Source organism: Carya illinoinensis, chromosome 6 (assembly GCF_018687715.1).
Source record: "Carya illinoinensis cultivar Pawnee chromosome 6, C.illinoinensisPawnee_v1, whole genome shotgun sequence".
Lineage (NCBI taxonomy): Eukaryota > Viridiplantae > Streptophyta > Magnoliopsida > Fagales > Juglandaceae > Carya > Carya illinoinensis.
In genome coordinates, this window is record NC_056757.1 from 29,742,419 (window position 1) to 29,886,597 (window position 144,179).

At 35.4% G+C, this 144,179-nt stretch overlaps 11 protein-coding genes, 2 long non-coding RNA genes and 2 pseudogenes across 22 annotated transcripts; 9 read left to right on the forward strand and 6 right to left on the reverse strand.

Annotated features, from left to right (window-relative positions):
- Positions 1–14,905: 14,905 nt before the first annotated feature.
- Positions 14,906–21,344, forward strand: LOC122314100 (ranBP2-type zinc finger protein At1g67325-like). The gene is made up of 10 exons (XM_043129504.1): positions 14,906–15,107; positions 15,436–15,481; positions 16,726–16,841; positions 18,515–18,785; positions 19,292–19,362; positions 19,945–19,990; positions 20,107–20,216; positions 20,380–20,404; positions 20,519–20,670; positions 20,940–21,344. The coding sequence occupies exons 1-10, from the start codon at positions 15,099–15,101 to the stop codon at positions 20,940–20,942; spliced, it is 849 nt and encodes a 282-aa protein (XP_042985438.1). The 5' UTR covers positions 14,906–15,098; the 3' UTR covers positions 20,943–21,344.
- Positions 21,345–23,248: 1,904 nt separating this feature from the next.
- On the reverse strand, positions 23,249–38,854 carry LOC122313441 (squamosa promoter-binding-like protein 2). Of its 6 annotated transcripts, none has more exons than XM_043128453.1 (6): positions 38,615–38,854; positions 36,011–36,884; positions 35,656–35,792; positions 28,575–28,838; positions 23,620–23,945; positions 23,249–23,536 (listed from the first exon to the last, which is right to left on the reverse strand). In XM_043128453.1, the coding sequence occupies exons 2-5, from the start codon at positions 36,694–36,696 to the stop codon at positions 23,635–23,637; spliced, it is 1,398 nt and encodes a 465-aa protein (XP_042984387.1). In that variant the 5' UTR covers positions 36,697–36,884; positions 38,615–38,854; the 3' UTR covers positions 23,249–23,536; positions 23,620–23,634. The 6 variants fall into 6 exon arrangements, with proteins under 6 accessions (XP_042984387.1, XP_042984382.1, XP_042984384.1 ...); XM_043128448.1 differs by having other exon boundaries at positions 23,614–23,945; XM_043128450.1 differs by having other exon boundaries at positions 23,614–23,945; positions 36,011–36,887.
- A 2,661-nt stretch (positions 38,855–41,515) lies between these two features.
- On the forward strand, positions 41,516–44,365 carry LOC122313069. The gene is made up of 2 exons (XR_006243277.1): positions 41,516–41,934; positions 44,044–44,365. It is a non-coding gene; the product is annotated as an uncharacterized LOC122313069 (long non-coding RNA).
- LOC122313070 lies at positions 41,941–43,352 on the forward strand. Its single transcript, XR_006243278.1, has 2 exons — positions 41,941–42,168; positions 42,311–43,352. It is a non-coding gene; the product is annotated as an uncharacterized LOC122313070 (long non-coding RNA).
- A 328-nt stretch (positions 44,366–44,693) lies between the features above and the next one.
- Positions 44,694–51,841, reverse strand: LOC122312743 (annotated as a pseudogene).
- Positions 51,842–51,923: 82 nt separating this feature from the next.
- LOC122313644 (F-box only protein 6-like) lies at positions 51,924–56,144 on the forward strand. Its single transcript, XM_043128815.1, has 2 exons — positions 51,924–52,192; positions 54,664–56,144. Exons 1-2 carry the CDS (start codon positions 52,029–52,031, stop codon positions 55,907–55,909), a joined length of 1,410 nt encoding a protein of 469 aa, XP_042984749.1. The 5' UTR covers positions 51,924–52,028; the 3' UTR covers positions 55,910–56,144.
- A 1,229-nt stretch (positions 56,145–57,373) lies between these two features.
- Positions 57,374–59,427, reverse strand: LOC122313086 (stress-associated endoplasmic reticulum protein 2-like). Its single transcript, XM_043127814.1, has 3 exons — positions 59,268–59,427; positions 58,366–58,522; positions 57,374–57,604 (listed from the first exon to the last, which is right to left on the reverse strand). The coding sequence occupies exons 1-3, from the start codon at positions 59,268–59,270 to the stop codon at positions 57,558–57,560; spliced, it is 207 nt and encodes a 68-aa protein (XP_042983748.1). The 5' UTR covers positions 59,271–59,427; the 3' UTR covers positions 57,374–57,557.
- Positions 59,428–60,424: 997 nt separating this feature from the next.
- On the reverse strand, positions 60,425–64,267 carry LOC122313085. 2 transcript variants are annotated; one of them, XM_043127812.1, is made up of 2 exons: positions 64,108–64,267; positions 60,425–63,506 (listed from the first exon to the last, which is right to left on the reverse strand). In XM_043127812.1, exon 2 carries the CDS (start codon positions 63,382–63,384, stop codon positions 61,087–61,089), a length of 2,298 nt encoding a protein of 765 aa, XP_042983746.1. In that variant the 5' UTR covers positions 63,385–63,506; positions 64,108–64,267; the 3' UTR covers positions 60,425–61,086. The 2 variants fall into 2 exon arrangements, with proteins under 2 accessions (XP_042983746.1, XP_042983747.1); XM_043127813.1 differs by having other exon boundaries at positions 60,425–63,547.
- Positions 64,268–79,933: 15,666 nt separating this feature from the next.
- On the forward strand, positions 79,934–87,823 carry LOC122313200 (histidine kinase 3-like). 2 transcript variants are annotated; one of them, XM_043127980.1, is made up of 11 exons: positions 79,934–81,327; positions 81,770–82,051; positions 82,291–82,460; positions 82,782–82,994; positions 83,504–83,690; positions 83,780–83,831; positions 83,943–84,172; positions 84,273–84,371; positions 85,211–86,346; positions 86,725–87,080; positions 87,287–87,823. In XM_043127980.1, exons 1-10 carry the CDS (start codon positions 80,848–80,850, stop codon positions 86,972–86,974), a joined length of 3,099 nt encoding a protein of 1,032 aa, XP_042983914.1. In that variant the 5' UTR covers positions 79,934–80,847; the 3' UTR covers positions 86,975–87,080; positions 87,287–87,823. The 2 variants fall into 2 exon arrangements, with proteins under 2 accessions (XP_042983914.1, XP_042983915.1); XM_043127981.1 differs by lacking the exon at positions 79,934–81,327 and having other exon boundaries at positions 81,848–82,051; positions 82,263–82,460.
- Positions 87,824–102,273: 14,450 nt separating this feature from the next.
- On the forward strand, positions 102,274–104,926 carry LOC122312382 (nuclear transport factor 2B). The gene is made up of 2 exons (XM_043126964.1): positions 102,274–102,707; positions 104,597–104,926. Exons 1-2 carry the CDS (start codon positions 102,411–102,413, stop codon positions 104,669–104,671), a joined length of 372 nt encoding a protein of 123 aa, XP_042982898.1. The 5' UTR covers positions 102,274–102,410; the 3' UTR covers positions 104,672–104,926.
- Positions 104,927–106,152: 1,226 nt separating this feature from the next.
- LOC122312381 (calmodulin-binding transcription activator 4-like) lies at positions 106,153–122,206 on the reverse strand. Of its 2 annotated transcripts, none has more exons than XM_043126961.1 (13): positions 121,932–122,204; positions 121,371–121,496; positions 121,147–121,262; positions 120,497–120,585; positions 120,184–120,229; positions 118,625–119,282; positions 117,558–117,709; positions 116,555–116,642; positions 116,240–116,463; positions 113,274–113,956; positions 107,952–108,516; positions 107,401–107,694; positions 106,153–106,466 (listed from the first exon to the last, which is right to left on the reverse strand). In XM_043126961.1, exons 1-13 carry the CDS (start codon positions 121,942–121,944, stop codon positions 106,374–106,376), a joined length of 3,147 nt encoding a protein of 1,048 aa, XP_042982895.1. In that variant the 5' UTR covers positions 121,945–122,204; the 3' UTR covers positions 106,153–106,373. The 2 variants fall into 2 exon arrangements, with proteins under 2 accessions (XP_042982895.1, XP_042982897.1); XM_043126963.1 differs by lacking the exon at positions 106,153–106,466 and adding an exon at positions 106,589–106,914 and having other exon boundaries at positions 121,932–122,206.
- An 8,263-nt stretch (positions 122,207–130,469) lies between these two features.
- LOC122312887 lies at positions 130,470–131,053 on the forward strand. Its single transcript, XM_043127557.1, has one exon. The coding sequence runs from the start codon at positions 130,695–130,697 to the stop codon at positions 130,902–130,904; it is 210 nt and encodes a 69-aa protein (XP_042983491.1). The 5' UTR covers positions 130,470–130,694; the 3' UTR covers positions 130,905–131,053.
- Positions 131,054–133,426: 2,373 nt separating this feature from the next.
- On the forward strand, positions 133,427–134,219 carry LOC122312888. Its single transcript, XM_043127558.1, has one exon. The coding sequence runs from the start codon at positions 133,672–133,674 to the stop codon at positions 133,876–133,878; it is 207 nt and encodes a 68-aa protein (XP_042983492.1). The 5' UTR covers positions 133,427–133,671; the 3' UTR covers positions 133,879–134,219.
- A 4,201-nt stretch (positions 134,220–138,420) lies between these two features.
- On the reverse strand, positions 138,421–141,326 carry LOC122313853. 2 transcript variants are annotated; one of them, XM_043129134.1, is made up of 2 exons: positions 140,489–141,326; positions 138,421–138,873 (listed from the first exon to the last, which is right to left on the reverse strand). In XM_043129134.1, exons 1-2 carry the CDS (start codon positions 140,889–140,891, stop codon positions 138,791–138,793), a joined length of 486 nt encoding a protein of 161 aa, XP_042985068.1. In that variant the 5' UTR covers positions 140,892–141,326; the 3' UTR covers positions 138,421–138,790. The 2 variants fall into 2 exon arrangements, with proteins under 2 accessions (XP_042985068.1, XP_042985069.1); XM_043129135.1 differs by having other exon boundaries at positions 138,421–138,807; positions 140,489–141,325.
- Positions 141,327–143,634: 2,308 nt separating this feature from the next.
- LOC122312745 overlaps positions 143,635–144,179 on the forward strand; it is a 10,366-nt pseudogene continuing 9,821 nt past the window's right edge.

Sequence of the window (144,179 nt, forward strand, 5' to 3'; positions counted from 1 at the left end):
AAACGGTGGGTGGATGCCTAACAAAACAAAACAAAAAACGGTGCCTAATAAACCAAAGCACCAAACGGTGCATGTGCAGCAGGTCACTTGGGTGGCTTTCAACATCATGCTCATCGTTACATAGCAGAAGCTCTTTTCCCAGTTTCGTGGGTTCAAACCTGACACCCAAAAAAAAATCTGAGTCTTAAGAAAAAAATGAAAGCCCAATCTTATATCCTCACCCTCTCCTGGTTCTCCTCTCTCCAGTTGATTTTCTGCGGTTTAGTTCATAATGTTGGTGCGGCTGATTTGACCACAAAGTGTACCAACGATTTTGAGAAGGTGGGATCCCGTGCTTGAACTTTGTGACGGGGAAGGCGGCGACACCGGCGAAGGATTACTGCTCTTCGATCACAGAGATGAGAGACAATCACCCAGAGTGCTTGTCTTACTTTATTCAGCAGACTCATAATGGTAGCGAGCAGATCAAGAGTCTGGGTGTCCAAGAGGATAGGCTGTTTCAGGTTCCTCCTGCATGCAGCTTGAAGAACGCTAGCATTAGTTATTGCCCCCGTGAGTACTCTCTCTCTCTCTCTCTCTCTTTCTCTCTCCCTTCCATTATATCGCGATCAGAGCTCTCTCACTACTGCCTCGTGCCTCGTGCAGAACATTTGTTCTACTATTGATGCATGCAACATGGAGCTGTCTGCAAACAATGTGGAAATTAAGTAACTTCTCACAAAACCAATAATATTAAGGAAAAATATACACAACAGCCTCACACTTTTTCACACCATTGAAAAATATGAATTTACTATTTTACCCTATTCTATTTTACACTTCCAAAATGATGGTGTGTTGGGTGTGAGGCTGCTGTGTAGCAGTTCTCTAATATTAATGGCTCTCATGAAAGATAGATGGGATCTATTAGATCAACTTCTGCTTAATTATTGGCAGCAATTAATCCAAATGTTCAAACTGATCAAAATGCATACGAAAGAATTAGCGATCAAATACATGATTTGATCAGCCACTCATTCACGGGATAGCAAGAGCGATTAAACCCTACAAATTGCTAGTTTAAGCCAATAAAAAGATGTTAATTTAATTAATTATTTATATTATATATTTTAAGTTGTCCAATTAAAAAGACATGTATTTGAGTGCATTAACAATCAACAGAGCTACTAGGGCTTCTGTCCTGTTTTGATCTTGTTCGGTTTGAATAGTGAGAGTATTTCATCTCATTCCATTATTATAATTTTTTTAAATTTTATATAAAATAGAATAAACAATTCAACTTTTTAAAATTTTAAAATAATAATAATATTAAAAAAATAATATTTTATTTAACATTAATCTCAACTTACTATTTAAACGATACTTTAAAGTACGTAATTCAATCGGCACTGTGTGGCCGTGGTAGAGAAATCCAGGGCATGTTTGTTAAGGAGGGCTTCTACCATGCTTGGATCTTATGTACATAATTATTTTTGGATATTTTAAAATTATTTTATTATTATTTATAAATTGTTTAGTAATATTTACAAATTATTACTACTTTTAATTATTATTCACTAACTATTCAATTACTATTTACCGATATTCTAAAATATTCTTAATATTCGAATGAGCCTTTTAAGTCTTTGATAGGTGAAGCAAGCGATAGATTTTCCACAATCAAAACGAGTATTTATTTGTGATGTTGATGGCAAATAAATATTTATTTTAATTGAAATCTGATTATGAATTATTTCAATTTTCATTCTTTTGGGTAGACAATATTAAAGTTTTGTTTAAATATTAAGTTGAGTTTAGATGTTGAGTTGAGTTGAGATAAGGTAAAATAAAAAATTTATGAATAATAATGAAATAATTTAAGTCATTATGTTTTATAGAATTTTGAGAAATAAGATAGAAAAAAATGAATAAAAATATTATAAATTTAAAATATTGTTAAAATATAAATTTTAATATAAGTTTTATTTTGATATTTAAAAAATTCAAAATTCTTTTTATGTTTGGTTTAGATGTTTGTTAAAGTGCACTAATTAGGAAGTGATTAAGGCCCAATTTAGATGTCCAGATGAGAGCCATACTTCATCTTTTATTTGTCTATCAAACGGTTGGAAAAAAATTAATCTCATCTCATTTTTTATTTTTCAACTAATGCTAAGTAACGCTACAGTAATGGTACAGTATTGCTACAGTAACACTTACTACCACATTTTATTATATATAATCATTTATTAGAATTTTTTATTTATTGTAATATATAATTAGAAAAATATATTTCAAATTCTATAAAATAAAGTATAATAAGTAGGTCATAATATAATAATATAAAAATATATTTTGGAAAAATCAAAATATTTATGAGTTTTTAAATTAATAATATATATTGCTTATTTTTAATAATCTCGTAATATTTTCCACCCAATATTTAAAAATACTTTTTAATAATTAATGAGATCCACTATTTTATCACATTCTAAAAAAGTTAAAATCATCTCATTTATTTTACTATCAAAATTAGGGGTGAGTTCGGTCCGGTCCGGGGAGGTTTTGTGGACCGGACCGGACCTATTCGGTCCAGGGTTTTCCAACCCTGGACCGGACCGATCTCCATCAGGACCGGTCTGGTCCGGTCCGGTCCATTCGGTCCAAGGTTGACTTTTTTTTTTTTTTTTTTTTTTTTATCTAATGACATTTTTTTAATATTTATATAATTATATTGTAATATATTTAATATATACATATAGTATTATATATATATATTAGTAATATGCTAATACTATTAGTCTATTAGTAATAATACTATAACTAATAAATATATGTAATAATAACTATACTATAACTAATAACTATATGTAATAATAGTAATAGTGATAACTATATATTTATATAATATGCTAATATTTAATGACATTTTTTTAATATTTATGTAATTATATTGTAATATATTTAATATATATACATATAGTATACTATTATATATATTAGTAATATGCTAATACTATTATATAAATAATATATATAAATAATATTTATTTATTTTTATTTCTATTCGGTCCGGTCCGGGGTGAAAAACTCCCAGACCGGGACCGGACCGAATCTTTTCGGTCCATTAAAAATGGGACCGGTCCGGTCCGGTCCGGTCCAAACAGTGCCGATCCGGTCGGTTTTGCCGGTCCGGACCGGCCGATGCTCACCCCTAATCAAAATACACATTTTTTATAATTTATTTTATCTCATATTAATTTAAAAATTTTATTATTATTTAAAATATCTCATTTTATCTAATCTGAATTATATAATTTAATGAAATTTGAATGAAAATGTTTAAATTTAAATATAAATAATATTTATATTTAAATATTAAAATAAAATAAAATAATATGAGATGAATTAACGCTTGGACGCAATTATTCAATGCTCTACAGGCCATGTGGTACCCTCTAAGAAATTAGTAAAAAGCTGTTTTACAGTACCAACTTGGAATGGTGGGGAATTGATAAATAAATAAAATGGGAATTGATAAGTTTTATTGTAAGAGCGGTGCTACTCTGCCACCTAGCTATCACCACTCGATTATACTATTAGTTGATTTTGCAACTTTTTTTTTCATTTTTTTCATATTTTGTAATATATTTAAATAATTTAAAAAATAAAAAAAATATACCAATACATTTAAAATTACTTTCTTAATCAATAAATAAAAAATAAATAAATTTTCCAATGATATACAGTAGCAGTCACCTATGGGCAACATACAAGCTTTATTCTTTATCGTAATGCATTCTCGATGGATAAGTGCAGCATTTTCCACAGGTAAATGTGAACTGTACTTAAAAGTTTTTATAAAAAATTAAATTTTCTATGTATCAGTTATTTATAAGTTAAAAATTAAAAATTTAAATTTTAAAATAAAAATAATAATAAAATAAATTTTATACTTAAAATTGTAATTTCATATAATACTATTCATATATATATATATATTATAGACTTCTGAAGATGAGAAAACCGTTTAGTAGAACTGGGTTATATAATCAAGGGATGTGTATAGCATCTGTATCCCTTTGTAGTTTAGTACCATTGGTTCGTTGATGATATAGCCCGAATGTACGGTAACAGACGGGCTGTAGTGCCAGTTGACTGTCTCCCCTTGTCATTTAATGTAATCTAGTCGTATGCCCATGCGATGTGCGACTTATTGTAGTGTAATTCGACGGTAACTCTTTTTGATTAGTAACCGTAATAGATTAGAGTTTTATTACGTATAAATAAAATTATGTATTAATTTATATATTAATATTAATTATTTTATATTTAAAATTTAAATTATTATTATTTTTAATAAAATCTACTTTTTGATCAATCGTAATAAATTGATATACATATTAATATATAATTATATTTATAATTAGATTTTTTTTTATATTAAATGCAGAGAAAGAAGATATATACAGAGCCAGTTAAGAAAGAAATCGAAGCATTTTGAGGCTTTAAAATTGTTGGCATATATATTAGAACTTTATTGTCGTCTTGGCTTTTTGTAAGGCCGAAAAAGATTAGGAAAACAAGGAAATATATATATACTTTCTAACTTAGGCGTCAATTAAGCTAGCATATGTATTTTATCTTTCTTTAACTTTGACCATCCAATATATACAATGAAACTAATATTATCTCTAGAATGACACATGATGTTAACATATATAATTTTAAAAGAAAGTCAGTCTTGTTATATGAGTTATTATATTCTTAAATCGGTGTGTATAGCACATCGTCCACATAACTTAAATGGTAATATTTGATTTGTAAGATTCAAATTTTAAAATTTATCTTTAAAATTAAATTATATATACATACAACGTAAACAATCATTGGTGATGTAAAAATTTTAGAATAGCAGTACTCTTATTCTATTTAAGCCTTGATTGTCATTCAATTTTAGGTCATGCTAATAAATATCACACAATAATTTAGGTCCTGTTTAGATTCAAAAAACATCTCATCTTATATCATCATTATAACTTTCTTAAATCTTCACACAAAATATAATAAACGGTTTAATTTTTTTAAATCTTAAAACAATAATAATATTAAAAAATAATATTCTAAAAATATTTTATGCAACTTTTATCTTTTATCTAAAACCATCTCATCTCACTTTTAAATTTAATTCAAAAGTTGAATTGTTTATTATATTTTATGTGAAAATTTGAGAAAATTATAACAATGCGATCATAAGATAAGGTGTTTTCTAAATCCAAATAGAATCGTACTTTATGCATATGCACAGATATAATTCTGATGGTGTCGTTGCAGCTAACTACTTTGCATTGTGATTTTTATATTTTTTATTTTTGTACAGAGCTGCTCGGAATATCTCCTACATCCCCGGACGCTGCAGCCTTCAGAAATGATTCTACAGCGACTCCCAGTAGTTCTGCATCAGCAACAAGCACACCATGATCTTCACCAGCAAACTCTAATGATTCCAGCCTCGGATTTAGGGTCGTCGTTGCAGTACCCCACTTGGCTGGGCTGTTGGCGATGGCTCTTATATATAACCATCATTCTCTTTGCATTCCCAGTTGGTAGTACTACTGGATCATCCGTTCTCTCGCTCGTTTGATTCGCTCAAACCTTTAGTTTTTAGGACTTCCAAGTACGCTTCGTATAATATGATCATTAATATTTGCCTTTATCTTGCGCGCTCATGTACGTGTTCAATGATCAAGTGCTTTTAATTTGTTATAGATATATATATATATATGCTTGTAGCCATGCATGACTGTTACTGTACGCACGTACGTGCGTACCCAGTCATCGCTAATATATATAGTCTTCGTTACTTGTTGACAGTAATTATCAAGTGATCTTTGTGAGTTGTTGTTATAGAAGTTATACCCTTTTGATATTATAATGGTGACGTATTATCCACTATCTTTATATCTTCATGAGCTGTACGTGATACATGGTACAGTATGGATAAGCAAACTTGTCTTGCCTTACATGAGCAAAAATAAAAAGTTTATAGTAGTCACTTTTACACAATCTTTTATATATTTTATTGATGTAATTAATTATATATTAAAAAAATTAATACAGTCAATCACATCAGTAGAATGCGTAGAAAGTACGTAAAACTGACTGTTTGTAATATTACTCCTTAGCCCACATGGGCAAACCCATCATCTCACTATTCTACCTAACACACTCCACTTAGTCCCCTATTCTACCTAACACAACCATATGTTACATGTTGTGTAGGGGCTATAAATAGCTCCCCCCTCTTTGGTTCAAACACACACAAGAGGCAAGAAGCAAGAAGAAAAACTCTCTCTCTCTTTTGTGCTCTCTTAAGTAGTATTTAGGCTGTGGATTGTTAAAGCGTTACTCTGGTTTTATACTACGTAGTACGCTTTACCACCAAGTGAAAACTCTTGTCAATCTGGAGAAACTTGTGGAGCAACTTTACAAGCTGGCCTTGAGGTACTTTCCGCTGTGCTTTCTAACAATTGGTATCAGAGCCATTTAGTAATTGCTTCCAGTTTCTTTCATGTAAACTGTGTTTTTTATTTGCGCATATATGGTGCTGCAGTTTTTTTTTATTAAAAAATATATATATATATAGCCGAAGCCGCTGCTGTGGTGCAGCGCTCACCACCCACGGTGGTGCAGCGCGCACCAACCCCACACACGGTGGTGCAACGCGCACCACCTGAGCATGGTGGTGCAGCGCGCACCGTAGGGTGCTGCGCGGCACCCCTGCAATGGTGCTGCGCGCACCACGGTGCCGCAAGCACCCAAGGAGCCCACGGTGCATGGTGCACCGTGGAGGCACCCAGGGGTCTTGCAGCACCGCCTCGGTGCTGCGCGCACCAGAGGGGTGCTGCGAGCACCGTGCGCGCACCAGCAGGTGCCCACGGTGCTCCTTGCACCGTGGGGGCACCATGCAGCACCACTTCGGTGCTGGGCGCACCAGAGGGGTGCTGTCAGCACCGGCTCGGTGTAGCGCGCACCGTGAGGTGCTGCCAGCACCACCTAGGTGCTGCGGCAGCACCCAGCTTCCTCTGGAAGCCATTTCCGGCGATCGGGGGCGCCGGTGATGTCCAGAAGAAGCAGCTGGATTTTTTTTTTTTTTTCGGCGTTACTGTTCACGTGAACAGTAACTCGCGGGAGGAAGAAGATGACTTGAGTCATCTATCCTCTATGGGCCGGGCTGGGCTTGGGCCCTTTGGGCCATTTTTTGTTTTGGGTTTAAGCAGAATAAAAAGAAAGGGGCTGGGCTCTTTAAGCCCAGTATTTTTTTTCTGTGTTTTTTTTTAAACCCGAAAATATAATAAAATAATAAAAAAAAAAAAAAATTTTTGGCATGATTCAATATATGCTTAGATATATTGATATATTACATGTAATCTTTTATTTAATGTTTTAGATTAAATATGATAACATGTGAATATTTGGTTATATTCATGCTATTTTTTTTTCCATAATGTTATATTACATGTGATCTTTTATTTAATTTTGAGATTAAATGTGATAACATGTATATGTGTATTGAACATGTCGAAATATGATTATTTTATCATCTATGAAAGCTGGGTTTGAGACTTGAATGTTTAGACATTAGTCTCTATTTCTTTCAGTGATAAAATTGAAAATCCCATTAAGTGGTCTTAGCTAGAATTGTCAGTGTGAATGATAGGTTGAAAGAATTGCAGTGACCCCAGTAAGAACTGTAAATGCACTGTATAGCCAAAAGACCATGGTGACCCCAGTAAGAACTGTAAATGCACTGATGGAACAAGAAAAATGGACTGTAATGGTCTCATATGAACCATCTTTGTAGACTGGCCCAACAGGTTGCCATGGTCTGGGTAGCTGTCCTTGTAGACTGGCCCAAAAGGTTACTGCGGGTTTTAGTAAGTTATGTCTTTACATGTGACTAGGTCTAAATAACTACTTAAAATAGTGGGAGTATGGTTGAGATTTATGATGATAAATTCTCCCATATTCGATTTTTTAAAATTTGCGCAGGAATTGAGCTAGAAATCTAATAATTGGATATTGTGGCGCAAGAGATGATTCTGAAGCTTAGCGATTTTTCGATCTTGCGACATGTCTAAATTATTTTTTTTCTAACTTGAAAGGACGCGGCAGATTTCTAAGGTGTGTGAATAATATCCCGTCTTTGCATATTGTAGTGAAATGACATCCAAGAGTATTGTTGCCGACTTAAACAAAGGGGAGAAATTAGATGGGGAAAACTATGACATATGGCATCGCAAGATCCAGTATGTCTTAGATGAGCAAGAGGTCTTGGAGGCCTTATCTCACACTCTTACTAAGCCCGAGGAAGGGAACTCGGAACAACACAAGATAGATCAACAAGCCTATACCCAATGGGCTAAGAAAAATCGATGCGCGCACATAATTATGTTAAACAGCATGCACAATGATCTGATGTGTGAGTTCGAGGTCTATGACACTGCCCAAAGCATGTGAGATGCTTTGAAATTGAAGTTTGGTGGAACTTCAGCCACTAGGTTGCGTGGATTAACCATGAGGTTTGACTCCTATAAGATGCGCTCTGACCACACGATGAAACAGCATCTTAGGGCTATGTCAACTATGATCCGCGAACTTAGGTCGGCAGGAAACAACCTGACAGATGAACAGCAAGTGCAGGCAGTGATAAGATCACTACCGAATTCTTGGGACAATATGAGCCAGAACTTGACGCATAACGAGAATATCAAAGACTTTGATGATGTCTCGCGTCACTTGGAATTGGAGGCTGAGCGCCTAGAGGCTGCTAAGCCCAATCATACGGCCTATGTGGCTAATGCTGGTTCGCGCAAGGCATCAAGGCCTAAGCGCAAGAAGTCCAAGAATAGAGTAGCTGCTGGACATATTAAAAAAATGTCAGGAACTTCTCAGCGCACCAAGAGGGGCAAGCGCGGGAAAAACAAGTCAAAATTAGAGTGTTTCAACTGCGGAAAGATTGGCCACTTCGCTCGTGACTGCACTGAGCCGAAGAAGGTACACTCTGACTTTTCTCGCATTGTTTTTGTAACTAGCCATGTGATGGTTGCTGAATCCTATCCTTTGTGGACTGTTGATTCAGGAGCGACCGAGCACATAGCGCGAGATAGAGTCGGATTTGTGGAGTATCGCCGGATTCCAACTGGGAGCCGTGATATCAAGGTGGGGAATGGAGCTAGCGTGGAGGTACTGGGACTTGGTACCTACAAGCTGGACTTGCGGGGTGGCCGCACTCTTTTCCTTCACAATGTGCTATATGCTCCCGAGATCCGACGAAACTTACTTTCAGTTGTTACTCTATTGAAACTTGGTTTTTGAATTGTATTTGAAAACAATTATGTTTCCTTTCATTTGGGGCATGTGTTTTATGGCAAAACTTTTCTTCGAGACGGTTTTATGATATTGGATTTGGTTTATTCTAATATAAATGAATCCATTGCTTTTCTTTCTTCATCAATTGATAATTTGGATTCATACACATGGCATGCTAGGCTTGGCCATATAGGGCAAGATAGAATGACTCGATTAGCTAGAGAAGGCCTGATAGGCAATCTCGCTAAGGTCATCTTGCCCACGTGTGAACATTGTCTAATGGGAAAAGCTAAGAGAAAACCGTTTGGAAAAGCCACTAGGGCATCTTTTCCACTGCAATTAGTCCACTCAGACATCTGTGGTCCAATGAGTGTGAGGGCAAGACACGGAGGTGTCTACTTCATCACCTTTATAGATGATTTTTCACGTTACGGTCATGTCTACTTAATCTCCCATAAGTCTGAAGCATTGGAATGTTTTAGGCGATATCTAAGAATGGTCGAGAATCAGTTAGATAAGAGTTTAAAGACTCTAAGAACTGACCGAGGACGAGAATATCTCTCTGAGCAATTTAAAAGGCTCTGTGATGAAAAAGGAATCAAAAGACAGTTAACGATGCCAAGTACGCCACAGCAAAATGGCGTGGCGGAAAGGAGAAATCGAACACTGCTTGAGATGGTTAGGTCAATGATGGCGCAAGCAAACCTACCAATTTCTTTTTGGGGGGATGCACTTTTGACTGCTGCCTACATTCTTAACCGAGTGCCCTCCAAATCAGTAACTTCCACCCCATATGAACTATGGACCGGCGAGAAACCCAATTTGAGTAGCTTGCGGCCATGGGGTTCAAAGGGTTTTGTTCATGATCTTTCTCATAAGTATGGGAAATTAGGCCCTAGAGGGAAGAAGTGTATCTTTATAAGGTACTCAGAACACTCTAAAGGGTATGTGTTAATAGGTGAACAAACTGATGGAAGTGTAACTGAGATTGAATCACGAGATGTGGACTTCATTGAAAATGAATTTCCAAGTAGATGTGAGGTTGATAGGAGTTTGGAACTTCATGAGATTGTGGAACAAGAGGAAAGTGCTCCAAGGAATTTAGTTGAGAATGAGGAAGAAATTCTTCGAGCTCCTACAAATGATAAAAGAAACTTAAATCCGAGTGGGAGCACACCGCTTGTCAATCAATCACAACAACCTCAGCCGCGTAGAAGCACACGTGAAAGTATTCCCCGTCGTCGTTTTGAGATTGAAGGGGAAGCTTTTATGGTAGCTCCGCATGATGATGATGAGCCTAGGACAATTCATGAGGCTCTCTCATCTTCTACTAAAGATGAGTGGATGAAAGCTTTTAATGATGAAATTGAGTCTATGAAGACAAACCAGGTCTGGGATCTGGTTGATCTACCGAGAGGGCGTAAGACTATTGGGAACAAATGGGTTCTAAAAGTCAAACGCAAGTCGGATGGATCAATAGATAAGTACAAAGCTCGCTTAGTGGCGAAAGGATATACCCAGCAAGAGGGTATAGACTATGAGGAAACTTTTTCACCAGTTGTGAGGTTTGCTTCAATTCGCCTGATTCTAGCTATAGTAGCAAACATGGATTTGGAACTCTACCAAATGGATGTTAAGACAGCATTTCTCAATGGAGAACTAGATGAGGAGATCTATATGGATCAACCAACGGGTTTTGTGGTCAAAGATCAAGAGCGCAAAGTGTGCAAGCTCAAACGATCTATATATGGCCTAAAACAATCATCTAGGCAATGGTACCTCAGATTCCATCGAGCCGTTCTTTCGAATGGGTTTACGATGATCATAGAGGACCATTGTGTCTATGTCAAAAGATCCAAGAAGAGTTTCATTATGTTGTCATTATATGTTGACGACATACTACTAGCTGGAAATGATAAAGGGTTGATAGTCGCCATAAAAGAGTGGTTATCCTTCAATTTTGAGATGAAGGATATGGGTAAAGCAGAATACATTCTGGGAGTTAAGATCTACAGAGATCGCTCAAAGAGACTTTTGTGTTTGTCCCAACAGACTTACATAAAGAAAGTCCTCGAGCGTTTCCTAATGAATGAATGTAAATCCATTGACACCCCTGTTGCAAAAAGCGAGAACTTATCTAAAGAGTTATGTCCTAAGACTCAAATAGAAAAGGAAAAGATGGCCCGTGTCCCTTATGCTAATGCTGTGGGTAGTCTGATGTATGCAATGATGTGTACTCGACCTGACATATGCTATGCAGTTGGCTTAGTAAGTAGATTCCAATCTAACCCCGGACTGGCTCACTGGAAAGCAGTCAAAAGGATTATGCGATATCTCAAGGGAATTGCAGATTATGTGCTGTGCTATCAAGGTTCAGATTTGCAGCTAAAAGGTTACAGCGATGCCGACTGGGGCAGTGACCTAGATGAGCGTAAATCAACCACTGGGTATGTCTTTCTGCTCAATAATGGCGCCATTACATGGAGCAGCAAGAAACAACCTTGTATAGCTTTATCCACTATGGAGGCAGAATACATAGCTTGTTCTGCAGCAGTTCGAGAAGCTGTTTGGTTACGAAGATTTCTCAAGCATTTAGACATTGGCACGGATTATTCGGATTCGGTGACAATATTCTGCGATAGCACGGCTGCTCTCGCATATGCTAAGGACTCTAAGTACCATGGAAGAACCAAACACATAGATATCAGATATCACTACATCAGAGACATGGTAGCGCAAAAGGAAGTGGTTCTGAAACATCTCTCTACGAGTCGCATGGTTGCTGATCCCTTAACGAAGCCTATAGCAAGAGATGTCTTTGAGGCTCATATTAGGAATCTAGGACTGCGTAGATTGTAAAATGTTTTTTGTGTTTCAAATGACATTGAGATGTAACCTTTCCTTTGGGATATTAATACAATATGATTCAGTAAATTGTCTTTATCGTATTGTCTTCACACACAAGATATGTCAACAGGCTTAGATTGGCTCACTCACACGAGCGATCGCCTCTAGCGCTTAAGAAGCGAGTAGAGATGAGACATTGTGTTCTAAGATACTTGTCCAAATGGATAAGTTAGTTGACACAAAGATATGTCGTTTTAGTGGGAGCTAAAATAAGGTCCAATGAGTGGACTATGCATGGGTTACCCCACAACCTATATAGCCTGTGGTTAGCCAGATGTGAGATCCTCTTTGACGCCTTGGAGGCGGGCAAATGGAGGAACTCAGGTTAGACGCTTGAGAAGCGACTAGACTAAGATCTGTACGGTGTTGATATAGACATATGCTCTTTGAGAAAGAGAAATCCACCGTAACATGTGTTTCATACTACATGTGCTTATGCGACCAAATGAGTAAGTGAGTAAATGGTTTCCCTCTTTCTCACTGTGTGAGTCTCATTTTTCTGTGTCCTTTACTTTTGACTATGTCACAAGATGGAGGTTATGATGTCTGCTACTTTGGCATGTTGTCTATGGCCATGATCAATACGGTCTAAAGAGGCATTGCTGGGAAAGCGGTTTGACCAAAGTTGAATGATATGAGTGCAAAGGGAAGATTCTTTGATATCGCATCTTCAATAGTGTTTGCTGACGTCAACTATGACGCTACATATTGGTAGCGACTAAGGTTGTGAACATATTGAAATGATTTAGAGATAGTCGAGCATTGTTCTGAGTTTTTCTAAAACTCAAGAAGGGTTTCGAAAATGCTTGAACTGATGCAATCGAATGAGTCTAGGACATAACCAAACACTTTAGGGATGTTACTATGCTAGTCTTCTCTGAGAGAGATTTAGTGTATGTACTCTCACCTTTCTATAGATTTGCTTGGTGGTCGCACGGCCTATTTACTTGTATGAATAAGATTGAGAACATTAGAGAGATGCTGACCTGGGGTCATGCCCACTGTGTGCGAGTGGGAGATGTTAATGAATGGGGGCCGCCCACATGGGCAAACCCATCATCTCACTATTCTACCTAACACACTCCACTTAGTCCCCTATTCTACCTAACACAACCATATGTTACATGTTGTGTAGGGGCTATAAATAGCTCCCCCCTCTTTGGTTCAAACACACACAAGAGGCAAGAAGCAAGAAGAAAAACTCTCTCTCTCTTTTGTGCTCTCTTAAGTAGTATTTAGGCTGTGGATTGTTAAAGCGTTACTTTGGTTTTATACTACGTAGTACGCTTTACCACCAAGTGAAAACTCTTATCAATCTGGAGAAACTTGTGGAGCGCGCAACTTTACAAGCTGGCCTTGAGGTACTTTCCGCTGTGCTTTCTAACACTCTTATATATAACCATCATTCTCTTTGCATTCCCAGTTGGTAGTACTACTGGATCATCCGTTCTCTCGCTCGTTTGATTCGCTCAAACCTTTAGTTTTTAGGACTTCCAAGTACGCTTCGTATAATATGATCATTAATATTTGCCTTTATCTTGCGCGCTCATGTACGTGTTCAATGATCAAGTGCTTTTAATTTGTTATAGATATATATATATATATATATGCTTGTAGCCATGCATGACTGTTACTGTACGCACGTACGTGCGTACCCAGTCATCGCTAATATATATAGTCTTCGTTACTTGTTGGTAATTATCAAGTGATCTTTGTGAGTTGTTGTTATAGAAGTTATACCCTTTTGATATTATAATGGTGACGTATTATCCACTATCTTTATATCTTCATGAGCTGTACGTGATACATGGTACAGTATGGATAAGCAAACTTGTCTTGCCTTACATGAGCAAAAATAAAAAGTTTATAGTAGTCACTTTTACACAATCTTTTATATATTTTATTGATGTAATTAATTATGTATTAAAAAAAATTAATACAGTCAATCACATCAGTAGAATGTGTAGAAAGTACGTAAAACTGATTGTTTGTAATATTACTCCTTAGCCTTAGAGCATAGATATAATATATAAGAAATGACACTTATAATTATTTTAGAGTAATGCCATTCATCATCCTATCATTATCTTATGATATAGTATTAGATAATAGGTTCACAAGTGAAATATAATAAATAATCTCCAATCATCTAATGTCACATTATAGAATAATAAAAAGATGATAAAAATTAAGATGATGAGTAGCATTACTCAATATTTTATAACTACCATGACGCATAAGATGCATGCAATTTGTTATTTAAGTCTTTCTTAAAATAAAAATGACATTTACAGCCGTGAAATATATAAGTATTATGTAATTTTTTTAAAAAAAATAAATAATTATAAGACTCACATTAAAAAAATTAATTTCTTAATAGTCCTTTTTAAAAAAAAAAATTGTATAACATTTACATGCTATTATATCTAGCACTAGTCAACTACCTTTTTTATTTTTATTTTTTGAACGTCAATTAGCCTTATTTGTTAACAATAGTTTAAATAAATGATAATTTATCGTTGACGTGGCATTTTCTAAGCCTCAGGATCAAAAAAATCAAAGCAATCTTTACCACAAATATTTTGAAGAAGTTCCATCAGGGTCGGTCTACCGTCTCCCAGTGCCTGCAGGCTCGGACTCGAGGTCTGTAATTTACTAAAAAACCCCTAGCATCTTCGAGTCATCGACAATTTGATTGTGTTCCCTTTTGGCCCACCGTCTTTGCCTTGGCCTCTCCTACGGCGAATCGTCTCGCTTGCAATCGAATATTGAGAGCAGGAATTGGAAAGAAAGAATCATTTGAGAAAGATCTCGCCGTTCTCTCTCCCGTCATTCGCACCATGTCTCAGGTGATTGTCGTTTAAATTCGTCCCGTTCCCTCATTAACTGCTCATTCGTTTTACCGAACCCTAGCACATACGAACGTTTTATTTTTTTACAAATTAAAGGACGAATATCTCGATATGTAATGAAAGTTGGTTTTTCTTTTTCCTTCCGATTATATTATCTTGTTTAATTTCTGGTTTGTCTTTTTTAAACCATTTGAATGTTTTTGCGATTGAAATTGAAATTACTTTTTTCCCGGTCTTACAGTAGTCCTAAGCAGTGTTTTGTTGCGCAGAATTAATTTTGATTACTTTATGGGGCACGTATGTAATTTTTTATTTGGTGCTTCAGGTTGATAACAGAAATTCTTCAGCAGCCAAGCGTGCTAGAACTGATGGTAGGCTTTCTTTCGATGTGATTGTTCAACTATTCAAGTTTTTTGTTTATCTAAGTGCATATGATGTTACCATTGATGAACGCCATTGAGTTTTTGTGCGTTGCAATGTACCAACTCTTCTATTTATTTTATGATTTTAGAAGCTAATTGGAGTATAGGACTTGTGAATAATGTATTGAATTGGCTGAATTTGGGAGTTGCGTCGACGAATGCATCTACCAAATGTGGTTCTATGGGCCTACAACAGATCTTTGCCAAGTATGGTTCAAAGATCATGTTAGAAGTGTGGCTTGTCGCTAGGATGTTACAGATCACCAATTACATGTTATAGATAAACTTAGAGGAATCTTGATGCGGTAATCTATCTGATTTCGTGCCTAGATTGAAATTTAATGTGTTGGATGGTATGGATTTCCATGTGATCACATTACCATGTAATTGTGTTCAATATAGATGGTTTATTGACCATATTGATTATACAAATAAAATAATGAAATCATAGTATGTAGGACACTGGACATGAGGTATGGACATGGAAAGAAAATTGGTATGTTAATGGTGTCGTACATGCAGTAGATGAGGACTCAATTATTATAGTGCTTGTCAGTGATGATCTTTACTGTTCTGGTCAGCCATATTTGAAGATTTTCATTTTTTAATTTTTGCAACATTTTTTCGTGCCAAATTGGGGTGGGGAATGATATTATCAATATGCTAATAAGTCTGTAAACAGTAGGTAAGATCTAGATATGCAGTTATGCATACACACCCCATTAGCAGCCATGGTAAATTTGTGCCTGGTGATATTTTTTTATTTAAATGGTTATTGACATACTCATGCTTTTATGAGAAAGTGGATGTAGTAAACATTAACTGTTTCAAATTGGTATTGATATTAATTACTTTTGCGGTACTGATAATGGGATGCGATGGTACCGTTATGTCTAATGTGGTGCACATGGAACGAAAGAAACAGCTGCTGCTTTGAGAATAGGGAACACTCTCAGGGTGGCTTTAGGGATTTTTTCTTTCATACATTGTTACTGTGGGCCTCCTCTATTGTATTGAGTGGAATAGGTTTTAATGACTTTTATGCTACTATCCGTAGCACATAGTTTGTAATTAGGCTCTTTCTTGTATACTTCCTGTGTACTCGAGCTTTGCCTATTTATGTGGATCAATAAAATGTCTTTTTACCTATAAAAAAAAATAATGGGATGCGTCCATTGATATTTGGTCTGCAGGAAGTCGTAGGGAAGATGATTGGACCTGCCCTAGCTGTGGTAATGTCAATTTTTCATTCAGAACAACTTGCAATATGCGTAATTGCACTCAACCAAGGCCTGCCGATCATAACTCAGTAAGCTATTTACTCACCATGCAATATATTAACTAGAATGAATGTAACTTGATTTTACGAGTCACACTTGTTAATAATTTTCTGAGAGTCTTATTAGGTTAAAGACACAATTTTCCATGTGTCAGTAGGCACACTTTTCCATGCAATGTATGCTATTCTGTTTCTTTATTGTTTCATCTCATGGTTGCCGATATGTTTACTAGTTTAACGATATGAAATTCATGCTGTGTCATATATTTTTGACTTTAAGTGTGTTTGTTTGTGAATTTGGCCTCATCATAGCACAATTCAAATGTGTGGACTGCATTTTTTGGAACCTAATTGGTAAATAAAGTAACAAGAGCTAACCAACTCATTTGGAACAGAGCAGCTATGCTCAAGCGTCTTTGGCATATCTGCTTTGACAAGGACCATTATATATGGTCTAATTGGGTTAGGGTCTACCTTATCAAAGGTAGGGACTTCTGGGCGTTGAAGCTCCCAGGTTGAACAACGAACAACCATAGCTCTTACTCACTACATCAAAAGATTTACATTAATGAAAGATGTAAATCCATTGGAAAATAAAACATATGCAAGTTGGTTTTGAAAGTGTTAAAAATTAAAATTTTCCAATATGCGCTCTCTTGCGCATTTGGAATTCTATTTTGATCATCTATCAGGGTTTTGTTGCCCGAATTTAGTTTAGATTTCGTGATTGAAGGAGGGACCTCCGCTGGTAGTACCAATAGAGATGTGGGTCACTCTACCCAAGGGTGTATGTATCGGTTCTTGGGAGAATCTTCTATCGATGGAGGGTAGGCTCCGGGCTATCTTGCACTTGTCTCTGGAGAGTGTCCAATCTAGTAAATGTTAAAATTAAAAGTGAAAGTAAAAGGTATACTAATAAAAAGTAATTCGAGTTGTGGCTTTTTTCATGAAAGTGAGATAGTTGATCCAGAGAGCTCTGCCCAAAGGTGCCTTACCAAGAGGAGGCTGGTCACCGGTGGCTTACGTTCCTTAGTTCCTTGATCAGACTGCACAATTCAAACTCTCAGAGATGGCAGTGTAGCTGTAGTCAATTCAGAGATAGAAAATTTGAGCAAGTCACAAGATAGTCTTTTATTGTTGGAAGTGTCCATCTTTATTCTATAACTTACTCTTTATGATATTTTAGGATAATATGTTTTTTATATTATTTTGGCTGTGATTAAATTGGCTTCTTTATTTCTGTGTAGCGCTTAGAGCCTTTATCCTTTAGCTATGATTTTGTAAGGCACATTGTGATCTTGTTGATTAGGTTGTTGCGAAGTGTTTCGTGGTTGACTCTCTATGTGTTGATTTTGTTTCACCTTTCCAACTTTTCTTTTTCCTGGAGTGTGTTCATTTCATTTCAATTGTCGGAAACCTTTAGGGGTTGGCTCAAGTGTTAAAGGCTTGGTCTTGGTGGTATGCTCCTTTCAGGTCTAGGATTCAAATCCTCTTGGGTGCAAACAATTCCTAGGGGCTATTAGAATGGGGGATTTTTCTTTTGAATTACCCAAGGTGCACTTGTGGGAAACTCCTTGCCGAGTGCCTATGCACCCCCGGGATTAGTTGGGATGCTGTTCCCGGACACCCCCTGCCAATAAAAAAAAAAAAATCAATTGTCGGATATTTTTATAAAGTTGTAATATGGTGCTCTATCTTTCCAGAAATCTGCTGCCAAGCCTGTGCAAGCTCCACAGGGCTACACATCCTCAGCTCCTTATATAGGTTCAGGTGCACCATCTTCAATGTATCTGGGTGTGCCTCCCTATGGTTCTTCTCTTTTCAACGGGTCATCCATTCATCCATACGATGTACCATATTCTGGTGGTTCAGCATACTACAACTATGGCAGCCGCCTTTCTGCTGGCAGTCCTTACAGACCTCTACATATGTCTGGACCAACACCTTACTCAAGTGGATCTATGATGGGAAATGGTATTATGCTATCTTTGTTCTGTTATTCGAGTTTACAGTCATCCTTTCCTAATTGAAGTTCTATCTAATTCATACTTATAAAAAACATGAAGTTCTAACTAATTCAGTGTTTTGACTCCATTATGGCCATGTTGCTATTGTTTCATGTCCATTAAGTTGTAATTATATTTTGGACACTGTCATTCATCTTTCTATTGATGTTGATGTGCGTGCATTATGTGTGTATGCATGTAATTATGAGAAAGCTCCTTGTGTCAGCTAGATTATTCCTTCTAAGTTTATACTCCCCTTGTGGAATAGACACATGTCATATATTTACTTGTATATTGGATGGCTTCATCTCTCAATTTGGAGGGCATGTTACTTATTAAAAAAAAAAAAAAATAGTTTGGAGGGCATGATGCGAGGATCTTGAAGACCTTTAATATTTAATAATCTACATTCTGATTGTGTCTATTCTTGATTATTTATACTTTCTTTCCGTTTTCTTCTGTGTCCTTTTTCAGGTGGGATGTATGGTATGCCCCCTCTGATGGATCGTTATGGCCTGGGTATGCCCATTGGCCCTGGCACCATGGTATGTTGCAAGGCTTACTCCATTGTTGGGATTGGGAACTCCGAAGACATATGCAACCCTTAATCCTATTTTTTACTACATAATAGATTATCAGGATCTCATGTTATGCTGTGATTCTTTTCAATTGTGCAATCAGTTTGACATATTTTTGTTATGATTAGTTATGCAATGCATTTTTATGAAAAGCCTCTCTACAAGTGGCTTTCAAATGTGTCCTGCTTTTGACGTTATCTTTTTCTACATGATAGATTATCAGAATTTCATTTTGTGCTGTGATTGTTTTCAAGCGTGCCATCAGTTTGAGTTATTTTTGTTATGATTTTCTGCAATGCATTGTTGTGAAGCCTGTCTACAAGTTGGCTTTCAAATCCGTCCCTCTTTTGATGTTTCACATGCACTGTTATGCTAGAAACATAAACAGATGGCATGTTACTTATCAATAAATATATAAAATAAATAGATCGCATGCATATGTTGTGCCGTAGTTTTCTTCTCTAATTGAGCCTTCTTGATTCTGCTGAACCTTATGTGGAATTGACTGCATGTAGATATTAGAATTAATGAGCATTTTCCCTTGCATAGGGACCGAGGCCAGGATTTTTTCCAGAGGATAATTCCCAAAAGAAAGGTGCTGGTTTGTCACCTTTAGACTGTTGATGAATGCCTTTAACAAATTATCAGTGTACTGTGGTAGCTTCCTTGTGAACTAATTTTTTCTCTCTTCCTTTCTAAATGCACCTCTAGATGCAACACGTGATAATGACTGGACATGTCCGAAATGTGGAAATATCAACTTTTCATTTAGAACGGTTTGTAACATGAGAAAGTGCAACACACCAAAGCCTGGATCCCAAGTAAGTGCTGCTTACCATACCATGTCATGCTCCTTATGTTTTAGCCTTAACTGGCAATTGGCACCATAATTTAACACATAATTCAAATTTTTTTAGTTGTGATTTTTTTTTTCTTTTTTAGTATTATCTCTTTGATGTATAATCCGTTCTCTTGCATATACAGGCTCCAAAATCTGACAAGAATTCTAGTAAGTTGATTGGATGCACCTTGGCCATTAAATGCCTTTCCCTCCTTTTAGACCTACAACTGTTGCTAGTATTTTTGTTGCAACTTTTGATATTCATTTACATGTTGCTTGCAGAACAAAAGATGCCCGAGGGAAGCTGGAAGTGTGAGAAATGTAATAACATAAATTATCCATTTAGAACCAAGTGCAATAGACAGAATTGTGGGGCTGACAAACCAGTTGAGTCAAGCAGGTCCCCTTCACCAACGCCAGATGAAAATAACCAGGTTTGTTGTGTGACATGTTCTCTGTGTCTCTACTTGTTGCTTGGAATTGTTTCTGGGCTTTATAATATTTTGTGTACACATAACAAACGTGGTGAACATTCTATTTTACATTTAATCCCTTGTAAGGGTTACCTCTCTCTCTCTCTCTCTCTCTCTCTCTCTCTCTCTCTCTCTCTCTCTCCAATGTTTTTCTTCTATTTCAACTGTGTTTAATATTCTTTTTTATTTCTTCACTGCATCTGTTAATTTGCAATTGTCTACTGTTCCAGTGAGTACTAGGACATGTTTGAGGGTTGAGAAGGTCCAGAGTTGTCGTCCAGCATTGCTCAATATGGGTGTCTGAAAGTCAGTCTTGTCGTCCTCATGTTGCTGCGGTTGTCGAGTTACTCTACGTTCTCATGATCTGTGTCAGGTTCTATTAACTGCAATGGTATTTGTGGTCTCTATGAATGGTTCTTGATGCATTGTGTCAGCCAGCTGGATCTGGCAAGGATTTACAGGTTGGCTCTGGTTTCTGTAGTTAGGATTTGTACTTTTCGAATCAGCTCATTTATCCCAGTGGGCATGTTAGATAAGTTATCAGTGGTCAGAATTTGTTGCCTGAATATTAAGTCAGATGTTTCAGTGAAAGTTGTCTTAATACCTAGTTATGCATGTGACGTCAGTTTGGGGTCCTCGTGTTTTCTCTGGCTCTCTTGGTCCTTTCTTTCCCGGGCACAAGATTAGGATTTCATATCTACCATTGGCTTTTAGGGTTTTTCTGGGTATGACTACTTTACTGTTTGAAGTGTGAAATGATGTGCATGCCATGGTGCATCACAATCCTGCTGAAGTTCTATGGGATCCAGGTTGAGGTTTTGAATCTCTCTGATTAGATGGCATATCATCGTGCCCTACTTTTCAGTAAGATTGATTTCCTGCGTGCCATTTTGGTGTTACCTGAGTGTCTTTCTTTTGTAGAGCATTTCCTTTAAGACACTTGGTTATTTTAATTTGTAGTAGCGGAACAACTGGTCTTAAGCTTGGTTGTCCTGCCTGAGTGCCTGGTATGGCACGACATCTATGTGCACGAATCATGGTGGTGTTTCTTTGAAATTATAATTCTAGTTTGGTGCACATGCTAATCAAAAATATTTTTGTGCACGTACAAGTTTGCAAAGCTGAGTTTCTGGCCCTGTAGCATTTGTGATGAGCAAAAGTAGGTTTTAAATTTCTTTCAAGATAGTCATTGAAACTTGGCTTTTGGGTAGATGTTGTCTGGTGTTATTGACTGAATTAAGTGAATATAGCTGAATGGGGTCGGAAAAGAAAGGTGACGGTTAAACCCATGAGCACGAGTGCAACTCGGTGTTCTCGCATCACAGCCCGGGCAAAGGGTTCATTATGACTTCACTGTTGGGGGGAAGCCAGTAGACGTAAAGGCCGTTACACACTTTTCCTGATCATGGGAAACTCCACGATTATTGTTAAGTATAACCCGAGCAAAGCAGAGTTGGAACAAGAAAGCTTAATATGGTGGGGGCTAAACTTTTAAAAAAAATAATATACATTCGAGGGTGCAAAGCTAATCTCTGTAAATCTCCTTTAGAAAAGAGCCTGGCAAATTTACTTTCTATTAATTTCTTAAAACTTCGTGTGGGACTTGATTTAGTTCCGCCTCTTTAACCCTATTAAAATAAAATAAAATAAAATTGAATCTTAAATTTTGGACGAACTTTCCGTTTCACAACTTTAGTAATCAGATGACGTGGGAATTGAACCGCTCCTTACTTTAAAACTAGGGCTGAGAGCATTCTCAACTGATACTGCATAGGTATTTTTTTTTCTACAATTTGATGAAAATTTTAGAGATTTATTAAAATCATCTTTGCATCTTTAAATCCGAATCTCCGTTGTAAAGTGTTTATGGGATGTATAGTAATTTCTCATATTTGGTAAATTACTGTCCATATCAAATTATTTTTTATTAATATTTTATTCTAATCATTTATACTTTCTGTCGTACTTATCTACTTCTAATCATCTATACTTCCTATCATACTTATATTTGTAATAGTTTTAAATAATAATTTTAAAAATAATTTAAATAATTACGAAAATATAAAAAAAATTAATTTTAAAAATATTATCATACCCACAAAAAATAATTTTAATTTTTGTTCAAAATATTCACTAAAGTAATAGTTTAAAACATAAGAAAAAATATTGAATAGTTAAGTTTGTAAATAGAAGTGAGAAAAAAGTAATAGAGAAATATTGTTTTAATAGAATATAGAAAGGATAGGGAATGAAATATAAGAGGTTTCTAAAAAATGAGTAAAATTTAGAAAAAATTTTTAAGGAATATCATTTTTAACTAAATTATAAGAAATTTTATGGAAACTTAACGTGAATGCTCTGAAATCTGTTTTTAACGCAGGACGTCCAAATAACGTGCATTCTTCTCTCTTAGGGCAGTCTATGGAATTATTTAAGGTTTACTTACTAAAAATTTCTTGTTGAGAGTTGAGAGCATGTACACCTTCAATGATTACCTGGTAAAATAAAGAGTCGAAATAGATGAACCTTGAAAAGTGAGTGGAAGAACTAAAAGTGTTCTCTGCTACTTCGAAATCCCCTGGATGTTAAAAGGGCTACAGTTTGCCTTGAATAATCACCCTCTGCTCGCAATGCTTCTGCTTCTGCATCAGCAAATTTATTTTAGAGGATAACTGAACGTTAAGTCACTTCGCAATATGTCCCGTACATATTTTGTTATTGGTAAAGATAATTTCGAATATGCGATTGAAAACAGAGAAAAACAGAAGAAAAAGGAAGAAACTTGGGCCATGGAGATGGAACTTCCGGACGAGTCAGATGGGCCAGTCTGCATGCAAACAGTTACAAGTCCATTAACCGCCGAAGGAAAAAAGGAAAAAAAAAGTTACCAGTCTGCTAACCCACCAGTACCAGGTTTTTGAGAGGTCAATTCAACTGGTTGGGATGAAAGCCGAACTCGTATGGTGATCTGAACAGCTGCAGGTCTTGAAAATCGGTAATCCCATTATTTGGAGACCCTAAGATGTGAGCTCGGGAGTCCGACAAGGCATTTGGGAACCCTTGGATCACCTGCATTGCAGGCTGCGGCGTACTAGAATGAATTGCATGGTTGGAATGTGGGTGTAGAGCTGGTTTTGACTGACGTGAACCCCAGGAATTGGTTGACAGAAGAGAGAGAGCACATCGGAAATCTCGGGTTGATTCCTGCCCCGTGAAGATCATGGGTTCTTCTAAGCCTGCAAAATAGTTATAAACTGTGTAACATGCACATCTTTAGACAATCATGGAAGGTTTAACATGAAACCGTTGGAAAAGGCAGCATTAGCCACTGCACCAGAACCTCAACAAACTTGTATCTTAACTTCAGTTAGTTAGCTTATTTTTAAATCTTTTCTAAGTTTCCTTTACAGTTACTTATCAAAAAAAGTTTCCCTTTAAAAGTTTCTCTAAATAGTTTCTCAACAATACAATAATCATTTTCAACTTCCTTCACCACCAAAGGCTCTAAGTTTTGGCCACCATGCATTTACAATGATCGCCACCTTCTCATACATGTAACATGACTTATTTTGGTCAGACGCTACAATTGAGAAATTTCTTAAAAAGGCTAGCCTTTTCTTGATTAGCCACAAAAGAAAGACTTTATATTTTGGAACAATAACACGAAGTTTCAAGAAACTTCCTCATAGTTTTTGACACTATTAATATCAGGAATCTATCCATGATCATCAAAATTAGTTCATCAATTTACAGTATCACGTTTACCAATTTCTGATTCATTAGTTGTTACTATAAGAACTCTTCCAATCTCTATTTTGCAAGTTAGATTTGGGCAATCCAGCTTTTTAGCTTTCTAGTTAGACTTCCAATCTCTAAGTTGGTACAAGAATTTGGAACTTGAGGAAAAGTGCATCCAAGAGGTTTAAGGAGGTGATCTACTTACCTAACGCATGAAATCTATTCATATTGATATTCTTACCTGGAGCAGCTTACACGGGGGGTTGGTGTCGAGCTCAGATAGAGCTGGCGATGAAGGGGAGTTGGCAGCAAGTTCGGATAGATCATGCTGATGCTCAAAGGTGGTTGGAGCTAAACGAGGCTCCGGATCAGAACTTTGGGGTAGTTTTGAGAGAGCCTCATAAGGTAAATAAGGCTATGGTAGTTCGAGTGGGTTACCGACTTCTGATGGATCTCTAGGCTTGGTGGCTGTCATAAAGCCCCTGAGGAAGTTAGCACTGTATTGCGGGAGTCTCAGGGCTCAGAGCGGTCTGAAGTGACCAGGAAAATGTATCCAAATTGGTGTTAAGGAAACACTGGGCAGTGATGCTGGGTCATGTTTAAGTTTGAGTAGCAGGTCTACGAGGAAGTTGTTCACTCCACGCCATTGAAAATTTGATTGCTGCCTGAGCAAGGAACTTTAATATTTTTGGGCAAAGTGGCTTTAGAGATGGATACGATCCCATTGTGTCCTTGTCTTCAGATTGAAAATGTGGAGGTGCTACAGAACAAAGTCTTCGGCTTGGGTATTGCGTAAATCAAGGAAATTTAACATTGTGTAGAATTGACGTGATGTCTTTGAAGAGCAGTTTATGGCTATACTCATTGCAATTGAAGCAGGACATTCTCATCAATGGTCAATCTCTTCATCCAAATTGTGCATGAAAGGAAATGAAGAGCTAAAAAGAATCACACGGTCTGTAAAATTATATCTCAAGAGATGGAAACTCTTAAGTATTGGCCACGCCAAGGGGGAAACTTTTCTGGATACTATTTTGGAATGCTAGAGGTTTGAATAAGCTGACAAGTGCCTTACAATTAAAAATTTTCTTTGGGAATGGAAGGTTGATATTGTTCTTGGACAGGAAACCAAATTGGAAATCATCTAGAAGCATTGCACGGAGCTTGTGGGGCCCTGATTTGTATAAATTAAAAAACTCAGTGTATAATCATTTTGTATTCTTCTTGGAGTCTTAAGAATTTTATTATATTTTATATGTTCTACATATGACTTCTCTTCATTTTTTCTTAATTTTTTTTAACATCTTCCCTTATAATTAAAGTTGAGCATATAAGTTTTTTTAGAGAAATGAAAGTCTGATCTATCTTTAGTTATTATAAATGTGCGTTATATATAAACATGTTCTTAATTTTTCGTATCTCAAATCATTTTTATAAACTTGTGTATCATAAATAGTATGATATACATTATAGAACATACATAGAAGATTATTTAATTATTTTAATACTAATTCGCCTCCCGAAAAGATTAAATTCTTGATCCGCCATTGATCACATGGGATGGATTTGTCCCGTTGAATTTTGTTTATGTGGGTCCAATAGGGTGGTGGAAAAATTGGAAGAGAGCAGGGGAATTTACCATCTTTGTTCTTTTACAAGCATGGAAGATAGCTTCGTTGTGGACTTTTGTAGGAGTTGATGGGCCAAATTCCGATGTAGACAAAAAAGTATCTGTTGGAGGGGCTGACTAGTCCTTGCAGTTTGTGGAAGTATCATAGTGCATGGTTGGGATTTCAATGTCATGTCAATCAGTTTCCAAGTTAAAGATGGGTCAACTTCATCTTTGCTTAGCTAAAGTGGAGTTCCCAAATTTCGGTTTTGAACAGGATCTTAAGGATAATCCTCTTGTTTGATATAGTCTATAACAATCGAGGCAATCCTTCTTGGTCTAAAATTAATAGATTTCCCGTGTTCTTCAATTGGGAAGAGCAGTTTCCTTAACTATGCCAGAAAATATTATCAAATATAGCTCAAATTGCTTTCTCATTATTCCAGATTGAGGAGGCATTCAAGCAGGCAGTAAGTATTTAAATTTGAGAATATGTGGAGAATAATTGAAGGTTTTGTCTAGAGCCCTCAAGGAAGCATACCCAGAAATCTACAAAATTGCATGGATGCAGGAGCCTCAATCACAGATCTTTTAGAATATTCTAATGAGTTTCCTCAGTGGAATATCACAATCTTCAGAGCCGCACAGGATTGGGAAATTCATGCATTCACAAGTTCTACAATCTTGTGTACTCTAGAGTGGGGGGAGATGCAGACAAGACTTTTTGGCATCCTTCTTAGATGGGGGAGTTCACCAACCGTTCTTACTACAAGTTTCTCATTACAAAAAATAGAAATCCATTCCTGTGGAAGAACGCTTGGCTGTGGACAATCTAAGGGAATGGCGGATCATTATCATGAATTAGTGTTGCATGAGCAAAAAGAGTGGGGAGTAAGTTGATCTTTGACTATTCCATTGCACAATTGCCGTGACCCTATGGAACAACTTCTTTGCTAGAGTAGGGTCAGCTTAGGGATGCTGAGAAGGGTTGTTAGTTTTCTAGTGAATTGGAGAGGTCTTCATGGTAATTAACATATTGCAGCAATATGGAAGATGGCTCCGATATGCCTATGGTGGTGTCTTTGGGGGGAGAAGAATGCAAGAAGTTTTGTAGATCGAGAGCAGTCAATGAATGAACTTAGAACGTTGATTTTTAACACTTTATTCCATTGGTCAATTACAAATTGACTGTAATGGCCTGATCATTCATTACTTTCTTGTACTACTAAATAGTCATGCTTAGGTGATGTTCTTGTATATGTCTCATGTAGTTGGGCTATGCCTATTATTATTTTTCAATAAAATATTGTTTACCCATCAAATAAGTAATTGAAGGATTTGTCAAGATGGCTAGGCAGTGGAGGTCTTCCTATCACTTCCAAGGAACTCCAAGTTTTATCCTAACCCACACACCAAATGCATTGTTAAAGACTTGAAATGAACAAGTCTTCAATAATGTAGAGCATCATAATAAGTCTTTCTTGGAGGAGCTAGAAGGTGTAAAGGGTGCAGAAGAGGAGAGAAAACACCATCTGAAGAAGAGAAGTGACAGAAAAATATAGTCTCTGAACTTGAAAGGGTTACTTCAATGGAGGAGATATCTTGGAGGCAAAAATCATGGGCTCTATTATAAGGAAGGGTGACAAATGCACAAGTTTTTTTTCCATCAAGTGGCCAATGCAATTGAGATACCCCATCAATTGAGCATTCAAACTCCTCCAATCAAAGTGAAATCAAGGATCATATTCTGTAGTATTATGAACATGTGTTATCTGAACAATAGGCTTGAAGGCCTAAACTAGATGGACTAGCACTTGATCATAAAGGAAGAGATGGCCGCGTGGCTTGAGGGATCTTTGAAGAGATTGAGGTAGTAACAACCTAGTCTCATATTGGGAATATAAATAACCCACAGCTAGGTAAGTTATAAAGGTAGTGGAGTGCGCAACTGGTCTTTATAAATGATTTTAGGGAAACTTGACTAGTTCTGCTACATACAGTCACTTTTACATACTCATTACGCACTCCACTGATGTGATTGGCCAAAGCAATTATTTTATATTATAAAAAGTGAGGCAGCCAATCATATTAGTAGAGTGCGCAAGGAGTATGCAAAAGTGACTGCACGTAGAGTTTTAGTTTACATATAATATCACAGCCAAGTTCATGCAGTGCTTTAATTTCACATGGCTGGCCTTACTAGGTGGCTCTAATACCGCAGGTAACCCAGGAAAAAGTTTTATCATTTTTTTATTTTTCCATTTTTAAGAAAAATAGACAAGTACTAAAGGCTATCTTTGATGTGGTAAATAGAATTTATATTACTTTTTCTAACGACCATTCAAGTATGCACGATAATTATTATGTAATCAAACAAGTAAATTCTGACATGCCTAGATTTTAAGCCTATAAAACAGTGTAAGCAAAGTCTGACAATTAATATCGTTTCTGAAGTTAATCTAAAATCAAATTAAAATATCACAAAGCTAAGCTCTCCATAAGGAAGAAAGAAACAAACCTGGGTTGAGAACCTCAGCTACGGTGCCCTTGGATGACAGAAGCCTACTGGAATCATCACAGAGTGCAGTGATGGCACATGGCATTTCATTGCGGGGAAAATGCAGCTGTATATCAGTGTTCCTTGTTTTTTCAGACTTCAGAGGATACCCTTTTGTTTGGGTAAACTTGGAGCTGCATATGTCCTCCCATGTTGAACTAACAGAAGCACTTGTGTAAACAAGGGGGACTCTGTCAAAGACTAGGTTCATCTGCTGCTTCCCATCTATGAGATGTTCACGATAAAAAAACCCAATGAATTTTGTTTCAATAATGATTTTAGCTTATATTGTTTTTATTATTAAATTGTGTATCAAAGGACCCTATTATGCAGGGCATCTATCACAAAGTAACTCATATACTGCACAGTAGCAATTGTGCTAGTAACTGGCAGTTAAAAATGTACGACCCTTTTTCTAAGTTAAACTCTGTTGGGCCGCTTGTAAGCTGTGATACCCCATATGATAAGGATAAGAGTAGGTGGTGTATGAGATCCTACATTACTTGGTAAGAAGAAGTTCTTGCTCTTTAAAAGGTTCCAATGGAGTTTCAATTGTATCATTTGACTAGTCTTTTTGGAGAATATGCCATGTGCTTTGGGCCTTCTATTAGAGTGTTACAAATGGTATCAAAACCTATCCCAATCAGAAATATGGGGTTTGAGCCGTGCCACCTATAATGGACTGACTCAACGAGGATGTCGGAAATATAAGGGGGAGAGATTGTGAAATCCCATATAATAATGATAAGGGTAGGTGGTATATGGGATCCCACATTGCTTAGGAATGAAAAGTTCTTACTCTTTACAAGGTTCCAATAGGACTCCAATTATATCATTGACTAGTCCTTTTGGAGTATAGGTCATGTGGTTTGGACCTTCCAGTGGGGTGTTACATAAGCTAGGAGTGTTCAATGCAAGATCATTCTATAATGCCTTGTCTCTTTGTGATAGCTACTCTTTCCAATGAAAGAATAGATAGCAGAGCAAGGCTCTTTTAAGAGTCTTTTTGGGAAGTGTGTGACATCTGCTTTAGGAAAGATCCTAGTGGGCAACTTAAGTAAGACATGTTACATGGTTGATGGTACTGCATATGTAAGAGAAGTGGAAAAAGGGTTGATCGTCTCTTACTTCATTGTGAGGTTGCTAGAGTTTGATAGAACTCTATTTTAGGTTTGGAATAGTTGGAAATTACCTAAGAGATATCTGTTCCTCAATGCCCCTAAATATACAATTTCCAACTGCCAAATACAAGCCTTTTTCAAATGAAGTGCTTACTAATATATTGCTTCACTGGTCTAATTGAGACTAAAGGTAACCTTTTGATAAGTACAACTATATTATCAAGAACTGAAAACCATTTTGCAACCATCAACAAGTTTTCTTTATGATTCTTTGCCGCATGCATTCTGAGTTGTGTTTCAATTTCCTATAATCTTTTCCTTCTTATTAATTACAGGGTACTTGATCCAGCTTTTGTTGCAAAGCCCTTTGTATTTATGCCCAATAAGTCCTTTGAATTACTACAGGATGTCAAGGGAGTTTTCATGGGCAGAGTCAGCCTGGTTGGTTGTTGGTCATAATAGAGGTTCTGATTCAGGCTGGAGAACTTTTGAAGTTTTTTTAAATAGTCACATGACTGAAACAGAAATAGAGTAGGAGGTGGCAGTCGTGATAGATTTATGATTAATTGGAGTCATTTCAGAAAAAGGAGTCATTTCAGAAAAAAGATTCATAAAGAGGTTGATTTCTTCCAGTCTTTTATTGGCGAGAGAAATAGAGTAGGGCCTATTCAAGTTTCTCAAGACCATTTGTTGGATTTGGGGATTTTCTTCCGGGTTGACAGGAAAAAAAAAAAAAAAAGAAGCCATTTGTTGTGGTTGGTTAGCGGTCGTACTTGGAGGCACTGGTTGGTTGAGGGCAACATTTGACGAATTGTATCTCACACGGGCATTTCAAGCAAAAGTAAGGAGGTGCTTGAGTTAATAAATAAAAAGTGGACATGGGCTTAGCTGCTATTGGACCAGCATTTGAGACAACAGAGCAGCCTGCTGAGACAAGTGGGTGGTTTGTAAGTCAAGGATCCCTTCAATACTCCAGCTTAAATTACCAAAGTGGGTTTGAGTTTTGGAAAATTGATCTTTGTGGTTGACAGAGATTCAGTGACTCTCCATAGTGCCTGGATTTCTTGGCCAGTCATGATCTCTATGGAGTCGGGTCTCGTTTTTGTTAAGGGGCCATTTTTAGAGGAACCTCTTAACTGCAAGCCTCCGAAATTTGCTGGCCTTCTGACCATATGAGTTCAAAAGGCATAGGTGTAGTGGAAGTAGATTTACTCTTACAGAAAGTGAAGGGTTTCAGTCATTCTGGGGGGATTGCTTGTGAAAGGTTTGAAGAGGAGCTAATGGCCTTGTTCAAAATCATTGAAGTGAGAGCTATCATAATGATTTGGGTCTTAATCCAAAACCTGCCGCCTGAACCAGGTTAAAAGCAATCAATATGCTCTATTACCTACAATTTGTAAGGGGGTAGTTTAGTCAAGGCAAGAATAAGAGGAGGGGTGTTCATGGTTTTATATGAAGCCTTAGTTATTGTCATGGAATGCTAGGCGCTTGAGATAGGAAAAGAAGCGGCCAAGGATGAGGAATTTGCTCAGATGATGGAAGGCTTATATTATGTCTTCAGTAAATGAAAAATGGAGCATATCATGGATGGTGCAGTTTGGAGTTCGTGGGTGGTCAACATGTAGATTAGTGGTGTTCGGAATCTAAAGGAGACTTTCGTGGGATATCGATTATGAGGGATAGAGTTTTGTTTGGGGGAGTTTTCTGTTGCTGTTTTTTTTTTTATTTTTTTATTTTTATAAGTAATCAAAATTGTATTAATTAAAGAAAAGGCCTAGCCCAGAATGTACAAGAAACTACCCCTTTAGGCGGGGGCAAGAGAGACAAGAAAATCATGGAGGACCATTCCATTGAAATCAACAGCAATGGCCCAATTACAAAGCGTACTAAAAAACAAGTCAGCAGCTCCTCTGCTGTTCGCTCCATGTCTTCGAAAGTCCTTGCATTCCTCTCCTGCCATAAAGACCACATGATACAAAGTGGTATCATCCTCCAAACCGCTGAAATCTGGGGCTGGCCTCCTATGTTGGGCCAGCAGGCCAAAGCTGCCGCCACTGTCCCCGGCATAGCCCAGCCCAACTCCACTCTACTTAGCACCTGATCCCAAAACCCTTGCAATCTTGCAGTGTAGTAAAAGATGATCTACCGACTAGCCCCCTCCCTTACACATACAGCACCAATCTGTCACAATAATCCTCATTTTTCTCAAATTATCAGTTGTGAGGATCTTACCCAAAGTAGCAGTCCACACAAAGAAAGCCACCTTAAGTGGCGCCTTATGTTTCCATATCCTTCTCCAAGGGATCTGACAGTTGGGATTTTGCTCGAGAGCAATATAGAAGGAGCGAACTGAGAACCTGCCTTTCTTGTGTGGGACCCACCATAACCAGTCTTCTTGTTGATTGCTCGGCCTCATAGAGTACAAGAGACTATAAAAATCCACCAAGCTATTCATCTCCCAATCTTGCGCCGCCCTGCTAAAACTTATGTTCCAATGAAAATGTCCCCCCGACAAACCCATAACCTCCGCCACTAACGCCTCTTTATTGCTGGCAATTTGATAAAGAGAGGGAAACAACTCATGTAACGTCGTATCACCACACCAAATATCTTTCCAGAATTTGATCCTGGTACCATTCCCCATCTGAAAACGAGCGTGCCGACATAAGACTATCCAACCTTTCCTGATATGTTTCCACAACCCCACTCCATCAGCTCCTCTAACTTCTTTAGTACACCATCCCCCCCATATATCTCCATATTTGCACCCAATCACCCCTCGCCATAAAGCATCCGGTTCCCAACTATATCTCCACAGCCATTTACGCAAAAGTGCCTGATTGAAAGTCTTCACATTTTTTATACCCAGACCACCCTTAAAAAAAGGACGACACATCGTTCCCCACTTAACCAGATGGTACTTTAACTCTTCCCCCAAACAGCCCCACAAAAAGTCTCTTTCTAATTTCTCAATACGGCTTGCTACTCTTGCTGGAATAGGAAAAAGAGATTGAAAATATGTAGGCAAATTAGATAGAGTATTCTTAATCAAAGTGAGTCTTCCTCTCGACAAATAAATTCTCTTCCAACTCGCCAACCTTCTCTCTATTTTTTCAATAACTGGTTCCCACAAGAGAGGCGATCTTGCCCCTATCCCCAATGGAAGACCCAGATATGTCAGCGGGAATGAAGCTATCTTACATTCTAGCGATCGAGCCAGTTGTTGTAAATGTGGCACTCCTCCAATTGGTACTATCTCAGACTTGTCAAAGTTCACTTTTAATCCAGACACTGCTTCAAAACACAAAAACATTGCCTTCAACGTCCGCACCTGACTCTGATCTGCATCACAAAGGATAAGGGTATCATCTGCAAAAAGTATATGAGATATATTAATAATGCCCCTCTCCTGGGTTCCAATCAAAAAGCCGCCCACCATGCCATTCCGACTTAAAGCCGACATCATCCTGCCTAGTTCCTCCATCACAACAACAAACAGTAACGGCGACAATGGATCACCTTGTCTCAGGCCTCGTGAGCTATGGAAGAAGCTAGCTGGGCTCCCATTTAACAAAACAGAGAACTTAGCCGTTGACACACACCATCGGATCCATGATCTCCACTTCTCCCCAAAACCACATCTCCCAAGAATATATAGTAAAAAATTCCAGTTTACATGATCGTATGCCTTCTCCATATCCAGCTTGCAAATGATTCCATTACCACCATTCTTCATTCTACTATCCACACACTCATTTGCAATAAGTGCCGCATCAAGGATTTGTCTACCTTTAACAAAGGCATTTTGAGGCTTAGAGATAAGCTTCCCTACCACTTCACTAAGCCGGTTTGCTAACACTTTAGAGATGATCTTGTAAACACTACTGACTAAGTTGACGGGACGATAAGCATTTACCTCATTAGCACCCACCTTCTTTGGGATTAAAGCTATGAAAGTTGTATTTAGACTTTTTTCAAATTTTCCAGCCACGTAGAGTTCTTGGAACACCTTCATAATGTCTTCCTTAACCACATCCCAGCATTCTTGAAAAAATCCCATAAAGAACCCATCCGGCCCCGGAGCCTTATCCTTAACCAATTTTCGCAAAACCTCCGCCACTTCCTCTTCCTCAAAAGCCATTTCCATTCGACAAACATCACTCTCCCCAATGGAGTCAAAGACCAAACCATCAGGAAGTGGTCGCCAACTTATCGGTTCGGTAAGGAGTTGTTCATAAAAGCCAACTAAATGGGCCTTAATAACACTTTCTTCCTTGCACTCCGTACCCTCAATATTCAGCATCTCAATATTATTGTTTCTCCTATGAGAGTTTGCAACCCGATGAAAGAATTTGGTGCAACGATCTCCTTCCCTAAGCCACAAAGCTCTTGATTTTTGCCGCCATGAAATCTCTTCCATCAAGATAATTCTCTCCAGCTCCTCCCCCAACAATTTCCTCCGTTCTACTTCTACCTGGGTAAGGGGTCTAACCTCTTGGATCTGCTCAATTTCCTGAATCTCCCTCATCTTTCCTTCTTTGTTTTCCCTCAGATCACCGAAAGACTGTGTATTCCAAAGCTTCAAATATCTTTTTAATGCTTTCAACTTGCTAGCAAGGATAAAGCTAGGAGTACCCTGAAAATGATACAACACCCACCATTGTCTAACTCGTTCCACAAAACCTTCCGACTTTAGCCACATGTTCTCAAATTTAAAATATCTTCGCCCACTTCTCAACCCTCCACAATCAAGCAAGATAGGCCAGTGATCTGAACTAATGCGAGGCAAGCGCCTTTGCCAAACATTAGGAAAATGGCTTTCCCATTCTGGGGATATGAGGAAACGATCAAGACGGGACCACGTTTGATTGTTAGCCCACTTGGCGGGTCTCTTAGCTAAGGGCAAGTCTACCAAATTCAAATCAGAGATGCACTCGGAAAAGTCAATCATAGCTGGCCGCCCCCTTCTATTACCAAAAGACTCACTTGGGAATCTAGTAACGTTAAAGTCTCCCCCGATACACCAAGGAAGATTCCACCAACTATGCAGACCGGCTAGTTCTTCCCACAAAAGTACTATGTTATTATCCAAATTAAGCCCGTAGACACCTGCAAAAGCCCATAAAAAGTTGTCTGACACGCTCTTAAACGAGCATGCTACCGTGTACCTCCCTATGAACTCTTCCATTTTTTCCACCACCCGCCTATCCCACATGACTACCACTCCTCCTGACGCCCCGTTAGAGGCCAAGTAAAATGTTGAAAACTGTGTAGAATAGCCTTTTGCAGGTGTTTATGGTCCCAGTTCGGATAATGTAATGAGGTTTTTGTTGGGATAAACAGGCAAGTTTGGTGAGTTTGTTAAGAATAAAACCTCTTTATACAAGTAATTTGTGAATTTGCTTTAATAGTTACTAAATTCAATTTCCCTACAATTTGAAAAAAATAAGGAGAGATTTACTTCTTTGGGGTCCATAAATGCAGAAATTTTTGGAGTCTATGTTTTTTTTTTGATAAGCAAGAGAAAAATATTATTAATCAGAAAAAAGGTACAGCCCGTGTATAAAGGAAGTATACATAACACCTAGGGACGTTCTATGTGCGATGAATTAAAGACAGGAACTTATGAACATTGTCCCCGTTTAGTACATTGGGGTCTTGTTTAAATTAGATGCATTCAAAAGGCAACACAAAGGTATGAATTCACCAATGGTACAGTTGAACATTGTATCAAGCAAAAGACATTTGAGTTGAAATAATTATATCACAACCTGTCAATGAAATCACCTTAATGCATGGGTTCAAAACTAATAATAATGTGTATTATGCATGCTTATATGATAACTTAGTCCAGGTAACTCTATATAGTTTATTGGGAAAAGAAAAAAGAAAAAGTTTGATTCCAAGTTTAAAAATAGCACCATAAATTGATGAAGACAGCCTTGCTGGATTTAAACGGACTGCTTCTGGCTGTGGCTTGCGTCGCCTAGCATTATGATCAGAAAGCCGCCTGCGACAGCTTCGCTTCTTTTCATCAAACTCAGACAGACTGTGGAACCTTCAACATTAAAAACAATGTGGATATTTAGTATCAAAGTTGTGAACTAGGACTTGAAGCTGATGTTGATTGGTTATGAATCAGGACCCGAGTGGAATTATTAATGACCAAGAGACTTTAGATAAAAGAGTGACTACTGTTAAAATCATCAATAACAAATTGTTGCTGGATTTCAATATGTTTTGACATATAACTACCATTTTATAAGAAGCATTTACCTGCTACACTGTTGACAAAACCGAAGTTCCAGACCACCGACAATGACCTTTGGGGATTTTGAATGACTTTCACAAACTCTATGTTTGCGATGGTAATCTTTAGCTAACGAGAGGTCAAGGTTACAGCCTTCAACTTGGCAGTGCAATGTCTGAGTGCTCTGACAACTGGACTTGCATTTCTTAGCTGCGGTTGCTGATGACATGGAAGTCATAGAAAATTTTGAGGTCTCTGTACTGTTTTCAACGCAAGCATCTTCAGAGTACATCAGCTCACCAAGCTTTAGACTGAGCAATGGCTCACCAGAGCCAGATGGCAGCTCAATTGTTGGAGAAGTTCCATTTGTCTCCAACTTGACCAGTTTTTTCTTCCTGTGAAAATCTTTCGGAAAATCTCTAAAGGTCTCAAGAGTGAGCTTGGATGTCTTACTTTCACCAATTGAATATGAATCTAGTGAAGCTGATTTGAAGCTATTTGACAGAGAAGCATGTCCCAAGTCTGGATCAGACCCACCACCCCCAGATGAATAAAAGCATCCAGGGTTAATTCCTTGATCTGCTTGCATAGCCCATTCTATTGGTTGCAATTTTGAATTCTCATTTGCTTTTGCATTGCAAACGAATAGATTCTCCCACTCCCATTGCGAGGGGGATTTTTCATTCCACTCCATCAGCAAGACTGAACTCATAAATTGATATCACACTACCTTCTCCAAAAGATGCAAAATCAACTGATTACTGCTTCCTGAAAATGTTACTTGAAACTAAAGTTGACTTTATTGAGATACTGCAGAAAGAATTATAGCACCCAATACTGAGAGAAGTGATCGCAAAATACTCTTAGTCTCTTATAGTGATTGACAAAACCCACGCCAGCCTGCTAAGAACGCACTGTCAGAAGACAATAAGAAGAAGTAATAGATATGACAAATCAAGTTCATAACTCAAAATATGTACAGAGAAAATTTCAACCTCCCATTAACAGAAACAACTCTTTGGCCCGTAAGACTACCGCAAGAATCAATAATCCATCGCTGTAGGCCAATTAGTCATTCCCGGATTTTTTAAGATACCACGGAAGCAAGTCCCAACCTCAAGAGAACCCAAGAAAAAATTGCCATCTGTTTAATCATGGCAGAGAAAGAAGCAAATCACACCAAGTCTCTGCTGCCATTCTGAAAATACAGTCAGTCACCTTTGACCCCGAGTTGGGACGAGAAGTGTTCCCCAGTTTCCTGGAACACGTACAGTGACTAAACTTCCTATATTTATTTACAGTTTCGTCTCTACTTTACCACCCTTCATGCAAAATACCCTTCATATTCAACTAAGTACCATAAATACACAGCCTACCCTTCCAATAATTCACACCTAACTTCATCAACGCAAAGTCACAAGTCGGTCAATGAATAAGACAACAAACTCATCAACAAAAAGGTACACACATTGATATATATATCAGGCAAACTCCACAATTACCAGCAACCTAAACCCATGACTCTCTGCCTTTCTTATGTAATACATGGGCGCCACCATTTTTTCCCACCTAATCAAACATACAAATACCAACCAACATATCGATTATGTAATAACCAAATGCAAAATTAACTGCCGCATCATTTTATTTTTAAAGCAATGCTACATACAATAGTAAAATTGCAAACGCCGCGCAATCGTTTTGAAAAAAAGTAAGGTCCACGATTAAAAAGTTAATTTTTTTTTCATGTAGGTCCCATATTAATTCATTTTTTTAAAAGCGACTACACGTCGCTTGCACAACCACAACTGCAAATATCATTTCTCTTATTTTTATCACGCTTCCTAGTTCCTATATTTGTACAATTTGTTGCATTGCACTGAGCACGGAAATCGGATTTCACAAAAAGAAAGAAAAAAAAAAAGTGGCTTAAGGCGGGAGAAAATATTTATTACGCACACTGTCAAAATTAATGAAATGTCACTGTTAGGTATAGGTGCTGGTCCCAGAGTCCCATTCCCCTTTCTGTAGCACCATTGAGTAACCAGTTAAAAGAGAACAAAAACAGAACGACTGTCTATTTGACATAGAAAAACGGCGTCGTAACGCTTTCTCTGCAGCCACCACTTTCCCGAGAAAATTGAGAGCAAGAAAAGAAAGGAGTCATATATTTTTCCATTTTCAATTACCAAACTTAACACTAAGGAGTTGGTTTTCAGAATAAATAACAGGTGCGTGTCCAAATATAGAAAAATACCGGCAACTCCCACTCCTCCATCTATAGTCATTATTACCCTATTTTTCTCGCCAAAAGGAATTAAGAAAAAAGATCTCGACTGCGTATTTCCTCTCAGATGGCACATAATCAGGAATCATCGCTTTCTTTCATCTCCTTTTTCTCATCAATCCCGAGAATAGCAATGACAACACAAAACAAATGCCAGAATCTGATAAAAAAAAAAACAAATTTCTTTTCCTTTTTTTTCGCGTTTCAGATTGAAGGGAGAAAAAATTCAAAGGTTTTATTCGCTTCGGGGAAAGTCTGCGTAGATTATAGATTTCTTTCTTTGATGCTTATAGATGTAGAAATCGAAAGAAAAAATTGAAGAGAGAGAGAATGCACAGCTTACTTTTTGTTGCCAAGACGAGAAACAGTGACTCGGATAGGAATTGGCGGGGCGCTTAGATTATTATCATTCCGTTCCAGAGCGGCATGCGGGCGGAACGTACATCTTTGGGTCACAAGAATCTTATGCAGCCAAGCTGTCTTTGCTCCAGGCCTGTTTGTAAAGTTGAATTTGTTGGAATCGAAGGCTAGAGAGAGAGAGAGAGATGGCGCGTCATAGCGAGTCGACTCACTCGGAGGTTGACCGCACAACTTTTTAGTCAACCGAGAGTACGTTTACCTTCTCTCTTTCTTTTTTTCTTTTTTTTTTTTTTTTTTTTTTCCCGTCACAATCATAATTTACGTGTGCTGCCGTGACCGGAACCGAGTAATTATCATCAACTCCCGGAGAATCGAGAATTTCCGACGTTAAGATGTCATAAGATATAATAAAAACACGGCATCATTAGTATTTTATCACACTAATAATTAATATAGATAACCTCATTTGGTTACATAATTTAAAAGAAATAAGATGAAATGAAATTTTTTAATATTTATTTTATTTTGAGGTTTAAAAAAATTAAATTATTTATTATATTATATGTGAGAATTTAAAAAATTATAATAATTATATAAGATGAAATAAGATGGAACAGTTTAGTTTTGTGTAACCAAACCAACCCTAAAGAGTAATGTTATATACCATACTCTCATCCTATTATATAAGATGTTATACATTTATCACCATTGAATGATAAAGAATCATCTAATAAAGGATCATTCAATGATAATAAATGTATCGAAAAATTCTATACATCATACTATCATCCTACTTGCATTCCACTAAATAAAATGTGGCATGATCATTTATTACATATTTATTTATCATCAAATTATAATAAATGCGTCTCATCATATATAATAAGATGTAAGTAATATAGTAATATGATATATAACATTATTTAAATGTATCACATCTTATATAAATGATAAAATAATAATACAGTATATAGAATTTTCTTTTCCCTTTCACGAAGTAATCCTCTCTTTGTAGAAAAAGAGCATAAGTCGTAGATCTAATTGTCACCGCTACCGCGTACATACTGTAAAATTCTTGGACAGAAGAATGATGAGTAGAAGTCTTGTATAAACTTTTTGTAAAAATGTGAGTTTTATAAAATATATATATATATATATTAAATTTTTAACATATTATTATAATTAGACCTACTTTTTAATAAAAAAAAAGTTTGAGTGAGATTTATATATTTAGAATTTGTATATATTATTATTCTATTAAATATTGGATTGAGTTTAAATTCCTTAATTTCCACAACTGTCCTTGATCTTCTGTTGATAAGTAGCCATATTTTTTATATTTTATTCAGATAAGTAGCCATATAGGTAGTTTGGTTTGGTTTATACTACTTATATCTAATAGAGTTTTATAGGTTACTTTTTTCCTTCTTTTTTTTTTTTGTTTGAAAAAAGTTTTTTAGGTTACTTTAAAACTTGGTTTTGGGAAACTTCTATTCCTCAAGCTTTTTTCTATAAAAGCGAAGCTCTTTTGATAAAATTTGGGGTGTTGGCCTCCTTAAAAAAAACATGTGCACATGTAACAAAATATTTTATAAATGTTTTACACGTATTTTTAAAATTCACTATTTTTATATATTTTTTAAATGTTTTGCATATATATTTGGGTCAAACTTGAACACATAATTGTATATAACTATTTCATATAAAGAAATGTTACAGACATAAAAAAATTACATAAAAATAAATTCATAGATTGACGTGATTTCATATAATCCATTATATCTATTTTAGGTGCTGCTACTTAACCCTATGAGTTTGCCCCTTCAAACGTACCACTAGTGCAATTGCCCTTTTTGTTTTCTTTCAAACATTTTAAAGACATTTTTAAACATTTTTAAAAAATTACATTACTTCATAAATAGCTACTTCTTTAACTATTAAGAAAAAAATTAAAATATCCTAACAGTAACTTTGAGGGAACAAAATCATGGAGCCAAGTATAATTTTTCATCTACTTTATGATAAAAGTAATTTTATAATTTGACAATTATATCAACTTACGTCATTTTCTAAGTTTATTTTTATATAATCTTTTTGTGGTTAAATTATTTATCTTTCATAAATACAAGGTCGGGTAGAAAAATGAGTTAAAATTGACTCATAATATCAAATTCTTAGATCAAGTCTCATAAGATGAACAAGTGTTTAAAAAAAAAAAAAAAGTAATGTTAGATACAGCTATGAATTGTATAAGTGTTGCATACTCCTTTTAAAAAAGAGTAGGGTCCACTATTAAACAATTAAATTTTTTATATAGATTTCATATTTATTCACTTTTTTTTTAAATGTGTGCAGGTTGCATACTCTGAGTACAAATATCTTTAGTGTTAAAAAAAAACACAAAAAAAGGGTAGAAATTAACCTCAAAAGGACAGAAACTTTAACACATTGTAAAAACATGACTACTAATTACTTATCTAAAGAGTTGGTAGGTTTGTTGATTTCTTTAACTTATTTCAACAAACATACACTCTCTTAGTCATATTGTAATAACAAACATTTTTCTACGTTCAAAAAGGAGGAAAAAGAAATAAAATAAGCATTAGACGTTACGTTTGTGTCATAAACAATTATATAACCTTATAAATGTTTATGATAATCTACAACTAGGTCAAATTGACATGATGATACTAATAAAAAAATGGAAAGAGGTCCAATCGTTGGAATAAATAATTAATTATTCATGCATAAAAACAACATAGGATATGGATTGAGGCAGGCACGGGTACGTAGAAAGTGAGAGATGTGTTGTATTAGTCTTTGAATATTTATTAACGCTGACTACTGAAGAAGGACAAGAGTTTGTGTGGATTAAAGTATTGACACTAACAACCGAAGAATAACAAGAGTTTATCTATAGGTCAATCACTAGATAATGTATCTGTATAATATACAAGCTCTGTGACTTGATTCTCTATATATAATAATATATCATTTGCACAATGTACGTGTAGTGCAGTGAATTGAGCATGCAAACACTATGTTATTTCTTTATTTTATCATGGTATCAAAAGTCTATTGACCCACGTCTGATCCTATGGCCTCTCAATCACCTCTAGTTTTGTCTTCTTCTTCTACCCCCCATAATCCTCCCATGTTTCTTCTTCAAAATCTACCCCCATTATCTCCACCGACAATTTCTCTCACTTTCTTTTTCTTAAACTGACCAAAGACAATTACTTACTTTGAAAGGCCTAACCATGCCCATATTTACGGAGACAACAACTCTTCGGCTATGTCGATGTGAGTATATCACCTTCTCAATTTATTTTTGGGGCTCCTAATCCAGCGTTTACTCAGTGATATCACTAGGATCAAGTTCTTCTTAGTCTCTTGGTTTCCTCTCTTTCTGAAGGGGTTTGACCTAAGTTGTTGCCCTCAATTCTTCGCGTGTTGTCTCAATTCTTCGCATGTTCTCTTCGGCATCTCATGCACGTATAACTCGCATCCGATTTCAACTCTCTACATTAAAGAAAGGTGATTCCTCGATCTCCGATTATTATCAAAAAGTCAAAACACTTACCAATACTCTTGCTGCCATCGGCAAACCTTTTGAAGATTCTAAAATAATTTTTTATTTACTTGCTGGTTTGGATTCTTCATATGACTCATTACACAGGTGGACCATCTCTCCTTAGATGATCTCTTTGGCCACCTCCTCAATTTTGAAGCTTGCCTTTATCAACAGAATTCATCAATTGAACTCAACATCGCATCGGAAAACCTTGCTAACAAATCTAATGTTACACGATGACGTGGTCACACCAACCGTGGTCACCCTAATAACTCCTCTTGTGGCTGTGGTGGTGCCTTGTCTAATACATTTTCCTCTTCCTCCTATCCAATGTGTCAAGGCTGTGGGAAATCTGGTCACACAACTCTCAATTGTTGGCATCGCTTTGATCACTCCTATCAAACATATCAACAACTCCCCACAACATATGTTGTTGCCCCTAACCCCAGATTCGATGCACAATGGTATACTGATATAGGTGCTACACATCATTTAACTAATAAGTTTCAAAACATGAATCTCCATGCTCAGCCATATCAGGGTCAAGATCATATTAAAATTAGGGATGGTTCAGGTTTGCCTATAGCCCACGTTGGGGCCTCTTGTTTTTCCTTCCCCATACTACTTTTTCTTTTGAAACAATGTTACATGTACCCCATGCAAGTAAAAAATTGGTAGTTGTTAGCAAATCCACCACCGATAACTATGTTTTTCTTTAAATTTCATGACCGATACTTTTACATAAAGGATGAGAAAACAGGTCAAATACTACTGCACAACAAGACTAAGGACGGGCTCTATCCACTATTCCCAGCCTTCACAACCACATTCTCATCACAAGCATTCCTCCCCTCCTGAGTGTCTCTTCAAATATGGCATTTCAGACTTGGTCATTCCTCTATGCAAATTGTTAAAGCTATTATGTCTAGGTTTCTCTTCCAATGTCTTCACATAGATTAGAGTTTGTATATGGCGCTTGCCAACAGGGCAAAAGCCACTAGTTATCTTTTGAGTTGTCTTCTCTCCTTCTCAAGGTCCTTTAGATTTAATATTTTTGGATGTTTGGGGCCTTGCCCCTTGTCTTTCTACTATTGGCAATAAATACTACGTCATTTTTATTGATCATTATATTAAATTTTCTTGGTTATATCCCATCTTTACTAAATCTGATGTACTACTTACATTTCCCTCATTCTCTCTACATGTTGAACATCTATTTAATTGCAAAATTAAAATGCTTCAATCTAATGGGGTGGTGAATATTGCAGCCTAGGCAAATTTCTCACCTTAGTTGAAATTCAACATCGTCTCACATGTCCCTATAATCACTAACAAAATGGCTTTGTCGAACGTCGGCATCGCCATATTGTTAAAACTGGGCTTGCCATGCTTTCCCAAGCTTCTGCCCCATACCAATATTGGAACTTTGCTTTTTAACTTGCCTATTACTTAATCAATCGTCCCCCTACGCCTGACCTATCAAATATCTCTCGTTTTACAAAGTTATTCCAAAACTCACCTACTTACAATCTATTGCATGTTTTTGGATGTGAGTGTAGGCCTTACCTGTGGCTATACCAGTCACACACAATGCACTTTCAATCCAAGAGATGTGTCTTTTTAGGTCTGAGTACTCAACACAAAATGCAGAGTATCGAGCTATTGCTAATGCCATAGCAGAGTTGATCTAGATGCAATTACTATTGAATGAATTTGAAATCTTTCTACAGCACTCTTCAATTCTTTGGAGTAATAATGTATGGGCTACTTATCTCAATGCTAATCCAGTTTTCCATTCTCGTACAAAGCACATGAAATTGGATTTTCATTTGGTACAGGAACGAGTATCACAAGGAAGTAACTGTCTGTTTTCTATCAAGGATCAGCTCGCTGATATACTTACAAAACCACTTGGCTTAGCATGATTTGTTTCTTTGTGAGACAAGCTTCATGTGGTGGATCCATAGTTCAGCTTGAGGGGGTGAGTAAACGATAAACACAAGCAGGCCAAAGATAAGATTGAAGATCTAGAGACATAGAGTTTATCTTTAGTTCAATCACTAGATAATGTATTTGTATAATATACAAACTCTATGACTTGATTCTCTATATATAATAATATATCCTCTGCACAATGTGCAGTGTGGTGAATTAAGCCTACAAACACTCCGTTATTTATTCACTTTATCACCATCGTTGTGAACACATTTTCTCGTGTTAGGTATTATTTGGTCCAGTGTCGTTCGTTGTCTATTTGACAGATTACATGATAAGAATTTAAGAGGAAAAGTAGTATTGTTCAAATAATATAAAAAAAATGCAATAATAAATTTGCGTTAAAGAACCGATACGATTTATATTCTAAAGAATATAGAAAAAAAAAAGGGTATAAGACGTCATAAAAGTACTGTTTCCTTTGATGCATCTCTTACAAATTTTATTTCAAAGTCTCAGTGATCAGAAAAATAGAGGTAGGTTATAATGCTAACTATTTCGACAACATTATCACCTTATCTCTATGGAACCTTCTCATTATTTTTCCGAATGTGATTTTGGGATTGTGTCCACAAATTGCACCATCCTCACTTTCTTGTAATGTGCAACATTTGAGGCAACATAATCTATAACATCTTTTGCATTCTCTGTTGCACTAGGTGTCACCACAACGCTTGCAGCTGGGATTTCCCCTGCCTCCTTATCAGGCGGTCTATAAATTCCAAAACTCCATAAATGTTAAAGACATTATTGATTTTTTTAGTCTCCAAATTCTTAAAACAGATTCGACTAGCTAGAAAAAGCAAGAATAAAGATGATGATGATGATACTCACAGCACTATAGCTGTGTCTTCAATTGAAGGATGAGTGAGAAGAATAGCCTCATGCTCAATAAGAGCCACCTATAGATGTTCAAATTGTGTTAAAAAGTTTTTTTTTTTTTTTTTTGCTATGATAAAATATTATAATAGTTCTTTTTTAATATTGATGAAAAAGAAGGTTAATTATGTCTACGAGATATGAATTAGTTTGACTATTCATTTAAACTTTTAGTATTAGTGAATTTTTCCATTTATCGTTGTATTAATACCTTGATCAAATATAAGAATGTGGTGAATAAGATCTCACATTATTTTTAAAGAAAAAATTCATACTTTTTATAATGATTTCAATTCATGGCTACTTCTCACAGCATTGCAAAGACTTACTTGAAAACCTTTGTACTTGATTAACTCCTTAATGCGATCCACAACAAAAACATCTTCTTCTTCATTTATGAATCCAATGTCACTAGTGTGAAGCCACGCTTTGTCGTCAATGATTTGTGCAGTCTCCTCATTATTGTTATAATATCCTAAAGAGACAAGGAGCTATATTGTAATCAGTATCTGAGTAACGTCATCATAACGGTGGAATTTGTGCTTACACATTGCAAACATATCACTTGGAAACAAGACTTCAAACTTTTGCATTGGGGAATTGGACGAATGATGACAGCAGTACAATATGTTGTGATCTCCATTTTCTTTACCTTGCATTACACATTGGCTTCTGACATAGATTTCGCCAGTTGTATTCTTGGGCACAGATCGACCGGTTTCCAGATCAATGAACTTGACCTCCAAATTTAGAAGGATGTAACTAACCGAGTTCTTCTTTGTAAGCCAAGAGCCAGTTTCGGGATTCACAAGAGTGAGAGTGATGCAGCTGTGCTCCGTCAGTCTAGATGCTATTAGTAAATAAAAAGAAAACAATTTAGCACATGCGCATATCAAAGACCCAAAATATTCACAAGGGTCTTGGTCTAGATTTTCCAACATTAGCAACATGGTGAAATGAGATATCTTGTTCACCTTTTGAACATGTACACCTGGGAACTTGTTTTCAAAGGCAGTAAGAAGCTCTAGTGCTAGCGGAGAAGCTACAGACATAATAACCCAGAGTTTAAGCATGTTTCGATCAAATTCCTCCACTATTGGATTATTAACCAACTGCAAGATAATTGGTGGTACAATTGGTGCAAATGTGACCTCCTAAGTGATCAAAGTATTTATAAATGTTTGGAGTTCAAATCTTTCCATCACCACCACTTTTCCCTTGTTTCTAAGGGTGGCACAACAAATACCGATAATCCCATAAATATGGAAGAACGGAATCAAGCCAAGTGTAGTGACCTGGCCCACCATATATGGTCCCACACACTAAAGAGTGTTGAGCACAGATGGACAACCAGATTTCTATGAGTCAATTTGACACCATTTGACAAACCTGTGGTGCCTGATGAGAAGGGAAGGGCACATAGATCAGTTTGGTGCACATCCTCTTTAGTAATATTGGTGCTTGCTCGATTAGCCGCTTTAAGCAATTTGTTCCAATTCATGGCACCTTCAATTAGTTCTTCACCATGTATGATTACTAATAGTCTCAAACCTTTAACCTGTGGTTTTCAACAAAATATTAGTATATGCTTAGATACATATCGTTGATTTTAATCTCCCAATCGAACTCTAGGATATAAAGTGAGAGAAAGAAATAGACATATAAAGTGATTTTCACAATATTTATTATTACGGATAAATTTATTACGTAATATTAAATATTCAATAAATATAATTAGACTTTGTTTTACGTATGTATCTCTATGCTACTCTATGCTTTAGAATTCTTGGCCGTAACTCCATTAAATTTTCTATCCAAGATCGTAACCTTTTCATAGTTTGGACCATTTGTGACAATTAGCTTGGCCTCAGCGGCCTCCACTTGCTTCTTAATTTCTGATGCATGTGTAGTGGGATTTGCATCTAGAAACACACCCCCAGCAACCGTGATTCCCCAAGCAACAATGGCAATCTGAAACATTTTGAAGTACAACAATCACCACATGTCCTTTTGAAAGGCCAAGAGAGCTCAAGGCCTTGGCGAATTCCTGGTTCCTAACCACATCACTGTAAGTGACTTCTTTTCTAGTCACAACCTCCACGAATGCCACCTTGTCAGCATATACTTCAGCATCTTGGAGCACAAGTTGTGGCAATGTAATGTCATCAGGCACTAGAACAGCCAAAAATCGGCTTCTGAAAATATGTTCTTCATTATGTGGCAAGTTTTGCCGCAAGTTCCCATACTAAATACGTGGATGGGCAAGAGAGGATTGAACTGTGCTTATAACAAGGAGAGGGTGAAATAGTAGTAAATTTTTAGTCATATTTAGTGCATGAGATTAGCGAGTTATTAAAGGATAAGGGAGGGTGAGTTTACTCATGGGGATTGGTTGTTGAGACTGTTGAATCATGTGATCATTCTGGGTAAGTACGTTGAATCATGTCAATATCAAGATAAATTAGAGAATGAAGGAGCATGACAATGGCGTCCTATCCTTTGAATGCAAACTTGAAAACTGATCCCGAGGAAGTAAAAATGTCAAGACACTTCACCCCACGAAAAACTTTGGAATACTAGACCAACATTTTAGTCCTCGTAATTCCAGAACAGGCTCAAGTTCCATTCTCGATTTCACATTATTTTCTACCCCTGTATTCCTTTGAAAAACTCGTTAATCAAATGTCGTTAAAAAAAAAAAAAAAAACAGTGTTTACTTGTTTTGCCTGCTCGGGTAGCTAATCTAATTGGTAGTGACATTGACAGAGTAGCTAGGCATGTCACTGCCTACTTATCACGATTGAAAATCTTAAAAATTAAAATTAAATACAGACGATAATTTTTTTTTTTTTTTTTATAATCTCACATTTTTGCTGACTTTAGTCCATTTCACTTTAGATTTGTGCCAATGTCAGGGGTGTGTAAAAAGGTGATTAGTGTATCAGTAAAACAACTTTGCAAATAGAATTCTTCACGTTGAAATTAATAGGTGTTGAGTCTATATATAATCTAGCCTACAAATAGCCTACAAGAATGCGATAGTCTATAAATGTTATTGTACTCTAATATCTTTTATTTTATTGTGTTAATGTGATATTCTTCATAATTTTTGAATTATCTCTTATTTTAATAATGACAATGTCAGACATAGGGACTGTAAGTATGGTACACCCTAACACATAGCATGACTTCTAGACCCAAGAAAACAGCTAATAAAAAAATCAATAATTTACAACTCCTATCCATTCAACAAAGCATTTGTTTCAATCAAATTCCGGAGAAGTTCGAATATTAAGCTGTGTTAAGATCAGATGATAGATGAAAGTTTAATAAAATATTTTTAAAATATTATTTTTTAATATTAATTTTATTTTAATATTAAAAAAATTGAATTTTTTATTATATTTTATTTAAAATTTTAAAAAATTTATATTGATTAAAAATTTAGATGAAATGAGTTGAGATAGTTTTAAATACAAAAATTATGGACGTGGGAGGCTATGACTGAGGTAGCACTGTAACACTGTTCTTTTAAACAATTTGTGAAACTGCATCCCCTATACATGGAACATGCATCCCATGTTGCTTTAATCATATCTCTAGGGCTATTTTTCTTGGGCTTGGGTCTCATGCTCGGACCACATTCATCTTTCATAGTATGATGGCTATAATTGATTATTCTGTGATTTTCATGTCCAAAATCAAAAGCCCACATATGGAGAAAACAAAAGGAACCCCAATGTACGAGAGCAATGAGATTCGAGAAGAAAGAACCCCCATGTTCGAAAAAGTGGCCAAACCGAGTAATCAAAAGCACACGTAAAAGAAGGGAATCCATGATGATGATCATCATGAGCTATCATACAACTATACCCACCACAAAAGGACCAACTTCCTCTCTTCCCCAGGCTGAAGAAATGATTACCCCACCGCCTCCCATCCTTCCCTTTGGTTTTTGACGAACCATCATTCAAAATCAAACCCTTCCCCTTGACCTTACCTTTTCCTCTCTATATCATGATGCATTACTTTCTCTTTACCAAGTTGCCCACCTCTCGCCCTCAAATTTACTCTCCGACCATCTCCCTCTTCAATTTTTTTCCTGTGTCTCTCTCATCCAAACATTGCCAATTGCACTGGTTGATAAAGCATATCTTTAAGTGATTATCCATTAAAATGACAAGTGTTGTACGAAGAAAATATATGTTATGTTAAATTTATTTTATAATAAAAAATAATTTTACAATCTAACGTATTATATAAAATTATATCAATTTATAAATTTATTTTTATCGAATTCTTGTACCTATAACATTTATCTTACATATAAAACCATTGAAAAATTACCAAATATGGCACTAAAAATCCATATCCCCATATTTAATAGAAATACATGGTCAAATTTCCTATATGCCCTGATTATACACAGTATAGATATAGACCTATACACATGATAACTTATAAGCTTAAATTTTGAAGCAACATTCTCGTGAAGCTAATTCACGGTACTCTTACCAACCAATCTCTCCTCCTGCCAAACCCATCGAAACCATAGAATATAAAAAAAGTAACAAAAACAAAGAAAATGTAGCACATTATAATATCTTGTAGGGTGTTTAACCTAACATTGAAGGCAGACATTGTCCCAAGTGCTACGTTGAAGCAACAGCATTCATATCATCATGTATGTCCACCGTGACCATGACTTTTGGGTTGGGGTTGCAGGGAAGAGTTAAGTGCAGTTTGGATAGTAAAATAAAATGAGATGATTTTATATAAAAGTTGAATAAAATATTATTAAAATATTATTTTTTAATATTATTATTATTTTAATATTTAAAAAAATTGAATTGTTTATTATATTTTGTGTAAAAATTTAAAAAATTTATAATAATAATAAGATGAAACACTCTTACTATCTAAATTGCAACTTATGCGCCTTATAAAAGGATAGCCTACGACAAGATTGGTTGTAACCATGTTGTTAGGCATGTGAAAGATGTTAGCTCTGGAAAAGGGGAAATTTCAGTTTCTTAGAAGATTCAGATTCTTCTCTTCTTCTTCTATTTTTTTTTTTTGTCAGCAAAGGAAGCATTCCCTTGGAACTTGGACGAATGCAATATATAATGCCCGCCCATGAATTGCACGGTTGTTTCATCCACACAATGATGCAATCCTGTCCATGAATAATGGTCTGGCCGTGTGGGCAGACAAGGATGTTCCTATACTCATTTCAATTGTTGGTGATGTTTATGCAATTTCCTTTGTCAATCTCAACTTTTGGTTGCAAAGTATTAAAAATCCAAAATGACACTTGGGTTCCCTAACATCATTATTGGGTCCCCTAGAGACCATTATAGAAGGACATTACTTCTATTCTGCTCCCTTCAATTGAATTTTGTACGTGCCTTAATTGCTTCATTTAATACCTTAGCTCATTATAGATTGGTATGTTTAATCTGCTTCATAAATCAATGGTATAGCAGCATTAATTCATCGTGGATTTTAGAGAAATTTTGTTCTTCATTTTAAATTTGGTCATCTTCAATCACATTTATTATGGATTAAATTTTAACTAGTTGATATATTAAGTCACTTAAAAGAGTAATACGACATACAGTTGTAAAGAATGCAAGTGTTGTGCTATCGCTTTAAAAATGAATGATGTCTATTATTAAAAAATTAATTTATTTATATTTACATTTACATCTCATATTTGTTTACTTTTTTCAAAATAATTATATAACGCTTAGACACTCATAACTATAAATATTATTTCTCATATAATATTACTTTCATATTACCTCTCTTACATATATTTTGGGAGAGTCAATGACTTAATGCAGCAAAAATAAAGTAAAATCACAAGGTTTCTCAAAAGAAATCGAGCCTCATAAAACGTAAAAGGAAAAGATAAAATAAATAAAACGTAAAAGGAAAAGATAAAATAAATGATGTTAGGGGTAAAGGGTATTTATGACAATTGATGAAAGAAAAGAGGGGGGGGGGGGGGGACATTAGTAATAAATAGTAGGTAGTTTCGTAAATCCAACAAAATCATCATAAATATGAAAGTGGTGGGACAATCATGCCGTGTGCGTGGGAACTGTGGAAGGAAGGAAGAACGAGAAAAGAAAGTGACTCGTGAGATGTAATCTCAGCCGTTGATCATTCGAAAAGGTATAGCTGGTTGAAAAAGGCATTTTGAGTCGTCTTGACCATAGTCCATAAAGACATAAGTTATAAAGTCCGTGCTCACACGTGGAAGGCAGAATGGTATTCCGCTTTTTATACAGGGAAATGTTTTAATCGGTTTTATAAAGATAATTTTATAAATATATAATATGTTAGAATATAAAATTATTTTTATTTTAAAATCGCTTTATAAAATGCTAACATATTATATATTTATAAAATTATTTTTATAAAATCGCTTTATAATCATAATATTTTTCTTTCATATAAATTTATTAATCGTAATATTGTTAGAATAATACTCACATAATTTTTTTATAAAAAAATTTATTCATCATTTATTTTTTTAATATTTTCTTACTATTTTATAATATAATATTAGATGATAAATTTACAGATAAATTATAATAAATAATTTTTAATTATCTAATTTTATATTATAAAATATAAAATTAAAATTAAAATAATAAATAACATTACTCTTATTTCATATTTGAGTCTTACGTCTGTTTTCCTTCCAGGAAGGGCAGCTCGGTAAAGCAGGAGGGCAGGAATTGATGTACACATCTCGCGGGATGATCGAAACCCAAATACAAGTTATCGACTGGGCCATCTGACGTGGGAAAAGAAGAGTGGATAGCTTTGTGGTTTTTATTTTATTTTGTTTTTTGTTTTATTTTTGGTTTTTAGCTTTTGAGTTTGCCTTCATAGAGAAGGGGGGAGAGAGAATCGGAGAGTGGCCTTCGGCTGGGGCATGGAAGGGCTGGCCATGCTGAGGCAGCTCATCGGTCAGCTTCAGGAGCTCTTGGAACTCTACGGCTCTAATCCTCCTCATCCTCATCCTCCTCAACCTCTTCATTTTCTTCAGCCTCTTCATCCACTGCCTCTCTCCGAACTCCACTCTCAGCAACACCACAGGTCCCTCCCGCCCCCCTCTCTCTCTAGATCTTTCCAAGCTTTTTGAGAATCTATACTATGCACAGACAATTTATGTTATTTGTTTATTATTTGAGAAATCTCTGTTCCTTTTTTTTTTTGGGGGGGGGGGGGCTGGGGGTGGCGCGATCTTCTGCTTAGGCATTCCGATTTCTTTATTTCATATTATTTATTCTCATTTTTTTGTGAATTAAGAATTTTTGTTTGTAGTTTCTCGGTGATTCAGGTGTGTTAAACTGTTTTTCCGATACTTACAAAAAAATGTGATCCGCCTATCTCTCTCTAATAAAAAAGACAACCCATTTCATTTTGAGAACTTGGGGTCAAATTTTTCTTGGAAGGCTCTCCCTCTGTGTAAACGCCCCTACATACATACATACATACACACACATATATATAAGATTACTACTTATAAAATATATATATATATATATATAAAAGATTACTGACTATTGATGTTTGAGTTGTTTAATTATGTTGGGTTGAGTGGTTTGTGATTTCAATCGGCTATGTATTCATAATCTTGAGGTTTGGTTGTTTTCTACTTAAGGGCTGAGCGTGCTTATCTTCATTAGTGCATGGCCTTACCGCTTGGCATCCCTCCCCCATTCATAAAAAGGTAAAACAGCCAGCACTAAATGAGAAGAACTACATAAAAAAAATTTAAGGTGTTAGCTATCGCAATCTTATATTGATTTCTTCATTTGTATTCCTACATTAAGTCTTTCGTGATTTAACCTGGAAGAAAAGGCTGTAGTTCCTGAATTGGGTATAAACTTATGTCAACAATAAAGCTTAAGGCATGGGCCAAAAAACCTGATTGGCTTTTCAGAATTGGTGACAAACTGACATGAGTGTGGCCTATATATTAACATCAAACCCCAATTCCAAGTTTCTCCACTTCATGTCTGTTCTCTGCTAAAAAAAAAAAAAAAAAGTCTGTTCTTTGCTAAGTTTGTCCCTTGCAGCAGAGATGGATAGATTTGAGGTAGGTGATAGTTTCGCGACATGGAAACTAGCACCTATGCAGTTAAATACTACAAAAAATTATCTTTACTAACAGTGTCAAGATAGTTAGTTGCAATTTGAAATTGTTTCTAACCCATCAGGGTGCAGCCTAGTGGTCACAGATGGGCTTGGGATAACCTGCAGACTTGTACATCCTGGCTTCAACTCCCTACTAGGAATTCTTCTAGATTACCTGATACATAGTTCTTGTGGTGGGATTGTGTATCTGAGATTTACTCTCTAAGGTTGGGTTCCAAGGGCCCTGTCTTGGTGAGGTTTCATGTCTATTTTAAAAAATTTATATATTTCCCTGTCAACCTTTCAAGTAACCTGGGTTTGCACCCACCATCTTACTCTGGGTTATGAAGTACATGATTAAATTTTCTTTAGATATATTCTGAGTCTTCTTTTTATGTAAATACACAAAATAAACTTTTTTTTATAAGTACACAAAATAAACTTTAGTAAGTTTTGCTACCATAGTCTAATTTTGCACAGATCCGACTACATATTGTAGTCATTTTGTGGACGTCGCATTGCTTTTGTCTGATTATATGGCCAGAAAGATGTTTCCCTAGTCATACCGGTGCCTTAGTAGCCTTACTTGCAGTTTGGTCTGGCTTGGGATATATGTTGTTGAAAACTATGAGATCTAGGTGAAACTATGACATGATCTCACCAGAAACCTGAGATTGCAGCAGCCTCTTTCCGCCACAATGTCTGACCTCTGTATTGTGGGTGAGAAATCCATCAGAGCCCTTGCATAAACTTCTGGCATGGGCTTCTAATGGAGTTAGAGGCTTAAGAAACATTTATACTATGTGTTATTAAGTCCATGACAAAATGTGAATGTTCTGTCTGTTATATACAGTTTCTTAAATATCACATTTTTTAAAATTTTTTGTGTTTGTTGGAGAATTTCTTTTCTTTTCTTTTTTTTGCTATGTTTTGACATCATTCTCACTAGGTTTCAGATTAGGTTACAAAATTTTCTTTCCATGTTATATAATTCATATAGTTTTACCATTGATGTTCTTCCCTTTCATTTCACTTGGCGACCTTCTCTCTCCAACCTAATTACATTTCAATTTCACTTTTAAAATGCATGTTGTAATTAGTGCAATGATTTATTGAGCTACTAAATGCCAGTGTTTTCTAAACTACTTATTGTATATTGTATACAAATAACCTTTCTGTCGTGAGCATATAGTCCAATCACGGTATTGTTCTCCTCCTTGAGCAAAAATTTGTGTTGATGAGGACAACTGAAGAGTTGTAGCTTGGTTGTAATGACTAGAAAGCATTTGGTCATTAAGTTCACTCTCTCTCTCTCTCTCTCTCTCTCCAAAATTTCTGTGCAAGTTATCTGGGTATATACTTTTGGAATGAGCACAGTAATGCACCTCAAATAAAAAATATACTGATAACTATCTTTCTCCATGCAGGCTTTGCTTGCTCGATGTCAATGATGGTTCTACTGATGATTACTACAGTTTTATGATGACAGCTGGAAAGTCTGAAAGTCTCAAGATGTTGGAACCTTACAAACTTCCACTGGCCAAGAAATCTCGGAAGGATCGGACCCGTGGAAAATCATCCATGACTACCAATACAGTTGAGGTGATGGAAGAACAGATTTGGAAAGATTTTCCAGAGGACCTTTTTGAAGCTGTTATTGCAAGAATTCCCATTGCTACCTTTTTTCGCTTTCGTTCCGTTTGCCAGAAATGGAATTCCTTGCTGAACTCTCAAAGTTTCTCTCAGCATTGTGCCCAAGTCCCACAAGGCAATCCCTGGTTTTACACCATTACCCATGAAAACGTGAATTCTGGAGCTATGTATGACCCTTCCTCGAAGAAATGGCACCACCCCACCATTTCTTCTCTACCCAATAAGATTATCATTTTGCCTGTGGCTTCAGCTGGGGGCCTAGTGTGTTTTCTTGATATTGGTCATAGGAACTTCTACATATGCAACCCCCTGACTCAATCTTTTAAAGAGTTGCCAGCTAGATCAGTTAAGGTCTGGTCTCGTGTTGCAGTAGGGATGACTCTGAATGGGAATTCAACCACTGGGGGCTATAAGATCCTGTGGGTGGGGTGTAATGGCGAGTTTGAAGTATATGACTCAGTGAAGAACTCTTGGATCCATCCTGGAAACATGCCCTCGTATATTAAGTTGCCACTATCCCTGAACTTCCGGTCACAGGCTGTTTCCATTGATGGAACACTTTACTTCATGCGTTCAGATCCTGAAGGGATTGTGTCCTATGATATGGTAACTGGGGTTTGGAAGCAGTATATAATTCCTGCCCCACTGCATCTGACTGACTACACACTCGCAGAGTATGGAGGCCAGATCATGCTAGTGGGATTGCTTACAAAGAATGCAGCCACATGTGTTTGCATATGGGAGCTGCAGAAAATGATGCTCTTGTGGAAGGAGGTAGACAGAATGCCAAACATATGGTGCTTGGAGTTTTACGGAAAGCACGTTAGGATGACTTGCTTGGGTAACAAAGGCTTGCTCATGCTATCCTTGAGATCTAGACAAATGAACCGATTGGTTACTTATAACGTATCAAGCAGAGAATGGCTGAAGGTTCCTGGATGTGTTGTGCCACGTGGGAGGAAGCGGCAATGGATTGCATGTGGCACTGCATTTCACCCTTGCCTGACTGCTACTGCTTAATTTCAGTTTCTCTGTTTCTGGCAGCATCGGCGTGTCGGGTGGATTTTTCATTTCAGTTCGGGTTTTAGGCATGATTGGCTTAGCGATTACTGGAAATTGTTTCAGCCAAGCTCCATTGTAAGTGACTCAGATGGTACTATGGGTTCTATGATGATCAGCTTTCCCTTTTTGTGTACAAACATGACAATAACTTCGGTTCTAGAGAACATAGTCCAGACTGCCCATTTCTCAGTTAGTTGGATGTGTCCTATGTAGTATCTATTTGGTTTGGCGAAAATGGTCGAGGAGAATCAAAGTAAAAGCAATTGTGCCCCCCACCCCGCCAGTATAAAAAAAAGTCGAATGAATGTTTTCCCGCAGTTGGCCTCAGCTGCCAAATTAAGTAGTCACCATTATTAGGATGGTGCTATTATGCTGCTCAATTTGCCCACTTGGTGTGCTTCTAGAGTAAATTGTATTTTTCTTTATTTTAAAAAAAAAAATTTTTTAAACATGTTTAAACATTTTTAAAAAATAAAAAAATAAATTAATAGTTACTTTCTTAATCATTAAATAAAAAAATATTAAAAAATAAAATAAAATATGAGCTATCAAATTGAATGGCCAAACTCAATTAGGTATAGGATCATTTTCCCTATTATTAACACCAACAAACCTCTAATAGTATTATTTTCCCTATTGTTAACACCAACAGACCTCTAATCTTTTCCTTAGTTGATGTAAGAACTGCAGATAAAATTGGATTCAAAATTCTCAAGACTTCCCTTGTCTCGGCGGCCCAAGAATAAGAAAAGGTTTCATATGTTTCACATAATTCAGGGTTTGTGCGGATACATTTTTCTGTTTCGTGTTGAAAATCTTCCGCATTGATCAGAGATTCAGAACTCACTCCCGCGCCGAAAACCATAGGCTTCTTAGTTCGTACCCCATACTGCTGGTAAGTTAATGTAAACCAAAAAGCCACTAAAACAATCTTTACAACTGGATTGGGATCCATTTTGAGGGTGCGCCGGGGATTATATCATAGACATACTAGGCAAACTCTGCCGTTTTTCTCAATACCTAAGCTCTTTCAGACTGGCTGTAAAAGAGCATGCTAATCAGAACAAATTGCCTACATGCAGGGACACGGACACTCGTACAAGGCAGACGGCTTGACAAAGCAATCCACGTATCCAGGCCTTTCGAATGACTTCAAACTGTGGACAACCATCCCTACGTCAGAAATGTCCCCAATAAGTTTTCACGAATTTCTACTTTTTTGGAGGGCGAAAAGATTATTCATGAAACCATTAAGCATAGAAAGGAAAAAGCTTATTCATGAAAAGGAAACTTGACTAAGCTCGAGCCCCTCGTCCTCGAAAACAAAGACCTCGTGTGCTGGTTAGCCAAAATTTTCTCAGCCTCACCTATTAAATGCGCAGGTCACTTGCGGACCCTTAAGACAACAGAAACAAGATAATATAAGAGAAATTATAATTATTACACATGGAAATTGTGTCTTTTATTAGAAACACTCGAGTTAGTCTCAACATGAATGAACGAACACTAGTTGATGCGTCATCGGTTTTCTAGACAGCTAAAAAAAAGAGTCACAGAGACATAATAGGAATTCATCTGCTGCCATCTCTCAATTTCAGGTCATGTTTTACGCCATGCCTCCAGTTGTTGCCGTTCTGATTATCTGGAAGAGAGCTGTTTAAACAATGAAAATATGACATCAGTAAACCTTGAAAGGAACCATTAACGAACGCCTCGCAACCATACAAGAAAACTCAAATTCACATGAGGATTTAAAAAAAAAAGAGCTGCCACGGTAGATTCTCGAATTCAATTCAACCTGAAGTAAATGAAATGAGTCCAAACTGGAGAATGGGTTTCATTTTCCACTCTGTTCTCTAAGGTTCAGTAAGATTTAAGCACGCTAGTCACAAAGTGCCAAAGTGGAGAGTTTCAGTGAAGGCTCATCACTTCTATTAATGTTAGCCCATGTCAATTATAATGTAAAAAGCCATGATTAAAATATACACATTCAACTTAAACCATAATTTTAACAAAAATGCAGCTAGCCAATCCATAGAATGAGAAATTTCAGTTTGTTTGATTTGAATAAGAACTTTGGGTTCAAGATAGATATCCCAAAGCTCAACAACTCAGATATTCATAACCTAAGATTTCTAAGCAGCCCCAACCGAAGCACAGTAACAATGATCACCAGCAGAAAATGGTTACTAACCTGGTGATAATTCACAGAAATAATTCTTGCCCTTCAATTCACTTACTAGCCTAAGAGAATGGGCTAATCGTTTAAACTTACTATTCAAATGAAGAAACTAAGTCATCTTGTACTACCAACATTATTCAAAAAATTTGTCATAAGAAAAGCGCCACCTTGAACAAAAACAAAATAGAGATGACGAATAGGTACAAAGGTTAACAACGAAGCAGATTCTTACATGAACCAATGACAACAAAAATGAAGAAGCCAAGCAGAACAGGACCAACAGGATAGTCCTTCCCTTTTTTCGTGGTTGCTTCGGGTACAGCTCCTCTCTTTGTAATGTTCTTTTCGAACTTCTCCACCTTCCTATCCGCAAGTCGCCTTGAAGTTGTCTGCACAAGCACCCCGAACAAGACAAATTCGTTCAAAAATCATCAAACCATAGGGTCAAAAAAGACACGGCCTTCAATTTTTCAATTTACTCTCTAATTCAGGTTTATATATCCATCCATCCAAACAAGGTAAAAAAATAAAATCAAATATAGACTGGGAAAGGCGCAACAAACTATCATACAAAAACTCATGAATTTTCTCATACCTTCGGTTACTTCTTATTCATTGCACTGAAATCTATTTTAATGCTTAGATGCATGATATTATATTTACTTAGATCGAAAGATCTTTAGATTTCTTGAAATGCTAAATATTATTTGTAACTAAATGGTTCATATTCTTTCAGCTCGGCATTGACAACCTGTTAAGTCTTTATTTTTCAATAATGGATGGTAACGATTTTAAAAGATGAGAAATCGGAAATACAATCATAATATACCATCTGCATGCAGCAAGAGGGGGGGAGCGGGGTGTTATCGACGTTTTCTATGAATCAACATCAAATAATAATTCGCAGAACAAAATTCTAGATTAGATCCTTCGTTAATCACAACCGTTCCAGCTGCATTCGGCTAGATCAGATCGATCTAGCGATCGACTTATCAGGAATAAGAACGGATCAAGAAAAGACTACGATGTCAACAGCATAATCCAAATAAAAATTAAAATAAAATAAATTTAAAAAAATCCAGCCGGAAACGAGTTAACATTACGAATTACCAAGAGAGAAGAGAGTAAACTTACCATGATTCCCAGGAGATCCGGTTGCCAGGAACGGTTGGAGCACGAGACCGTCGGAGAATTAAACGAGATAACTTCCCTTCTCTTCTCCGTTGCCTTGCCTTCCGGTTCTCTCTCTCTCGAAAAGTCGCACTAAACTACGGACTTCGTATTGCCGTGGTTTTTTATAGAGAGAGCTCGGGAATAGGTTGCTAACTTGCTAGGATCCCCGGACGAAGCGCCACAGGCCCACAATCATCGTTGGTGATTGCGTGCTCCACGTGGTGTAGCTGACGCGTCGTAATCTGGTTGGACATCGAGATGAACGTAGGTCTACACTGGTCTGGTCACAAACGGCGTCCAAAACCACCGACTATCTTTCATCCACAAACATCCATTTCTATGCGCGTTAAGTGTTAACGGTTCTCGGTATCTGATCAGCCCGGAAATAAATCTGGGCCCTTCATCTTGAATTCATTTAGATTGATATAGTTTTTTTTTTTTTTGAAAGGATTTAGATTGATATAGTTGCTTTCTATGAATTCGTTTTAAGAAAATGCTTAAAATACGAAATGTTATATTTAAAAAAAAAAATTGATAAAAACCTAAAGATGAAGATTAATATTTATCTTCTTGATTTCTTATTTAAATTTATTATAATAATTAAAATATTATTATATGTTGCGATCCAATATTTCTTTTAGGTTCTTTTTCATTAAGTAATTTTAAAAAATTGTTTTCGTTTAAGAAAAGCGTTAAAGAGATGTTCCAACTTTGAACATTAAGGTTGGCCTAGTTCCAAGGTTTTCACTTCTCGACCTGTTTCTTTTGACATGTTCAAACTTTGAACCATTACCCAGAAGCTACTTACTCAAACTCACGTTTTTATAACAACCCTCCACCATCAGATTATTGAATCATTCTTCGTCATTGGACCAAAACTTATAGGCTATAGATCATGACCCGAAATTCCGCAGACGAATCAGTCTCAAGAGTTCCATATTGTTGCTGCAACTCTATCTATGTAACCCTATGGTAAAATGCATTCAATCAAATCGTGACTTCTTCAGCACCACACGCATAAACAATCATCGGGATTGCCTTAATAAAATGGAAGAGGAAGAAGGCAACAAATTGATAAGAGGTACACATAAGTAGTCTGCATTGGAGAGGGAGGAAAATGACAATGAAGTAAAATTTAATTATTTTCAAGATGGTAGTGTCACAGAATCAGAAAGTATAAAAACCAGAACTATATAATTAAGAATCTAAAATCTCTCGCAGTGATTGACAAATATTGAAGCGTCGAAGAAAATTAACTCCAAAACTATGCTATCATTTGATTTCTGAACAGAACTAACAGGACAGCTCTACACAGAAATATGAAAGAACATGCAATTTCACAGTCAGATAAATGAAAACGCGAAACTCGAGCCAGTGGAGGGGTATGGAATATAAGAGAAAGAACCAGCAGCCCCGAGAAGGCCTTATTGACGACCTTCCGATGATTACAGAGATGTTTTTCAATGAATAAATTGGCTCCCGGAGAAGCTCTATTCAGCTTTTAAATCATTGAAAGAATCTCCATTTTCCATGAATACACTACAGTCAGTTTCCAACTTCGAGCTGCTTGAACTCTTTTAAGTGCAGTGTAAGTTCCCTTTCTTGATTAACTCCAAGCTGTAATTGAATGAGAAGTGAGGTCACAACTGTTTTGAGGTCTTGCACACATAAATTCAAGTTGCACATTCCCGTAAGCTCTACCTGGCCCTCGATCATAAATGTGGCAAATCTCACTTTCTGCTCACCAATTTACAAATGTAATCAAATATCTTCTCCATTTTTAACGCCCAATCTCTTCATCAGCCACTACATTATCTTTCTTAAATATAACCTCATTCTCCACAATCTCTTCATCCTTAACATCAGTTATTACCTGAAGAAGTTCTATTGGAGTAGCTGCTGGGTCCAGCTCCCGACAACCCTTTGGAGCATTCAGACCTTCTTGACCAGAAAGCAAGTGTGAAGGGACATGATGGGAGAACCGAAACATCTCTTCTCTTGGAATTCTCCTAATTTCTCTGGGATCTAAATGCTGATGAAAAACAGTCTTGAAACCTGCCACTTTAACCAAGGGAGTAACAGTTACACCCAGTTCTTCAGTATAGTCTTCAAGTACTTCCACCATGTCATACTTGTGAATTACATCATTTGCCGTCAACTCATTCCAGTCAGGGGACCAGAGTCTATAGAGAGCCCAAACATCCCCCTTTCTGGGATATATACAAATGGCCCCACGTATGCCTTTTGTCCACCTAACCTTGTGCGAAAAAGAATTCAGGGAATCATTGATTTCATATCTGCCTATTCTAAAATCCCCACAAGTTTTAGAGAAACCAGAACCAACCCAGTTTAGGGGCCCCAATTCACTGTTAGTTTTTGAGTTAAGCCAACTGATCTGCATCTTGAATGGGTTCAACGAAATTATATTATGAATCATGGCGTAATATCGAGGCATCCCATCATCGTCGTCATATGCAGCCCATACCTGATTTTCTCCAAAAGACCTTTCAGTTCGATCCTTGTCAAAGTCGTGAAAATCGGGATCTGGGACATTTATCGACATTGTTTCCAAGGTTGCTGCATCTACATTGGCACCAAAAGTGCCAGGAAAGGACTCCGTGGCACAGGCTCCAATCTTCTTATCCACAGATGTGCCAGACTTGTTCGGACCAGGCAAGTCGCTGTTTCCCAAAGATTTTTCACCTTTGTTATTTGATTTCTCCTTCCCAACCCCCTCTTCTTTAACAGCATTTTTATCAACACTAACTTCCTTCCACTCATTTAGTTTCTTATGAATTTCCATCCTAGCCTTCTGCATCAGTCGATTCTGGGTTTCATGATGAGAAACATCCCTCATGCTGCTGGGTTTATTGATTCCAGCAAACCCTACTGTTTTAGAATTAGCCGGTTCAGATCCAGATTTAGTTGCTCCAGATCCTCCAGTTTCTAGACCCATTTGATTTGTGGCATCCCTTCCATAGCCACTACCAAGATCATCTAGGCCTTTTCTTCTCTTTGAAGCACTAGAGTGACCACTAGATGAAGCACCACCCATCTTCTTAGATTGATGCTTCCTCTTCAAGGCCTCCTCTCTTTTTAAGGCTGCTTGTGCCTTCTCACGGTCTCTCTTCACTTTCTCATATGCCTGCTGAACCATGCTTGCAGCTTGAGCAGCAGTTGAAGCACCTGCCGTTCTTGAGAATGGAGCCCACTGAAAGTCAGTCTGGTTATATGAATCAGGATCACTATACCCTCCTGCTCCAACATTTGGTGATGGGTCATTCTTCTTTCCCGAATTAATCGTGTTTTTACCAGTTGATTGATGATTGGAGTTTTGCCGCTTCTGAGTAGAATTCCATGAGGTGGATGGTTTAGAGCTATTTGAAGGAGGCGGAGCTGTTTCTACCGCAAAAAATGGCTCATGGCAATTAGGGCATAGGAGATTATGATTAAGGTAGACTCTCAAATACTCATATTGCATTTTGCATCGATGGCACACAGTCCAAAAGGTATTAGGTTTTGGCTTATGAGATGAAGCAGAAGTTGAAGAGTTAGCAGCCCGGGTGGTGTTCTTTTGAGCCCTCACATTTGAAGTTGTACTTTTGGTAAAATTGTAAAAACCGTTCCCTCCTGGTGGTGCTGATGAACCCCCAGTAGGAGCTGAAACTTTCTGGACCCCCTTTGCATTCCTCCTTCGGTCATACTCTAATCTCTTAGCCTTATCGGACAACAAGCTCCATGCCTCAGAAATATGCTTAAACGCCCCATCAGCTCCTATAGATTTGTTCTTATCAGGGTGAAGCATCAGCGCCAGCTTCCTATATTGTTTCTTTACTGTCTCATCATCGGCTAGTGGATCCACACCTAGCACCCCGTACCAATCTGCTTCTCCATTTATTTTGTTTTCCACAGAAATATATACATTGAGTGTTGCTAAAATGTGGGGAATACCCTCAAGCCCGGGAAACAAATTTTGGGCCTTCAAAGCAAATTTCTTTGCCCCCGTTATGTCTTTGGCCATAAACTTCTTCTCAGCAATCTCCTTTGCCCTGGCGGCCTCATCTTTATTGCACTCCATTTCCTTGGTCCCCTTCTTTGTTTCTTATTACAACAAGGCTGCCACTTAGCAGAAAACTTCAGCCCGCCTGCTATTCAACTCTACGAATTCTGTGTTTTCTCATACTTCAAAAAAGAATCTACCTGATGAATGAAAACCCAGTTCCCAAAGTCAAGTAAGAAAACTGCCATACATGAATCATGGAAACGAGCAAACGATAATGAGCATATGGTTATGTATCGACTCGACTAAAAAGAAGAAAATAAAAGAATCAACTTAAATGTTACGAGGAACATGTCCGAGTTTATTTTAAAAAAAAAAAAAATACAAAAGTAAAAACAAAATTTTCTGGTTATCATTTCCGCAATACAATCAACGAAGGCTTGAGCTTGGAAGATATGTGAGGTTGAAAAAAAAGGGCTCAAAATTAAAACAAAAACACTGGTTCTCTGTACTATTTCTCTTTCATGAAGCTGGATTATGAGTACTGAGACAGCAATTCTTTCATGCATCAGACAGAGACAATACCAAAAATTAAGAAACATAAAACCGAATCGAAATAGAAAAACTACAACATCTTCATTGAATATATGTGAATAAAGGTCTAGTCCAGATTAAACAATAATACTCAATGATCAAAACCCTAATTTTGAATACTCAGAAAGAAAGCCCTAGAATCAGTCATCAGTTTAGAGATATAGTTAATTCAGTATATCCCAAATTCAGAGAGGTGGGCTAGATTACCTAATAAAAGGAGCTGTATTTGTTGAAGATTTAGACTCGCAGAACCGCCATGCTCCAGCACCATAACCATCTTTTTCTCATCTGCCCCGCTTTTCTCACCCAAATCCCAAAAAAATCCCGACCTTTTGCTGAAACTTCTCAAATGAACCCCAAACTGCAAATCACAAAATAAATAAAAGGACAGAATTTAATTACATTGGACCAGGGTTGGTATGTGACCTTATAAAATGGGCTCTAGTTTAACGAAAAAGGGGCCCATAATTGACAGAAAAGTTTTCCATCAAAAGCCCAAACTATGTTCCAATAAGAATTCGACAAGTTTCGACAATAAAATTATTACAAATGAATAATTTTATTTGAACGTATTTACACTACAGTGAAAAGTCAAAGACCTTCAAATAGTACTTTTCTTCGTGAATACATATGACATGGTACTCAAAAGATCAATTTTAATATTCATATTTAAGAAGAAAAACTCAGTCGCTCCATATAAGCGTCGTGTAAACGCGGTTAATGTGGTAAAATAAAATAAATATGTATCGTTTTGAATACAACTGATCTATAAGGCAAGTCGCTCTTGACTCTTAGCGATCATCAGATCATGTTCTTAGAGGCAAAAACGTTCAGGTAACCAAGGAGGATGATGGGGCAAGAGCTAGACAATAAAGAAGGTCATGACCTAGGAGGACAGCATCGGAGGTAAGGCAGTGGACGATGATGCAAGCGTGGGCTTGCTTGGTTTGGAAGATGGAAGGGCGAGGTGGGAGAGTATGAAAGTGATTTGGGAAGAAAAGGGAGGGAGCTAAGAAACCTAAATACTCGAATCCGATCTAATGAAGACATTTGCCTCAGAAACTTCATCACCATAACAAATCGAGAATGGACTGCAAATCACTCAATTTTACCTTTGGAAAATTGAACAAAAACCTCCCCCATCTACAACTTTTAGAGACCGAAACGGGACCACAAGCTCAGGGATGGGCTGAGGCGTAATCAACACAAGCTTTGCAAAGGAACGGCTCCTTTCTGTTGCCATCGGGGGCCTTACAAAGCCTTAGTGAAACCAAAGCAAAATTAAATCTCCTAAAATCGCCCCACGTGCCTATACCTTTATGAGCCTGTTCTTTCTCGTAGAACTCATTACCGTTGTCTAAATGAGAAGGGTGCTTCACTGCTTCTATACTCAACAATTTTTTTTTTTAACAGCGGCATAAATTGTAACAGTTACATCCCAATTCTCTTCCCAGTGTATTCATATACAGCCTATACAATATTTCATCTACACTTTCTCTCATCGAGTAACTTTAAAAGCAGAGAAACTTTTGAAAATCTAAAATGTGCTCTAAATAGATAATCTTCCTTCACTTCTACTTTCATCTTCGGCTCCATAGTTATTGGTCTCCTAATTCAAAATCAAATCAGACGAAGACGAAGAAGAAAACCCACCTAAAAGATGAAATTCAGCTCTGTTTTTGCTTTCATCTCCAGCTCCATAGTAGTTTTCATCTTTGACAAAGCAACTTACGATCTGTTGTGCTCAAAACAATGCATTTGTATTTTATTTAACCACATTAATTATGCTTACACGACGCTTATATGGGACGACTATATGTAGCAGAATTGACTTAAGAAATATCAAATGATTACCATTTTTTCTTCATGAATGTTGCAAAACGGCAAGAATCTGAATAATAACATTTCTTCCAATCATTACTAAATAACTCTATCATATCCACCCTTCCAAAGTCTTTGCCAAAGCCACCGTAATGCACTAGTAAAGCACCTGGGGGCTGGGAGTTGGAACACAACCCCGCCCGGACAAACACATTTAGATTACAACCATCCCGAGTAAAGTCAGTTTTCATGGATCGTCGGGTCAGGGTCAGGGTCATGATCATGGTCTTGGTCTGGGCCTGGGATCCAAACCTTTTTCTATGGCAATTTTCATAGTCAAAACAGTGTCTTTTACTGTAGGAGATTTTACTAGACCGAGTGTCATGTGAAATCCAATTAATTGTTTCAGACGCCATTGAATGTTAAAGGATTTCACGGGACTTCTTAATTACTAATCAATGCACTCCACCCCGGTCGGTCAAGCCATCTCAGTACGCCGCACTTTGTGTCTTAGTACTTTTCATTCATGGCTGAATTCGGCACTCGCTTTGTCAGGCAACCAGGCATGTTTATAAGATACATTACCACACTTTTATTATTATTTTATTATTTATAATATATTTAATTTATTATTATTATTTTTTAAATATTTTTTTAATATCCTTAATCATTAAAAAAAATTTTAAAAATATATAATTTTAGTGATAATCACTTACTTAATCATTAAGTAAAAAAATTTAAAAAAAAATTAAAAAATTAAAAAAAATAATAAAAAAATAATAAAATAGTGATAAGGCTATCATTATTCTATTTATAATAATCTCATTCTTTTGATTTTCCTCTATAATTAAAGCTAATAGTTTGTTTTTTTTCAGTAACAAGCGTAGTATATTTTTTTTAAAAAAATAATTAATATAGAATTTATATAAAAAAAAATTTAGTAATAAATTTTACTTTTTAAAATAAATAAATTACATAATAATTACCTAATCCATACCAATATATAAAGAAGTATATTCTTAAAGTTGTACAAAGTTGTGAAAAATAATAATAATAATAATAATTATATATTGGAAACTTGTCAACATAGAATACACGTGGAGGCATTGCTACCACACGAATATTAATGGGCTTCTTGGCCCAACGTGGATCTGTTCTCTGTGAACAGAAAAATCATTAACTATAGATTCATGGAATTGGGATTGTTTTTTCAAGACTCTGAACTCTGAAGTTTCATATCCGCACGTTAAATTACGTCCTCCTGCGTAGGCAGCCGTTGATCGGATTCTCAGAGCCAAGTGTAGGGCTGCGATGGTGCTTTGACGTCAGCTGGCAGCCAAACATCATGGCCTGCAAGCAACAAGTACCTCAGAAATAATTTTAAAAAAATTGATTGTAAGAACAAAATGATCAAAGTGGATTAAAAAAAAGAAGGCCAATGAAATGAGCAAAGATCTTTTAGCTTGATCGGTGCTGCACGTGCACACAATTTTCATTTTATTGATATTTTTTCACTCTTTTTTTCTTTAATTTTGTCGATGGCGATGACAGCAACTTGTCACCCGTTTTCGTCTTGGTGGGTGAAAATTGAAATGCCGCTATCTCCAACATCCATGAAGAGAGGGCCAGCCCTAGTTATTATTTATTTATCTGGTACAGCTATATGCTACATAGGTCTTATCACTATGTCAATATGTTCAATCGATGTTATGAATATAGAATAAAAAATGCATATATAAATATTAAGTCACTTTTATACAGTTCTTGTCACTCTATTAATATAATTAATTAAAATAATTATTTTATATTTAAAATATACTATAATAAAATATATAAAGAATACAAAAAAATATTATACATAAAATTTATTAATTATATTTACTTTTCAGTTTGGAGTTTGAATTTTGAACAAAACTTTTTCAAGACTTTGTTGATGAATTATTTATTCTCGAAAGAGATAATTTTTTCATAGAGAATTGAATCTATTGAGAGTTTTGTGCACAAAATTACGTATTAATTTACGTATTAATATTGATTCCTTCATATTCAAAATTTAAATTAATACTATTTTTAATAAAATTTACTTTTTAATTAATCACATTAAATTAATACACATATTAATGTATAATTATATTTACAATTAAATTTTTCCTTATATTTATATGTTCATGCCCATAAGTAGACTTTATTTGCGAAGTTGCTGTCTACTTTAGACAAATAACTTTAGATTATGCAAAGACAGCACGATGCACAACTTTCCCATTTTTCCGTACCTAGACTTTTAAATCACATTTTGGAAAGTCATCATAATTTACTTTAGGGAATATGAGTATTTCATTGAATTCTTTGGTTTTGAACATTGATTTTCAATAATGTTCTCTGGTGAGCTTGCAAACTCAGGTAAATGTTTGGGAGATGGCATTTAACCCATGGCATCAAACTACATTTTCAAGAAGTACAGCTTCTTTTGGTGGACCAAGTCCTTGAAGAAGAATGGTACTTTGACAATACTAGCGTGTATAAGCCCAGTAATAATGCCTAATTGGGGACCCAGAACAGTACTCCATGTTGCTAAATTTCCCATTCAGTGGGTAAATTACTTCAAAATTAACATACGTTAACTTTCCAATGAGTTTACTCTTGACTGTTGTGTATATATTTAATCTGTAATCTTTTGTATTGAATACAAAAATTGGTATATAAAGATGATGAATGAGATCTTATATTTTCGAGAAAGAGAAGGTTTTATACATTTTATAATAATTTCAATAAACTAAAATGAGTTTTGCTATAAAAAAGCCTGATATAGTTAACATGGAAGGCTTACACATCAACTGTTTGTTAGATGTGTTTAAAAAATGCGTGCTAAATAGACTTTCTCTAAACTTAATTCTAACTTTGACTAATCATTTTAAATTACGGATCCAGTTATGAACTGAGCTTTCATTGAATCGTTAACATCATTTTAAACAAGACAATACATCCCAAGTTATATCAGAATGGATTCAAGTTATGGCTGATTAATAAAGTTCACCATTTTGGTATAAAGAGCGATGTGCACAGCTTCAAAAATAGGTCAAATACCACCTTCAAACTTTATTTATTACTCCTATTCGTAACTACAATGGATGGGGAAAAATGACACTAGACGTTTGACTGTTAATCAATGTTTCTTTTATTGTACGGATATTGTCAGATCATTGTTGGAGCCATGCAACACATAATGTTTCTGCTTGAAAATATTAGCATTACATTCATTAAATACATCTTTAAAATTTAATAAAAAATATATTTTTTTATAAATTTAAAACTTTTATATCTATAATTTCATATTGGATTAGCCATTAGATTCATCAAAATAATAATATAATATTATTTTTTTAATAATAATATTTTTAATTTTTTTTCTTCATATTTTGTAATTATACTAACCATATGGACATTAATAGTTTAATTTAGTACTTAAATAATTGATTTCCAACTAATTTAGAATAAAATAAAATAAAACTATTGCCTATTAAAATTAGAATAAAATATTAGTTTGAATGTGGAATAGTTGACTTTTAAATTTGAAAGAAGAGTAATAATTACTGTAGCTCAAAGGTTCCAAAATATCTCTTTGATGAATCCAATGTAAGTTCATTTTAAATAAATTCATCAAAATTTAAAAATACATTGACTTTTGATAAAGTCAATGTTAGTGCTCTGAATTGCTAAAATACATCAAATATTAGGTTTGGCAATTGAGATGAAATCTTTCTAATTTTTTTTTTTAATTTTTATATAAAATATAATAAATAATTTAATTTTTTAAAATTTTAATTTAATTTATTTAAATTTAAAATAATAATAATATTAAAAATAATAATTTAGTCAACTTTTAATTTTTATCTAAAATTAAAATTTTTTATCTCACTATCCAAATCTATCCTAAAGATCTATCACAAAAATGTACTCGTTGAATCAAGTAACTTAATGTGTTGTGTATATATATAAATATAATTAGACAATTGAAAGTAAGGCTACTCTACCAAGTACCAAATAACATGCAAGTAACAAGTGAGATAGAGGGGAGGGAAAAAATATGAACAGGAGATAAAGTAGAAAGAGATGAAGAAGATGGAGGAAGAACAAGTAAGAAAAGGGAGGGAAGTATCAAGTTACCCTCAAGTTTTTGTCTCAATTTGTGGGTCTCAAGTGAGAGAAAGATGGACATAGAAAATTAGTTTTACAATACTTATATGAGCAAAAATAAATGTTATAGATCAAACTTCATTTGTCTATTTCTATTTTACTTGAAACTTTTAAATTCGGATGATAATTTGAGAGAATATTTATTATATTTTTTTGAGAGAAAATAGGCAACAAGAAAAACATAAGAAGTTAAAATTAGGGTTAACTACTTACAAGCTGGAATACATATTAAATGGACAAACGAACGAGTAATTCAATATCACTTTTTCATGGATAACTAAGGTTATGTTTGCACGGCAATATCACTTTAATTAATTTTTAAATTAATTACTGATGGAATGCATTACTTTTTTGTATATTTAAATATAAATATTAATCTATTTACATTTAAATATATTTTAATAAAATTCATAAATATTATTATTCACAAATCAATCCAGATAATTAAAAATCACCTTAACATACAAGGATACATCTACTATCTCGCTCCAAGTGTACCGCTTTATTTGACCACTTTTCAAATTAATTTTTTTTACTTAATAATTAAAGAAGTAATTTTTAGTATATTAATGCATTTTTTTAATTTTTTTCTAATATACAAATAGAGCTTAAGATTCTAGTGGCCATTACCCAATGCTAATTAAAAAGAATATAAAAAAATGGTTTTTTTTTTCAATAATAAAAAAATCATAGCCTAGTTTCCCATGAGGATAAAACTTTGATTCGTACCGTCCATATATAAATGTTATCTTAGCTACCTCAGTACGTAGTGTGTCAACCTCCCACCATTGAGAAAATGCAAGCATTTAATAGAGCCCGCACCCCGCCCGCCCATGGCCATCACTCATCAATGTCATCAGAACAAGCCAGCCATTATGAATGAGCACATGTATCTCCATTCGTCCCACTTAATAGTTTAATTCGGATAAACATGTTGCCTGTTGGCCCTCTCCATTCACTCCAACATTTTGGACCAAAACAAAAGTGACGATTTGAGCACAGCGAATCAGAAAAAAAAAACAAAACAAAAACAGCTTTAAAATGTTGGCAACTCGGACAAGTTACTTTTTAATGAAGCAGTACTTTGTACACATGGTTAGTTCGCAGGACGTAAACTTGCAGAGCCGACAGGCGACAAGCTCGTCCGAGCATGGCAGAGAGCCTGCTCGTTTGAAAATATAAAATTATTTTAAAAAATTTGAGTAGCTCGTTTAACATTCCGTTTGGATTTTAAAATTATTTTTATATAAAATATAATAAATAATTTAATTTTTTAAAATATAAAAATAATATTTTATTTAAGTTTTACCTCATCTTAATAATTTATTATCTAAATTAAACTTAAATTAATTAATATAAAAATATAAATTTTTAAATTTTTAATAATTATTTTGTAACAAGATTATTGTAATGAAATGACGTAATTGTATTAATTATTTATAACAAAATTTTAGGTATATCATTGACTTTATTATATGTTTTTTATGCAAATTTAAATTGATACGGAATATTTAGATTTAGATTTTACATTGATTTTATTGAAATACTATTTTAAAAAGATAAATCTATAAAAAAATGGAAGGAAAATTTTAATATCTTTATTAAATTAAGAGTAATATTAGTTATTTCCTCCCTGATTATATATTTATACTCATTATTATCTTGTTAATAAATATTTAGTTTTAACTTTAGAAGTAATTCTGATTTTGATTTCGACTAAATTTTTTGTATAATTCTTATTTGTTTATATATTAATTTCTTATATAATAATGTAGATTTTTTGAGTTTTAGAAAAATATTCATAATTTTAAATTTTGCAGCTATTTAAGTCCGACTTGTGTTTCATAAAATAATTTTAAATTTTACTATTAATTACTAATTTTCAGAGTTTTCTTTGTGTTTTTGGGTGAATCTCTTCTATTCTCTACGGCTATACATCGATGGGTTTGGTGTCGATTTTGGTATCAAACCGAGACACCGCCGATATCTGCCATGAGTCTATTAAACTTGTCGAAGTCGTGGGCTTGGAGAGGAAAAATTGATCATATCGATCACGACGTGCATAGATGTGGCCTTCTATCTACCGTTGGTGTCTTATGTGAAGGAGAAAGGACTGAGGAAGAAAGAAGAAGCACTATGCCGTTGTCTGCCATGGAAGAAGAAGAAAATTGTATAGAGGAATAAGACTACACAGGGTAGAAGAAGAGGGGTTGAGGGGTTATTAATTTATTTTGAAACGGTGGCGTTGTTCTATTATATTTTTTTCAACATCGAGGCCTTAAAACGACATTATTTCACTTATTTAAGTTAAACGGCACATTTTTATATACATATATTCCAAAAATATATATAAATATACAGGATTGGTTGGTTTGGCAGTTTCCCAATGGTTCAAACCGACGCCGAATCGCTAATGTTAGTTTTCTCTCAATTCCTCTTGCTTGCTAATCGATTTCGGCCGATTTGGTGCTCCAGCGGTCGATCTAATCGGTTCATAGCCGATTTGGGCGGTTTTTGTGCACCCCTACCATTCTCTATCATATGTTGAAACTAGCCTTTAGAATACTCCTTATTAAGTCCAGCATTAGTTGGTATCAAATGATACAAACTCAAATTGATATAGGGTATCTACGTCCAGATTTCACATTGCATGTATTGAAATACTACTCTTTTTTTTTAAATACATTAGCAAAGGGGGGTTTTCGAACCCAAGACCTCCATTTTGGAGGTTTGGGGATTATGTCAGTAAGACTACAAGCCTTTCGCCATTGAAGTACTGTTTTAAGAAGATAAATCTGTACAAATATAAAAGGAAGAACTAAATATATTTGTTGGACTAAAGGCAATATTAGTTATTTTTTCTCAAATCATATATTTATGCTCATTCTTGCATTGTTAGTAAGTATTTGATTTCAAGTTTGGAAGTGATTTTGATTTTGATTTTGATTTTGACCAAATTTTTTGTAGGATTGTTATTTATTTATGTATTAATTTCTTGTAGGATTATTTATTTATGTATTTATTCGGTGCTCTGGCAGTCGGTCTGATCGGTTCATAGACAGTTTGGACGGTTCCTATACACCCATATTATTCTCTATCATATGTTGAAACTAGCCTCTAGAATACTCCTTATTATGTCCAGCCTCATTTGGTATCAAATTATGTAAACTCAAATTGATGTAGGATATCTAAGTCTAGATTTCACGTTGCATGTATTGAAGTACTACTTTGTTTTTTAGGAAAAATATACTCAGCAGCCTCACACTTTTTCACACCATTTAAAAATGTAAATTTACTATTTTACCCTCTTCTATTTTACACTTCAAAAATGATGGTATATTGGGTGTGAGCCTGCTGTGTAGCAGCTCTTTTTTTTTTATACATTAGAGGAGGGGGGCTTTCGAACCCAAGACCTCCATTTTGGAGGTTTGGAAATTATGTGAATCAGTCTACAAACTTTTGGCTATTGAAGTACTACTTTAAGAATATGAATCTTTACAAATATGGAATGAAGAACTAAATATATTTCTTGGACTAAATGTAATATTAGTTATTTTTTCTCAAATCATATATTTATGATCATTATTGCATTGTTAGTAAATATTTGATTTTAAGTTTGGAAGTGATTTCAATTTTGATTTTAACCAAATTTTTTGTAGGATTGTTATTTATTTATGTATTAATTTCTTGTATGATTATTTATTTATGTATTTATTCGGTGCTCCGAATGTCCGGTTCACAGTTGGTTTGGGCAGTTCCTGTACACCCATACTATTCTCTATCATATGTTGAAACTAGCCTTCAAAATACTCTCTATTATGTCTAGAGTCAGTTGATATCAAATGATGCAAACTCAAATTGATATAGATTATCCAAGTCCATATTTCACATTGTGTGCATTGAAGTACTATTTTTTTTTTTTTATATATATACATTACGGGAGGGGGGTTTTCGAACCCAAGACCTCTATTTTGGAGGCCTGGGATTTATGTTGATTAGACTACAACCTTTTGGCCATTGAAGTACTATTTTAAGAAGATGAATATGTACAAATATGGAAAGAAAAACTAAATATAATTCTTAAACTAAAGACAATATTAGTTATTTTTTCTCAAATCATATATTTATAGTTATTATTGCATTGTTAGTAAGTATTTGATTTTAAGTTTGGAAGTGATTTCGATTTTGATTTTGACCAAATTTTTTGTAGGATTGTTATTTATTTATGTATTAATTTCTCGCAAAATCATTTTTGCATTTATTTAAGTCTGACTTGTGAGTTTCATAAAATAATTTCAAATTTTACTATTAATCAATAATTTTTAGAGTTTTTTCTATATTTTTAGGTAAATCTCTTGTCTTCTTTGTGTTAATCATATATTGAAATTAGCTTTTAAAATAATATTTATTATGTCTGACGTTAGTTAGTATCAGAGTTTCAGCATCTTTCATGGGGTGATATCTCATCAGTTTACATAGTTGGTGGTCGTAGTCGTCATGAACAAATTCCGAACGAGAAGGTCTCGCACCGTAATCGTAGCATTTAGGATGTGATGATTGAGAATTTGTAGAAGAAAATTACAGAGTTAACTCGGCGTCTAGTAGCATAACATTTCGGTGATCGTGAGATGGAAGATTATGATTCCAACTTTAGTTTTGAGAACCCTTATAACAAGCGTCTATTTTTGGAGTGCCGTTGTAGGGAGGAGCGTCATTGGGACTTCAGTTTCACAGTTGATTTATTAGAATTTCCTGATATTCTTCAAACTAAAGGTTTAAATTAATTGGATTTGTGGGTTTTATAAAATAATTTTAAATTTTATTATTAATCAATAATTTTCAGAGTTTTCTTTTGTGACGCCCCCAAATCCCCATGCACAGACATGGGGAAATCGAGACGTCTAGATGATGACATTACGGGTCACCACCCTATCGATGAGTGTCAAGTGTGTGTGTGTAAACAACAAATGTGCACGAGAAACACACAATAGATAACAAAGTCATAAACTAAGTACCAGAATTTTTCTTATTTAAATACAAAACTGTTCAAAACATACATAATAAAACATTATAAAACACAAATATAGTTTTAAACCAAATAACAAAACTTTAACTTTAACTTCAGCACCATGGCGGAATCGCATCCTCGGGCTTAGCCTTCTCCTCTTCATCATCGATCTCTGTACCAAAATCTACGGTACCAAAAATGGTATCGTAGGTAAGTAAAATCCAAACGCCACTAGATAAAAACATATTAAACTCAACAATATGCATGAAAGAATGCAATGCACATGTCCCATAAAATCATAATTTTTCCACGCACGCCAAAAACTCATTTAGCCCAAAAACATAGCTATTAAAACCATTTCTCGCCATTATCCCAGATAATGGTTCAAAACCGCTACCACCATTTTTCCAGAAAAATGGATCAAAAGCCTCAACACATCCTCGCCATTATCCCAGATAATGGCCCAACCACCATTTTTCCAGAAAATTGATCAAAAGTCTTGAAACCAAACCTCGTTATTTTCCTAGAAAATAGCCCACATCCGAAAACCATAAAAACGATCCAATTATGCATGCACCATGATCTCCCATAGGGATCATCCGCACACCCTGGCTCTGTGCCACACCGCAGGTAACGACTACGCATGTGACACCTAAACGAGTGATGCATAGACTCGCGCCACGCGCGTACCTGGCCAGGCCATCCTCTAGTTCCCTCCACTCTAGGGACCACGGAGTCGACACGACAGCGTTACCGTATCGTGCGATCCGGTAATCGCCTTGCGACAACCCAGGGGATGTCACTTAGTATTATCCACTCCCGAGTGATCATAGGAGCTCCACCGAAATAATAACCCATCCCGGCTTGGGTTCGTAAAACACACGCACTTGAAAACTATTTACGTCAATAAAACGGAATTTTCTCGATTAAAATAAAATGTACAAATATGCAATATATAACGCACGCCTCATGACACGAATAACCAATCAAATCACAAACAAATATAACAAAGCACTTCGTCCTCAAACCATCCGACCCCCGAACTCCTCGGACTCAGTCCGGAATCAGCCAACCAACAACAAATAATTATTGAATGAGCAAAATATATTTAAATCTAAAAGTAGGGTTTGGAAAATACTTACAGCACTATATGGTATTTTTAGAAAATTCGCGGCGTTGCAAACGGCGGAAGAAAAGTAACGTAACAGTGTAATTTACACTGTGGCTATGGGTAATAAATTACCCATTTTCGAACATGGACAAACCAAGGCTCGAGATTGATAGGAAATGGTTTAGGGATGTTTATGAAGTTAAAGGAAACGAGTTTTGACCATGGGTGGTGGTGGAAATGGCGGTCAAAGGCAAAAAATGGGCTGAATGGAGTTAAGCTCATGGGAGTTACTCTGGAAACGGATCGAGGCCGGAAATTGGTGGTTTAGGTCGGCAAGAGGTAGGGGAAGAAGTTGTGAAGAGATGGTGGCCGGAGGTGTTGCGACGACGCCTGAATCGATGAAAAACCGTATGGCTTTAAGGAGCTCATGATGGCTAACGGTGGCTCGGATGGAGGTGAAACTTGGTGGGGATGTTCACCGGTGAGAGGGGAAGAAAACTGGGTGGGTGGTGTAGGCCACGCCGTCGGCGAGCGGCGGTTCTGGGCTGCGAAAGCAACCGGCGATAGGGGAAAAAACAGAGCAGGTGTAGTGACTTCCAGAGACTCGTGGCGGTTAACGGCTGGTCCGATTGCTCTGAAAAATTGGTGGGGATGATCTCTGGTGGAAGGGAAAGAGAATGGTGGGGGTGGTGTACAACACAGCCGCCGGACGGCGGCGCGATGAGCGGCCGAAGTGGCAGCGACGTAAGGGGAAAAAGAAGGGGCAGCGCGCGGGAGAGGGGAAACGGGGAAGAAAGAAGAAGAAAAAGAAAGAAAAGAAAGAAAAGAAGAAAAAGAAAAGGAAAAAGAGAAAAAGAAAAAGAAAAAAGAAAAGAAATGAGGTCCAATCCTCACTCTGGAAACTAAAAACAAATCCGCCAAAAATGATATTAAAAATCGTAAAATGACTAAAATAAATTAAACACGATATCAAATAAATTAAAACCAATTTAAAATACATTAATTTAAAATAAATAAATCAATATATTAATTAAATTAAAAACAACCGTTTAGTAAAAATACATGTAAAAACAGATTATCACATTTTTATATTTTTAGACAAACAGATCTCTTATCTTTTGCATGTTAATTGTACGTTAAAAGTAACTTTTAAAATAATCTCTATTGGCATCAATTCTATGATGTGGCCATTTTAAATATTAATGAAAAAACTATAATAAGATCCTTATTAATATCATACGAATGATTTGAATCTTTATATTTATGAGCACTAACATATATAATATCTATGAAAATTAAAAACACCTATAAAAATCTACTAGATAATATTAGAATATATGGAATAAATAGTAAACTTTATTATCTAAATAAATTCAAATTTTCTTTTTCCCCCAAAAACCTCTTAATCTATCTCGCTATCGTTTGGGTGAATTTGGATGTTAAGAAATTTTGAAGAGAATTGTAAATAATAATAAAAAATAAAATAATAAAAAATAAAAAATAATAAAAAATAAGTAAAAAAAGAAATAATAATAAAAATAAATAATAAATAATAAAATAATAAATAATAATAAAAAAAATTAAAAAATGTTAAGCATACTTCAACATCCACAGCCCGAACACGTGAGAGAAGATGCTCTGAATGTTATCCCACGTCCCCACAGTTGACACGTATGGGGAAAAGCCAATGTGGGCATTACAAGCCGATTGGCCAAGAGCCAGAGAACCGGTGCTCTGACGTGGGACGTCGCTGTCAGAAAGAGACAACCAAAGCCGAGCCGTAGTAGTGATTGGCCTAATCACTCCCTGACCAGCCTTGATTAAAGTGCCTTATTCCTTTGCCACTGCTTTATTGTCAAATTACTATTTTGTCATTTACCGCCCACTTCTAAATGACCATTTTGCCCTCCAATCTCATCTTACCTGCATGCATGCATGCATGACCCCCGCTCCCACGATCTGTTTGGGCGGTTAAAATTTTATCTCCATCCCATTTTATTATTATATATATTTTTGAATTTTTATATAAAATATAATAAAAAAATTTAATTTTTTAAAATTTTAAAACAATAATATATTATTTAAAATTATTTTATTTCACCTTATCTAATTGTCAAAAACAATAACATAATTTTTGCTATTTTCGTTGAGGTAAGCAAATTTCAAAAGCCATAAAAGAGGCAAACTGTTTATCTACGCTATTGTTCTTTTCCTTTCGAGCGGCAGGGGTGGTCACAAGGTACAGCGTATTAAAGTTTTTTATTGGTGGGGGCTTCAACTTATAAATCGGATGTCATGTCAATATCAATGAAGAATAATAATGTCATTTTGAATTTACCAAGATTAATGCAGTATATTTCAAATAATTTTTATAATCACTTAAAAGTAGGCTGTGCATAAAAAGCCCTCGGCCAATCTGTCTGCATGATTCAAAATTGGCAAATCCAACAAAAATTAGGTTTATCGGATCAAGTTGAATAACGGATTGACTATATGTATATTCAGTCGAAATCGAATAAATTAAAGATTGAGTAACATATTTTGAATCGAGTTCTTCTTCTCAAACTCTAACTTCATTCTGATTCATCATATCCATTATTTGTTGCCCTTCTTGAATCTTCAAATAGGAAAAGTCCAAACTTATGGTTGGAAAATCCAACATGCTCTCTCGTGATGCCTGCAACGAGTTCAACATGCACTTCAAAGCCACCATTGGCGTCGAGTTCCAGACCCAGGTCTTGGGATAGCAAGGAGGTCAAGGTAAAATTTGAAGTATTCTATATACAACCTCTTCAAAACAGTCAAAGTAAAATTTTCTTGTTCTATTTTCCTTTGTTCATTTCTATAAAAAAAAAAAAAAAAAAATCCTCTGTTCATCTCTATCTCTTTAGATTATCTTTTATGTTGCATTAGTGGGTTATATGCAAAGGATGAGCACAAGGTGTATGGCTTTAATGGTACTCTTGGCTTAGTTGCTGCTTTATTTTCTTTTCCAAATTTAAAGTTTTAGAGCAAGACACAGAATCATATACCTCAAACCATTTTCACAAATCATTTCATGTTTTAGTTTTCGAAAATATGGTAGTGGAATTGGTATTTGTTGGGAAAGACTTTTCATATTTCTATCTTTTGTTGGAATTTTTTTAAAAATTGTTTAGAATTTGAGTTTAAATTGTGTATAATAGCTGGTTTGGAGCCTCCCAAAAACCAACCAGTCCGAACGAAGTGGGTCGAACCGGGCTAGCTTCATTCTATCCTGTTGTCAGGTTGGCCCAAAATTTACCTGAATCTAATCGGGTTACATGCCTACTTAAAAGATAGATAATTGCAGTAGAGAAAATATTCTAAATAAAGATTCAAAACCAAGGGAAGTATCTAACAAGATTATTGGAATATTTGGGTTTTTTAAACGATTTCAGGAGCAATTTGGATTTTCTCGAAAAAAAGGTTGCCACTGGATGCATTTTCGAGATTTCCAATGAATATGGAGCTGTGTGCCTCTTAAGTTTATAAGATTCCAACAGAGTAAGAAAGATAGTAACATCTTGAGAGATTCTAATCATGGTTGCCTTACCTCTTTACCCACTCTTTGGACGGTGGTTCTCTGTGGTGGGTACTGTCGAGTTGGGTAAAGTACGGGGTACCTAATGCCATTTAGGCAGAAAAGTGAAATTCTGTTTCCATGCAAGGGTAGATTTGTCATATGAAAAATTGGCATGCAACCATAGTGGTAGAGTTGAACTACTTAGCGTGTACAAGTTGTCTGACGGTATTTCATAGATAATTGGGATGTGAACTAACATGAAGAAAGTTATAAAAAGCACTCTGATCTGTGCCAAGTGGAAATATACCTTTCCTGTCTTCAAATATTTTAATTATATTATTATTTTATACAGATCAATTATTAAATATATTATGATAAAAAATAACTTTTACGCTTTGAAATATATTTTTTTGGAGGGTTGGATGGTGTGTACTCTGTGGATATAGAGATAATGGCCTGTGCTAGCAGACATTTCTACCACCATTACCATATTCTTCTGCAACCTGTTCTCGCTGGTTCATTTTTTTTTCTCAATCTCCATGATTTTGCTTTGCTCGCCTTCTTTATCTCCCTATCGCTGCTTCTTCTTCTCCTACCATTTCTGGTCTTTCTTGTGTTTTGTGCATAGTTCTATTCAGGTTTGTTTACCCAAAAGAGTCAAAACTTTAAAACCCACATGCTTAAATTCGTTCTTATTTGATTTCAGCAAGCTGGAAACCCCTATAAACTAGATCTGCTGTCAGATTCTTTATTGGGGGGTTGGTTTTCTGATTTGTTTTAACTAAATTTCAAATCTTTGTTGGTTAGTTTAGCCCATTTCTTGTCCTGGGTTTTGGTTGGTAGTTTACAGATAAAATCAAATTGTTTGTGATTAGAAACTCTGAATCTTGGGATTCCTTGATTCCCTTTTCTTTTTTGGGTCTGTGAATTCTTATCTCCCCTAATCCTGGGCTCTTCTTGCATTCCAATTTTGAAGTTGTCTGGGCGGATAAGATAGCATCTCTCCACTTGCACATATTTTTCAATCTACCTGCTTTGGTGAGTTCGGAAGTGGGTGAGTTTCGTCCTCCTTCAGTTCCTCACTTTTATCTTCTTCCAAGTTTTTTACCCGCTTCTTGATGTTGGGTTTAACTAGAACGTTTCTGCGGTTTTGATAATGGGTCTCTCGCCCCCCCTCCTTCTCTCTCTCTCTCGTGGGGAGATGCAAGAAGTCAATCTCACCTCGTATTGCTACTGTTTGTTGTTACCTTGTGTTGGTAACTGTTTCTGATGAGTTTGCTTCACGTAGTTGGGTTTCTAAAGGTGGGGCATCTGCTTTTGATGCTATGTTACTGGATTGTGTCTGTAATTTCCATGAACTGGTTCATAAATAGTGGAATAGTGGACACCAAGACTGGTTTACTTGGTGATAGGGGCAAGATGTGGCTAAAATGGTGGGAGAAGATCTCGGGAGACGGTTGGAAGATCCACCACTACTACCAGTATTTTGGGTCTAAGAGAGTCCCCAAAGCATGGTGGAGAAAGCTCTTGATTACATGGGTACTTGGTTGGACCATCGTGTCTCTGTGGATCTTCTGCTACATGAGGTTACAAGCTACCGAGAAGAGGAAAGAGACCCTTGCAAGTATGTGTGACGAGAGAGCTAGGATGTTGCAGGATCAGTTTAATGTGAGCATGAATCATATCCAAGCCATGTCCATTATGATCTCAACCTTCCACCATGGCAAGAACCCCTCTGCTATTGATCAGGTAAATTCATCATCTTTCATATTTGAGCAATTTAGGATTCTAAACTTTGGCGGAATCCATAACTTGCCAATAAAAGTGCTTAATTGCCTTATTTCGAACTTGTTTCTTCCATTGCTTTTGGTCAAGAATGTTAATTATGAGGCATATGGCTTAATTCGCAACCGCACTTGAGCTATTTGTCCAGCGATTTATTTTAACCTGATCACTTAACTACAATTAATCACTTAGCTTTTCATTCTTCTACAACTTCATAGCATAATTGTGTCATGTGATGCATTTTCTACATATGGGAGATGAGTTGAAGGTGCTAAATAGCGAATCGATTTGAGGTCTCAATTTTGATCTTTGTTAATTTAGCTTAATCTAAAACCAGATCCGAGTTCTTTTGCCTACGATCACTGGTATCTAGTCAACAAAGCAATCTAACTTTCACAATCTCTAGAGGACTTTTGCAAGGTACACGGAAAGAACTGCTTTTGAGAGGCCCATCACAAGTGGTGTGGCATATGCTGTTAGGGTGCTCCACTCAGAAAGGGAACAATTCGAGAAGCAACAAGGCTGGACCATTAAGAGGATGGATACCCTTGAACAAAACCCTGTTCATGAGGATGATTATGCCCCAGAAGCCTTAGAGCCATCCCCAATTCAGGAAGAATATGCTCCCGTCATCTTTGCACAGGATACCATTTCTCATGTGGTTTCACTTGATATGCTGTCGGGGAAGGTTAGTTCCCCCCACCCCCCCCCCCATCTTCTGCATATTCTCTTGTGATTCATTAGTTTGCTGGTGTGACGATTTTGAATGATTAAACTGAATTTTGAACCATTTTTCAATTAAACTGCATGTGATTGTGACTCAGAAATTTTAAAGTCTTAACACTACAGACGTTGTACTTTATTGGAAGTATTTGATTTCATACATTATCTGCATTCAGAAAATTTCAACAAGTTGTGTACCAACAGGAAGATCGTGAGAATGTGTTGCGTGCCAGAGAATCAGGAAAGGGGGTTCTCACTGCTCCTTTGAGGCTAGTAAAAACAAATCGTCTTGGAGTTATATTGACATTTGCGGTCTACAAGGCAGATCTCCCCTCAAATGTTACACTGAATGAGAGAATTCAAGCAACTGATGGGTATGCATTCTCCTTAGGGTTTCTGAATCCCTCAAAATTCCCCCTGCCCCCTACAAAGAAAAAGAAGAATGACAGCTGTAAAGCCTGCATATATATGTATGTATGTACATGCATGGTATACATATGTATATATGGAAAAGGTGAGATGGCTTAATAATACTCGAATTTACTGTACTCACTGAACTTGTTCTGGGAAGATTAAGAGTCATGTTGGCGATGCCATATAGTATAAAATGGATTTCTTGCATTTTACTGGAACATGTAAAATAAATAAAGAAACTAATAAGAAACCTTTTCGCCATTGTATGTGCTGCCAAGCAGGTATCTTGGGGGAGTGTTTGATATTGAATCACTTGTGGAGAAGTTGCTTCAACAGCTTGCTAGTAAACAGACTATCATTGTGAATGTGTATGACACAACCAATGACTTACATCCAATCAGCATGTATGGCTCGAATGTATCGGATGATGGTTTGCAGCATGTTAGCACCCTTAATTTTGGAGATCCCTTCAGGAAGCATGAGATGCATTGCAGGTAAAAATGAGCTCTTTTCTGTACTGATTATTCTGGGTCCAGCTTCTGCACCATATTGAATCCTTTGGCTAGTTTGTACCAATTAAGTGTCACATAAATATTAACGAAAAGTTACATGCTTTTATAAAAAAAAAAAGGATAATGAGTTGCTGCCATTGTATGACTTATCAGTCTAATTAGTTGATGTGGCTGCTATTACTGGATCCCAAATAACCAGTCTTCTGTAACTTCTGAGGAAAAATATATCAATAATCAAACTTTAGGAGTTGAAAACTTGAAGTGGGTTGAAAACTAAGGCCTCGTTTGTTTTTAGAGATGAGATGAGATGAGTTGAGATTAAAATTGAAAGTTGAATAAAATATTATTAGAATGTATTATTTTAATATTATTTTTGTATTGGAATTTGAAAAAAGTTGAATTGTTTATTTTATTTTGTATGAGAATTTGAAAACGTTGTAATGATTAAGTAAGATGAGATGAGATAAGATGAAATTTTATGCTTGATACAGATTCAAGCAAAGACCACCGTGGCATTGGCTAGCAATAACAACTTCTATTGGCATCCTCGTGATTGCATTACTTGTTGGATATATATTCCATGCGACTGTGAATCGAATTGCCAAAGTTGAAGATGATTGCCATAAGATGATGGAGCTCAAAAAACGAGCTGAGGCTGCTGATGTTGCAAAATCCCAGGTACTTGATATCTTGAATTACTTAGTACAACCTTTTTTAAGTTGCTTTTCATGCAAATGTGGCCCTAAACAAATTTCAACCATCTGTAGTTCCTTGCTACTGTCTCCCATGAGATCAGAACCCCGATGAATGGTGTTCTTGGTGAGTATTTGACACTGTCCTTCATTAATGGAAGTTAGTTATACGTATGGCCCAATGGTCAAGATAGAGAGCTTTCTGAACCATGGAAATGCGATGCTCTTAATTTTTCAGGAATGTTGGATATGCTCATGGACACAGATCTGGATGTTACTCAACAAGATTATGTCAGAACTGCACAGGCCAGTGGAAAAGCACTTGTCTCACTTATAAATGAGGTTTTAGACCAAGCAAAGATTGAAGCTGGTAGACTTGAGCTTGAGGCCGTGCGGTTTGATCTGAGAGCAATTTTGGATGATATTCTCTCACTCTTTTCCGGAAAGTCCCAGGAAAAAGGAGTGGAGGTATAATTGTTTTTAGGTTTGAATTGTCTTTCATTGCACGCTTTCACTGTCTAATAGTTAAATTGATGGTTTTGCATGGCCAAAATTGTGGAAAGAGCAGCTGGCAGTTTATATCTCAGATCGAGTTCCTGAAATGCTAATTGGTGATCCAGGAAGGTTTCGTCAAATCATTACCAATCTTATGGGTAACTCAATCAAAGTAAGTACAAAGTAGGTTCTAAATTTCATTTGTATATAATCAACCCCTAGGGGTTGGCTCAAGTGGTAAGGGTCTTAGTCTTGGTCTTGCTGGTATGCTCCCTCTAGGTCTAAGTTTCGAATCCTCTTGGGTGCAAACAATTTCTAGAGGCCATCGGATTGGAGGAACTTTCCATTGAATTACCCGAAATGCACTTACGGAAAATTTCTTATGGAGGGCCTGTGCACCCTTGGGATTAGTCGGGACTTCATTCTTGGACACCCAGTGCAAATAAAAAGAAAAATGTCAGTTGTATATAATCAAAAGTGTTGGGAAGAAATCTGTTTTCTGCTACAGTAGATTTGGAAAAGGGAGAAAATGATCAATCTCGGGAATTTATTCAGACATTACCCTATGCAAACTAAAGTTGGTTTTGATATTTAATGGTTTATCTTGTGGGTGAGTGTCTTGTATGTGGTGGAGAAGTGGTAAAATGAAGAGATTTAGTAGATATAAGGAGTTAACTCATTTTGGAAATGCTCATGTCTTGAATTGTGCTATAGGCATAACGATGTCATGTATTTTTGGAAAAATGAGAGGAGTTTCTTTTAATGAATACTAAAGAGAAGTACTACATACACAGAGAGTACACATGAATAACCCACAAACTAATATGGTTTCATATGATTCGTTAGATCTACTTTATAATAAAAGTAACTTTACAATTTGATGTATTGCATCAAGCCATATTAGTTTGTTACTTTTGTGTAATCTTTTGTGGCTAAAGTATTTCTCATTAAAGTAAACTCTCTTGCATGTTCTTTTTAATTAGAGGAGCTGATAATTTACTTCTATTACAGTTCACAGAGAAAGGGCACATATTTGTCACTGTTCATCTTGTCGAGGAAGTGATTGGCTCAATAGGATTTGAGATGGAATCACCATCGAAGAACACATTGAGTGGATTCCCTGTTGCAGATAGGCGCTGCAGCTGGGAAGGATTTAAGACTCTCAGTGGAGAAGGGTCCACTTGTCCTCTCTCATTGTCCTCCTCTGACCTTATCAACCTAATTGTTTCTGTTGAGGATACAGGAGTAGGAATCCCTCTTGAAGCCCAATCTTGTATCTTCACTCCTTTTATGCAGGTGGGTCCTTCTATATCCCGAACACATGGAGGCACAGGTATTGGCCTAAGCATAAGCAAGTGTCTAGTTGGCCTAATGAATGGGGAAATTGGTTTTGTGAGCATACCAAAGGTCGGTTCTACCTTTACATTTACTGCTGTCTTCACCAAAGGCTGTGCTGATCCAAATGAATATAAAAGCCAGCAAATCAACAACCAATCCAATCTTGCATCCTCCGAATTTCAGGGCATGATGGCGTTAGTTGTGGACCCCAGACCTGTCCGCGCCAAAGTGTCAAGATATCATATCCAACGGCTAGGAATTCATGTTGAAGTGGTTTCTGATTTCAATCAAGTTTTGTCTAGCATAAACAGTGGCAAAACTGTTACCAACATGGTCCTTGTTGAGCAGGAGATTTGGGATAAGGATTCAGTCATTTCTGCTCATTTCATCAATAATTTAGAGAAGGTTGATTGTGGGATGCCTCCCAAGTTGTTCCTTCTATCTAGTTCTATCAGCCCATCCAGAACAAGAGCTGCAACTTCAAGTGATCACACCCCGCCAATCGTCATGAAGCCCCTGAGAGCAAGCATGCTTGCTGCCTCATTACAGCGAGCCATGGGTGTTGGGGGCAAGGGGAAACCCCGCACTGGGGAGATCTCTGGCTTGTCTGTCTGCAATCTTCTTCTTGGTAGAAAAATCCTCATTGTAGATGACAATAATGTGAATCTTAAAGTAGCTGCTGGTGCTTTGAAGAAGTATGGGGCTGATGTGGTCTGTGCAGACAGTGGGAAAAAGGCCATCTCATTGCTTCAACCACCTCACCATTTTGATGCCTGTTTCATGGATATCCAAATGCCGGAAATGGACGGGTATGCTCTTCTCAATTGCTTGTAAAATCTCTGATTTAAAGAATTTTTTATGGGGGATTAAAGGCTTCATTAAGTATAAATGATAACTAATTATAAAAATCAGAGTATAAAAGATAACTAGAATATCACTCTAATGATGTCAGGCTAGAATCTGTACTTCTAGTTACCTAATTAACCATTTAGAAAATTTTAGGCTACCTTATATGTGACGGGAGTAATTCGCATCAAATTTGCTATGGGTGGTTATGAACAATAACTCTCATTGGGCTACATGTTTTTCTCTTTCCATTGATGATCTTATTCCATTTTACTAATTATTGACACGATTGGTGGATCAATTGCTAGATCTAAGAACCATTTAATCTCTCTCCATCATAGGTTTGAAGCTACGAGAACAATTAGGGAAGTGGAATGTAGCATCAATAATCTTATTCAAAGTGGGGAGGTATCTGTGGAAGCTTATGACAATATTTCAAAGTGGCATGTTCCCATTTTGGCCATGACAGCGGATGTAATACAGGCTACGCATGAGAAATCCATAAGATGTGGAATGGATGGATATGTTTCAAAACCATTTGAAGCACAACAACTTTATAGAGAGGTTTCACGCCATTTCCAATCAGCTTAAATGGGAATTTATAGAGACAACTTACATTCTAAAGGCTTGCTGCTGAGATAAGCACGGCAAGCTGTTCTCGTGTATTCATAGGAATGCTTTAGAGTTCTTCCAAAAAGTAAGATCACCACTCATGTTTCTTACTCTTCAACAAGAGTTTCTTTCTTTATTTGCAAGTTAATGCATTTGTGGTGACATCGAAGGCTCACATCAAATGCATTTTTTAGGCTCACATCAAATTCCAGTTGCTGTTCCTTTATCTCTTTTTCATAGATCTGTTCGATTACTAGTTTGTTGACTTCTTGCTGTGCTTGTTATATCCAGGGAGACAGTTGTATCTTGTAGCAGTGTATATAGAAGCCGTGCTTGACAGGTTGGGATCGAGTCTTTCTTGATTTTTATATGAGCCAGATATAGAAGACAGTTGATTTTTCACTTGCAAAGTTGATCTCATCTCTGAGCCCTTCATCTCGGGCCGGTTGGACCTAAAATTCAGAGATATTAGTTGAAAATGGCGGAGAAAACCCCTAGGCTTTGATGTATCATAGAAGATCAGGGAATAAAATGTGATCCTTGAAGAGTTCTGACTCCTTGACCAATTGTTAATACACGTATCATAGTGATTTGTTCTGTTGAAGAAATGAAATATAGCTTCTCAGCAACAGGAGAGTGCATTGTGTATATTAGTCAGGACTACATTAAGAATTTAAGCGTGGTTGATAACTTGATGTTTACTTATAGAACCCACACTTTTCTTATTTTTATTTTATTTTTTAATTTTTTCGAACAATTTGTTCGACTGAGGATTCATGTAACTATCACATTGTATCATATTCGAGTAATGTCACTATTCTTGCCTGATTTCTACACTTCTTTGGAGCACTGCGGATCAGTGCAAACACATGAAGCCATATTAGAATTCAAGGAAAGCATCTTGACTGAGTAATGGATTACAAGTTATAGCAACTCTCCTTATCCTTCAATTATTCATAGGATTCGAATTTTGGATTTTGTGGTATTAACACAGTTTACATTTTTACTGCTGAAATAATTTGGTTTGGATTATGTTTTAATCTTTATGAGTAATGTTAGATACGGTTTTAGAGTGTTCAACTTTTGCACACTTTCTATAAAATAAAGTGGAGTTTATTAAAAAAATAATTTTTTCATGTGAGTTTCAGATTTATTTACTTTTTAGAAGTAAGTGTATGAGATTTTCACACCTTAAAATAGGGGTGTTCAACCGGATCCGGGTATCCGGCTTTTAAAAACCGGGCGGTTATCCGCCCGGATTGATCCGGATTCCAATCCGGGCGGATAACCAGGTCTAATCCGGATAATAGCCAGATATCCAGTTTTTTTGTAGTTTTTGCCTTAAAACCCGGATATTATAACCGGGTCTAATCCGCTTTTTTTTTTTTTTTTTTTTTTTTTTTTTTTTTTTAGACTTTAAAACTCCAAAAAATATATATAGCACTTTAAAAAAAATATATCTGATATATATAAATAAAAATGCAAAAATAGGTAAAATTTTTGTTTACATCTCAATGCAAAACATAAATAAATAACAATACAATACAACTAATTAAAAACTAATACAATCCATTACAAAGAACAAAATAAATAATAATACATTACAACTAATTAAACTAATACAATCCATTACAAAGAACAAAATAAATAATAATACATTACAATGCTGCTACTATTTCAAAAAAAAAAAAAATACAATGCTCTTCACATCTTGAAAGTTGAATATGAAATTGAGGAAGCTGCACAAGGGAGGATAACAGTCAAGCATCAACTGCACAAGCATAATCTATATCAAGTCTCTAAATTAATAGCAAGTCTCTAAATCAAGGAGGTAGCATGAGAAAGTACCGGATACAAATAACATAATCTAGAGAGGAAGCATCAAGAAGTAATTAATAAAATGGTCAAAAATCTAATCAGATGAGGTATAGACTGCACATGAAAATAATAAATAGAACAGTTATTTACCCCTCCTTCAGCGTCAGGATAGATGTATGCACAGCATCATCAAGCTCCATATCATTAGTATACCTAAATAGAAAAAGGAAACATGGTCAACCTCATAAGCAAGTAATAGTTAAAAGAATGCTCATGCTGAACTGAATTGGGGGACGGGGTGATATATAATAAAGTTGAGGGAAAATATCCAACATTAGATATCAAGAGAATGTAGAATGCGGATCCAAGTCAATAGAAATGGAACTTCATAAATGTTTCAAGTATTGCTAACGAATTTATCAAAAAAGAAAAGAAAAGAAAGAAAAGTATTGCTAATAACATTAATTCTTTTCATTGTAACGGATCCAACTCATAACAAGAATAAATCCGTGGATTATAAACTCAAATATTTGGATAAAAGCCTTCACAAGATCATCTCTAAGTTTGGATTTCAGCCAACCTTTCACAAAATTTTCCTTTGCCATGTGGAGCTTATTTCACCTATTCTAGCAATAATGAATATGAAAAGAAAACATGGTGAAGCAGTGCGATCAGCACATCCAAAGAGTGTTTAGGAAATAAAATGTGCAATGAGTGTCAGATAAAAACACCAATTCACCACTGCGAGTATCCATACTCACACTAGATGGACCAACAGCAAAATAGTACAGGTCATGATATCTCTATATTCTGGAATGCCATGTTTCTAGATGATGTACTTTATCAAATTTCTCGATTTCAGAATGTATCGAGGCCCTGGGTAGGCACTGCCATTATTTGCTCCTTTATCCAGCATTACAGAGAATGCAGCAGTACAACCCATTGAAACCAAATTATGCAAAACAGATCAAAATGTAAACTCACCAGCATGAGCAGGTCCAGATGACAGGTACTGTTCCAATTAGCAAGCCATAAACTGTAGCCATTATAAAATAGAAAACATATTATATATTAAGCAGGCCATAGAGAGGTAGTTAACATGCAGTCTAACCTTTTTCCATTAATCATTATCATTAATCATTATCATGCGATTATATCACAACAACACCCATATGCTTGCAAAGATTCGACCAATTAATATTTTAAGTTATCTAGCTGACAAATGACCCATTTAGCTCCTTTTAATATTTGGATTTAACCAATGACAGGTAATGATAAACGCAGCCCACATATACATATTATATACATGTATATATAATATATTGACATCTAGTTCTAGACTTGATATTCTTACCGAGACTATCAACTGATACAAAATCCTTTCAAAACAGAGTTGGGATAATGACTGCCAAATTTGTAAGGATTTTTAATCACAGCCAGAGTATCAGATCTCATTATTAAATAGTTCATTCTATCAGATTACACTCCTCATCTCCATCTACTGACTATCACATCAATATCCAGAATTTTTTGATACCCAGAAGGATATCTATCACGAAATGCAAACAAAAATCCACACATTAATAAATAATAAGCCAACATTTTAGACAATTCATGTTATTTCAGTGGGGGAAGAGAGAGAGAGAGAGAGAGAGAGAGAGAGAGAGAGAGAGAGAGAGAGAGAGAGAGAGAGAGAGAGAGAGAGAGAGAGAGAGAGATACCCTAGCACATGCGAAGGAGAACTCGAGTTAGGGTTAAATGGACTACGGCCCAGTCACCGGCGGAGAAGGATCCAGTTGTGAGCAAGTTAGGGTTTCGGGCGGCGCGGGGGGATGGGGGGCGAGAGAATCGTCGAGGTCTGCGTGTCCGTAGGATGAATGTGAAGTTAGGTTAGGTTTCTTTTGTTTTGGACTTTAAAACCGGTTACGGATATCCGGTTATAAAACCGGACCCGTAACCGGGTCCGGGCGGATCAGAATTATTTCTTATCCGCCCGGGTATAATCCGGGCGGTCGGATGCATCCGGTTTCCGGGTTTCGGATCCGGATCTGAAAAAAATCCGGTCCGGATGAACACCCTTACCTTAAAATATTATTTCTTTCTTTATTAATTTTATATAGTGATTACTTATTCCTGATGAAATTTACAATTATCTTAACCAAATTTGTTAATATATGTTTTGAGTGGTTAAGGAGACTAACTTGAAATCTGTTGAGTGCACGTTCGAACCTTGGTGTTGACGATGCTGACTACAATTCTTCAATTAGTCTTTGCAATTCTTATATTTAAGGGAAGGTTTGGATCCCAAACGTCTTTTTAATTCATTTCATTTAATTTTTTAAATTTTTACACAAAATATAATAAAAAAAAATATTTTATTTAATTTTTAATTTTTATCTCAATTCACTATCCAAACTTTTAATATATTTTTATTTATTTTCTACCGTTTTATGTCCTAAATGCAAACGCCATAGTTGCATACACTATTTATTGAAAAATACTATATAGGAAGAAAATGCTTGTTTTTTTTTTTTTCCTTTTTTTAATGTTTAAAAAAGTAACTATTAATAAATTTATATCTTTATATATAAAAAGTAGCTATCTAACATTAACCGTTTCTATTATTTCCTGTTTACATTTTTTTTTTTTTAATTTTCCGTTAACTTTGTTTGTTAGCCTCAAAATATGGTTCGAATTATACTCCTCTTGATCCCAGCAATATACCGGCTCGCGCAGGTCACAACAGATGTCAGTGACCCATATGAGATGACATCCCTCGCTAAGAGGCACTGTCAGTGGCACGCTATGATTTAAAATGGATCAAACAAACAGTTAAATTGTTTAGGAATTAGGACGCTTATAGAAGTTTCTATTCTAGCTATCCTATTTAATTTATTATTTTATATTCAATATTTCATATAAATATCGATTTATAATTAATATCTATTTATTCTTAAATTTTTTTATTTATTTATTTTATTCTGTGATAGAATTCTATTTCTAATTCATTAAAAATATTTAATAATATTTAAAAATAATATTTAAAATTAAATAGAATCTATTTAATAAAAATAATATTAAATTAAGAAAAATAATATTAAAAAATAGAAGGGTGATTAGAATGAATGATTTATAAATAATATTTGGATGTCAAAAGACTATACACCCTTTAACTCAATTTATTGGCAAATTAAATTAATCATAACTATAACGCAATTATCTTTTCCTCCGTGTCCGAGATAACGGGAGCATCTCATCCTCAATTCTCATTCATGTCGTAAGCCACAAAGGCACCGCATGCCTCCTTCCATCTCCATTGCCCTACAATGGCAATCGAGATAAGATGGTAGAGAGAGAGAAATTGTGAGATTTATTTCATGTGAGAGAGAAAGGGATTGAGAGGGGTCGAGAGAGACGAGAAAGAAAAAAATAGGGGGGAGAACCTACAGGAATGGAAGGGTTGGGGGAAAAAAAAAGAAAAAGAAAATAAAAGAAAAAAAAAGAAAAAGAAAATAAAAGAGAATGAGAGAGAGAGAGCTTGAGGAGAGTGACGTCATGAGAGAGATGATTTTGTATCATTATGATGAGTTTGACCTTAAAAAAAAAAAAAGTAATGTTAGTGGGGTGTGGGATAAATAATAACTGATATATAATATATATCTTATTTTTATATAGCATATGTGTAACACATGTCTTTTATGTAAATTTTATTATTTTATATAACATAAAGACTACTTACTAGAATTCAAATTTTTCCCCTATGCCATAAATTATTAATTGAAATTAACTTTTTTTTATGAAATATATATTATTTGTTTAAAATAATCATTTTATCCAACTAAACAAACATGCTTTGCAAGTTGATCTTGTCATAATATATTAAAAAGTGTTTAAATATGTTTATAAAATATTTTAATTTATACCATATGGTTTTTACGTGAAACCACACTATATCGTCACATGACTTGTTTAATTCATCTTATCTAATCATTATAATTTTTTTAAATTTTTACACAAAATACAATAAGAAATAATCTTCTAATAATATTTTATTCAACATTCAATTTTTATCTCGACTCACTGTCCATACCCCCAAGATATTTTTACACATTTTCTACTGTTTTATGTCCTAAATGCAAACGCCATAGTTGCAGACACTGTTTATTGAAAAATGCTTTATTGGAAGAAAATATTCCTTTTTATTTTTTTAATTTTTAAAGAAGTAACTATTAATATAAATTAAAAGTGTTTAAATATGTTTATAAAATATTTTAATTTTTACCATTATTTTTTATGTGAAACCACACTATAGCGTTACATAACTTATTTGTAACGCCCCTGTCTTAGAGGAGTTGGAGAATTACTTCTTATCATTTAAACTCACGTTCCAACGATATATTTATAGACTCCTAACTTCCAATGTCATATAAAAATTATTGTTTTGAACTAACTTAATATAATCAACCTCCCAAAATACCAAGTCATGAGAATACAATAAAATTACTAAATAAAATTCATCAATACCCATAGAAATCCTATATGCTTAATCCATTATACTTAAATCATCTCACCTATTTTCCATAATCTTGATCATTATTTGAAATATTCAAATTATCTAAAAAATATTCTGGAGATAAATGGTGGGTTATCAACAATTTATTAAGCAAAGAACACATACTAATACGTAAATATGAGCATTAAAGAGTTTAAAATGCAGAACAAAATATTTACTTTTAGAATGCAGAATTAGAACATTTGTTTTTAGAATGCAGAATCAAAACATGTTATCAAAATATCAGAACGAAACTTTAAGAAACATTCTTATTAAAAAATCATTTGGCATATCATAATTTGAGACATCATTTTCATATCATATCAGGGCATCATATCGGGACAGATTCCATATTTAACCCTTATGGTATGGTTATAAATTACCATTATATCCGTTGCGGGGCTATTTACTACTATTATACCTGTGGTAGGGCCATATATCACTATAATACCTGTGGTAGGGCTGTATACCACTATTATACCCATGACAGGGCCTTAACATAATAGATTAGAAATATAATAGAATTAGAAAGTCATGCCAAAGGTTTTTAGATGCTATATCATATCAAAATATAGTACTAAATGGATTCAGATCATTTCACATATTTAAAAATGAATTCAAAATGCCTACACTTAATCAACGTAAAACCTTTCAGATCTCATATTCGTTTTTTTTTACAGTTCAGAAATAGGATGCTAAATAAGCTTATGTTTATACCAGTCATGACAGAAAATATTTCCTTCTTATACAAAGTTTCAGGAGTAATATAGAACACATGACTCGCGTTATTTTTTTCTTTTTAAAACATATCATGCACATTTTCATAAAATCAATATTAGTCCTTTATTTTATGTAAAGTTTAGTATAGGAACTCCGCTTATATAAACTTTTAACTTTTCTAAATTTTCTCACAATAGTACCAAGGGCAAATAAACTGTCACTTATAAAATAGTCACATAACTTGTGTAAATTTTCCAACCGAGCACATACTTTATAATTAAAATCTATATTTCCTTCATGTATAAAAAAAAAAAAAATCCTCAAAACACTAAAAAAACTGTCCATCGCCAAAATACTTTGATTTTCATATAATTTATTCAAATAATTTCACAAGTAACTCCTAAAGTCATATTAACTCTATAATATTGACATTAAAGTTATAAATCTAGTGTTCATTTGTTCAACTTTAGTTTTTCGAACATAGTCTATTTAAGGCATTCATACTTCAAATATCTTTTCAGCCTAGCCCAATTTAAAATACTATAATAGTTTCCTAATTATAATAAAACTAAGGAAAACACTATAGGTCCTGAATGAGTGTTTTGAATCACTTTTTTTTTTTTTTTTAGTTAGTGATTAAGAAAATGTTTTTAAATAATGTTGTATTTTTTTAAAATATTCATAATGATTAAAAAATACATAAAAAAAGAAAAAAAAATATTGTTCAAGACAATTTTTCGAGTGAAATATTTGGAAACTGTAGCATCAATCTAAAACCAATTCCAACTTAAAAATGCAATTTGTTATAAAATTAAAAGAGAAATGATATTACAAGAGAAAATATTGTTATTCAATAATGAAAACCTTAAACTTATACAAGTGAATGATACCCATATATATAGGAATACAAAAACGGTTTATGTATAGTTTAAGTCATAATTGACGGCTAAGGGCGGTCATAATTGACGGCTAAAGATGATCTTAATTGATGACTAAATATGATCTTAATTGATGGCTAAAGATGGTTATACAAATCGGTTTATAACACTCATTTGGATGACCATACATAAAAAATATGCCTTGTTAAAATCTTGCCAAGGAAAGACCCTGTGGGAAAAAAAACCAATGGCGAATGGAAAAAAGTACAATATTTATGTGTACTGCCAAGCGTTTTATGATTGCCTTATTAAAACCTTGCATTATGATAGGTTTTGAAATCTTCGCATTCTATGTTCTGTACAATCTTCTTAAATGTTGCATTTGGTAATGCTTTAATGAATAAATCTGCCAAATTATCACTTGATTGTATCTGCTTGACATCAATATAAAAGTGCTTCAAGATTTTATAGTGAAAGGTCTTTGCATTGATGTATCTTAATATTATGTACCAACTCTTTACATGATACAGTTGGTAATGTTTTAGTAAATAAATTTGTCGTATTGATTCAAAATCGTTTTAATATTAAATCCACAACTTTTTTAGAGTTGTGCTCTTTTGGAGTTCTTGTGAATAACATAATTAGTGGAGAAGTCATCAGAGTTAAGCTGTCAACCTACATATTTAATAAAAACAGTGGCCACCTTTTTAGACCAGACAAACACTGTAGGATTTTATAGCTCTTCTGGAGCTGTCAGGCTCCGCAGGGTTATGATGCTATATCTCTTGTCTCTTGTAGAGAGATGCTTCACGAGAGACGCTATGAAATAATAGAGATGCTTTGTCATTCCTTTTACTTACATGAGGATGTTACTCTTATGATGGGAGTAGAGATTCATTTTTCTGGAAAGATTTATTCTGATGTCGTTTCAGAATCAAGATTTCTTAGTATTCAATATTTTGCTTCTGAATGAGGTCAACGACCTCAATAATCAAATATCTTAATTGCGTTAGAAGCTCTTTGTAAAAGAGTCATAAGAACAAAAAACTAAAGGAGGAGAATAAGGTGCTGAAACAGTATACCCGTGGTCTTCAGTCATGTATAGAGAATCTGGAAAGAGAATGAGCTCAAATATAAGATCAGCAGTAACAAATATTTGAAGAAGTCCCAAGACTTAGAGAATAAGGACAAATTATATTTAATCTCACCACGAATATATGAAAAAGTCCAACTTCTAAGAGAGTAGGGGCAATCTGCTTTTAATTTTACGGCCTAATAAATAACTATAGGATATCTGTATTTAGTGTATCCTCTATCAATATATGTAATTTTGTCTTGCTTTCATAATTTTCTCTATAAAAGAAATACTCAGCTAATCTGTATTCGCATCCTCTCTTCTTCACTTTTTTGTAATTAGTCTACATTCTTACTCTGCAATCTCTCTCTACATTCTTACTCTGCAATGACCCAACAATCTTCTCGTGACCAATATATGAGATATTCTACACCTCGTTCACCAGTTGTTTCTGCTTCTAACATAGGTGCTATAATGTAATATAAAAATGATATGACTAATAAGTCATATGATGATGTTATCTACGAGTTTGTGAGTCTCGATATCCAATACTCATCAACTATTATTGTATTTTCTCAGTGATTACAATCCAAAACTTGTGAGGTTGACAAACTCAACGAGAAAATTTCTATTTTTGACTTCTTCTGAAATCCAACATGAAGGTAGGAGTAATAAAGTAAGAGAATATGAATTTAAAATCTTTGCTTGACTATTCTTTTCGATTGCCTACTCTTTTAGACATGGATGCCATAAAAATTTATGAAGAGTAAGATTGTTTAAAAAATGAGGCGAAGAGCCTCAAGTATCTGTAATTTTGTTTTGAGATAATAAAATAATATTTCACAAATATTTATGTTGTGTTTCTATCTTTTGATAAATGTTCTGTGTACTCTATTTTATTTCTCATTTAATCATGCACATTTCTTACAAAATTATAATATGAATCTGAAATACTAATTGCATCTAAGAGATGGTATTTCAGAACTAATAATTTTATTTATCTCCCCCTTGAAGATGAAAGAGTTTCTGATTTATATTTCAAATATGTGCAGTTTTCATGAGCATTTCTGGAGTCTCAATGACATTTAAATCATCTATATAAACTGCAATAAAAGCTAATCTAAATACTGAAAATATATGAAAAATAGATTGTTCCACATGCGTTTGGATTGTTTTAGATCATATAAGAATTTTTGAAACTTAATAGAATAAATACTTCAGGACTATATACTTCATGCATTTTATATCTAGTGATCCATATAAATATGCAGTTAAATACCTAAACTCTCGGTAACTATCAAACTAATAAAAATCTCAATATAATTTCATCTACTTCAAAAACATATCAATATTATTTTTGCAAGAAACCAACTCATGATTTATATATTATATTTTCATTTCGTTTATACAAATACCCATTGATATTCAACAAGCATCACCTTTTAGGTGTTTAGACTACAAGTCCATATGTATCACATTTTACTAGTGATATCAATTTTGCATGAATTGTTTATTTCTATTTTGGCTAATATTTTTACGTCGGTATTTTTTGACGGTTCTTAACTCACTTTCTTCATTACTTCTGATAATATCAAGTGACATCTTATATGAAAATATGTTGTCGATAACGATTTTATTTCTATCTAGAATTTCTCCATACTCATAAAATGTATCGATATCTCGTTATTTTTAGGTATCTGTCCCTCTTCAAGGGAAGACATTTCATGAAAAATCTCTTCAAGAGGTACTCTTCAGTAGTTTCATTTTCAAGAGGATTATTCTTCAGGATATACTCTTCAGGAGTTTTTATTATAAGAGAATTTTGTATAAAAAATTTAGATGGATCTTATTGCTTGTTTTGTGGGTACGGCCTCTTCAGGAGCACCGATTTTTTTTATACTTTTCTCTTTCGAGATGCGTTATCTTTTGTATCAACAGGTCTCCCACGCTTTTAGACATGTCTTATGTTCATTAGACTATTAAATTTCTTAATTGTCTTACGAGGATTTCAATCATTGCTGGAATTTTAGCAGTTAGAATATGAGACATTTTTATCTTATTGCATTCATAAATTAATTATCATCTGAACTTCTAGTTTACCTATGATAATTAAGATAACGTCGAATTATTTCATTTTATTTGCTTCAAGCAAATTTTTTTTTCCATTCATGGTGGGAAGACTTTATAGCAAAATAATCTTCTGATTCTTTTGTAAACGTCCATATGAAAATTATTTGACTTATCTTAATTGATTTCAGATGATTAAGTTAATCATTTTTAATGCATCGGAATATTTGATTCAATAGTTATATAATATCATTTCAAAGAGAAAGCTGGTAATTTTTTCAATACAAGTTTTTGGCCCGAAATCATAAAAGTACTATAAAGATATTGATTACCATGTCCAAGCTATTGGTTTTTTTGAAAAAAATGCACCATTCGCTTTTGAGAATGATATAAATCCAATATCATTTACTCTAGGGAATGATGTGGAATGAGTAGGACGTGACTGATGATTTCTTAACAAAAATTCATTATTTTGCTCAGCCACTAAAAGACAAGATATAAGTTTAGAATATCTTGTAAACTTTCGCACTCGATATTGCTACTTCAAGAGCACATTCGAGACATTTATTTTAAATAGATATTCTTTAGTGACTTTTCTCTACACAATTTCAGTTATGCAACTTCAGGTGCATTAATCATAACGAGCTTTTGGGAGGATCCCGATCTTTTGGTACACATATCACTCATTTAAACTATCTCACAGAATCAATAGATCTTTTATTATGAGGTACTCAATAAAATTATTAATTTAGGGCAATCCTTCAGGGATACTTTGTTTCTATTCCAAGATGAATTTTATCATCAATGATTCATAATAAGTATAAAAATAAATAAACTTGTATATAAACTATGTGAATAAAAATTGACCACAGATATAACTGAAATGTAAATTATGAAAATTTTAATTCACCATAGATAATATTCCCCACAAATATAACTGAAAAATAAATTATGAGAATATTAATTTACCGTAGATATAACTGAAATGTAAACTGTTGAACCCAAGGTTTCAAGTTTCATGTGATTATAAATCTACACATGGATTTTGATGATAACAAATGAATTCAAAGAATAAAGGAGTTTCAAGCTCAAGTTGTTCACACAATGGAATCAAGCACATCAAAGAACCAAGCATGAGCAAGAAGGAAACAAGTTCACATTAAAGTCATAGAGTAATGTTGTAAATCTCTTAAAATTCAAAATTAGGATTAATGCTCAAAATTAATATTTTATCATAAAGCATTAAAATACATTTTCCACATGTGCATGAATATTTTTTAAAATTAAATTTGAAAATTTTGAAAGATGATTGATTGTCATCTTTTACATGTGCATGCCTTGATTAAAGGGTTGAACTTTGAAAATATTAAAGATGATTGATTGTCATCTTTCACATATGCATGTTTTATTTGAATATTTTCAAAAGTGATTGATGCTTTTTTAGACTTATACAAAAGGTAGATGATTTTGTTTGAAAATTTTGAAAGTAAAATGTGCTCATTTTGTCATATATAAAAAGTAAAATATTAGGTTTGAATTTTTTGAAAAGGAAAGTGTGCTCCTTTTGTCATATGCTAAAAGTAAAAGATTAGGTTTGAATTTTTTGAAAATGAAAGTGTGCTCATTTTGTCATATGCCAAAAGTAAAAGATTAGGTTTGATTTTTTTGAAAAGTTGAATGATGTTGTCTTTGACAATTGAAAAAGAAGAACCTTTATTTGAATTTTTTGAAAAAGTAAATGATGTTGTCTTTGACATGTGAATCTTTTTAAATTTGAATATGAAGTCTCATATATCTATAAATAGATCATTTGATAGCTTTACATTAACAACACCAAGAGCATACAACATTCATTCAAAACTTTCATTCTCTCTTCTCTAAGCATTGAGCCTTAATTCTTGTTCATTTTGAGAGATATAGTTTGCGCTGTATTGTTCTTATTTCACTCATTGAGGAGTGTTTTCTGATAACCTACCCACTGTCAGCTTTTGTATCAGAAAAAGGGTGTGTATAACCTTTGTGCGTGTAGAAAGTATTCTACACGGGGAATAGTTGAATCACCACGTGTAAGGTGATTGCAAGTGTAGAGGGTGTTCTACACGGATCTTTTGTAGCGGTGTTGTTCAAAGGTGTAATAGGTTTCTATCTCCACCTGAAGGAGGTTGAATAGTGAATTTGGGAATCCTCAAGGGGTAGCTTGAGGCGAGGACGTAGGCAGTGGGGCCGAACCTCGTTAACATACTGAGTTTGCTTTTCTCTTACCCTTACTCTTTATATTTATTGTATTTCATATTTTATTTATATCTTATATTATATATTTGATTTATAATTGTTATTTTTTAATACAACTCAATTCACCCCCTCTTGTGTTAGTCATCTGGGCAACATAAACTATGAGAATAAACGTAAAATTTTATCAAGTAATAATAAGTATTATAATCTTTAATATTCACATTGGGAACTGCAAATAATATATTGAAAAATTTACTTGAAATAGAAGACCACTAGCTTCAGAATCAACAGAGTCTCGTGCTAATAACATGTTATGAAACTAAAAGAGAAATTATATTACAAGAGAAAACGTTATTATTCAATAATGAAAACCTTGAACTTATACAAGTGAATGATACCCATATATATTAGAGTACAAAAGCGGTTTATGTATAACTTAAGTTATAATTGACGGCTAAGGGCGGTTATAATTAATGACTAAAGGCTGTCATAATTGACGGCTAAAGATGATTTTAATTGATGGTTAAATATGATCTTAATTGATTACTAAAGATAGTCATACAAATCGGTTTATAACACATTTCACATTTTATACCATGACCTAGCATGATTTCTGTCATGACCTACACACTAAGGGCAGCAAGGTAATTGAACTAAAAAAAATTACCCTTTTCTAAACACTGGTAACAAGTTGCACCTAAGGTTGGAAAAAAAAATGAGAGGGGAGATATGTGTTAAGCGGTAGAGCAACCGAGAGGAGAAAAAGACGTTGCTACGTAGGGAGGTTTGAGATGGGCGGTTTGAAGAGGCTGAGCGTGGGAGGGATTCCCACAGAAGTCTCAGTTTGTTTATGGCTTCACGGTTGTACTCGGTGCAATTTCTTGGTGGTCATCAGTGGTGTATGTTGGGTTGCCTTCACGTCTTGTGTCTCACATGGGTGGTGTCCCGTGCACTCATCGGCTATCAGCGTCGTGCGGTTGTGAAACCATTAGACGTGGGGGGTCTTGCTTCCTTGGCCGTCCTTGAGTCTTAAAAATAGAGTTTCTGTTTGGTCTATAGAGGGTGGTGCACTCTGGCGGTTTGTTGTGAGGAGTCGAGGATGGCTTACTCAACTGTGGGTTGGCAACAGTGATGGTGGCCCTTGGTGGAGATGCTGTGGCTTGGGTTGTGTAACAATTCGGGGTGGCCATAACGTGGTACGATACTGGTGAAGGACGAAGGTGTGAGGCAGTGGGCCTGGTAGCTTCTGTCATGCAGGATCGAGCTTAGTAACATTTGATGGTGGTTCATGAGTGCAACAACCACGCTAGGGCTCGGTTTGTTTCGTTTTGTGGTGGAGAAAGAGGAGAGTGCAGCAGATTAATGGCTCTTGATTTGGTTGGGGTTTGACGATGGTGGTTGTTGCTGGTGTTTATTACAGAGGCTAAGGGGATGAACGCCTAGTGCATGGCTCTCACTCTATAAATGTGATTGTGTGTGCAGTGGCTTGCGGTTTGGATTGGCGTGGATAGGGATGAAATGGGGAGAGAGAGTCGTGTTTCGTGGTGGTTGATGCTTGAATGTGGGGCTTTGGTTTTGGGATGCTCTGAAAGTGGAGAAAGGGTGCGGCAGCCCTAGTTTTTGATGAGGAAGATGATAGTTTTTGATGAGGAAGATGAGCCTTTGTGCATGGCTTGGGGTTTATACACAACTGGTCTTGGGCCTAACGAATTAGGTTCCAGTTTATGAGTTTGACCTACAATCTTCATGGGCCTAGTATCAAATAGATTCTTATGGCCCATCTCAAATTCTAAAATATTTCAACTCGTTCCAAAATTTTTTTTGGGACAATTACTAAATAATAAGATTCCGCTTGACCCTAAAATATTGTATGGTTTTAATCTAATTATCAAACCCCAATATCCCATCATAAGAAATATTTATTAGCCCCATATATGAGAAGAAGGGTCCATAAAATAGAAGCGTCCAGTAAAAACTCGAAACTCCCTTCTGCGCTACGCGAGTATTTCTTCTCTTTCTCTAGGTCTCTTGTTTTTTGCGTCGGAGGCGGGGCATTGCTCGGGTGCGGTGGAGATGGATCCGGACCAGTTGGCCAAAGCATTCGTGGAGCACTACTACTCGACGTTCGATGCGAACCGTGCGGGGCTGGTGAGCCTCTACCAGGACGAGTCGATGCTGACCTTCGAGGGCCAGAAGACCCAAGGCTCCCAGAACATCGTCGCCAAGCTCACTAGCCTCCCCTTCCAGCAGTGCCAGCACGGCATCACTACCGTCGATTGCCAGCCCTCTGGCCCCGCCGGTGGCATGCTCGTCTTCGTCAGCGGCAACCTCCAGCTTGCCGGCGAACAGCACGCCCTCAAGTTCAGCCAGGTTCTCTTTTCTGCACATGATCTCCTCCTAATACCTGGATGTGATCCTCTTAGGATATTTAAACTTTCGGGCGTGTCCCGATCGATCCGATGCTAATCAGCCAAGGATCGTTGATTCTTATTGTTGTTGATTGTTCTCATTTTGTATATATTGCGCGTATCTACATGGGACGATTAAGGATTTCCCTTTGGTTTGAGAATCAGGCCAACTTAAAAGAACTGGATTTTTCTCGGCCAAATCGGATTTGATTTTTTTTTTTTTTTGCTCTTGATAGATCTACGTTTTTGTTATCAAAGAACCATTTGCCTCTTTGCGATGTTTGTAGTCAATATTTACTGTTTTGATCTCTTCATTGCCTTGCTTTGCTAGGGTTTGGTGGCACTGTTTGTTGAATCTCTTGCTTTGTCTGTATCCTATTGGTATTTATCTTACTATTTCATATTCTGACTGTGCTAGTGTTCGGGGCTTAAGAGCATAATTAGTTTAGCCTTCATGTTAGTCTACATTTGCAGTGCAGATCTTCCTTAATAGCAGTACATTCCTCCTCCTTCAAGTGAATCAATTTCAGCGCCTCCCTCGATTTTTTGCCTTTGTGATTTTCTGAACCGGATAATTTATACCAACGATATTGGCATAAGATGTGAAGGAAACGCGTTGTAGTGTATTTCTTTCGATGAACTTCTTGTCCTTGTGTATTTTACTAAGAATTCTGTCCAGGAAACATGAAAGTATTGGCGTAAATGTCATGATAACGAATGTCCTGTTTATTGATAAGTAATGAGAGGTACTTTTGTGCTTGGAGTAAAGATACAAACCTGGGATGATTTCTATCTTCTCATTGAAGCAAATTTCATTTGCTGTATCTTTAAAATAATGATAGGCTTACTACCTCCTACCACTTTTTTACTACTCTTTATTTTTTAAAATTTTTTTGTTTACTTAATGGTTAAGGAAGTTACTATTAGTGAGGTATTTTTTTTTAATTTTTTCTTAATGATTAAGGATGTTAAAAAAATACTTAAAATAAAATAAAAAATAAAAATAAAAATTTCAATTACACTGGAGTAGTAAAGGGGTGGTAAAAAGGTAGTATATGGAGGTCCCGGGTGCCTTCCAAAGTTGCTTTTTTCGTATGGAGTGCCGCTCTTGGGAAAATCTTGACTATGGACAATTTGAGGAAGAGGGGTTGTGTCGGTAGATTGGTGCTATATGTGCAAAAAGAATGGTGAATCGGTGGACCACTTGCTATTGCATGGGGTTGTGAGATGAGATTTTTCAAAGGATTGATGTTTCTTGGGTGATGCCCTTGAGGGTTGTGGATCTGTTGGGTTGTTGGAGGAAAGGTGCAAGGTTGCCATCAGGTGGCTACGGCGTGGAAGATGATTCTGCTATGTATCATGTGGTGTCTTTGGTTAGAAAGGAATGCACGTTGCTTTGAGGATAAGGAATGAACAAGAGAGGAGCTGAAGAATTTTTTTCTACACACTCTTTTGTCTTGGTTTTATGCTATTGTACTAAATGGGGATAACGCTCATGAATTTTTGTCTTTAATTCAGCGTAGCTAGAATTTATTTAGGTGTTCTTCTGTACACTTCCGGTGTACATGGCTTATGCCTTTTTCTTTCATTTCAATAATACTCTCTATTACCTATCAAAAAAAAAAAAAAAAAAAAGGTAGTAAATGTATCATCATCCGTATCGTTATATTGCATGTAGTTTTGTTCCTGGATATGACATTGAGAGATTGATAATCTAAGTTGACAGATTTGGTATCTAGCTCAAATGGCACCTTCTCCTTGAGTGGATGCGTGCATTATGAGAAGCACTGTCCTTCGTTCTTTGCTATTATTTTATCTAACTAAATTCTTTGTCATGCTTTCTGCACTCAGATGTTCCATTTGATGCCAACACCTCAAGGAAGCTTTTATGTGTTGAATGACATATTCCGTTTGAACTATGCATGAAGACATGATTGACCAAACTTCAACAAATGGCGTAAATGTAACCAGCACATACTCTGGATTAGAGCCTGTTTACATGTCAGTTCTAGACATATCAAATGGAAAGTGGGTCCTCGATCTTTGGATAGTTATTATGTTCCATTTAGCTTTTTTGTCCCAAATTTGTGAGATTGTTGGTTGTGATTGTTCAAGTGGAAGATACTTCTTTTTATTTTTACACAACTGTTTGAATGAATTTTGCATTTGAGATTTTGAACACTTTCTACTTCGTCTTATAGACTGCTTCAGCTTCTCCCAAGCTTTGGCTGGTACCAAATGTAGTGTTATTCTTGGACCAGCTTCGAATATGGGGAGTCGTTTCTGCTTTTAGGTTATTTGTTAGTAACTTGTATTAAAATGATCTGTGGTATGACGCTGGTTAGCAGGAAATGTTCTGATAAGATGGAATGCAACAGTTACCGCAAGCTGAATTCCAAGACCAAGATCGAGATTCTGTATTCTGAACATATCATCAGCAGATGAAATTGAAGGAAAGATTGTTTACTCTAGATGCTTTATTCAGCCAATATAGATCCAACAGGCAGTGCTGTTCTCAAAACCTTACTCCTCTTGGCTTCATATCAAACAAGATTTCATTGATTTTCACCATTTAGGTTACGTTTAAAGATCTCAAATGATCTGTGAATAGATTATGAATAGTAGTGAAGTAATTCACTTACCAAACAGCCTTACATCGACGAGCACACCATACAAATGGAGAGTCCCAAAATAGCGACAAAGATTGATGAGCAAAGTGCCTTCGAAACTGATAACATTTGAGTCAATGACATCTATTGCCTATGGCCAACTTTCAAGGCAAGGGAATTGAGGAAACCCTCTCTGTTAGAGGATGATGTTCAAAAGATCTCACACAGACATCTGCGTGGGACAACCAAACTGGTGTGATCTGGGAATGGGACTAAAGAATGAGTAGAACCAGAAAGCTACTGCGTTCCTCGGCAGACAAATAAGAACATCATATCATCTAATTTAAGAAGAAGTACTACTTCGCCACAAACATATTATGAACAGAATTTGAAATACTTATTATGTCTTTTTGGCTAAATATAACATAAAAAGATAGATTAAAAATAAATAATAAAGAGATGCGGACGTGTAGAAAAATGGGATTAACAAGTATAGAATAGACAGCGACAGAGAGATGAGACAGAGAGATGAGGAGTATATTATTCAGGAAAGCAGGATAAAACCATCCCTAAGACACGTGGCCAGTCAACCTATAGCATATGCTCTTACGATGAAACGTTGTTCCTTTTTAAAATAAAAATAAAAATTGGAGGTAGTGGATACCGAGAGGGGCACATGGTAGGGCTGGTATCACTTTGCGGGAAACAAGAACAGAAAAAAAGGCACAATTCGCAGACAGTTTATTTAACCTTACATTGAAAGCAGCCATACTAGAGAGAGAGAGAGAGAGAGAGAGATTTACTTTTAACTAAAGTCTAAGATCCATTCAAACCCCCCTTTACAAGCCATGTACGGATATTTGATTACACTAGGCGTTTACGTACGACAGCATAAGCTCTTTAGTTACTTTCCAATTACTGTGAAATCCAGACCATTTCAGTTCAAACTAAATCAGGAAATCATCTAGCACGCTAAAAAATGGGTCAACCTAATATTAGTTAGGATGTTACAGATGCTTCTATGGGTACTGATACATATCTTCGTCTTCCATTCCAGATATATTACCTAGAGAAGTTGATCCCACTCCACTGTCCGTGTCACCGAGTTCAGCCTACATGAATAGTTAAAAAAATTCTATAAGTCTTAGCAACACAAGTAAGTGCAAATCCCAACATGAAGGGATTACGGTCGTTGGTTTAAACTTTAAAAAATGACTATTTCTTTAAAAATTGTAGTCATGTTAATCCAATTCTCAGGTCAATTGAAGGATGTTTGTAAAAGAATTCATTCACCCGGTTTTTGAAATATACAGAATAGAGAGCCTCCTAAAGCATCCACTCATCATTAATAAATCGTTTTGCATCTTCAATTGTAAGTCCAAAAATAGGATTTGCATCCAAATCCAATAGAACATACATCATAACTTGATGAAACATACAACTGGAAATCTACACAGAAGCAGCCTTATGAGTTTTGGACACAGAGAAGAAATTAACCTTCTCTACAGAGCATGCATCTCAGCTGGAAACAAAACAAGACACCAAGTGAACCAGCCCATCCTGACCACATGAAAGAAATCACAACTTGCAACTGATTCAACTCCTTAAAGCTCATTTAAGGAGTAGAGACTTCCTGACAGGCTTCAAATTTGAGCTAGAAGGGAAGTGTTGGGACCATGTTCTGGTGATAGACGACTGTGGGTTGATTATAGACTGAAATTTAGATGCCCGTGCTTTCTATCTTACTCTCACTAATTATACACATAAAATGAATCATAACTTTAAATTCCTTTGAGATGACTATGGGCTGATTGTAGACTCAAAATTGGATGCTGGTGCCTTCTATTTTACTCTAGCTAATTATATGCACAAATGAGTAATGACTTTTAATTTCTTTCTATATAGTTGCCTCTATTCTAAATGTTGTCAACTGCTAGATTGATGAATATTTAGATATGAACTCGAGGCTGATATTTAATGATTTCAGATTATATGAAAACTAAATGGATTGAAGTTATGCCAATTCAAGATTTATAGCTTACTTACCTTAGCTTGCCGGTATCCTTCAAGCACACGATGATATTGCTGACGAGCATCGGGGGACTCAACCATGGACATCACCAGAGAGACAGCCTCATCAATAGCCACATCCACTTTCTGTTTGCGAAACACCTTGAGAATGTCTTCATCTTCAGTCTCATCAATAATCTCAGTCTCATTCCGGAAACCTCGCAAACCAACTCCTTTACGTCGCCATCGTAGGACAACCTTGTCTAGAATTCCAACAGCCCAACAAATCACCTTGTAATGCTTCCTTACCTGATGACCCCTCACATGGGCCTGCCAACACAATAAAAGTTAAACCTATACACTAATTAAAAAGGTTTTCATAATTTAAAAGGGATATGAATGGTTCACTGTTATCTTTAAAAAAAAGGGCTAAGATATACTTCATATACCCTTGAGTTATCCAATATGTAAGTTTTTAAACGTATGGGAATAATATCTATCTCACTAAAGCACAGAAAAATTCCAAATTTTCAGCATGTCATTCAGTTGCATATTAGATTTATTATATTATATAGAAAATGTGATACCTGAATCTTCACAACTTTCCGCCGAAATGCTAGAAAATCCTGTCGACCTTTCCAACCTCGGTACTTCTTCTGAATAGATAATGCAGCTGAGTTGTAAGCGCGTGAGTTACGAAATGCCAGCTTTGACATAGCTGACATGTCATCTGAATTGATACCATAGTCATCTATGCTAACAACAGCTTCTCTCTGTTGCCGTTTTCTAAAAGAATGCGCACGGAAAGCTGATTGTATTCGTGCAGCAGCCTGAGTTGCATTCCGTACAGCAGCTAGGGTACCCATAAGGGAAAGCTGATCGCCATTCGCTGTGAGATTCCCCTGTGAGATGTTATTCACAGTCATTTCAGCTTCAACCTCTGCAGAGCCTTTAGAAAGCTCACTTTCTTCCAATGTTAGAGATGACAGATGGCTAGTTAGTGCCACCTCTGAAAGATAACCGGCAAGTCCCTTGTGCCCTCTGGTAGCTGCGATATATGCCGGGGTTTTACCTTGTGGGTCTTGTGAAGTGGGATCTGTCACTGCCCCAGCTGATGCACCAGAAGCAATAAGTGCAGCAACCATTTTTTCCCTATTACAGCAGAACAATATTTAAATGGTCTACTAATCAGAAAGCACATAGGCATTAGATATTATACACGAGGTACATGATAAATAATAGACAGAGAGATCAACAACCTTACCCATTATATAGACAGAGAGATCAACTACCAGCCAAAGCAAACTTATTTGAAGAGCATAAAACCTTAATTATTCACACTGATTTCGACATTGAAACTAGCAATATAATTATTCCTTATGACTAGTTAAATTGGTTTCCTATAAGTTATGCGCAGCGCATCCAAGAACTGCAAATTTTTTTTCCTTCAGCCATAGGCATGCTAGATTTGAAGAAAGTGAAAGAGATCCAAGAGGTAATTGGGATCTCTTGTGTAGGAAAGGAGGAACAATTTAAGGCTCTTTTAGTGGCTTTGGAAGAAAGCCACTCAAAATCTGCAGTAAAGAGGGATAGAGAACTGAAAAGGCTAACTTGTTCAATTAATTATGAAGGAAGTGATGGAAGGGAGAAATTGAAAGGGAGGGACAATTTAAGTTTACATGCATCCTAAGATTATTTCATGGAATGTGCGGGGGCTTAATGAAAGCAATAAACGGCTTCAAATCAAAGCTTTATTGAGGATATGGAAGGGTGATGTGGTGTGTTTGCAAGAAACAAAATTGCAGAGTATTGATAGAAGCATTGTTCGTAGTTTATAGGGATGTTCTTATGTGGGTTGGGCTTATTTGGCTTCAGTGGGAGCTTCAGGAGGGGTTTTACTTATGTGGGATAAAAGAGTGGTGGAGGTGTTAGAAGAGTGTATTGGTGACTTCTCGGTAGCAGCTAAATTTAAAAATGTGGAGGATGGATGGGTTTGGGCATTTCTAGGTACTTACGGTCCTAATGTGGACAGGGATAGAAGAAGGTTGTGGGAGGAATTGGCGGGTTTTTATTCTTTATGGGAGGTGCCGTGGTGTATGGGGGGTGATTTTAACATTACCCGTTTTCAGAGTGAGCGCTCAGGGCAGTATAGACATACTATGGCCATGGAGGAGTTTTTAGAGTTTATTTTTGATTTGAATCTCATGGATCTCCCGCTGGTAAGGGACGAGTACACTTGGTCAAACGGTCGAGTTTGGTCAAAATTGGACAGATTTCTTGTCTCTCCTGAATGGGAAGCCCAATTTCCTGAGGCATGTCAGAAATGGTTACCTCGAGTCAGCTCTGATCATTTCCCTATTCTTCTAGATTGTGGGGGCGTCCATAATGGTCGCAGGCACTTCAAATTTGAAAATATGTGGCTTACAGCGGAGGGGTTTGTTGAGTTGGTGAGGGAGAGGTGGTCTTCGTACCAGTTTTTGTGTACTCCAAGTTTCATTCTTGCAGGGAAGCTAAATGCTCTAAAACAAGATTTGAAGAAGTGGAATTTGGAAGTCTATGGTCACATTGACAATCAGAAGTCAGCCCTACTGGAGGAATTGCAAAGGTTAGAGGAACAGGAGTTACAGGGAGATATCTTAGAGGAGGGGCAGCTGAGAAAGGGCATGGTTATGTCAAATTTGGAGAGAGTTTTGTTGGCAGAGGAGATCTCTTGGCGTCAAAAATCGAGGGCTCTTCGATTGAAAGAGGGGGATAGGTGCACTAAGTATTTTCATAAAGTGGCAAACTCTCATCGGTGTAGTAATGCTATTGAGGTGTTACATTCTGGTCCGGAGGTAGTGACTTCACCAACTATTATAGAGAACCATATTGTGCAATATTATGAACCCCTTCTTACCGAATCGGTTGATTGGAGACCGAAACTTGATGGCCTGTCTTTTGATACTGACTCTCAGAGGGTGAATGAGCTGGAGAGACCTTTCGACGAAGATGAAATCTACAAGGTTATTTCTGGGATGGCAAAGGATAAAGCACCAGGACTAGATGGATTCTCTATAGGTTTCTTCCAAACTTGTTGGGACACAGTGAAAGGTGATGTGATGCAGGAATTTAGTGAATTTCACTCTTTTCAAAAGTTTGAAAGATCTCTTAATGTGACTTTTATTGCTCTTATTCCCAAGAAACCTGGGGCATCGATTATTGAGGATTTTCGTCCTATAAGCCTGGTGAGTGGTATTTACAAAATAATTTCGAAAGTGCTAGCAAATTGGTTACGTCCTGTGATGGAACAGATTATCTCCAAGTCACAAAATGCATTTATTCGAGGGAGACAAATCCTTGATTCTATGCTCATTGCAAATGAGTGTTTAGACCACAGATTGAGGGAGGGAGATCCTGGTATATTATGTAAGCTAGACATGAAAAAGGCTTATGGTCATGTGAATTGGGATTTCTTATTATATCTGCTTGGAAGGTGTGGATTTGGTGAGAGGTGGATCTCATGGATGAGGCATTGTATATCTACTGCAAGGTTCTCAGTGCTTGTTAATGGCACACCTGTTGGTTTCTTTAGTAGCTCTCGGGGTCTGCGACAAGGAGATCCATTATCTCCTCTCTTGTTTGTTATAGTCATGGAGGCTTTTAGTAGGATGGTAAAGGCGGCAGTAGAGGGGGGTCTTTTATCTGGTTACCAGGTGGGTAATGGCACTGGCGAATCCATTACCATTTCCCATCTTTTATTTGCAGATGACAATTCTTTTTTGTGATGCGGATACTAGCCAGATTCAAACTTTACGGGCACTCTTACGTTGTTTTGAGGCTGCATCGGGACTCAAGGTGAATCTTGGTAAGTCTGAGATGGTTCCAGTGGGTGCGGTCTCTAATATTCACAGCTTAGCAAGCATGTTGGAGTGTAAGGTATCCTCTTTGCCAATGAAGTATCTGAGCCTACCATTGGGTGCAACTTTTAAAGCAAGAGCTATTTGAGATGGGGTGGTGGAGAAGATAGAGAAAAGGTTGGGTGGGTGGAAACGGATGTATTTATCCGAAGGGGAGTCGTCTCACTCTCATTAATAGTACACTCTAATCTCCCTACATATTTTTTATCCTTATTTCCCATGCCGGTAGGGGTGGTGAATAGGATCGAGAAGATATTTAGGGCGTTCTTATGGGGGGGTATGGGGGAGGAGGAGAAATTTCATTTGGTTAAATGGAAGACAGTGTGTGATCTTGTGGTACATGGGGGATTGAGAGTGTGTGATTTGAGAACTTTTAATAAAGCGTTATTGGGGAAATGGTTGTGGAGATATTTGCGGAGGGGGGATCTTTGTGGAAAGCAATTATCGACGCTAGATATGGGACAGCTTGGGGTGGGTGGTGCTATAATGAAGTGAGAGGGAGGTATGGAGTGGGCTTATGGAAGTTTATAAGGGGGGTGGCCATGTTTTGAAAACCAGGTTTGTTTTGTAGCAGGTGAGGGCAATTGCATCAGTTTTTGGCGGGACGTTTGGTGTGGAAACCATGCATTGAAAAGGGCATTTCCGGTTCTCTATAGTATTGCTGTGAATAAAGAGGTTTCTGTGGCAGACATGCATCTCTTCTTGAATGGTTCCCACCATTGGAATATTCTTTTTAGTAGGAACTTTCATGATTGGGAACTAACCATTGTTGCAGAGTTTTTCAGCCTACTATATTCCAGGGTGTTGCTTTTGACACAAAGGGATAGATTGAAGTGGAGGGCTAATAATAAGAAATGCACGGTTAAGGAATATTACAAAATCTTGACATCACAAGATCATGCTCTGTTCCCTTGGAAAAATATATGGAGGTCTAGGGTACCATTGAAAGTTGCTTTCTTTGTATGGAATGCGGCTCTTGGGAAGATCTTGACTTTGGATAATTTGAGGAAGAGGGGTTTTGTTGTGGTAGATTGGTGCTATATGTGCAAAAAGAATGGAGAAACTATGGACCATCTTCTACTGCATTGCAAGGTAGCAAGGGGGTTATGGGAGGAGACCTTTCGAAGGGTGGATGTTTCTTGGGTGATGCCCAAAAGAGTGGTGGATTTGTTGGGATGCTGGAGGAAGCTACAAGGTCGATCTCAACTGGCTGCGGTGTGTAAGATGATTCCGCTATGCATCATGTGGTGTATTTGGTCAGAAAGGAATGTGCGTTGTTTTGATGATGAGGAACGTACAAGGGAGGAACTGAAGAATTTTTTTCTCCACACTTTAATGCTTTGGTTTTCTTCTATTGTACTAAATGGGGACAACGTTCATGATTTTTTGTCTTTAATTCAGCATAGTTAGAATGTATTTAGGTCTTTTTCTGTATACTTCCGGTGTACACGGCTTTGGCCTATCTCATTCATATCAATAATATCTATCTTTTACTTATCAAAAAAAAAAATTAAAAAAAAAAAAAAAAGTTATACACAGCGACAATCCCTTTCTCATTGGTTCCACATCATGAAGCACTGAGATACTTTTCTCAATGGTTCCACAGAACCCTGTTCTTCGTTACAAGAACAAGTTCCTAGATTTCTCTCATTTGACTAGGTATGCGAAATCTCAAAGAAGTTCCTAGATTTCTAATGAACAAGTTCACAAGTTCAATGTGCATAAAATTATGTCCGGCATTTCAGGGACAGCCACCCAAACAGGAGAGAAGCTCTTGTTTAGGACCACATATTCAAAGTGAGAGAACTAGAATATGAAATTCAGCAGTGTATAATTCTATGCTTATGAGACTTGATAAGTGATCCAAAAAGACTCCAGCATAAAAACCAGCTACGACATTAATATAGTTTTCTATACTTTGGAATGCTTCTCTCTTTCCTTTTCTGTTGCAGTATTAGTGCTTCGCAAGAATCAGGAGATATGTTCAGCAAATATACCATGTTTCTCACTTACCTTCCAAATTGCGCAGCCCAATGAAGAGCAGTCCACCCTCTAATGTCACGGAAATTTATATTGATTCCACTGTTGAGAATAGGACTCATGGCCCACTCAAAGCCCAACCCAGCAATCATGTGTATTATCCCTTGCTCTTTCTTGGACAAGGAACAGCCTGTCTGGTCAGATCTCTCCTGGGATCTGGACGAAAGCCAATGTTGCAACTTGTCTTTAAGAAGCTCTTGAAAAACCCAATCAATGATGTCAAATGAAGTTCCACTGCCATCTAATAGAGCCTCTATGATACGGCTCCATGAATCATCATCAGCTTTGAACCTTCTCAATAAATCAACATCAGATTCTAAGCTCTCCTCTTTTTCCATTGATGAGTCAGACAGAAGCATCTGCACAAATCTAACAAGTAGCAACAACTCTTCTGGACTCTTGGTGGCTTCTGATTTCTGTGAATGACAGTGAGTACAAGTTCTAGTATTCATCCGATACTCAAATTCTCTGACCTCACTGCAGGATTCCCGATTACCAGAAGTCAGGCAGAGTGTCACCTTTCCAGGAAGGTGAGAAGGAGCTTCACAACGGATTACACCTTCCTGAATGATCTGAACAGGAACTTCAATGTCACCAAACATGCAAGCCCAGGCAGATTCTGATGGGTCACACAGGAAAGATCCAATAATGACAACCTGCATTGGATTTTAGAATTTAATCTCTACAAAACAACACCCTGCAACAACAAATTCAATTTATGCCAGAATATATCATATGATACAGAATCTGCATTAGGGGTGCATCTCAGACATTGGATCTTAACCAAACGTGACATGGCTAGATCAATATCCATTTAACAAAGGATTTGCAATTGGATGCCCACTTTAAGATAGATGTTCTACCCTGTTGAAGAAGTGATGAGGTCATTCAGGAATTTCTGAGGTGGAGGTTTAAGTCCATGGGCCTTAAGCTATCTCTCTCAAGAGAAACCATCCATTTGGATGAAATTAAAAGTGCTTAACCTCAGTAAAACCAGGTTTTTATTCAACAACGCCAATAGCAAATTAATATTGAAAAATTTGTCACTATTCCCTATACCAGTTGGCACAATACACTGCATTGAGAAGCTTCAAATGGATTTCTTGCTGGGGGGAGTTGGTGATGAGTTCAAGTTCCATCTATTTAGCTGGCCAAAGATTGCACTCTGTTTTCCTCATGCGGGTTGAGAGTTAGAAATCTGATGGTAGCTCTAATAAGAAATGGCTCCAGTGCTGCTTCCAAACAAATGTTGGTTTTGTGGTGATAGGTGGTGGAAGTACGATAGTATGCAGGGAGGGTGGTGCTCTATGATGTTAGCAGGTCTTATAGGCTGGGAGTGCAGAAAAACACAAGGGTGGCGGATTTCTCAAGTTTTATCAGATTTGATGTAGGTGATGGGTATAAGATCATATTTTGGCATGAGTTGTAGTGCGATGATCAACCCTGGAAGGTAGCCTTTTAGGAATTGTTCAGGATTTCCTCAATCAGGAGGCGTCAGTGCACGATTACTGGAAGCTCTCCAATGATACGAGACAGTGGAATCACTTTTATCAGATGCGCAGAATTAGGAAATGGAGTTGAGATGTGGGCTATGAGTCTAAGATCATATTTTGGCAAGAGTTTTGGTGCATTTATCAGCACTGAGGGTAGCCTTTTTGGAATTGTTCAGGATTTGCCTAAATCAGGAGGCCTCAGTGCAAGGTTATTAAAGCTCTCCGGTGATACAAGACAATGGAATATCACTTTTATCATACTAGCACAGAATTGGGAAGTGGAGTTGAATGTTTCATTCTTTAATCTTTTGTACTCCCTTAGGTTGGGAGGTGGTTGTGAGGATAAGATCCGGTGGGTCCCCTCCAAAAAAGGAAGTTTGAGGTCAGAACTTCTACTATACATTGTGTACAATGCATCCTCATTTTCCTTAAAAAGACATTTGGCGGAAAAAGACTATTGAGGGTGGCTTTGTTTGTGTGGACAGCTGCATTGGGGAAGATTTTAACTATGGATAATCTGAAAAAAAAAAAAAAAAAAAAAAAAAAAAGAAGAAGAAGAGAGAACCATAGTGATGGATTGGTGTTGCATGTATAAGAAGATAGTGGAACCATTTGCCATCTTTTGTTGCACTGCAAAGTGGCTAAATGTGAGCCTTAGACTTCCAACCAGAATGGGTGATGCCCCAAAGGGCAGTAGAATTGCTGGCTTGCTAGAGAAGTCAGAATGTAGGTCATTGCAGCATGGAAGTTTGGTCCGTGGTTCCTCTACGTTTAATGTGGTATCTTGAAGAACAAAATGCTTGGATCATTGAAGGTTGAGAGAACACTATGGTAGCGAAGCATCATAATGCTAAAACCTTGTGTCTGGACATTAGCACGAAGTAGTCTTGGCTTTTCCAATATTTTAGATGTTTTCTTTTCATTTTCCTTATTCTCCCTACTCGAATTATTTTCTTATATATATCGTGTACCTAAGTTGTGCCCTTTGTGCTTTTAATAAAGTTCATTATCAAAATATGTGTTTGTGTTTATACTTTATATATATATACCGATGTGTGGACCATCATTCAAAGCCAAGATGATTAGCAATGACGACCTGTAACGATTCCTAGGTTTTGTTTTGTTTTTTTTTTTTAATTTTTTACAAGTATGATTCCTAGGTTATGTTTCCATATAAAACTGAGTCTAGTAAAAGGATCAAACTAATCGTGCTTCATTCAACCAGGTAGAATAGTCTGGAAAACCTAGTTTAAAAAAATAGGAATATACCGTTGTTAGATACGGGTTCCATTAACCACTCGATAGATGCAGCCTGGTTTTAGATGTTCTAGACCAATTGTAGACCCCTTATACAAACCAGATATTCAGCCTTGAAAACAACACCACTGGACTAAAAGAAGCATAATAAATCTAAGCACAAACGACATCAAATGACATGATACATACCTTTGTGGCCACATTCTCATAACCCCATTCTGGGAATATTTCCCGAATGGTGAATTTTTGTTTTTCAGCAACAGTCAAACTTGAATCTGCTTCAAGAGGCATTCGTATTTGGTCTTGGTCAAAAAATGTCGTGTAGTAGTCAGAATTAGTTTCATGAGTTTCTCTGACTGAATGATATGTGGGAAATCTGAAGTTGTCAGCTTCTTTAAGAAGCAACAGAGAAGCTGGTAAAACATGATCGTTGTCAAAGCTTTATAAAATTCACTAGATGCTAAGTAAGGGTCAAATTAAAATCCAAAATAGAAGAAATCATACTGTTTTCAATATTATCTGAACTGGAATGTATCCAATGACTATGCTCCTCTTCTTTTGGTGCCTTCATTGAAAGGGAAAGAGGTTTTTCCTGTTGTAATGATGAAAAAGGTGTAAAAATGAAACAATTTGTAATAATCAAAGGATCATTTAACAAATGCTATATAGAGGTGGGGAGAGAGCATTAAGGCCTATTGTAAATGGTATGTGTTTTCGTAAGCATAAATATAGAGTCCCAAAAACAACTACTGCTACCAGGAATGAATTGGAGCATAGATGTTTTTTTAGTAATAAAGCTTTAATTGATCCATGCAAAAGGAGCATGTAAGTGCACAGGGTGTACACAAGAGAGTCACCTATATAGAAGTAGAAAAAAGATGGAAAAAAATCATGAAAAGTTAGCCCATTCTAGTCCATAGAGGCTGCCTAGATGAAAAAGAGTACTAAAAAATAAAACTTGAATCGTAGCATAGATTTAACGAGAGATTTTGTAACACCCCAAATTTAGTATTAGAGGGTGGTGATTCGTGAATGAGATCCCACATTGCCTGGGAGAGAAAAGTTCTTGCCATTTATGAGGATTAGAAGGGGCTTTATTTGTATAACATTAACTAATATTTTTGGAGTATGAGCACAAATTTAGCTTGGACTTTTCTTTTATGGATGCAAATGATATTAGAGTCAGTCACTGATATGTATGAGGAAGTCATTGATTTAAGGGGGGATTGTAATACTCCAGATTTATTATGAGAAGGTGGTAAATGGAATCTCACATTGCTCATGTACAAACTTACGGTTTATAATGATTTCAAGGGGTTCCAATTATGATATTGACTAGTACTTTCGGAATGTAAGCCCAAATGTAGCTTAGGCTTAAACAACAAGAACTTATCCTTCTCTAGATAATATGGGATCACATTCACTACACTCTCATACTAGATCCGAGGTACTTCATATTCCTTAGATGTGAACAAGGAGACATTGAGAGATTCTTCCTAATACTCACGTTTCCATCCAGCGTAAACAAATGTTTTCTCTGGGACTCAACACATGATGAAGTGTCAAATGACTCAAACATCTCTTCCCAAGATAAAGATCCGTTACTTCCATCCGCAAAATCTTGCCCAAATGATTGCTTGTGATGTTTACCGTTGTAACCTACAGAAAATGACTATCATCAGCACCTTCTTGGTTTCTTTCCCCTATTTTTTTTTTACAATAGTAAATAAAAGGGAAAACAGGGAAAGCAAAGTAAGCAAAAGCTTTGAGACAAAATTGGTGTGAAACTTTAAAAGTGCAAACTTGAGAACATTATGACATTTTTCAAGCTGGAAACTACTGCAAGCACACAAACCTTTGGGAGAAGGAGAAAGAAATAAGGAACACAATTCAATATTTGAGTTGACCAAATCATGAAGATAAACAGAAGAATCTGCCCTGGCAACTCTAGAAAGTCGATTTAATAAGCTCACAAGTATAACGTTTTTTCTTAAACAGGACAGATGCTTTGGAGACAAAGAACGTTCATTGGAAGAACTTAGGGATTTTTTTCTTTAGTAATTTGAGTTTGTGGGCTAAAACTTTTGCAATGGAAGATAATTTCTAGAATCTGTTTTAGTTTTCCTTTTGTTTTTGGAAAGTAGTAGGTATTTCCTTTGTATATGTCCTATGTACTTTGGCTTATGCCTATTTCTTGGGAATAAAATCTTTTATTACTTATTAAAAAAAAAAAAAAAAGATCACAGAGAAGTAATGCTAACTAACATATGAAAAAACAACACTGCAGCTCAATCGTGACCAAGAACTTGCACATGCTGATGATTCTATCAGATAACACATAAGAAGATAGAAGATCGCATTAGATTCAATAAAAAATATCATCGACGACACTCAAAAAAAAAAAAAAAATATCATCAACGTTGAGCAAGATGCCAGAAAGTACATCCACCATATCACTAGAACCAAACACAGCCAAGCAGAATGTAGTGTTAAGAATCTAGCAGATCTGATAAGCCTCACACAAATTCATCATAAACAATTCTAAGCACCGCATGTAAGACACAAAAAAGGAACCTGCATCATGAAGAATCTCAGGGTTGTTTGAGTTATCCTGAACTCCATCATGTCCCCTATAATATTGATCCTGCTTGGAGTTCTCCCTATCATATTCTGGAATATCTGAATCATTTGGACTTTCCTCTCGATTGCTAAATGGACCAACTTCTTTGAAGAGCTCTTTATCCAAACTTAACTGCTTCTCAAGCTTTCGCAAGAGAGCATGTCCCCTATAGCACTGATTAATATATTCAGGTCCATGCAGTAAAGCCGCAGATTGATCCTGCATTGAGTTCTCCCTTTCATATTTCGGAATATATGAATCATTCGAACTTTCATCTCGGTTACCAAACACGTTAATATCTTTAAAGCTCTCTTCATCCAAACTTAACTGCTCCTCTAGCCTTCGCAAAGCTTGAGTAACCGCAAGCTCAGAAGAACTCTCTCTCTGTCCCGTTCTACTCATCCTGTCCAGGTCATTCATGCCATAATTCTTTATGGCTATCTCAGAAGTAACTTCTGAGCTTGGACTAGATGAACTCTGGTAAGGTTCAAAGAAGTCACTCGGCATGGAGTTAGAGCCTGGATTTTGAGTAGTATAAGATGTAGGACTCTGACTGTAGGTAGAAGAGGATCCTGGAGATAACAGTACAACAGATCCAGAAGTATGCCTTCCCTACAACCCATAATGCAAGCTGTTATGCCAGTTTGAACTTGATCTCTCTCTCTATTTCAAACAATGAAAGTATTAACAACCAGTCAAGCAGAGAAGTGGCAATCAATGTTTTGCAAGAAAAACTACCCACATCTACGCTTCTTTATTGGGGCCCAACAGCCACCCCAGGGAGTGGGGGAGTCAGGATGCTAATTGGTTTCAATTTAAAACGAACTATATAAAATATATGCGATTAAAATAAAGTATATGGTTTCGTGGAAAGATCAGACAATTCGTACATACTTGGGACACTTGGATCACAAGAGATAATGACAGGGTCGACACCAGGCAGAGCACTGCCTACCCATTGAGAAGTTTAAAGCATCATCAACACATCCTGGTTTTATGATATCAAACTCATAGGTGATGATGGGCATGAAAGAATGGTTCTGCCCAGTTGGGCTTAAAACATTCATGGACATGCAAAACAGGTCCTTTAAAACGGGATAAAGGAACCACCAACTGAGAAGCATTGAAAACTAGGCAGATGAAATGAAGAATATAAACTGGGAAGGGAGATGCTTTGTATCCCGAGGATCCCTACCAAGAATGGGTCCCAAAATTTTATTTTCTTTTTACTTAGTGATTAAGAAAGTGTTTTTTAATGATGTAGTGAATTTTTTTTAAATGTTTAAGGATATAAAAAAAATGTATGGAAAAAAAAAAAAGGCATTTAGCCTCCTTAGGAGAATTTTTCGGGCTACACCCTTGGTGGGTATAGCATGAATCAACTGGGAAATGCAATTCATTGGTCAAAGCCATTATAATCAGCTCAGCGAAGGCCAACATAAGGTAATAACAAATGTTCGAGTATAGCTATAGTGAGATTGACCTAGGCTAAAATCAGGATTTAGGAAATCACCTCAGTTACTTGTCTGTAATGCACCAGAACAATGTGCTCGAATGCCCTGCCAAGGAAAATAACAGGCAAGGAAATATGACTGTCCAATACATTCAATTAATAACTGACATCTATTCATTTTCATGGCAAAACGGGAAATTGACACATTGCACATAATACGCACAAGAACACACACATTGGAGTTTTGAGACCTGCTTAAGATTTCCCTAACTCATGTCAGTATAAATAATTTTTCAAAGTAAAAACCAGAACTCAATGAAATGCAGAGGTAGAAGAAATATACAGACAGTCGTAATCAATAAACTCTACTCACGGATCCAGCATCCAATAGCTACGCCTCTGAAAATCCGGGTTCTGCTCTCCGTGCGCATAATAGCAATTTAATGCTTCAACATTTCCAACCTATCCATGAAGGTAAACGTCAACCTCAAACCAAAAAATCAATCACAAGAACTCCACTAACCTAAGAGCCTATTGTAATTGCACAAGTTATGTATTAAACTCAAAAACAAGACTTCTGTCAATAAAGACTTATTCAACCATCTGCAACCTTCTGAGTTTTTTCTTTTCTTTTTTTTTTTTTAAAAAAGAAAAAAGAAAAGAAAAGAAGAAAAGAAGCCATTAGGAATATCATTGAATGAAAATGAAATTATGATAACTATAATATAGCAGCCAAATTAAGAAGTTAAATATTACCGATCTCCAAAATAAACAAATAACAAGAAATTTGGCGATACCCTATAATTAAAAAGAGTCACTATAATCTGTACAACCCCCCATATCCACATAACAAAATTGAAGACAAGTCATGTGAGTAATGCATAAAAGGTTATATAAACAAATGATACTTAAATTAAAAAAACTAAATCTAAGAAAAAAGGCATCGATCTCTTCTCGAGAAAATTAGCTAGAAGAAAGATATAACACATCCATGTAACAAATGCGCCCTCATATGTAACAGACCTTAAGTCGTTCATGTGCTTCCCCAACAGTTCTTCCATCTCTCTTTTTCCGCCAATTATGACCATCTTTACGGAAGAACCTAAGGACCCGCTTGTTAAATAGAAATAATGATCCACCTGTCCACGAATCACCAATCAGTAATATTGACAGCCAAGAATATGAAGCAAGGCTTCAAAAAATAGATAGGTGTTGATAAATCGTCTAAACAAGTATACGAAGATTACTAGTTGGCTGTTGAGGGGACTCCTCGGTTAGCTGGTACTTCTCATGATTCTGTAAAATAAAAAGCACTTCTGCTGGCTTTAGCCACCGGGTTTGAGCTTCTCGAAAAAGATCTTTAATATCATATCCTGAGTTCACTCGGGGAAAAGCACCCACACAATGTTAATGAAATGACAGCGGGAAGGCAAAAATTTTGGCTAATGCAATATGAGATTTTGTAACACAAACACAGAAACAAAGAGAGAAATACTCGTCCGTATAAAGATTAGCGACTTGATTATCTAGTCAATTTTAACTATTTTGAGATCCAAGCGAGCCTAATCAATCATTACCAGGTAACAGATTTGATGCCATTTTTTCCCTGTATTTTTGTCTCGTTCTTTACCACCGAGAATCAAATTCTTCACCAAAAAAATGATGTTTACGAAGACAAAGAAATCCGGTGAGCAATCAAAGAAAAGCAATTTCACCAAAAATGTGGAATAGCAGAAAGCCGGATTGATAAATCGGAAAGTAACATAGAATGGAAAGAGGAAGAAGAAGAAGAAGCTCATGAGCCTTACCTGATTGCGTCATACTGAAATTCGAGAACAATCAAAGCTGGACGAATTGCAGAGAAAGCGGTTCACTAGTGATCATCTGAAGCAAACGTTTGCACGGTTGCAACAATAGCCGATTTCAATAGGAGATACTATTTTTGACCCGTACTCCACGAACATAGAAAGTCCAGGCCCGGTTCAACCCCGAAACTCCTAGAGACAGCAAAGCAAAGTGAACTCGAGAGGATTTTGGATTTTGGATTTTGGATTTTTGACTTCGCATGCCGACGCTACTGTTACACTGTACGGTCGCTTCAGGTGAGCTCGGAACATGTACAGCGAGGATAGCCGTGAGAGGTTCGTACGGATAAGCAAGGCAGCATCCGCTACATCGGGTGTAGCTAAGGCTTGCTTTTCTATGACGTGGGTATATTGGATTGGACACTCGTTCTACGAGTTTTTCCTGATTCCTCAGAAAGAAAAAGCTCAAATAGTTTGGAGCGCAGGTGATTATCGCTCCAATAAAATGTAGATATTTATATGAGCCGACCGGTTGACGGATCTCGTAAAAATCATCGAAATTTGGATTATTCTTAGTTTTTTTATTTTTTATTTTTTTTTCCCTCTAATTTTAGGATCTGAAATGAACAATATATATAGGAAAAATGCTTGAATTGTACCGATAATATTAAATAATTAATACATATTATGTAATCTATTTTATATATATTTTTTATTTTTTTGAATATTAATAATATTTTAGATAATTTATGAATAATAGTAAAATAATTTATAAATAAAAATAAATAATTTATAAATAATAGTAAAAATAATCTAAAAATAATTGAAAATAATTATATATATTTATTTTGTAAATCCTTTTGAATATCAAGAATATCTTAGATAATTTATGAATTGTAGTAAAATAATTTATAAATAATAATAAATATTTTATAAATAATAGTAAAAATAATCTAAAAATATTTAAAAATAATTATATTTACATAGATTTTTAATCAAGAATCTGAATATCTTAGATAAACTTTAATAAAAAAATATTAAAAGATGTATATCAAATTACAGGAGTGACCTCATCAGGTGTGCTGCTGAATGTTAACCTTTCGATGGAGGCTGACTGTAACCTGAGGTCTGCACCGTTGGATTGGGTCAAGTGGGAGCTGAATATTTATTTCAAGCTTCAATGCATGGAAAACCACGTGTTCCTCTTTAGAAAACACATTTAGATATGAAAGCATGAGAAACAGGTGCTGTGGCACCGAATATCCTCCTCTAAATCCAGATTTTACAATATATCAGGTTGAAGTTTTTAAATATTTTTGTTGAAGAAAAAATAAAGCTCAATGCATCCAATTCTGTGTCGTGATTCGTGAATCTGTCTCAGAGTTTGAAGGCAGAGTAGGCATATCTGTATAGAAAAATGCTCTTTTCACTCTTTAAAGTTTAAACTTACCGTTCAACGTTACTGTTTGAATTTTTTATTTTATTTTTTAATTTATATGTCTACTCTATATTTAGGTCCCGACTGATTACATAATATTAAAAATTTCATCTCATCTTATTTCAATTCATCATTATAATTTTTTCAAATATTTGTATAAAATATAATAAATAATTTAATTTTTTTAAATTATAATATAAAATTAATAATAAAAATTATATTATAATAATATTTTATTTATTACTATTTAAAATATCTTATCTGATCTCATATGTATAATCAAACCAGACCTTAAACTATGAGGCAGATTCACAAATCACGATATAGAGTTGGATGCATTGAGCCTTGTTTTTTCTTTAACAAAAATATTAAAAAACTTCAACTTTATATATTGTAAAATATGGATTTAGAGTTTATTTATTTATTTATTAATTCTATAAAAACTTTATAATTTAAGATGTTTTTGTGAAATTTATAATATTTGTTGAGTATTCAGTTTTATCATAAAAACTCTTCTATATAAAAAATGTCATACAATTCTTGTATTTATTTCAAACCTTAAAGTTAGATAAAAATTTTAAACCATAAAAAATTAAAGAGCTTCATTCGCAGAATTTATGTGTGTGTATATAAGACAAATGATATTTAAAATTATTGAATACGCAAGCATTGCACATTTGAATATAGGAATTCTAATCCTCACATTTAATGATTTAATTCAAGTCGAGTCATTTTACATAAAAGTCAGTGAGGATAACATACCGGCTAGATATCCACACCAGTAACGTAGCACATTTTGATTTGCAAGTTTCAAATATGCTGTGACATTTGAATGATCGCTTAGAGCAATCACTGCCCTTCTTAAAAGTTTAGCTTAGAGTTTTTAAAATAAAAATGCTATTTTCTATTTTAGCTATCCATCATTTCAAAATTCCATACATCTTATTCTCTACTATTTATATTTTTATTAAATATTCATTCATTTAACAATGTGCAATGATACATACAGTTGTAAAGTACGTAAATACAGTGCAGTTGTTTTGAGATATATTATTAAAAAATTAATTTTTTTTTTCATGTGAGTGGTCTTGTATTTATTCACTTTTTTCAAAATAATTACACGGTATTTATATACTTACGACTGCAACTATCATTTCTCTTAATAACAATATCAAATGACCTCATTTTATTAACCTCATACTTTGAAAAAAAAAGACTCATCCATTACCAGGCAACTTCGGTAGATTGCTTGGTCCCATTCATTTTAGTTGCAAAAGCACTCAGAAAATGATCAGTTTTTAAATAATTATTTGGTCCAAGTAATAATAGTTTCAAGATTAATGTTACGTATAGTAATTTTTTCATATTTTTTATATAATTTATTAATATAATTAGTTGTATTAATTTTTTTAAATACATAACTAATCATATTAATAAAGTGTGTAAAAAAATACACAAAAATCACTACATATCAAATTTTTATAATTTTAAAAGTTATCATTTCCTGACCGACATATTTAAAAAACTATAGTCTATGTATCCTTTCAAAAAGGCCATGTTTTCAAAATGCTCATTATTTTTTCTACATGGTCATAATCATTTGGTATTAAGAAGACCAATATATCATCTACCATAATTAGAATTAAGATTATTAAGTAACTATATAATGAAATAATAATAATATTTTTAATGTGCTAAAAAATCATAAAAATTATAATTTGCGTTGTCCGATGTTAAAACAAAACACAAAAATCCCAATATAGTGATTACTTGATAAATAATGTTAAATATAATTATAGATTGTGCAAGTTTTGTGTACTCTTTTAAAAAATGGTAGAGTTTATTATTAAAAAAATTAATTTTTTCATATGTATATCATATTTACTCATTTTTTCAAAATGAGTGTGTAATGTTTGCGTACTATGACTATAAATATTATTTCTCTTAATGATTCTTTTTATTAGTTTAGAAGAAAAAAGGAGAATAACAAAAGTAAAATATATGAGACATAGGAGTGAAAACTGAAGGTATCGGTACAGTTTCAGTTTTGGAAACCACATCGATAAGGAGAAACTGTGTAAATCTTGACCGAAGTCAGCCAGTGAAGAAGGAGAAAACTGTCGACATTGGTCTCGACATAAATCTGGTTAGGTGCGATGTGTGTGTGTGTGTGAGAGAGAGAGAGAGGAGAACGAGAAAGAAGATGGATTATGGATTAATTCAAACCCTAATTCCAAATGACACCGTTTGGTTTATTTGTTGTTTTGTTTTAAATCTTTTTTTTTTTTCTAAATTGTATGTTTAAAATGATGTCATTTCACTTAAGTGAAACAACATCATTTTACTTAAAATATATACAAAAATATATATATTATATCGATCGGACCGAATCAGTTGGCTTCAATTACATCAAATTCACACTGCTTGGCAACTAGTTCCGGCCGATTCCTAACTCCGGCAGTCGGTTTCCATTGGTGATGGCTGGTTCTACTAGTTCCTTCATACCCCTAATGAGATATGTTAAAGTAAGAAGTATAAAAGAATTATTTAATTGCTCTCCATTTTGGTCCTCATAAATAAAATAAATATATATGGTAAGAAATGAAGAGGGCAATCTTGTAATTTCATATCTTAAAAGACTGCTGCAAGTGCAGTAGTAGTGTTTGGGATTACACAATGAGAACACTGATGAAAAAGTGAAGGAAATTGCATCTCTACCACTACCGAGTTTCGTAAGTGATCGTCGCTTGCGGCACATATCAAGCAACAAAGGAAGCTTCGTGTGGACATCATGTGGGGCATTGATTTTTCTTGCCTTCTTTATAAGAAGATAATGTAATGACATCACTTAGTAATGACATCAAGTAGGTAAGTTTGGATGTTGAAAAGTGTTAATGAGAGTTATAAATAGTAATAAAAATAAGTGAAAAGTAATAATAAAATAATAAATAATAATAAAAAATAGATAAAAAATAAAGAATAGTAATAAAAATAGATGAAAAGTAATAATAAAGTAATGAATAGTAGTGAGAAGTAGTGAAAAATATTAAGATACATCAACACCCAAACACAACCCTAGCCGCACGGAAGGAAGAAGGTAGATGGGTATTGTTGTGTAGGGATCCATATGTTAAGGCAACTTGTATCTTGTCCCTTTCTTTTTTGTTTTGTTTTTAATCCTTTTTCTAATCAACAAATGTACTACCACGTAAAGGAATCGTTCTCTTAAAAAAGAAATAAAGAAGCCTAGCTATTAGCTAACGTGATGGACTGAAAATTGGACTGCATTATTGTGTCTTGATTGAGACATGCCTCACACTTCTATTAATCATTTGTTATTTTTCGATTAAAAAATAAAAATCATATTTATAATTATTTTTATGTATTTTATTAATATGATTAGTTAAAATAATTATTTTATATTAATTATACATAGTAAAACTCTTAAAAGAATGATCTATGCGGATCCTATATAATTTTAAAAAAAAAATAAGATTCATTTATTTTATTTATTATGGATTATATTTTATTTATATCTAACATTATTATTTTTAACACGATGTGGGTCAAAACTAGAAAAATGTGTCCTTTGAACAATGTCTCCTGCTTTAATGTATGTATATTAGTAGTCCTTCCAATAACGCGTTTGATAGATGAAGACGTGTTTAACAAAGACTTGGGAATTAAGACGGGGGAAGTGATTGGTGGTGAGGGTCAATGGACTTCCCTGTCTTGGTATTATATTTCAAGATAAAGGAATCCACCGGATGATACTTGATAGGTGTGTTCACAATTAACCCAGCTACCCACCTAGCGAGTGGCTCTCGTTTTATTAGGTTAAGAGGAGGAGAGGTTGAACGTTTCAAACAAAAAACTATTACAATCAACCTAATACATGAAAAAAAAAATGTCAATAGACTATTGGTTGAGTCCATGTTCGTCAATAGAGGTAGTGACCAAAGTGTTGTAAGATGAGGTTTGTTGATATAACGCCTCAATAAAAGGTTTAAATCACAAAACTTATACTTCAAAAAGACTAATTAATAATACAATTGGAGCTCCATTTGAACCTTATAAAGAGCAGAAACTTCTCACTTTCAAATAATGTGGTATCTCATATACTACTTATCCTCAATTTTATCATATGAGAGTATCACAATTTGTAACGCCTCAATAGAAGGTCTAAACTATATGACCTATACTCTAAAATGACTAATCAATTATACAATTTGAGTCTCATTATAATCTTATAAAGAGTAAGAGCTTCGTCTTCCCAAATACTGTGGGATCCTATACACAACTTACTTTCAATTTTATCATATGAAGATATCACGATTGATGTCTAATGAGTAAATAGAGTTGTGGTTGGAAGCCGTAGTTGATAAATGTTGACTATAATTAATTGCTTTTAAAAGTTGGGAAATGCTTAGTACATGGAAGAAGTGTATCGAAAAATATATCGATCAGTATATTTTTTAAGGTTAATGCTACTGTATCTCTCAATTAATCCTCAATTTGCTCACTTGGTGTGTTCTTTAGAGCAAATTACGCTTTTCTTATTTTTTTTGTTTTTTATTTTAAATATTTTTTAAACACGTTTAAACATTTAAAAAAATTAAAAAAATACTAATATACTAATATTCACTTCCTTAATTAGTAAGCAAAAGAAATATATTTTTAAAAATAAATAAATGAGCAGTCAAAATGAAGAAGTAAAATGAAAAAATATACTAGCATTATTATATTTTTTAGAGCATGTATGTTTTTTTAATACATTTTTTAAAAATAAAAACACATGTATTGCTTTTAAAAAAACATTTATCGATATACTTTTCGATATCGATCATCAGTGTCGACCTTTTAAAATTTTGATTTTGAATGAAATTTTCTTCTTTCTCGTATTTCTAGATCAGCAATGCTACATATAATCGTGAAATTGTAAATGTCGTGCAATCGCTTTGAAAAAGAGTGAAGTCCACGATTAAAAAGTTAGTTTTTTTTTTTTTTTCATGTAGGTCCCATATTAATTCATTTTTCTCAAAGCGACTACACTTCGCTTGCACAATAACGACTGCAAATATCATTTCTCTTTCTAGATACACACACAGGAAAAGACACTATTACACTTATCAAGGAAAGTCATCGAGTTTCTAAAGAATGTTTAGTTTTTTTTTTTTAAAACAAATTATACTCATCATTTTTAGATCATATATGATTTTTTTTTATTTTTTATTTTTTTAACAAGTATGCAGTATAAGAACGATGAGTAAAAAAATTTAAATAATTTAATAGGAATAAAAAATAAAAAAATAAAAAAAAATGGGATATGTGAGATGAGAATAACAAAACTCTTATTTTTAATATTTTTTTTGAACATTTTCTTAAAACCCTAAAACATTAAAAAAATCACAAAATTATTTAACAACTCACCCTTAACCATTAAATAAATAAAAACAACAACAATAGATGGATTTTGTCGGTGATATCTGGGTGGAAATATATCAATTTCCCTTACGGAAAAACAGTAACATAACATGATAGCTATAATCGAATTGGCTCATATTTATCTATTTCATGTGCTACTCGAGAATCCGAGACACTTGAACTATCAGAAACCTTTTAGTTGCGGTAGGTGCGTCCCTTAAAGAAAAATAGAATATTTTTTGACCTAAGAGCACAATTAAAAAAAAAAAATACATTAAATCTGACAAATCACATCAACTTATAAGATTATTTCTACCTAATTTATTTATAATTAGAGTATTTTCCTTTTATTAATGGCAGGTTTTACGATGACTTTTATTTTCCAACTTGATCTTACTTTTGTTCACACTAGACATGCACGCTCGGCTCACATATGTATCTGTATTTTGTTTGCGTAATCCAAAGGGAAAACGGACCTGGACTTGATTACCGACTGGGTCTTGTAGCAGTCCAACAACAATTTCTGCCCCTGCAACGCAAAGCCCACGCATTTTGTAACATTTGTTGGATGTTAGAGTAGACCATTTTTACGAACCTTAACCATTCATCAATTTGGCATCTAGACTATCTAGTAACTTTCCAATGCCCCCAACATCACTAACCTTTTCCTATTGAGAAATGTTACTTATAGTCGTGACTATACAAGTATCATGTAATTATTTTAAAATAAATGAATAAATATGAAATCTACATAAAAAGAAAATTAATTTTTTTAATAATAGATTTCATTCTTTTTTAAAATGACTGTATAATAGTTATACATTTTATGACTATATGCACCATTACTCTTGCTTATTATACGCAAAGTCAATCCAAAACTATAAGGAACATGATCTAATTCTGTGGATTTAATCAAATTTCTTAAGAAATAAATCAATTTGCAATCGTTTATTGACACATAACCCAATAACAACTCACGTAAGAAGGCCTTTCAAAACAATTTATATAAAAAAAAAGTATTAGCATTTTAATATTATTTATAATTGTAATAAATCTCACAACAACAAATGACTAGTAAAAAAATGTTTCTACATTCCATATTCTCTACAAAATAACTGCAATTATAATATATAGTTAAAAGCAAGCATCTTCTAATGGATAAAGATTCTTCGAAGTTTTTGACCGAACTTTGAGGCTTAAAGTGAGAAACAAATAGAAACATGAATGTGTTTATAATATTTATTGAACATTTAATATTGTATAAAAAATAAATATAAATTATAAATATAGATTTTGTAAAGTCTAATTAATATGTCTCTTTCTCTATGCCCTAATTAGACGTCAGAAAATTTGTATCGATGTTGCTATTCAGTTTCATGAATTTGTTTCCTCAAATTTACTACTAGTGTAATTACATTTTTTTCCTCATTTTCTTTTAAATATTCTTTTAAATAATTACTACTAGGGTAATTATTAATCCTTTTCTTTATTATTAAAAAAATAAAAATAAATAAAATACCCGAACCGTAATTTTGAGGAGGCAAACTCTGCATGTACCGAAAGTATCTTTTTCCAACCCAAATCCCTTACCAACACGTAACACGTTATTCCCAGTTGTCACGTGCACATAGAAGCTATAACAAGTGGGACGGCAGGATCGATCAGTGGATCCAAGTGACCAACTCCCCCAAGCCTCCGCCCCGACGGTAGTACTCTCTTCTTTATCTACGTACTTTTCTTCCCACCAAAGTTTTCCTTGTCTCTATACTTTCCCACTTCCTTAAATACCGTAAAAACACCTCCCCACCTCTCCAATTCTCTCGTTGTCTCCTTAACGCCAATAGAAGAGCTCCCTCATACATCGTATTAATTTCCACTTCCCGAAGGCTCGATCATAATCAAGGATGTCCGACTGGGGTCCAGTGTTTGTGGCTGTGGTGCTGTTTGTGCTGTTAACTCCGGGCCTGCTTTTCCAGGTGCCTGGGCACAGTCGGTATGTGGAGTTTGGCAACTTTCAGACCGGCGGTGCATCCATACTGGTCCATTCCCTCCTCTACTTTGCTCTCATTTGCGTCTTTTTGCTGGCCGTCAAGGTTCACTTGTACCTTGGTTAATTACTTCATCGATCCCCAACCCAAAAGAAAATGGGTGCATGCATGCTTTTCTTCACTTGTTACACGAGCTCAGTGTTCTAGCTACGTGTTTGTTTTAAGTTACCGAGTAATAATATTGAGATTGCGGGGCTCCTGATTTCCATGTTCTACATTATTTGAGTCCTCGATCCCTCATATGCAATATCTACCTGTTTTCTGTAATATGATTTATTCTTAAATGTTGCTTAATTAAGAAGTATAATTAAGCTGCAAATCCCATACTATTAATGTCTCTAAAATAATGTCTGCTAATTAGCATCTTCTGCCTTGCTACTCAAATTAATGTTTTGCTATAGCTAGCTCAAGAGCCAAGAGAAAGGACTTCCAAAACTCAAATTCATGTGAAATTGTCCAACTCCAACTAGACAAAATATGCTGGGAATTGGGACATTTATACCGTACGTGGCAATTGATTTCCTTTAGTCAGGGGATATTCTGACAGTTTATGTACTTTAGTCAGAGGATATTGATCTCGAAGTAAAAAAATATTTGCTTGCAACAAAGGGCAGTTGTCTGCTTCTAACGTACGGTTGCAGTTGAAAATATATAATATTGTTCATATCATGAAGTTACCATATATCTTGCTTCCATGAAGACCGATTATTGGTGATCACGCTTGTTGAGGATTCTCCAGAATCACCTCCAGATTCTTAGCCATCCTCCCTCACTTGTAGTAGCTGATCCTTAATCGTAGCAATGTAATCTTTTACATTTATGTTGTGATTCTTTCCTTCTTATATGCACAGCTATACATGTATACGATTTCTATATAAATGAAATACGGTCTCCACCTCAAGTGTGGTGGTTTTGCATAACGTTCACATGGTATCAGTTGACCAATAGGTTGAATTCCGAATTTTTTTTTTCCCTTCCTCCTCAAGGCCGAGCCTCTTTCCTTCAATACCATGGTTCACAGAAGTCGTTTGAAGGAGGATTTCATTTCTAATTAGATATTAAAAAGTTTGGGCGTCGTCTCGATCGTTTCCGTACGTAATGACCCTGCATAAGTATGGTAAGAGCTGATCGAGCAGCTGCTGCATGCAGTTGCTTCATTGCTTAAATGCCTTTTTCAGCAACATCGATCTGGGTGGGTCGTGACACTGCAATATGCATGGGATAATATTTTGCCTTATCTATTTCCTATTGGCTTCGCTTTATGAAGTGGCCTTGCTTTGCATGGCAACTTAAACAAAGATGCCCACAAAATGGACATGCTACACCATCAATTTGCTTTAATTAAAAAGACGTTGATTTTTGGTATGCATAAAGTTTTATTGATGAGAATTAATGCTTGGATCCTCATAATGGGTCTCGAGCATTTCTTTCGATGGTATATTTTTATTTTTTACTTAATGATTAAGGAAGTCTTGTTTAATGATATTGTGATTTCTTTTCTTTTTTTTTAAAAATTAAAGATATTTAAGAATACCAAAAGAATGAATGAAAACAAAAAAAAAAAAATAGAAAAACTTATTTTCGCCTTCTCGGGAGATCCACAGGCTACATCCCTCAGGGGATATTGTAGCACTGCTCTTTATTGATCGTGAATCAAATTAAAAGAGATGTTTGGAGAGTGACTGAATGGGGGCCATGACTGACGCGTTGGACCCCTAGTTATGAATAATTTTACGATTAGAAATACTTATTTTAGTTATAGAATGATTTTATAAAAGTGAAAACTTAAAAATTGATGTTCTTTAATGTAATATGTTAAATTATAAAATTATTTTTACTGTAAAACAGATTTAATGGATTACATGAAATTATATCAATTTATAAGTCTATTTTTGTAAAATTTCTATGACTGTAGCACTTTTTTTTTGTGATATATATACCAAAATATATACATTTGCATATATTCACAATTTGTTAACTTAATTAGGTATAATACCAATTTATAATAAGCTTAATTTCCAAAGGTAACTAATTGATACTCGATGCATCCATAGAGATCAGTAAAAAGGGAAAAAACAAGGAAAGAAAGAAGGAATTGAAGGGAATTATTTGTAAGATCGATGCACTTTGGAAGCATATATGCATCGGGGTGAATAATTTTTCTTGAAGTACTGTTTCGGGGGATCAAATGGTGATGGATCTAAAATTGTAAAAGTATAATAATAATAATAATAATAATAACAATTACAGACGTCGGTCCAGGCTCTAGCTAGCATAAACCAAAAATAAATAGTACACAACATATACATCCTTTCGATGGATGAAGTACCGTTTGATGATAAGCTTGCCCATGACGCACGCTAGCCATCACGATTCAATTAAAAGAAAAAAAGCTTCCGTGTATTAATATTTTTTAAGTTGTGCACACTTTAAAGTATCCAAGAACAACAACTACTAAATAAAAAATAAAAAAAGATTAATTTGTCGTCGTTACGGAAATGATAAGTGCCATTTAAAGAGCTCGAGTGACATGTAGACACGTGCATGTTGCCACGGTTTTGGCTTCTACTTGAAGGCACGCACCGACCGACCTTGCCTTGTCAAGGTGTAGCCACCAGCCAGAAGATCACATCTTCTTCTTTAGTGATATATACTCAGAACTCTACCTTTCTTTAATTTATTCCTTTCTTCTTTGCCAAATCAGTGTTATTATAGATAGATATATAGATTCACTCATTCATTCCTGCGTACCATCCTTATTCTCTTTTTCCTGAATGCGTACGGGTCAGAGAGAAAGAAAGAGAACTGCATATATTCAGAGATAAAAGAGAAAATGGCGGATTGGGGTCCGGTGTTGATCGCAGTGTTGCTGTTCGTGCTGTTAAGCCCAGGACTGTTGTTCCAGCTACCCGGGAAGAGCAGAGTAGTGGAGTTTGGGAACATGAAGACAAGTGGGTTTTCCATCCTTGTTCACACCATCATCTTCTTTGGCCTCATAACAATCTTTCTCATCGCCATTGGTGTCCACGTCTACACATGAGGATGACCTGCAATTCAATAATGAATTAATGATCAATACGTACCCTGCTCTCCTTTTACATTTATTTGTGCTCCCCATTCCTTCCCCCCCCCCCCCCCCCCCCCCTCCTCTTTTTTTCCCAAGTTGATTTTTGAGTACTTGAGAGCAATATTATGTTGTAATCTTCCGTTTCTTAATCTTTTTGCTGCTGTGTCTTAGGTTTTTTTTTTTTTCTTTTTAATTTTCCTGTTTCTTCTGTTTTGAATGGTGATATAAAGTTAAATTTTTCTGGGGTGTCTTTTTTCGTTGTGTTTTGTCGGCAGTGAAAGTTAAATGGAATTCATCATAGTTGTACTGTTTAAGTTGTGCATTTTGACTTTTGGTCCTTCTAAATCCTGTAAAGAGAGCCAAAAAAGAGAGTGATTCCATTTGTATATAGACACCTAGCAGTTCGATGGCATTCGCTTCTTCGACTGAACTACCAAATTGTCCTGTGTGACAAAGCGACGTACAATTAGATAAGGCCTGAACCCTTTAAAAAAAGAAAAAGAAGAGATAAGGCCTAAACTCAGTTTAATGTATTTTATTTTTAAACTATTTTGAATATGTAAATGCATAAATGAGTGCAGTTAAATTTAAATTCATTGATTGATACCCACGTAAATAGCGCTGGTAGTTAACGAAAGGGGCTTTATGCTTTTCTAGACATGAACTGGCAATTGATATGGGCTGAAAAACTCTGAATGTAAGCACGCCGCGTATCGATTCGCACGTTAATGCAGACGTGGAATAAATGAAACGGGACGTTTCATGTAATTAGTGTTTTGAGTTTAATCACGTAAATGATACGGTGCATTTCTTAAAAGCGGAAGAGATGAAATTTATAGATTTTGTCCATTTTATTCTTTTTCGATTAAGGTATGTATCGTGTGTCTCCTTTCCCTATCTATAATCTCTCGTCGAGATCTTCTCTGCCATCAATCTCCCCCCAAACTCAAGGTAGATTTCGATGCCTTCTTCATTAATTTCACCCCCGTGGTCTTAGTCTGCATACTCATCATTTTTAGCTCCTTTTCTCTTTTGTTAGTGCCTAAGATATTTCGAAGAACTTCAGATCTCGGTGAACTTTGATTATGGGCGATCTGCGTCAAAAATCGGAGATACTTGATCGAGACAAAGGTTGTTAGACACCGTTGGAGCTTCTGACCCCAGCATTACACGAGTCCAACCCCACGACAACCATGCGTAGAGAGAGAGAGAGAGAGAGAGAGAGAGAGAGAGAGAGAGAGAGAGACTTCAACTTTTTTCTTTTTCTTTGCACAATCAATGGCATTTCGTATAAGAAAAAATCGAACCCCTCGAGCTTATCCTCCAAGAAAGACTCCAAGAGATACCGGCAAAAGTAACCGGCTGCAACCCAAAAATCTTGAACCTGTTAAGGCTCAGAAAATAGATCTCTTGGGCAAAAATGTAGTCAACCAGCTGTAGATTTTCTTGGCCAAACAAATTCTTCTGAAATAAAACCAAAGCCCAAGAATCTGAAACGTACGATTTTTTTCAAGAACTTCAATCCTCTCTCTCTTTCTCTCTCTTCTTGTTCTGGAAAACTCGAGGAAGAAGAGCAAGGACAGAAAAATGAATGATTCCTACAAGAAGTTCCTCCTTTTTCTATTTTCTTTTTATTTTTTTTAATTGAACGCCACGTCAGCGTTTGTGCCCGAACCGTTCCACGGCGCGCTTGCATGTAGAAGGACTCGATATAGGCTGGACGGTAAATTTTAATTGCATTACTCCTTGATATGTAATGTTGGGCCTCACAACTCAAAGTCACAGTATGACATTTATTTCTTAGTCTTTGCGTCAGAATAAAGTGTAAAAATTTTGTTTTTTTTTTTAGTTTTCGTAGGTTTGTCACGTCGTGAGGGGACAATAATATTAGCAAAAATAGTAGATATTTATCATGGATTTTAATAATTTTATAATTTTTTATAAATATATTTAAATTTATCTTAATATTTAAATGTATTTTAAATTCATATTAAGTGGGTTTTATAAAATTTATTCAATCATCTTAATTTACTACTATTTATAAGAGTAATGTTATATATAATCATTTTTGTATACTTTCTATATACTCTATTAATATAATTGATTATATTAATTTTTTTAATATGCAATCAATCATATCAATAGAATATGTAAAATAATACATAAAAATGATTACACATAAAATTTTTGTATTTAGAAAGAACTCAAATAAATTCAATTAAACTTAACATCCAAACGTAGGTAAAAATATGCAATTTGGTAAATGGCCCTAGTAGATGATATTAATCTAATTTTTAAATTTAGATATAAATTATTTTTGGAGGTCAATAGTATTTGAACGAACACATTATAATAGGCTTCTTAGTAGAGGTTAAAAATATATATATTTTTCCATAATTTGTTATTGCTGAATTCCTTTTTGGCGAGATCGAAATTAAGAAAGTCCTTTTGTTTTCAATTAAAATATTGTCCGTCAGCCAAAAAAAAAAAAAAAAAAACCAAAAAAAAATGTAGTGAAGGGAGAAGGGGTCCGCATATATATATATATATATATACACATTAGAAAAAAATCATATTTTCCAGAATTTAAGGTAAAAAGAAAAGAAAAGAGACATTGTTTCTTTTTGAGTACTTGAGAGCAATGTTTCTTATAACATTGTTAATAGATTATACATATATATATAAGATAATTTTGATAAATTTAAGATAAATTTATATTTTGATTATCTATTTACATAAGTCTGTATATTGAAATATCTATTTTCTCATTATATAATAATAAAATAATATAAGATGAATTTGATTTTAGCTATTCATATTAAATCTCTACATTAGATTATCTATTTATTTATTATATAGTAATGAGTAATTAATAATTTTAAAAATATTTAATTTTCTAATTAATAATTTATTTTATTTATCATATTTTAATTATTAATTATTAATTTATTTTATTTTATCATATTTTACTATTTAAGTTAAAGAAACTTACGGAAGTTTATTAATATAAATGGAGAGAAGAGAGAGAATATTATAAAAAAATAAAAAAATATAAAATTGATATATACAATACCTATCAAATTTAGTTTTAATTTTAGATTTACTATACTTAAAAGTTAATGTGGCAAAGTTTTAGATAATCTAATGTGATGTTTTTTGTCTTATTATGTATTTGAAGATATTTTTTAAGATTTAACTATTTCATTAACAATGCTCTTAATCTTTTTGCGTATGTGTCGGGTTTTTTGGTTTTCCTTATGTTTTGAATAGTGATATATAGTTAAATTTCTTCTGGGGGTGTCTTTTTTTCATTGTCTTTTGTCGGCAGTAGTGAAAGTTAAATGGAATTAATTAATCAATTAAAGTTGTATTGTTTAAGTCGTGCATTTTGACTTTTGGTCCTCCTATAACGTCAGAGACCCACAAAAAGGAAACACCAGATAGTGATCCTTTGTCCGTTTGTATACGAGTAGAGATTATATAAAAATATTTTTATAAATTTACATGTTTTGACGTGATTCGCGAGATTGTTTTTTAATTAATAAAATAAGTTTATACTCTAATAAAAAAATTTAAAATTTTATATACAGTAACATTTACCTATCAAATTATATTAATTTATAAAATTATTTTTATAAAATTATTTTGTAACTAAATCTTTCGCTTTGTATATTGACACCTGGCAGTTGGATGGCATATTGGCATTCGCTCCTTTGACTAAACTACCCATTATTGTTCCGAGTGACTAAGCGACATGACAATTAGATTGAGATAATCGCAATGTGAAAATATTCAATTTGGTAAAATGTCCATAGTTGATGATGATCAAGAAGGTAAAAACATATTGCCAGTCAGGTAAATAAAAAAGTTAAGAAAGAAGGGTCCGTATATTATATATATATATTATGTGGAAGAATCTCTTCAAGGTAAGATCTTTTAGAAACTTATTCTTATAATATAAACTTTAATTCCGTACACCATATTCTCAAAAATTTTCTCATATGAAACTGATTAAATCGACTTTTAATTGAAGAGTGATCCTAAAAAATTGTTTACATTTATAAAATGTTAAACCTTAAACTTTAAAAAGTAATATCTCGCGATCAAGACTTTCACCAATTCAATCGACCCCTTAGGATTGTGTTTGGGTCCACATATTTGAAAAAAATTTGCAAAATTTAAGAAAAAAAAGAGGAAAAGAGACGTGAAAATACAATTTGTGGACCATTGTCAGAATGGGGAGTGTTCATCTCTTACCTATTTTCAAAAGAACAATTAATGTTACTCGGTAGTATGCCATAATCAATATTGTTACGCAGAGTTTAGCTACCAATAATAAGAAGGAAAAAGAATAATCTATTCCTCTGGACATGAAAATAACTCGGCCGTGATTCCTTTCTATGATCACCAATTGTGTCTACGATATATATACTTGTTGGAGATTTTCATTATATTCTTATTTCCAAAATATTCCACCGAAAAACGCAACCAAACTTGTGGTGAGTAAACATTACATGATTCCTAACAGCTCAAATTTTATATATATCCATAAAAATAGAGAAGAAAATCTACATAAACTTGTGGTAAAATGAAAGAGAATATGAGAACCAAACTGGGAATAGCTCCTACTTCTTCTCCCAACTTGAAAATGAGTAGGCAGTAGCAAAAGAAAACCTTTAACAATTCACCATATCTACCATTATTACCACATCCAGTAACATATTAATAAACAAATTATTCACAATTCCTGCATCAATACTTGAAGAGGCTCTCCGTAGTAATTGTCCCGATGTGTTGCTAGAAGAAGCAATATCCACAGGAACGTTGACTCTCCTCGGATCCTCCCCTAATAACTCAATTCTCTCTCAGAACCACCTTTTTCTATTCACAAAAGTTTCCAAGCTGCAGCAATTGCAAGCCATAGTGGGCAAAAAATATCAGAAATCTTCCGAAATGGCATTGTGGCCACTGCAGTCAATAGTACACAAAAATTTTGAGTAAAAGATTATTTATTCATCAAGCCACGAGTTAAAGCTCTTCAAGATTGGCTAAGTTTATATTTGAATGAGATCCAGAATTTAGGTCTGATTAACAAGCTCATTTGGAGAGAAGCAACGTACTCTTTTTACCCATTAAGACAACCATGCGTAAAGCAAAGTCTAATAACAATTCATTTTGATGTATCCCAAGTACTCACTGAGTGCCGAGCATAACATTCCTGAGCAGCACTTATAATACCAGGAAACTCTCTTGGATATTGTGTCTCATTGGTCATTCAAGGTTGTAAAATAGAAAAAACGTTTGGACAAGGCAGTTTCATTTATAATTTTTTTGAACATTTTAATATATATGTTAAGGGAAGGGGGGCAGGTGATCATAGCCTTTTGGTATTAGAATGAATACTGAAGACTGTCACGGGCCGATCATTTGTATGGGGAGCCAAAATAACATAATCAAACTGCCTAACAAAACATGAATACTTATATTGCAACAGCTAAAAGTATCAAAGAAATTGAAAATGAGAACTAAAAAGATAATCCAACCTTCATGCTTGTTAACTACTAACATAAAGTATCACACATCTCAGGCAAAATGAGTTATTAAAGATTCTTTGCAACCAATCTAAACCCTGAAGCAATCTCCAATCAATTTCTTCCATTCTTTTGTTTTTTCTTCACCCCTGTTTTGCTCTTACAAAAAATCAGTATCCAAGAAGAAGATACTACGCAGTAGTTGCTTGATAAGATATGCACATGGCAGCTAAACAACTAGTTTGTGGTTGATCAAGATGGGCCCATTGACAACTACGGCAACTTTTTGACCTATGCATAAGGGAGGAGGAAGGCAGGTAGGAAATAAGAGAGAAAATAAGACATATTGATGGGCCTTCCCAAACCCAAGCATACATAGACTTTGCTTCTCCACCACAACCCTCAGTCCACGTGATTTTTCATTTTTCTGTTTTGGCAAAGAAATGAAATCATATTATGAATACAAAAGAAAGTGTAAGGGCCCTTGGAAATCGAATTCCAGTGAAAAGAACAAAGCCATAGGAGAAGCAGCAGAAAGAAGTTAAAAGATTAGAGCTTGACAATGAACAAGGAGGGATGAACTGAGAGGTGGGAGGACAAAGAAGACTTCCTGAACCTTGTCCATGCCCGGTGTTAATGGTGCCTCTTAAGCCATGAAACCCAATAGGACTGGATGCTTGCAACCACCATTCACAAACAATTGACTGCATACGGTATTCAACTAATCGCTCCTACTCGCATAATTAGGTTCCTAAATCCCACCAGCCTAACACGACGTGAATAAAACATGAATCCAGCACAACACAGAAAGCCTAAATTAAATGGAAAGTAATTCACGCAACTTATTACTCTTTCTCGTGTGTTTCTAAGAAACAAACAAAACGCGCCTAACAGAATCTCCAACGCAGAGTAGAGTATGAAAGATCAAACCAATTCCTTGGCATCATTAGCAAGATACAAAGGCAACGAATTCGATCACATACAGACAAACAAACAATACTTTAAGACAAAACCAATACATGAATAGCCATGAAATTGAGAATATTTCTTACCAGGAATGTCCTTTCGCGGCGTGGGTGGAGCCGTGGCGTAACAGAGAAGGGAGCGACCCAACATCGAGAGGGTCGATAAGATTCCAGCCACGTAGAACACCATGACCAGACCGAGAATCCATGGCATCAATATAAACCCGATAAAGAAAGTGACCGATCCGCAGAGCATCAGGGCCAGTGAAATCCCAAGCATCAGGGAAGCGAAACCCGCCGGCGAGATCTGAGCCAAAGGAGAGGGCCGCCTGGAGGAGGAAGAAGACGACGGCGACGACGTCAAAGCCTGCGGCGGAGAGCTGTCGGATAAAGGGATCGGCGACGGCGGGGATCTGAGTATGTTGAGGACCAGAGCGGACAGCTCGTAGAAAATTCTAGATTGCTCGTCTTCATGCTGCCTTCTCATCATTTTCCTCTTTCCGGGAAATGTGATTTTTCGTCAAAATCTTAGGAACCAAAACCGAATGACGATAAATTCTAGAAGGATGATGGATTCTTTATTTTAAAAAAACTTGAGGAAAACGAGGCAAGTGGATAGGCTCGGAAACTTTATCTACAGCGGTTCTGTTGATTGGTGAGGCTTTAACGTAATTAATAACATGTGGAGAGTTGTTACAGGCAGGTTTGTTTGTTTCCCAGGAAATTCTTCCCACGAAGTCTAGAAGACGCAAGAGAGAAGGAAAGAGAAGCGGCGGTGGTATTCCGATCGCGGAGACAGCTCTGCGATTGTCCGGACGCTTTTCCCTTTCTCTCTGTTTTCAAAGACTTTTCTTTTTCCGTTTGGATATAGAGAAAATTTTATACGAGGGTTCGAGTGCGTGCTCCGATTTGGTTGGGGAGCTCCATCTTTTGTGTGGACTATGGATGAGATAAGGCCCGCGCGTAATCTGTGCGCGTGTAGAACACGATCCATGCTTGGAGTGGGTCTGAACAGTGAAGGCAGTGGCTATTAGGCAAAGGCCAACTGACGCGGAACCTTATCTTCAACGAATTTGTTTTTTGAGTCTTGGACATCCACATCCTCAGGTCTCCCGATTAAGCGCGTGGAGAAGCCTTGGATGATCATCCACACGGGATAATTTTATCAGTAGCTAATGATTTATTTAATAAAAAAAAATATAATTATAAGTATAATTATGTATTAATATGTGTATTAATATAATATAATTGGTAAAAAAATAAATTTTATTAAAAATAATATTAATTTAAATTTTAAATATAAATAAATTAATATTAATATGATTAGATAACAAAACTCATTTAATAATTACCGATTGGCTTTTCGGGTTATGGAAAAAATCCCTCCGTCCAACTGTAGGGTCCTGATCATCTGTCGGGAGAGAAGCCCATATGCTTGCCCACGATGGGCATTAAAAGAAGATAAAAGGAGGAGAGGGGGGATGCATGTTAATCATAAAATCTTGTAATCTAACATTAAAATTATTTAGAAAAATAAAATAGAGCTCGATTTGACCGACCACTGAAACTGAAAATAATATTAATAATTCATTTAATAACTAGACAACAAGTTTCTTTCGAGCACGAGGTACACAAGCTCAAATCGCAATAACGTGTCTTGTCTTTGCATGTCAGGTTAGTATTATTAATCGAAAGGACAGGCCAACTAGATGTCGTGCTTTTAAAAAAGGGCAAGTCTACTTGCAACCGACCTGAAATTCCCGTGTAACCGGGCGCTGCTTTTAATGAAATTTTTATTTTTTTAACATTTCTTCTCTCCATTTCGTTCACTCTCTCTCTTTATCAATCTTTTTCCACACTCTCTTCCTCTCATCCTCCCTCTCGATTTCTCCCCTCCCCCCCTCTCCCGTCCCAAGCACAGAGTTCTTCGTCTTAAAAAGTAATCCTGCAATAGGGCCAGCTGTTGTGGATATAAGTAGCACTGCAAAGCTTTCAACATTGCCCTCTTTCTCTAATTTCAAAAAGTTGTCTGAATAAATTCTCCCTCCCTTGAATTATTTTTGCCCCCAACTGTAGCTTTTCCTTCACAGTTTCTGAGAGCTTGGGCACCAATTTCACTGCGATTTCAAATAACACCAAGCACCATCCACTATCATCAATCTTAGTTTACCATACGAAAATTGAGGAGAAATTAAAGACCTTTCTTTCTTACGCTGGACACGAATCTTGCATACAAAGCTGTTATTTTTCTTCCCATGTTTTTTCCCTTATGTGATCCTCTTTATCTTGACTTTCCAGGAAAATTCAATCTCTTTATTGTATTTGGTTGGGGGAGAGAGAGAGAGAGAGTAGCTTACGGGGTTTGAACGAGAGAGCCATATGAGAAAGGTGGACTATGAAGCAAGCTGCTGGGTTCAAATAAATCAAAGTGCCTCCACGGCTTTGTGTCATAAATTCACCAACGGAATCAACAAATTGATCTGCATATGTATTCAGTTTTCAGAAGATTCCACTCTCAATATGAGTTGTTGCCTTTAGCCTTACGTCTTTCAAAAGAAACCAAGATAATGAAGAAGAGATAAGCTATTTAGAAGCTCTCTTTGAACTTACATCTTTGTACATCAGTGTTACTGTGTCATAATAATTACCTCCTCCATATATTCATGGAAAAGGAGGCCGTAGACCAATGAATTTTCTAAGACTCTTCTTCGTTTCATCAAAAGGCGTGCCGGTTCCGCGGGCATTTCCAGGCCGGTTGCAAGTAGACTTTCTCTTTAAAAAAAATAATTATATTTTTGTCATCTCCTTATCGTATTTATTGAAATCATAAAGTGATTATTCGTTCACATAATTAATATATAAAATTACTGAAAATGTGACATCTACTTGTATAATGAAGAATAATAAAATTTAATATGAATAATTACTTCGTTTTACTATCTTTTTTCCTCTCTCAGATGCTACGTCTGAGTAGAGGCTTTTTTCTGCATAAGTGTAGTTCTTTTCTTCTCCTCTTCTATTTTACTAGTGTTGACGCAATATGATAGATGATCAGATGATTTTGATGGTTTGTACAAACAATTATCTTTTACTAAACGGGAGGAAGCAGAAGTGGTTGTTGATGCAAGTGAGTTGAAAGATATTTCGTTGTGTAATGGAAAGGGTTTAGTTATGTCTTTGTTTACTGACAAACAACATAATCGTGAACCTTTTAAGCTAATAACGAAGAGAGCATGGCATCCGGTACGTGGAGTGCTTTTTCGTTCCGTGATCTTAATGTTAATCTCTTCCTTATTGAATTCAACGACTTATGCGATAAGGAGAGGGTGCTTAGGGAGGGTCCTTGGTTCTTTGACAATCATTTAGTGTTGATGAAGGAGGTTGATGGCAACAAGCAAGTGCATCAGATAAAGATCCAGGAGGTATTGTTTTGGGTAACGATTCATGACTTTCCTTTGAGGGCTCGAAATGAACTTGTGGGGGACCGTATTGGTAAGAAAATAGGGTGTGTTGTCAATGTGAATTTGGATAAGGGGGAGTTAGCATGGGGGGAGTTTCTGCACATAAGAGTAACTCTTGATGTCCTAAAACCTTCGTTAAAGGGTACTAAATTTTTCATGGGAGATGGTGAATCATGTTGGGTTAGGTTCTTGTTACCCAGATGACTAACATAAGAGGGGGGTGAATTGAGTTATATTTAAGAAAATAACAATTATAAATCAAATATATAATATAAAATATAAACAAAATACGAAACAGTAATAAATATAAAAAGTAA

Excerpts from the sequence above, each read along its gene's own strand:
- LOC122313200 (XM_043127980.1), top strand. The coding sequence starts at position 80,848 with ATGAGTTTGCTTCACGTAGTTGGGTTTCTAAAGGTGGGGCATCTGCTT. Across the intron at positions 83,832-83,942 it reads CCCGATGAATGGTGTTCTTG|GAATGTTGGATATGCTCATG; the intron begins GTGAGTATTTGA and ends TTAATTTTTCAG. Across the intron at positions 86,347-86,724 it reads CAAATGCCGGAAATGGACGG|GTTTGAAGCTACGAGAACAA; the intron begins GTATGCTCTTCT and ends TCTCCATCATAG.
- LOC122312381 (XM_043126961.1), bottom strand. Across the intron at positions 120,586-121,146 it reads AAGCACATGAACGACTTAAG|GTTGGAAATGTTGAAGCATT; the intron begins GTCTGTTACATA and ends CTTCATGGATAG. Across the intron at positions 119,283-120,183 it reads ATTACAGACAAGTAACTGAG|GGAAGGCATACTTCTGGATC; the intron begins GTGATTTCCTAA and ends TATGGGTTGTAG.
- LOC122312888 (XM_043127558.1), top strand. The coding sequence starts at position 133,672 with ATGGCGGATTGGGGTCCGGTGTTGATCGCAGTGTTGCTGTTCGTGCTG.
- LOC122313086 (XM_043127814.1), bottom strand. Across the intron at positions 57,605-58,365 it reads TTTTGTTGTCATTGGTTCAT|CTCTCTTCCAGATAATCAGA; the intron begins GTAAGAATCTGC and ends TTGTTTAAACAG.
- LOC122313441 (XM_043128453.1), bottom strand. The coding sequence starts at position 36,696 with ATGAGTTCAGTCTTGCTGATGGAGTGGAATGAAAAATCCCCCTCGCAA. Across the intron at positions 35,793-36,010 it reads TTTTGTCAACAGTGTAGCAG|GTTCCACAGTCTGTCTGAGT; the intron begins GTAAATGCTTCT and ends TTAATGTTGAAG. Across the intron at positions 28,839-35,655 it reads GCTGTCTTCATCAATTTATG|ATGGGAAGCAGCAGATGAAC; the intron begins GTGCTATTTTTA and ends AACATCTCATAG.
- LOC122312382 (XM_043126964.1), top strand. The coding sequence starts at position 102,411 with ATGGATCCGGACCAGTTGGCCAAAGCATTCGTGGAGCACTACTACTCG. Across the intron at positions 102,708-104,596 it reads ACGCCCTCAAGTTCAGCCAG|ATGTTCCATTTGATGCCAAC; the intron begins GTTCTCTTTTCT and ends TTCTGCACTCAG.
- LOC122314100 (XM_043129504.1), top strand. Across the intron at positions 16,842-18,514 it reads GGCCTGCCGATCATAACTCA|AAATCTGCTGCCAAGCCTGT; the intron begins GTAAGCTATTTA and ends CTATCTTTCCAG. Across the intron at positions 20,217-20,379 it reads CACCAAAGCCTGGATCCCAA|GCTCCAAAATCTGACAAGAA; the intron begins GTAAGTGCTGCT and ends TTGCATATACAG.
- LOC122313085 (XM_043127812.1), bottom strand. The coding sequence starts at position 63,384 with ATGGAGTGCAATAAAGATGAGGCCGCCAGGGCAAAGGAGATTGCTGAG.
- LOC122312887 (XM_043127557.1), top strand. The coding sequence starts at position 130,695 with ATGTCCGACTGGGGTCCAGTGTTTGTGGCTGTGGTGCTGTTTGTGCTG.
- LOC122313853 (XM_043129134.1), bottom strand. The coding sequence starts at position 140,891 with ATGATGAGAAGGCAGCATGAAGACGAGCAATCTAGAATTTTCTACGAG. Across the intron at positions 138,874-140,488 it reads GCCGCGAAAGGACATTCCTG|TGGCCACAATGCCATTTCGG; the intron begins GTAAGAAATATT and ends TATTGACTGCAG.
- LOC122313644 (XM_043128815.1), top strand. The coding sequence starts at position 52,029 with ATGGAAGGGCTGGCCATGCTGAGGCAGCTCATCGGTCAGCTTCAGGAG. Across the intron at positions 52,193-54,663 it reads CACTCTCAGCAACACCACAG|GCTTTGCTTGCTCGATGTCA; the intron begins GTCCCTCCCGCC and ends TTCTCCATGCAG.